We start from the raw sequence: 117,971 nt of genomic DNA, 5'->3' as shown, positions 1-117,971 counted from the left end.
TGATTAATGTATCATAAATAACTAAATGTTCTTCCTTAAAATAGGGTATTGGCACCCCTATGTTACATTCCTATAGAGGCAGATATTTCATGGATCTAGTATACTATGCATCCTGATAAAGTTCCCCTGGCCTTTGGAATTAAAATACCTCCACATCATCACATACCCTTCACCATACAGATTGGCATGGTTTTATTTCAGTTGGCCTATTATAGCTGGTTTGATTTGCATTGAGCTCAATGAGCATCAATCATCCATAGTGTCTATTTGTTTACTGCTACTACTCTACTATTACTATTCTACTGCTCTTCATCCTGCACATACTTATTCTTAATAGGCCTACTATTATATTGTTACTGTTTCTGCACTACAATGGTACTGTTACCACACTGCACATAGCTGTACATACTGTACATATCTGTTTATATGGTTCATACTAAATATCCATATTTATTCAGTTTTTCTGTAATATATTCTGTTAATACACTGCATATATCTATATTGTTCTTACTACTATAATGTATACTGCCACTACATTGCACATATCTGTACATGATGTTCATACATTGTCCATATTACAGCCATATTTATTCTGCTCTTATAAGGTTACTGCTAATACACTGCACATACTTATATTTAATTTATACTACTCTAAACCACCTTCTGAAAATAACTGTATACTACTGTCTACACTGCACTATATCTTTTCTTTTGGTTAGACGCAAACTGCATTTCATTGTCTCTGTTGTACTCTGCACAATGACAATAAAGTTGAATCTAATCTAATATAATCTAATCAAACCAGGTGTCCTGAGCATCAAACCAGGTGTCCTTAGGCTATAAATTGGATATTTCCTCATTTTTCTACTGGCATCAACTTTAGCAGAGGTGCCAATAATTCTGAGGTACTGTATGTTGGACCAACCTAATAAATACATCAAATTAAAATGAATAAAATGATTGCATACAGTAGGTAGGCTACGTGACCGCAGTAGGCCTGGCATCCCCTAGGGCCTAGGCTACCTCGCAAACTGCACCATCTCAGTTTCCAGGTGGTCCCGAGTTAGTGGATGCCTAATTATGCTGGGTGCAAAATCGTAGGATGCTCCTCGCAGAGTAACCTCTTTGTGAACCAAAGTTATTTGTTAAAGTGTTTGGGATTTCTGCATAAGACATGTCCTTTTTAACCATCTCTTCTATATCCCTCGCAACACTTTCCAAGGCCGCCATATCTAACAGGTAGCCTATTTTTACCAAGTTAGCCTAAGACTATGATGCGAGCTTCTGGGTAGCCTACTCATATTAGCCTAGGAGCTAAGACTAGGCTTCATTGAATAATGACCATCGAAATTTAAGACTAATTTCGATATTTGTATTTTGATGTTTTGAAACCGATTAGAAAAAAGGAGAACGACTTGATTCTCGTTTTTCGATTTTGTATTTTAAAACGGAAATCAAATAATCCCTCGTTTTTTGTTTTGTTAATTTTCATTTCAGAAACGGAAATCGATTGGCCAGAAGATCCACTGACCCCAATGGGTTGTCTCAGTTCGTTTTAGCACCAATGATTGCAGAGATATTCAAGCAAACACCATGGGATTTCGTGTTTTGATGTTTGTGCTCACCTTTCTTTGAAAAGAAGTTTATTAGCAGTTGTTTCCCCTCATGTTGATGTCTCTCTTTTTCCTGTTTTGGCCTTTGTTTTTAGTAACCTTACTTGGCTTTCTTGGAGAAAGACATTGCACCAGCAGCACAACAATTAGCGGTCCACTAGCGATACTAAATAAACAAAAGATAGACTACCTTATGAATTGTGCAGGTGGACTAAACCATTTAGCTCTTTAGCAAGGGAGAGTGAGAGTGACCTTAGACCAGTGTTTCTCAAACTTTTTTTCTGGGGACCCACTTTTTAAAAATGACAGACTATCGCGACCCAACTCGTGACTGTGACAAACTAGACAGTTTTCCCTATGTTTTGTATACAAAATCCAGTCAGTCAAACTTTACATTTCGTCTTACATTCATTTTGACATTTAATTTGTAAGTTAAAATATTCAGGTAAAATAAATATATGGTGGAAATAAGTATTGAACGCTTAATTTGTTTTTCAGTAATTAGCCTAAACTTCCAGTGAGTATATTCGAAATTTTCACCACACATTTTATTAACACACATATAAAAAATCCAAACATAAGAGTTATGTGTAATAAAGTGGAATGACACCGGGAAAAAAGTATTGAACGTTCCTACTGAAATTTCAATACTTTGTGGAAGCCTTTGTTTGTAATGACAGCTTCAAGACATTTCCTGTATGACAAAACTTATTAGTCACAGTATCAGGTGTGATTTTGGCCCATTGTTCTAAACAGATTCCAGGGGTCCCTCTTGTGAATCCTGATCTTTAGTTACTTCCAGAACTATTTAATTTAATTGAATTGAATTGGCTGCCTTCAAGTCTTTTTGGAGCTTTCTCCGAGTGGTCCTTGGCTCTTGGAATTGACTATCCTTCTGACTCCCTGGTCAGAAATATTGTGAGGAGATCCTGTGCAAGGCCGGTTGATGATGCAGTGATGTTTCTTCCACTTGCAGATAATGGCTCCCATGCTGCTTACTGGAAGATTCTGAAGTTTTGAAATGCATCTGTAACCAGTTTCATTGATATGTTTTGCAACAATAAGGTTGCAAAGGTCTTGGGAGAGCTTTTTGCTTTTATCCATCATGAAATGTTTCTTGTGTGACACCTTGGTAATGAAAAACCTTTTTATAGCCCATCGATATGTAGGCTACTAACCAAGCATTCATTTGCACAGATAGAAAGGATAACTACTCTCTAACTACTTACAGACTCCAGCTCGTTCCTTCCCTTTCCTTGCCTTAGTGCTTTTTCTTAGCGTGTTCAATACTTCTTCCCTGTGTTATTCCACTTCTTTACACATGACTCTGCTTATGGAGTTGTTTGGATTTTTTATGTGTGGATTACCTGAGTTATTACTAATGCCTGGTGAAAATGTTGTGCCCCCTGTATTCCACTTTTCAAGGGCCCTCTCCTCCATTGGGGCCCTATACTTCCCACTTTTCCCCCACCAGTTCAACACCCTTTAATCTGCTGAACCTTCTGCTCGTTTCCAAATATAAAAAAAACTCTCTGCAACTCAACATTGGCCTGCCTGCCTCAGCTGCCTGTGAGGGGCTTTTCAGTTGTGCTGGATTACTGTATACTGCAAAGCGACCCAAGGATGAGTGCAACTAACTTTGAAAATCAACTACTGCTCAAACTTAAAGGAGAACTCCAGTGATTTTTCACATAGATCTCCATTTCTCAACGTCCTTATCAGGCAAGTACCTCCACTCGGCGGCCATATTGCAACACTTTTTGGGCACTTATCGTGCATCTATTTCGGCAGAAATGCGTGTGCGTAAGGCTTCACGACACCAATCTTGCTCCAGCAGCGAGATCACAACAGATGATTGGCACGATGTCTTCACAGCACACTTGATTGGCTCAATGTATTTTACAACACACCACATGATTGGCTCAATGTATTCACATATGTCGACGTTTTGCCGTGGAAGGGTTGTGATATGTGTAGACAACGTTACAAACTAACCCCATGCATTACTATGGAGGATTTTTTGAGTGCTGTATCTCCTCATTAGAAAGTCTCTGGTAAAACTAGTTGTTCTGGTACCCACCCACCCCCCACAAAAGTAACTAAGTAACTTTTACTTAAAGTACATTTTAAATGAACTACTTTTTACTTTTACTTGAGTACATTTTCAGATTGGTATTTTAACTTGTACTTGAATAATATTTCATCAAGGTATTGGTACTTTTACTTGAGTACAATATTTTCATACTTTTTCCACCTCTGCTAGTGGCATACCTTACAGCGCCAATAGAGGGAAGAAACCCTGCTGGGGCTTTGAGTAACCAACAGAACAACTTGCCCCTAACTCACTTGTATGCTACTTTTGGCTAAATCTCAAGGCTGGTTATAAGGGAAAATTGCAGTTAATCACGTTTTCTTCATCTTTTATCATACAAAGACAGTTCAAACTAGATTTACTACACAGCACTACATAATATGACCGCCATACAGTGCTGGATGTAATATATAAGATTTTTTTTTTACTTTATTATTATTTGTTAATTTGTTTGTTGTCTGTCTTGATGTCTATGCTAGTTTACGGGTACGCTGGCGAGTCACACCGCTCCATCCGGCATCATGTTTTTGTTTTATTTTACTTATGGATTCTTTTAAATTATGTGTTAATTTGTTTGTTTATGTCTTGTGTGTGGAGTGCTTTGGGATGGACTATGTGCAAAAGCACTATAAATATATACTATATTTAAAAGCACTATATATATATACTATATGTTTGTCTGTAAAGAACTTGGTGCCTTATGCTTGAACAATTATATATATGTTATTGTTATTATTATTATTATTATTATTATTATTATTATAAAATAAATCACCTCTCAACTTCTCTCAATCCCCTACTCGAGCAACTCGTTTTCAACCGTAACTCTTACATGCTCTGTCCATGGTTGCCTAAATAATTTTTGAAACTAAAATGCCTATAGCCAAACTTTGGGCTTATATGTACATTTCACAAAGCTTATATTCATCAGCCTAGTGGGGCTGCATACTCAACAATTTTATGTGCCCCAGAGTTCAGTGTCAAAATATTGGTGAAAACAAAGCGGGTGCGATTACTTTTAAGGCAGAAAAAAACTATGTGCAACAATGGTTCTTAAAGTGGGTAATAGAGACATGACAGGTGGGGTGCGATGAACAGGAGGATTTGTTTTTATGCCTATCTCTAATAATGCCTTTCTTTTTTTGACAAGGCTTGAAAATTCCCCACTTCAAAAGTGGGGAATGAAAGAAAAAGTTTGAGAACCACTGATGTACAATAATAATATCCATATAATACAATAGGGATCAGCAGCTTCTCTGCTTGGACTCCTAATAAACACCCATAGTCTAAAAACATTGCATTTTATATTACATTAAATGTCAGAGGCCTAAGTCATATTTTTATTTTGGAGTATATATTTTGGAATGTTTTCCTTACCAGAAACGGGGTGTAGCATGGTGTGGGGGTGTGTTGGCTAAAGAGATCATAAAAGAACCAAACTGCTGTATAACCCCACCTGTCTGGTATTTTGGAGCAGTAGAGGCATGGAACCCTCCTCACATACCTAGGGACATACATTGCCGTTCAAAGGTTTGGGGTCACTGAGAAATTAATCAGGGCAGCCGTTTTCAGATTATATTATGTGCTTACATAATTGCAAAAGGGTTGTCCAATATTTTCTCAGTTAGCCTTTTAAAATGATATCAGATTAGTAAACAAAATGTGCCTTTGGAACATTGAATGAATGATTGCTGATAATGGGCATCTGTATACTTGTATATATTGTAGATGTTGCATTAAAGATCAGCCATTTCTTTCTAAAAAAGCAGGACATTTCTAAGTGACTCCAAACTTTTGAACGGTAGTGTACATATGTGTATGCAGAAGAATGTGCACAGTTGTGAGCAGAAATACAGAATACTGACACGTAGTGTCAGCAGCACTTTGTGGAATCACTACAAAACTAGCTCAAAAAAAGGGTGAAATATCCAAAGTGGACAAGGTAAAATGAGAACTAGGTGGAAATAAAGTGTTAAATGAATGACAGCATGTCCAGGTATGCCTTGTGCATTACCTCATCTGTACCTGAAGGCTCCTTTCTTGTAAAAACTACAGAATCTATAACTGAAGAAACTAGATGTACCGCGTAGCGGTACAAAATATGACCGCCGCTCAGTCCTGCACATCCATTCCGCGAAAATAAATCATATTAATGAATTTGTCTCCATCTTCTACTCCATCCCCCACTCTTGAAACTTTTGTGTATGCTTGTTTGGAATGTGTGTTTGCACACATTCCGCACACAAAGTAGCCTACTGGCGCTGCAAAGGTGAATAGATTTGTTTCTGGGCCAAAAAATCTGTAACATTGTTATAAAACCTTTAAAATCTCTAAACAATCACAAGTAGGGCAGTTCATCATAGTCCATCCATTGCAACTGGACTGATGAAAGGTACACCTGTAGGCTACATTGTATTTGGGAAAAGCAGAAGGTAGCAGCATAATGTATTTATTTATTTATTATTAAACTAAAACAATCCCTGTCAGTTCCATGCAGTTTTCAACAGCTATCAAGAAGAGAGGTCATGTCATGGATTTTTGTGAATGTTTCTTCTTCTACATATGCATAGGTTTAGTCATCTAGTTCAAATTATATTCAGCTTTATTGTCAATGCACAAATTAAATACCAGTAGTCTAAAACAAAATGCCGTTTTACCCAGTGGTGCAAATAACTGACATGTCCAAAAGGGCCTTCATGAAATGCGTTGCGAGACTGTTAATACACATTTTAACGGGCAAAGTTGAAGAGCTACTCTCCGTTATTGTTTGTGCAAATAATATGCTGATTCATGTTCCCTTGCATTTTGCAACCATGAGGTCCATGGTTAAGCTCAATCTTTTGACGCAATCTTTTGATTTTCACCCAGCCTAGTCCATGGTAGGCGCCCGATAGAAATATTGTTTAATTTTGCGATTGAGATATCCACGCACTGGCGCCCCCCCTGCGACGTGTTCGCCCCCCGGTTTTAGAGCTATTCTAAATGCAAAAATGCATAGACATTGCATGACAAAACCGTGACTGTTAACAAACTATAAGCTATATAAGGTAGGCCCTATGCTAGGCCTATTACACAACACAAATTGTCACCAGGCTATGCTGGCGACCCAAATAAAATCTCCGTTGGAACCAATGGCTTACACCTTACAGTATCAAGCTGCCACCTCTTGGCGAAAAGTTAATAGTTTTGCATATCAGTAGTAATACATTTCACGTAGCTGTGAATCACGGAAAGGGCGAATGAAGTGGACACTTCTAAATGGAACCCAACCCACTGTACAGTAACTCAAGGTCTGTGGCTAAAGCAGCCATAATGAAAGCGTTATCATTGTTTGGATACTTCACACACACGTGTTTTTTAATCGCATAGACTACAACTACCAAGCTGGAATCAAAGCACATCGACTCCCCTCTCACACCCTAAACACGCACTTCAAACAAACAAAAAGCGCCTCAGTCTCACGGAATAGCCATAGGCAAAACTGTATCTGACCGGTGTAACGTTGGTATTAAATCATCCATCGCAAAGAATGATTTTTGTAGCACGTGCAACAAATATGTGTAGGTACAGCCCTGCCCTGAATACATCTCAACGTGCGCTCTAAAACATCTGGTTTAAATGGAGATGTAGATCATCACGGGATCATAGACAGGTTATCTTTCAGGTAGCCTAGGCCTATATATTTTCCATTAAAAAACCATCACGTAGCGAACGTGTTGTGGCTAACTCACTTAGCTCCTGTTAGTAGCCTAGGTTATGGTCATAAGCAAATGAGATGACAGTCGAAAGATACAATTAGTGCTGTTATCGATTTGCTTGGTAGCCTATAAACGCATTTATGGTTTTCTACAAATACATCAATAATCAAATTGGCCTCCATCACTCAACCATGCTAACGGTAAAATTATTTTACCTACGTTCTGCTATTGATAGGATTAACGTAGCCTACCTGCAGTAAAAAACAAGCATGTCCGATAAACATTCTCAGATTTATTTCGGCTTCAAGAGGAAATGGGAATTACATTTCATGCAGAAATCATCCTACCCTTAGACGTTCTCTGCGGTAAACTACTGTAGCCTACAGTCTTGTCCTTGTAGGAAGCATAGTGTCTTTCTAACCCACTTTAGATTAACTTCCAACAAAATTACGTCTCACTGCAACGATGCGCCATCTAGTGGACAAACGACTACTTATCGCCAATACTGGAAATGCAGCCATGATGATGATGATGAATATTTATTTTGGCTTTCTTTTAATCCTACTGAATTTGTAATTATGTATCAGCCGTTCTAATACCGATAGTATGTGGGTGCCTGTGTGTGTGTGTGCATGTGTATATGTGTGCACCACCATCTACAGGCCAATGAGTGTAGAGTCACTAAATGTACACATAACTTAATTTTTTAGACCCCCCCATGGATGAAATTCTACGAAACTTGGCATACCCCCAGAGAATGTCAGGTTAATCATACACATAAAATTTGGTGCAGTTCTGAACGTCTTTACTGAAGAGAGGGGCGATTAAAGCAGAATGATATTGCATTTTCATTTTTTACCGGGGGGGTGCAAATCACAAATGAGTGATTATGGGCTAAGTTGATGTGGGCCCTTGAGACCAACATACCATAAAAATTTCTTCATCCTCGGTGCCACGGTTCAGGTAGTTATTTAGGAAAAACTGCATTTTTTGGGTTTCGGGGGGCCCAGCGCGGAGGGGGAGTGGCCCCCGGGGACCAAACGAAATTTTTCCGTAAAAGTCTAGTGGGGCTACATACCCACCAAATTTCATGTGCCCCGGTGTTTCGGTGCCCCGGGTATCGTTGACCAAAATTTCAGGAAGTAGATGACGGGAAAAAAAAAAAAACTTTGACAATCCCTATATGACCGCTTCGCTAGCTTCGCTAGCGGCGGTCATAATAATAAATCAATTGAGGGCATGACGGAGCATGCTGCTTTTCCATGCCAATGATGAAGTATGCACAATGACAGATGTACGCCATTTTTGTGGAGCAAAATTCTTTCCCAAACCTTGAGGCAGTCTTTGCATACTTACATTAGTTTGGTATAGCCTTATAATGTAATGGGTATATTTTGGCTTTTTGTTAAGATATATAACCTACTTAAAGTACATTTGGATAAAGTAGGTATTCCAACTGGTTACATAATATATTGGCAGCAGATCAGGATAATTGTTGGATGTTTCATGGCTTGCTTCCACTATTATGGAGATTTTTAGTGAAGGGCTTCTGTGACTCCAGTATTTATTCTATGCAACGAGGAACCTTACTCAATCTCCATCAGGTCTTTTGTCTCACACCTTTGAGACCCCAGAAGGGTGGATGTGACAGCAAGCATATCCTAGTGAACAGTAAAAACACCAATCAATCAAGCAAGTAGCTTTTCGATAAAGTTTTATTTTAGGTGTGATACTAATACTTCATACAGGACTGCAGTTGTGATACCATACAACAGACCATGTAGAGCACATGGGGTGCAGAGAGGATATCTGGGCAGGCATGGGGTGCAGAGAGAATATGAATTAGATGATCAGGTACTTTTACCTGCAAAACATCACTGCTCATCTCAAGCCCATCAGTGCCTTAGGGCCAGGAAATGGCAGTAATACCCAGCAGAATGGTTACCTGCACATCCTAGTTTCAAACGGCATGTTTTCACTGTGTAATTAAGAGTATAGATTTTGATCAAAAGCATGAACCTAAGAGTTACGTTTGCTCAAGGGACACATCAGACAGCATAGCACATAGCTTGTCAATAACAATGAGGATTCATTTTAAAGACCAAGGTACCACGAAGAATCTTGTGCCACCTCACAGCGTAAAAACAACATGTTCTCATAATTTATCCAATTCACCTAACGTTACTAAGTGTTGGCAGATATTCAAATATAAACATATTCAAATTTCCGTGCTAAACTTGCAGCTCCATTTTTCTGATGCAGGACCTTTATTGGATAGTGTAACGGTATCTTGAAACTTCCTGTGTAATTTAACCTGCTTATAGTGGAGTTGAGTAAGATTTGATAATGATGGACCCCAGGCAAGACTCGGTACAATGACATAATGGCCATAATGGAAGCAAGATGAGGACTGTAACAGGAGCAGCCTCTAGGGGGAGTACTGAGTCTAGTAAGAGGGAGATGACTGGGGATTGGAGGAGAGAATGGAAGGTTGGGCCTACGAGTCATTGACAGACATGCTCTCTACTTTGTTCTGCAGGTCGACGTCGGTCTGTTGCTTCTTTTTCTTCCCTCCTTCTTGCTGCTTTTTATGCTTTTTGTTCATCTCCTGGTCTATGGGTGCTGGCTTCACAAACTTCATGATCTCATTCAGTCCTAGGGCAGAGTATGTCAGTGGAAGTCATTCAGTTAAACAGCCATTAATAAAAACATTGATGCCTTTCAGCTGATAAACTGCCATCTCTAGAACAGCATACGAAAATGTGTTACTACCTGGAGGCATGAATTCACGGAGCTTCTCTGGAATGACGATGCCCTCCTCTGTCTGGTAGTTTTCCAGGATGGCACAAATGACCCGAGTTGTTGCACACATTGTGGCATTGAGCATGTGGACATATTCAGCCTTTGAAGAGAAAAAAGAGATGTTGGCAAGTGAAGTCCGTAGGAGTCGATTGCCGAGTGTGGAGTAACACGCTCTGGAAATTCACAATTTCGTCGCCGTTTTTTTTTTTTTTTTTTTTAAACATAGTCCAATATTTCTTTCGAAATTGAAATGAAGTTGTATGCAACAGCAAACCCTAGCTTACTAACAGGTTGGAATTTTGAAATGTCACGTGACACGTGTCCTATGGACTTTCCCCTAAAGATGCCAGCTGCAGCAGCAACATTTCCGGAAAGGTACTGACTTGATGAAATTCATTCTGGACTCTCTATCCGACCACATAAAGACCTCGGGATACTTCGGTTTGGCTTTAGGGACCCTCTACTCACTACCACGTAAGTGTAATGTTGTTTGGAACTGTAGAAGAGGTATAAAAATAGCGTTTTGTAGCGGCGAAATTACATGCCCTGGTCACTTCCAGGCTAACGTTGACTAAAAACGGTAAAATCGAACTTTCTCAAAACACATTCGAATGACATGATATTGATGTCAACTCAACGTATGTACTCCCAATCATCCGTAAATTGATCTAAAGTGCATTTTACTCCGGATAATTCCTTTAACCACTACACTACCACCACCCCATGCTGGTGGCAAAGTGTAGACCTCAGAAGTTTTTAAAACCCATGGTTTAAATATTTTTTCATTTCTGAAGTTTGATATATTAAATAGAATTTATTCAATTGGCTATGGCATTAGCCTAGCCTGATATTGGAAAGTGAAAATCAAGATACAGGTAATCTACAAATGTCTGTTATAATCTAGTCTTTCCTACCTTGTCCATCATTTTCTTGGTCTGTCCATATCGGATGCGCAGACGACGAGCCTGGTAGTCTGTGCAGTTGGAGCAGGACACCAGCTCCCTAAAGGCGGCAGACCCTGGGAACCAGGCCTCGAGATCCAGCTTCTTACTGGCAGCGTGGTTCAGGGCCCCTTGGGAATGACAAAACATGAAGGTCAATTCACTTCCTTAGTTTACTTAATTAAAAGGGTCATTCCACGTCAGTTCAACCAGGGCCCACGCACTTAGGTCTCAAATAATTCTGAAAAAATTACCAGGTGTACCTATGTTACCCAGGAAACACACTGTAAAATTACTCTTATGTAAGATCAATACTTTCCAAGATACAGCCAGTTTTACAGGGGGAGGGGGGTGTCGATTTTGTTCGGCCTCTTTTTTTTGTCAAAGTTCACAGGCCCACAGCGCAAGAACTAAACCATGTAGGAGGCTCAAATTTTGCATGCTGGTACATAAATAGGAATAGTATGTAGCAAAATCGTCACGTTTGGTCTGGATAATCCTGCATGGTCATAGCTGTCCCTCAAAGTTGATACATTTTATTGGAGTTTTTGGCTGGGCTCTGTTTAAGCCTTCAGAAGACATATTTGTAATAACATAGGCTCTTGATTTATTTTCCTTACTGATATAAGTAGAAACACTCTCACAAAAAGCAATGAGCAGAAAATAAATCCCTTCAGGGTCTGAACAGCAGACCTTACAAGTCTAAAAAATCATTTTGGTTCTCATTTTCAGAGCACCCAAACACCTTGTGGGAATATACAAAGATTTTTTTAAATATTTTTTTATTTATTCTCCATGATCTTTTCTTTTTAAAAACACCAATTTGTCTTATGCAAATCTTTCTTTTTCACTTTCCACCCTGAACATGGGCAAAATGCACCATTGACCATCAATATGTTTTGTATAGAGCTACCACAGGTTACTCTATACAACCACAGGTGGCAGTGTGGTGACTCTATATAAAACATATTGATGTCAATGGGGCATTTTGCCCATGTTCAGGGTGGAAAATAAAAAAGAAAGATTTGCCAAAGACAAGTCAAATTGGTGTTTTCAAAAAGAAGGGATCATGGAGAATAAAGAAAAACATATTTAAAAAATCTTTGTATATTCCCACAAGGTGTTTGGGTGCTCTGAATATGATAACCAAAATGATTTTTCAGACTTGTGAGGTCTGCTGTTCAGACCCTGAAGGGATTTATTTTCTTTTCATTGCTTTTTGTGAGTGTGTCTACTTATCTCAGTAAGGAAAATAAATCAAGAGCCTATGTTGAGTACAAATATGTCTTCTGAAGGCTTAAACAGAGCCCAGCCAAAAACTCCAATAAAATGTGTATCAACTTTGAGGGACAGCTATGACCATGCAGGATTATCCAGACCAAACGTGACGATTTTGCTACATACTATTCCTATTTATGTACCAGCATGCAAAATTTGAGCCTCCTACATGGTTTAGTTCTTGCGCTGTGGGCCTGTGAACTTTGACAAAAAAAAGTGGCCGAACAAAATCGACACCCCCCCCCCCCCCCCCCCCTGTAAAACTGGCTGTATCTTGGAAAGTATTGATCTTACATAAGAGTAATTTTACAGTGTGTCTCCTGGGTAACATAGGTACACCTGGTAATTTTTTCAGATTTTTTTCAGACCTAAGTGCGTGGGCCCTGGTTGAATTGACGTGGAATGACCCAAAAGTGTTATGAAACCAGTTAAAATACCACATTATGGATTTCTATGCATTTTAGTTACATCTAGATTGGGAGCTCTGAGCACTAACCAGAAACAATGTTGACAATGCGGTAGGGGATTCCAAGTGTCTGGTAAAACTCCTCTGCTGTTCCAATCATCTCATCAAACATCTCCCAGGACTTGCCGTCATGTGGGGAGGCATACACAAACTGCTCGATCTGTGTGTAGAGGCCAGATGGTGATCAGTTCTGAGGAGCACTATGAAATATTGTTGAATTATGTATGACGGGGTATGTAATTGTGTGGGTATGTAATTGTATAAATGACCAATTGTTGATGCAAAACTAGAAATGCACTCAGTAAAGTGCATACCTCCAAAGCCCAACAGTCTGCCATGCTGTATCTTGCAATTTGAGTGTAAAAGGAAAAAAATCTTGCAACTTTAGAGAGTGAAACTATTTGAGCAGATACTCCATTAGTCAAATCCACCCAGAATTTAATGGGAATATTCTTGGCCCATGCTACACCTTTCTACATAGTTCTCATTATCCTTTTTGCCTAATCCTACTAACAAACAAACAAACAACAGCAACAACAAAAACACAGGTGAAAACATCACCTCCTTGTCAGAGGTAAGAAATAACCTCAACACAAAGTACTACATGATATATCGCAATTAGGGTCATTCCATGTCAAATCAAACAAAATCCAGGAAAACCGTTGCTGCACCATCTCAGATTTTGCCAAAGTTTGTCTACCTAATATTTAGGGCCCACAATTTAGACCTGTAAAATATTTTTTTTCAATTCCAATGTTTTCATAATTTGTTTCACCCCTTGATTTGTATAATTTCACACTCTCATCTTGTTTGGCCATTAATATCTTGAAAAGTATTATTCCTAGCCTGCCCAAACTTTGTAGAGTGGAAGACAGACATGTTCTCGGTATGACTGGGCCATTCAAAGTTTGTACTGCATTCTCATTGATTTCCACCCTACAAAGTTTGGGCTGCCTATGAATAGCACTTTTCATTATATTAATGCCCAAACATTGCTTACCAGACTATGTGATTTTCAGGCTGTAAAACTGAAGTGATTTCAAGGGCTGAAAATAATATGATGACATAGGATTTGATCTGAAATATTTGACAGGCCTTGGTTTTGGGACCCATTCTTGATATAGACAAAGTTTGAACAAAATCTGAGACGGCACAGCAAAAAGCTCGGAATGACCCAATATTGATATTCTGAGCACCGCAGCAACAGTATACCATAAAAAGAAAATATTTAAATGATTCAAAACTAGATTCCGAACGGACCTTTTCAAACTGGTGAACTCTGAAGATGCCTCGTGTGTCACGGCCATGAGAACCAACTTCCTGTCTGAAGCAGGTGGACATGCCAGCATATCGGATGGGCAGCTCCTCAGGCTTCAGCCACTCGTCCCTTAGGAAGGCTGCAATAGGCTGCTCAGAGGTGGCAATCAGATACTTCTCATCCACACTGGTGTCATCTGACTTCTCGCTGCCTTTGCCAATCACCTACATTAAAGTACAATGCACAAATGAGCGTTCAAAACTCAAATTGAAAATGAAGTGAGGAGATAAGTTTGCCTCAAAACGGTTGCCATGGCATACCTTATATAGCTCGTCATCAAACTGGCTGAGCTGGGCGACCTCTTGCATGACTTCTTTCCTCATGAAGAAGGGTGTGTAGAGGACGGTGTACTTCTTGTGGTAGAGAATCCGCAGCGCGTAGTTGATCAATGCTTGCTCCAAGAACACTAGAGGTCCCTAGGGTAACATGATAAAAATGTTTAGATACTTCCAATCCTAATCAAGTCAAGTTTATTTATATAGCACATTTCATACACAGAGGTCATTCAATGTGTTTTACATGAACTAAAGCAATTCTAGGGAGGGCGGAGGGGCAAATCGCATGGAAATAATATGCATTTTTCCATATGGGGTCTTAGAAACCTAGCTCTATCTTCCAGCCACAGCGTTTTTGTTGCAAACAAAATCAACCTAAGCGTGCACAGGTGACACGATAGACAAGGCAATGTTGAGCACAGTGGGCACTGTGTTACATTAGCCTTATCGGTCATTTCCCCAACCTCAGCGAAATATCACTAAAAGGCTATAACAAGGAAAATAAGGAAAACAAGTGAAGTTAAATTCATAACAGCACATATTGCAGATGCATTACATTGTGATTACATACTGTGGTGTGTGGCATAATCAGGCATTTTGGATTAAATTCAGTGACATGTTTGCTGATGGTCTGATAAAAATGCCCTTTTCTTTAGAATTCTACTTCTGTCATGTGTATGCTTGCAGTCATATGCTATGCTTCTGTCATGTGTATGCTTGGCTTAATTACACAGCCCTAAGTAATGTGGTCAGTTCTTTTGTTTTTTGTGAGAACCCTAGCTGCTGCATTTTGAATTAGTGTCTACATGTCCTTCTTTATGGTAACTTGCTGATTCACTAGGTGCAACACCCAACTGGGTCCGTATAGACACTAATTACATTCAGAATAGCGGCAGGTTCAAACACACCTGGCTCCACAGGAAACAAACGAGCCCACCGAGAGTCTTTCGTCCAGCTAGTCAATTTAAGTCTATGAATTTAAGTCTATGTACCAGTTAGGTACAAAATGTACACTGTGTGTAATAAACAACATGGCAGCTATTTTGAACAAAAGACAATAATGTAACCAAAGTAAGCTTAAACAAGTACATTAGGTGCACCAAATACCTCACCGTGAATCACTGGTCCACAAAATCTATTGAACCAATAGTTTTGCCTCTTGGGACTCTATAAACTTGCCTTGAGGAAGTAGCCTCTGCTCCCGGCCACCACAGCTCCCTTCTCGCCCTCATAGCCGTCTACCATGACAACCAGGTCGACGTGGGAATACTTCTTCTGCACGCTACAGTCGCCCCAGGTGCGCTCAATCTTATTATCTGCATCCTTAGGGGGTTAAAAATGTCAGACAGTAACAAAACAATGCAGAGGAAAAAATGACAACAACTTGCAGTTCTACTGGTGTATTTTTTTTTTTACCTGAATGCAATAAATAGCATGCACTTTTCTGCTTTAATTTAATGAAGGTAAAAGGTCTGAACACTGAACACAAACTAATGGAAGAATACTAAGCAGGTATACAATGGAATCTGAAATACATTCTCCACAATTGTGATGCAAAGAAAAATGCTGCAACTATCCTAAACAACAACACACCAGTTTCACCAGTTTCTCTGTGCACATTAGGCCAGTATGTGCAGCCAAGTCCATGACACCAACCTCGTCATTGCTGATAGGCACAGATGGATGCAAAAGGTTGCCAATTTCTCGCAGGTACTCAAAGCGCTCATTTTCCAACTTCAACCTGTCACTGTCTGACCTCTGCACGGCCTCGTCCACCAAGAGCCGCACCTTCTTGATCTGAGTTACCGTCAACGTCTGCAAAAGCCAAGGTCAAGCATGCCGTTTCCATCTAGTGTCAGGTGTATATGGTCACAGTAAATTGTCAGAGTATCTTTACACAATTTAATAATATATTTTTGTTTGTACAAATACACAGGTGTAACTAACTTTAACTACATGTTGCCTAGTTCAAACAGACAAACATACTGAGAGTGTATCTGATGTGAGATCCTCCAGATTCTGTGCCTCCTCGGGAAGGGAATCATCATCACCAACTGGCTCCTTTTTCTGTTGCATGGAAAATAACCCATTATTGACTTTTTATAAAGCACAATTTAATTTTGTTATTCAGATTATTGTCTAACAGTGATGTGCTAATGTCTCTCAAGACAAGTTATAAGGTTCTGTGATTCTTCAGAAATAAAAAAGCAGTCTTACAGAATAGCTGTCTTAATTCCATGGCAAACCTTCTGCTCATAAGGATCAGCTTTTAATTAAACAAATTAGTGTTTTGTGCGGTTAACCCAATACACTGTTGGGACAGTCCCAATTTGTGAGACAGATATTTTGGATTCCAAACTAATAGACATGAAAGTCAAAAGACACCTGCCTTCATTTTTTCTCCAATGGCCTTGCTGCACAGGTTCTTGGCCTTGTTTAGGTTATCTGCAGTAAAACGACCTGACAAGAAAAACAACCATTATGTCATTATACACGTGCAATCTCTTCCACTGAAATAGTCACTTAATCAAGACAGATTTATAAAGGCATTTTTCCCACTTGCATTCCTGTATTGTTGCACTGAAGGTCTATGATGCATAACAACAAAAACAAAAGATAGACAATATGAATCTCTAAGCACCTTTTTACTTAAATTAAAAATATTCGATAACCAGCCTACTAACACGCAAATAAACACACAAATACTGGTCTTCTGGTCTTGACCATAGCCCCATAGTCATTTTTGTTCAGCTAACGTTATCCTGCAAACTAAAATTGTTATAACTTGTTTGTAAAAACGGTTGTTTTTTGTTGTTGTTTTTTACAGTGTAACATCTTACGATGTCACTAGCTAATATCATTTCCATCAGCGATTTTTAGTAGGCATCAGTGTTGCGCGGGTTTGGTCACAAGCGGCCCGCGGTCGCCCGATATTTTAATCAACCCGACCGCAACTCGGACCGCGAATATTAATTAGGACAAAATTATACCCGACCCGCTTATTTACAAAATGTGTGCTTTTGGTTATAGGCTGCATGCAGTGTGACAGTAGGCCATTTCTGTAAAAACAAACTAATTTATTTACGAAACTTGATGCAGTAGAACTACACGCAGTAAGCATGCAGGACATAATGTTTGCGCAGGAGAAAGAATGAGAATAAGAGCGCAAGCACGCACGCAACGCACAAAGGATAAGAACACTAGGATAAGATTTGAAGGCCATGGACATACATCTTTCTTTCGAAAACAGAAATGGTGAGGCGAGGTAGGCAAGAGAGATACATTGCTGGTCAAAACGTTAGCGTAAGAACTGGTTTATAATGCTGAATGAAACACAAAGCTTTACTAAAGCACATCCACTGTTTAAAGTCACAAACACAACGAACTAAGGTAACTTTTATGCATGCGCGAACCTATACATACCGGTAGATATGGCTGTGTAGTCTGTGCCATAACATTTATTCCTGCAGGCTGCCCGTTTTGGCTGTCATACTTTTAAATGGCTTCGCAAGAAGTAGGCCTAGACCATAACCATAGCCTATATCGCTTTTCCTGAAGGGGTGTCTTTATTATTTTAACTCGCGTCTTGCTTCTTTACTGTTGACGTTACTGTATTGATGCTTTACTGTATTGATGCTAGCTTTCTCGTGATATTTTAAGTAGGCCTATTTGTAGAAAATATATATTTAATTAATTTTAACTGACCCGCCCGCAAATGACCCGAATATCATTAAAATATTTTGTTTATGACTCATAACCGCGGGTGACCGCGGTCATCCGCGGGCGACCGCTTAATTTCGGGCAGACCGCGCAACACTGGTAGGCATCCATGCAAAGCTGTGACGGGTGTTGTGCTTCACTCAAACCGGATTGCATCAGATTGCACTGACTGCATGCTGACGACACTGCAGATGGCTAAATCAAGTACACTTCCTGCTTACTGCAACCTAACTGATGTACAGTGCTACGCTTTACCGTGCTATTTAATACACATACTTGTCAATGGTACATTGACCTTACACTAAAAATCAAACAACTGTTTACATCCACACGACAGACAAATGTCTTTAAATGAGAGACACTTAACAGCTGTGCGACACACGTTAGCCATTTTACCGGCAGCTAACTGGTACAGGCTAACGTGGCAAGCAAGCTGATGTTTAAACAACTGTAAAGTACTTGAACGACGTTCATTATTGTTTGGAATCAACTATTTCTGATTACAGCGAGCGATTACAACGTAGTTTGAACATTTCTGAACGACACAGTTAAAGACGTCCCGGTTTGTGTGAATTTGGAAAGCTAGCCAATGCTATGAACTATGAAATAACGCTATCCATGTGGACCAGACAGTGCTGTTGGTAGCTTGCGATATATGCCACTTACATTTTCTCCATTCTGTATCTGCCAACACCAGTTTATCCACCAGCGACACATCTTTGAACCTTTTCCTCTGTGTCTCTCTAATGATTTCGGGATCTCCGCCTTTATCAGTGCGGAACAAATCTAGATCAAGCACCATGGTTGTATGCTAACGTTGGTTACACTACCGAAGCTTGAACCAGTCAAATGAACGAACTGCTAACAGCTAACAGCAAACACTAGCACGAAAAGATGGGTTCAGCGTCAAGAGCGTCCAATGGGCGGGCACTTTGGATGGTCCTTTGGTCCACGCAAAATGTCCACCTGCGTCCTCCTAAAAATTGATGATCAAGTTCATTATGCAAAAGTTTTATTGTTAGCTATAGCTTTATCAAAATTATAGCAATACGTTAACATATCTTATTCTAAATATTGTGGCTCAACCGAACTGCAGGTTTAATTAGTTTCTTTGAAGGGCCTAGTGCCATTTATGTTTTGTCATCATTTCTGATTCATCTTTTTCATTAATTAAACAACTCAATGTGACACACAAATATTCTCAATTAAATGTTTTACCAATATTGCTACATAACATTTTGAATGAAAACCACGTTTTATAGGCTACCATGACTGCACACAGGTCCCATAATTCCATTTCCAAACAAAACAGTATGCTTAGGCCTATTTCACCAAGCAAAATCATGGACTTGGTGGGGTGGACTGTTGGGCTCATAGGCTACTGACGAATGGTGTTGGGTAAAGTTAGGCTTAATATAGGGGAGACCGGGGCAGGTTGGCTCACTTTTCACTCTCGGTTATTTCTCCGTCTTATGCGTTAAAATTGTCAAAGTGTGATTGAAAGCTTGGGATCTCATAGCCGGGAAAATCCAGACCCTGCGATCTACACAGATTTAAGGGTCTGGCCACGAACAATGTAGCCTAATGGTCCAACTCGAGGGGCGGCACCATACAATTGGATAACACTAGACCAATGTTTACTCTGAATGATTCCGGACTTGGACGCAATTGGATAACACTACGACCAATGTTTACTGACCTCCGTTGCAGCGCTGTCGTTATTAGTTTAGCTCGCCTCTGGCCCGCCTATATCAGATAGGCTACGCCGATTTGATTGGTTCCCCGAGATGCAAGGGGTTGCATCATTGCTCATTGCCAGAGTGTCTTGCAGAGACAATTCCATTGTGCTCTCGCGAGAACTCTGGATTTCCAAGGTAGGGATCTCAGCTAATGAGTATGAATGTAAATGCGTAGGCCTACATTCACTGTCAACAAATTACCCCTTGTTTTGAGTTAAGGCTAGTTATATGATTAAAGTGGTGTTGTGCACTTGTGCCAACCTGCCCCAGGCACAGGGTTGGTTGGCACATCTAGGCTACTGTAGTCGGGGTTGGTTGGAACACCTAGGCTCCTTGCGGTAGGCTACTCATTATGCTTTTGTTTGAAGTGCTCTATCTATCTCACTGCCATAAGGCTTTGTTGATGTCTCACAAAATATAGGCTAGGCTACTCAAAACAGATGACAAAACAGACAAACAGTAGACATAGGCCTACCACATTATAAACATTACAGAGAAACAGAGACATGAAAAGACAATAGTATAAGAATAAATACTCTTATCCTGTGAGGGAAATTTGATCTCTGCATTTATCCCAATCCGTGAACTAGTGAAACACACTCGGCACACAGTGAACACACAGTGAGGTGAAGCACACACTAATCCCGGCGCAGTGAGCTGCCTGCAACAACAGCGTCGCTCGGGGAGCAGTGAGGGGTTAGGTGCCTTGCTCAAGGGCACTTCAGCCGTGCCTACTGGTCAGGGTTCGAACCGGCAACCATCTGGTTATATTACAAGTCCGAAGCGCTAACCAGTAGGCCACGGCTGAATAAATAGAGAATAAATAGATAAGATTAAAAATAACTACTATATGATCGTGCATTGAATTGGATGTGCAGAGGGGTGAATTAAAGTGCAACAGTGCATATACTTGGTCTGTTATTGTGCAGTCGAATTGCCGTTGGCACAAATGACTTGTGGCACCTTCTTGTCCTGATTACTCTCTGCTGAATTCTGCCATTCGACCTAGCCCTACTAATTTGGACAAACTTGAGGAACAGAGGATGGTTGAATGACCTATTGGCTGATTTAATAATGCGCTGTAGCCTAATTTATGATTCTGTGCATGCCTACAGTATTTCCAAAAGTACAAATTAGCCCAAAAGAAGACACTCTGCAAAAGAGCTTTATAGAATAATTGGAGAATGCCCCTGTCTAATCTAAAAACGTTTACGTTTCCTAAGAAAGAACATCCTCTGTTGCAGTTTCCGGCACTTGGTCTGTGCACACTGATTAAAACACAACTTATTGTCTATTTTAATTCCCAAATATTTGTAAGATGAGACCCATTCTATCTGTTCACCATTAATCTCAATTATTCCTTTCTTACTGAAATATATTTTTGTTTTCTCTACATTGACCTGTACAAAGTTGTCTTTCTACAGGCTGTGCCATCAGCATATTTAAAATAGGTAGCTGAAGAAGATGTTTGGCAATCGTTAGTATATAATGTATAGAGCAGTGATTCTTAAACTAGGGGTCGCGACCCCAAATGGGGTCGCCAAAAACTTCCGTGGGGTCGCCAATTATTTTCTGTATTCAGTCTGAAATTATTATTAGGTGAAACAAAGGAAAATAATATTGGCCTTTTCTGCCTTTTTCTTATTTACACGCAGTTAAGAGATCTGGTTCAGTCTATGGGCTACTGGTCCGCTGATAGAAACAATGTAACTATCTGCTCCCACTATGCAAACTCAACTTGTTCCCGCTATTTTAAGTAAAACAAAACAAAAGACATAGGTAGCCTAGCCTACTAGCCAAAATGGACAGGTGGCTACTTAAAACAATTAACAAAAGCTCGGAAGTGCCATCTACCAGTGCGTCTACTCCTCCGTGATCGTCAGATGGGACAAGTCTACAGGCCGGTGAGAATAAAAAAGAACAAACGGCGCGTCGGCTTTATCAGAAATAATTTCTGAAATATGCATTCACTTGCCAAGTTAAAGATAACCTCGACCACGCACAATGTGTGATTGGCGGCGATGTTCTGACGAATGAGAGCTTAAAACCTGTCAAAATGAAACGACATCGCAAAATACAGATGTCGTCTCAGCACCGTGGAGGAAAATCTCCGTGTCGCCGTATGCAGCATTCCTCCTATAATTAACTTGCTATGTTCACGGAAGCATGCCCACCCTTCCCATTGAAATTGTTAAAGATAGTAAACCAGAAAAGGGAAATAAAAAAATACTGTTATTGTTATCGCCATACATATAATTAATGTAACGTTGTAGGCTTAATGCTGCATGTGTATGTGTGTGTGCGTGCTTGTGTGTGCGCGCGCTACGCACATAGCGCTCTGATCTGATATGGCGGCAGCCTACACTTGTTTAATCGTGATTGTTTGGTTTTCTCGGTTCTTGTTCATATGGAGTAAATAAAACAAATGACTTTGCTTTCTAGTTTTTGCTTGATTTAGTTGTTAACGTTTGAGGGGGGTATTTGAGTAAGGACTTAGAATGGGTTTGGGGAAAGTGGGGTCGCCAGACCTCGCCATACTTTTTTGTGGGGTCGCCAGACAAAAAGTTTAAGAACCACTGGTATAGAGGATGGGTGATACGCATCCCTGCGGTGCTCCAGTGTTAATGCTTTTTAGGGAGGAAATAACACATTTCCTCCCTAAAAAGCATTAACACTGGAGCACCGCAGGGATGCGTATCACCCATCCTCTATAATAATGATTTAACTTAAATCTTACTTGCTGACTGCAGTTGTTTCTGTGTGTTTTTCTTCAATGACCAACTGTCAAGACCCTACTGATTTTTTTTTTACCTACTTACTTACATTTTTAAAACATTTCTGAAATGCTTCCAAATGTAAATTTATGTTCAGTAATTACAATAACAATGAAAAAAACGTATGATGTTTTTATGTGTAAAATATACCGTTTATAGATTTGTCACAAAATAGTCATAGGGAATGTATGTGCCAACCAACCTCAAAATCAGTGTGCCAACCTGCCCCATCCACGTTTGGACACTCCTCGGCACTGAAATGGTGTTAGCCCGCAGCACCAGTCACCACAGGCTTACAAATTTCATATCTGAGTCCTGTCTCTTTCAAGTGAAATTAATACTTATATCCTACATATATCCTTACCCATCACAATGCTAGAGTGTATTTAGTGGGAAAGGCGATTTCTAAGTTTCGACCCTGCAAAATCAAAAAGTTGCCCTCACCTAAAGGGTTAATGACTTTCAAATATTTTTCTTATGTGTGTGAGCTTCAGTTAAGATATTATTTTAGTTAAGTTAACAGTTTTGTGGATGCACCTTTTAGTTGCCTAGATATTAACCGTGATTCAACCTGTCCTTAATCCAAACAGCCACAGTCTCCACCACACCATATCTGACAGAAATAATATTGCCAGTGAATTAACTATAGCCTAAATAGCATTGTAAAACAGCCTAGGGTACTTAAGACAACCAAATACAGCCTAAATTAGTACAAGACCTAAAAACTAAGAGGGAAATGAGCCATCATGTTTTCCAGGGGGAAAAGCACCCGTGTCACTTCTAGACACTTTGACAGCAGCCATATAATGTGTCCTTTATTCACAGTTGATGTATAAATGATATACATGCAAACAAGACTGAACATATTTTCACAATCTTCACAACTAATGTTAACAGAGGCAACACATATGGACACATCTAATTTTGGAAAGTCTAATTTTCTAAAAAATGTCAAATATCAATATAATGTTCATAATCATAATCAGTCCAATCAATAAAAATAAGTGTGACCAGACTCAAGAGTAAGCTTATTTTGTAGTATGAGAAGACTTGGTTCAATAACAACAATGTACCAGCAACAAAAAGTTTACTTTATACAATTTATATTTACAAATTACATTTTATAATTCACCAAGTCAAGTTTTTCAGACAGCCTATTAAAACAGCTGTTTAGGTTCAATACATGGTGGCCATCACAGCAACTGTGATGTCTAGCTTTTTAGTGGCTGCAGTGTTCAGAAGGGCATAAACAGGCATTTCAAAAAGCCACTACAGTGTTACATTAAAAGTGCAAAGGAAAAAAGTGTTCTGCTTATTAAATAACATGCTTCTTCAAGGGGGGGAGGGGGGGGGGGGTGTTGGCTGGTTAGGACTGGTGCTGCCAGAGTGGAGTGTCCATCCAGTTCTTTCCCAGTTCAATTCATTTATTGCCAGACTGCATTCATAACATGTATTCTTTTCAACAGGGGTGTCCGACTCATATTAGACAGTAGGCCGGATTTGTTAGAATGAGACCTTGTGAGGGCCACCATTGTCAAGGTCATTATAATTTTTCTGCATGGGTATCAGATTGTTGATAGATAATACACTTCTTAACTACACCCACTTATGAGCAAACAAGACAAATAGGTTTATCGTGTGCTGCTGTTTCTGCTCTTTCTTGAAATACCCTACCCTCCATGTCAGTCTCTCTTTTTTCACCAGCATGGAGAGTATATGGCTACGCCAACATAATGAAATTGTTGGTGCAGCAAAATGTTTCCTTTTTCTGCATTTAGACCTTACATATTATTATTATTTTGATTTTATTGATACATACATATTTCCCCTCTTCTTTTCTTACTATTTTTTTTAATTAGGCTTTGTATCTTTTTATTGTTCTTGTGTTGTTATTATGACCGCCGCGCAGTGAAGCGGCGGTCATATAGGTTTAGTCAGATTTTTTTTTTTTTCGCATGTCCAAATTTCCGTCAATGATTCCCGGGACACTGAAAGACCGGGGTAGACGAAACTTGGTGGGCATGTAACCCCATATGGATAGCATGGAACCATCGTTTTTTCGTTTTGATCTGTAGCCCCCCCCGCTGGACTGCACCCCCCGAAAGGAGGGTAGGGCAGACAGTTTTCTGTGAATATCTTGAGAACCATAGGGCCTAGGATGACCAATTTTTTGCGTATGTTTGCCTCCAGGGGTCATGTAAACCATTTCCATATGCACACATGTGCATAAACAGATACACACGCACACACATACATTCACAGTAATCCTACGTATGACACATACTCACACAGTAGACATATATACGCATGCATGCACATGCACACACACAGGCACATAAACAGGCAAACACACAAGCACATGCACATGCACGCACACACACCCACCCACACACCCACACACACATAAACATAAACATGTACACGCACACATGCACACAATTCAAGAATTTCTCAGAATTATGAACAGGCAAGATGGGGGTGGGGTTGTATAAAATGAATTTTACATGTGGAATCTATGAACTAATTATGTTTTGGTACTTGTTGTTTAGCAGATACCAGTGAGAATTGAGTGTGGCTAATGCAATTTAGTGAGACAGTTTCATATAGGCCTTTCAGCGTGATTTATTTTTGTGGAAAAAATGTGCTGGACTGGGCGGCGGTCATATTTTGTACCGCTCTGCGGTACATCTAGTTTTGATTATTGTTGTTGTATGTTTTGTAAACTCAGGGCATTGCTGTAAAAGAGCTTCATGCTCAGTCAATTTCTCCCGGTTTTCCTTCCTGAGGATTGTTTTTGTACTAGGCTTATTTGCTTTGGCATTTCATAAAGATTACGCTTATCACACATAGTCGAATATCTATTCCGGCTGGTGGGCCGGACCTGGCTCCCAAGCCGTATCTTTGACAACCTTGCTTTTAGACCTCGTTATTGTGCTCCATCACCGAGTCCATGTATACACATTCAAAATCATGAAATGAATCCATGTGTGGTGGTGGTAATTGCGGGTCCTTTCTCATCTTCACATTCCTGCTGTTCACTTAGCTCAGACGTAGCCTCTAGGATGGCTCTCTGTAGCGCTTCCCCAGCAGGCAGTCTGGAGTAGTCCCCAGAGATGTGCTCTATCCACATGCAGGCCCCAGGCTGCTGCAGGGCCAGCCCATGGAGGTGGGAGAAGAGCAGCGGCAAGTCTGTGGTGAGATTGTAGTGGGAGGCCAGGCTAAAAACCACAGGCACGTCCGTCTCCTTAGAGTAGTCAAACATCGCAGTCATGTATCTGGACAGGTCCTGGCCCCTGGCTTTTGTACGGCAGAGCTCCTCGCCAATCATAGCTACGATGGCTGAGGACATGTTTTGATCTGGAGGGTCTTCTTCCTCTGGGACGTCTTTTTTCTCCTGTGGTCTCAGATGTAGGCCCGGGGAGCAGATGACCAGCACATAGTCACTCTCCACAATCTTCTTGCAGTACCATCCCAGCACACCCTCCTCCATCAGACTGAGAGATTCCCACAGATCCAGAAAAACCTGACCAGAGAAGAGATGTGAATTTCAGTTCAAAATAACTAACAACAGATAGTACTTAAGGCAGTATTTTTCTAGCCCTACCTTAATTGCCATATGCCTCTGCAGGAAAGCCGCAAGATGCAGGACAACCCGAACATGAGCAGGACCATCAGCGCTTGAATAGACTATCAGCAGGCTGGGGGGCATTGAGTTCTGGACTGGAGTGGTCACAGCCACACACTGTTCCTCTGGTTTGACTAGGAATTGCTGATAAATGTCTGGACAAGCATTCACTGAAACATGAAACAATTCATGAGATTTTAAAAAATATTAAAAGAATACAATTATCAGCTTGCAAATTACATGTCTGAATGTGTTAAGATATGAAAGTGCTTTAGAATGTGTTTACTTTTAAGCTAGTGTCAAGTGTTCCCACACAAACATCCACCACCACTCCACACACAGACACACTTCCCACCTGGAGTGGCATACTTCTTGGTTAGTTTGTCCCGTTTTCTCTTGCACATAACTGCAAGGAGGGTGGCCAGAGTAACGGCCAGGATGATGCCAAGAGGAATCAGGGAGGTGAGGTGGTTAATCTCTGGAAGTAATTGAGAGGGATCTATGGAAGGACATAATGCAATGGACTCAATATTCCACAAATCTGTGTTGATTGAGACATCTCCATTTATATTGTGGGTTTGTATTATTCCAGCTAGTACTGATATGCATTTACATTACATTTATTAATTTAGCAGACACTGTTGTCCAAAATGACTTACATATGTCAACTATATTACAAGGGATTACATTGTCCCCGGAGCAATTTGGGATTAAGTGCCTTGCTCAAGGGCACAACGGTGGAAGCCGGGAATTGAACCCACAACTTTCAGGCTACTGCACGCTAGCCCAGCTCATGGCTATGCCTTCAACTTTGAGTGACTATGTAAGTCTACTGTTTAACAAACACCACTTACTATAAAGATTAAGTCACATCAAAACCTACCCTCTCTTGTTGGCGGTATCTCAACATAAAACTTTTTCCTGACGGCATCTACCACATCAACTGCTATCTGTTTTGATAGTTAGAAAAGAACAAAGCAGAAAAACAAAACAATGGTCACTACAACAAAATAGTGCATAATGCTATCTATTTCACCAAAAACATAAGAGTATTCTAATCCATTCATTAAATTAATAGTGCAATTATGTCAATTTCTATCAATATTATTAATGTATTATTATTATGAATAATAATAATAATAATACATAATAAATCATTATTAATTTGGCTCACCTCACAAGTGTAATTTACTCCAGAGTAAAGTAATCGGGGCAATCGGTATGTGAAGTGTGTGTGGTTCTTTTTGATGTCCTGAAAAACAACAGTGTCATACTTCCAGCTGGGACATAAACTACACATTGTTCTGATTTGAGGCAAAACCTACTTACTGGTTCCAATGTTGTGTATGTTCTTTGACCCCCACCATAGCACGATGAAAAATATTGATTCAACTGTAGATTTGGGGGTGCAAGGTTGAAGGTTACATTAACGTCATGACCATTTTGCTCTATAACGATGTATGTTGGATACCAGTCTGTGGAAACAAAGTAAACAGTGGGTCGAACACTGAATATCTGTCTCAATAAAATACCACTCCCCCACTGCTACCAATGCTGTAGATTTGTGTAAAATAAGCTAGAATGACATATAAAAAATGTGTATGTATTTTTATATGTATGTATGATAACCAGGCTTGGAATTTCACCATTCTGGGGGCAAGGCCACTTGGCCTTCAGTTGGGCATATTTGGTGGGGGGCACAAAGGCCACATGTCAGGGCACCAAGGCCAAAGTTAACTATACAGTAGTAGGCTATAAAAATGATTAAAGTTGTATTTAGCCTATTCACTGCAGTAGACCTGCACCACTGTATGAAACATTGCAAAAACATGAAACATGACATATTACAAATAACTGTAAATCATCTGATCATCTAATAAAAACAGATATCTAGGCTATATATAAAATGTATTTTATATTTGGCCTGCTATGAAATCATGTATTGAACAATTTAAATGTAGCACAGCTCAGCTTTTAGAAACTCAAATAGCCTAGATGCATGCTTAGCATTTTGTGATCATTAAGGCTACTTTCACAAACTCTTAGTCAGCTGTCCTCTGATTTACCAATATCTAGGCGATATTTGTAACATTTATTTTGTATTTGGCCCATTATGAATTCATGTGGAACAATTTAAACACATTGTAAAACTTAAGCCCAAATTTGGAGACATCCATACATGTCGAAATTTACTGCAAATTCAAAACTGGATTACTCTGGAACGGCTAACTGTACAGGGGACTGCTTTACACCTTTGTGTTCGGTAAGGTCTGCTGTTTATTCTGATATGTGGTTTGTCATGTGTTAAAAGAAGGGTTCGTGAAGTATTCCACCGAGATGAATGGGTACGGAGATCATGGACGCAAAACCTTCAGTAGAATGTATGATTACATTTAATTATATTATTAACTTTTCTCGCGAACCGTTCAACACAGCAATTATCGGCTAACATCGTTTAAAAGCTGAGAAAAGCTCTTTCATGTGATACTTGTGATGTCTGTGTGATGAATAGGCTACTTCGCGAGTAGTTCAACTGAGAAGAATGGGTGAATTTGGACGCACTTTCTTGCGCTGTCACTTTCTCCACTGCGTAAAAGACTAAATTAATTTGCGCTGTGAATGCTAAGATTATTTTGATAGGCCACAGGCTAAATAAAAATCGCTATTAGTAGGACACAAAGCAGAATATTGAAAGAAGGGGGCACCAAGGCCACCGTGGCCTGTAAACCTATGATTTTCAAAGGGGCTTCACGGCCAACGCAAGGGGCTACGACGGCCATGGCCGTCGTGGCCGCCGTGAAATTCCTACACTGATGATAACATTATAGATCACATTACTTATTAAATGATTCTGTTAGAATGTGGTTATACTACAAATGTGCGGTTACTCACCTTTTTTGCATTTTGCTAGTCCATTTTTCTCAGGGCAAGCTGTAAAATTACAGAGACAAAAGTGAGTTCATTATGCTCATTTTTTTTTTTTTAAGTATATTTTTTGGGCTTTTGACAGGACAGTGGAGAGTGACAGGAATGGGAGAGAGAGAAGGGGGTTGGATCCGGAAAGGACCACGGGGCGGGAATCGGACCCGGGTCGCCGGCGTAAGGTGCAGGTGCCCCAGTCAGTCGCGCCACAGCTGGGACCATGCTAATTTTTTTATTTTATTTTTATTTCGGCAGACCATGACTTACGAGTAACTGGTTAAGCTGACTGTAAGTAACCCGTTGTGAAAAGGGGAAAGTTATAGTGTTTTGATGTGCTATGGCCATTAAAGACTTTGGGTCACTAGCTCAGACTTACTGCGTGTGCTGAACAGACGCTTCTGGTAAAATTCGTCCCACTCCTCAGGCACGGGCAATGCCATTACCGTCACTGCATACTGAGTGTCAAGAGTCAAAATGGGGAAGGGGTCCGAGTAATAAACCTAGGAAGAAAAAAACTTGTGTTGATTGAAAATCAAATTACATACCAAGCAAAAGACTAACAGAGTAGCTCTACTTGTACCCTTTGGGAATGGGATGGTGTTAAGGACTGGTTTTGCTGCACCAGGAAAAGTTGACACGCCACCTGAGCCCCACCCAAGGCATGCAGAGAAACCTGAAATCCTCGCAGGAAGGCAATCCCTGAACCACAAAACACACATTAACCACATATCAATTAAAACATTCATGAGAAACCATTTGTATCCTCAAATCATTCATCATATCATGGTTTCCTTTTTACCAAACCCACATATAGGGGCCAATATATAACTCACGTTTGTGCTACCCAACAGACTTGGAGCACTGTTTATCACCTGTACCAATCTAGATCTAATAGTGCTTTCACATAACAATCCTATTCGAATCCACATTATTCCATTCAAAACAGAAAAACATGTGAGTTCACCAATTACCATATTTACTGGGGCTCCATAATATAATAGTAGTGTTACCGTATTTACTGGGGTTCCATGATATAATGGCAGTTTCGTGTTTGGGATCAGGATTGGGCAGGAACTCAATGACCACATTTTGTGGACGCTGAACATAATGTTGGCAAATGTCTGGAGTTACTCCTAGAAAAAAATGACATGGCCAAGGAACACAACCTGGCCAGAGAGAAAGGTTCAATAATTAGGAGAAGAGAAAAAAACAAGTAAAAAACTGTACTGTACTGTTGTCGGTGGCACATGCCACATACCAGCTGTCTTATTATAAAATAATAAACAATGTTTGAACTCAGTATTTGGACAGTTATCACTGTCTTTCTTCTTATAATAATAATTATTTTTCTTCTTCCGACGAAAATTGACATTTAATGCGACTGAAACCATTTGACCTCATTCAACCACTCCTGCATAGGTCTTGTAATAGTGTTCGCAGCTTTCTAAGTTAACGTTAGCTTCTACCCTAACGTTAAGTAAACACTATCACGGTAGAATGCTATCATAGTTCGTCTAAAGGCTATACTGTTAGGAAACTGACCATATGACCAAAGCCTTGTTAAAACACACTACAGAAGTTGAGGTCTAACATTTGTGTTGTCAGCATGACCTAGAATGCTACTAATTTCTGCATCATTCTGGCCTATAAATTAAAGCGTAGCCTGACACATGAATCAAGCTTTCCAGTTATAGCCTAGTACATCGTAATCTGTAGAAACATTACATTACATCACATTACATTACATTACATTTGGCTGACGCATTTTTAACCAAAGCGACTAACAACATGGTAAACAGTTTAAGTTTTAAAGCAATTCTCTCAACAATTTTAGGACAATTTAAAAACGGTAGAGTACAGTAAGAATAAGTGCATAGCTGGATGAGCAGCAGGGTAACATGACTTTGCCCTTTTGGGTTGGTTGGTTATCAAGATACTTAATATCAGAATGGTCCGTCCTTAAAACTCAGTTTATGATTATCAACAGCAACAACAAACCCATTGCCAACAAAGTTTTCTAAACTGTTTACTTTTTATAAAAAATAACTGATTGGCTATCAACTCCCCCTCTCGCTGACCTATGTCAGTTATCACCTGCCTTAAACTGAAACGAATAAAACACAGAATGCTGCTTTGCTTGCAATGAAATAGCCTACGATAGGCTAGTATATTTAACTACCACTACAGCTTGATGGTGCAACAACATGACTTATATTTCTAGATATTTAATTTGTATAATTGCAGACATTCCTTGTTTTTGGTAAAACTGTTTAACTTGTTTGTTTGCTTTTGTCTTTTAGGTTCCACACCAGACCAGTGTGGTGATGACCGTGTATTACACTACGTGTGTGCCTGTCTGTCAACCATACATCACTGCAAACGTTGCTGACAATATTGCTAGCAACATACCTACATTCCAACATATCTGTGCACATACCTTTGAACTATACTGAGACTTATATTGAGAACTATACTGATGCGTGAGAACTACTGACAACCATATGAAACATGGACCTACCTGTGAATTATATCTGTCAATCATTCATACCTGTGAATCATACCTGTGACATCTGTGAAACTTAGCTGTGCTGTTAGACCTGAACTGTGCTGTGTAAAAATGAAGATTCTGACCTAAGTTATGTCTAAAACTGATCATCTGAAGGGCTGACTCTTTTATTCTTCAGTCTATATTACCATCAAATGTGACTTGTTACCATTAACTGAGACCTCTAACTGTTGCTGCCTGTTCAGAATTACCACTGATAAATACCTAAATATATCTTAGGATAATATTATTGCCATTATCAAGTTCTGTAAGAATCAAAATTCAGTATACATCTGGTTTCTCCCTAAGCATTAATTATTGGCTAGCTTTAAAATTGGATTAAACAACTAAACTTGTTTTGGTTAAGTGTTCATTGTATTCTAAGTATCATTCTGCTGTTGTCTACTGTACTGCATTAAAATAAAGAATATTGGTTTATTGGTCTATATTGGTATAGGTTTTCAAGAATATATAAGTATAAGTATACTCTTTTGATCCTGTGAGCGAACTTTGGTCTCTGCATTTATCCCAATCCGTGAATTAGTGAAAGACACACAGCACACAGTGTACACACAGTGAGGTGAAGCACACACTAATCCTGGCGCAGTGAGCTGCCTGCATCAACAGCAGCGCTCGGGGAGCAGTGAGGGGTTAGGTGCCTTGCTCAAGGGCACTTCAGCCGTGCCTACAATGCCTACAATACCTACAATACTGTAGGTCTATGTAATCTCAATAATCATACTAAGTAATTTGATTTTTTTTTACTAATACAATGTTTTACACAGCAGCCTTTTTGCATTCACATGCAATGGTAATTCCTTCCTAAGAATGACATTTTCTAGTTAATTTAGTGAGAATTCTGAATTCACTCAGAAACCCTAGTCAGAATACTAACCTCCAAATGGAAAGGAAAATGAAGAGGGAAGGTTTAAAACTGCTTTAACTTCCTCCTGTGTAATACGGCAATACTCGCTTTCAAATTCTCCCTGATAAAGAGATACAGAAAGAATTAAGAATCAGATATATGGCCCCAGCTGTGGCGCAACTGGCTGGGGCACCTGCACCGTACGCCGGCGACGCGGGTTCGATTCCCGCCCCGTGGTCCTTTCCGGATCCCACCCTTGCCCACTCTCCCATTCACTTCCTGTCACTCTCCACTGTCCTATCATTAAAGGCATAAAAAGCCCAAAAAAATATACTTAAAAAAAAAAGAATCAGATATATTTCTGTACGACATATGTTAACAGAGAACTATGAATTTATTTGAAGTAGGCCTCTTGTAAATGAACAACAATAGGCTATAAACTCAGAGTATGACCTTGACTTGATTACAGCACACCTTCAATCGTAAAATATCACACAGTTCACTTTTGTTACCCAACTACTTGACTGTGGTGTAGGCTACGACGGAGTATTAGGGCCACACATGAAGAAAAACATATTTTTGCCATGACGAGATTAAACTCAACATGTCGACATTAAACTTTTTGAGAATAAAGTTAAAATATAATATTGATTTTAATCGACATTTCATCTTGACATGTCTATCAAAACTAGTTGGGGAGAGAACGACCGCTCCAAAGTAGGCCTAGGTTATAGAACAACCGCGACTATTGAAACGGGGACGAATGAAATATTCCAGTTTCCTCCGAGTGCAACGACGATAGACAGACATAATTTGGACAAAACATAGAACATATTAACCTCCGTTGCTCAGCCAAATACTTTCCTGTTACGCCCTTTTATCACGGAGTTACAGGCAATACATTCGATGGTCAAAAATAAACTTCATTAGCAGTTTATTTATTTTTTATTATTAAAGGGTGTTTTTCATCTAAAGGTTCAACTTCATGCTTAGGCCTATTCAGCAGACTATTAAGTGCTCTCCCCAATCCCAGACTTTCACATTGCATGTTTGTTTGTAATGGATGCAAAACAGCCTATGCTAAATGTCTAGGGATGATTTTTTCATTCGTCCCGAGCAGGCAATAAACCCCATGTATTCTAAGTAAATGCACACATAGCTGTGTTTATACTATATTTTATGCAGGTGAGGCATGGAAAAGCAGTTTTAGAAAGATGTTAATATATTTGGGGCTATCAAGTAGGGGGGTCGAGTTTTGCCGTGTTAACCTATGGATAGGCTATGACGGCCTGTGGGTTATGAAGGGCACTTATTTGGATGTGCGGCCTTACCCGTAAAACATTTTGTATTATAGAAAAATAAGTACATTTACTTGATTACTGTACTTAAGTATGATTTTTGAGTATCTGTACTTTACTTGAGGGGAAGATCACGCGGTAACGGAGTTACACTCCCACTAGATTTTTTGGTGCCACTCACTCAGCAATTAAATGATAACTTTAATAAAAGTCAACATCATCAAACATGCGGTTCTCAAAATATAACATTAAAAAAGCTCATATAGAAGTGTTTCTACACTTGTTTCCTATAATATGACCAAAAATGTTGCGACTGTGACTAGTTTGACGTACTTCTAATATTGTATATGTCTTATAGAAGTAGGGGAGACCGGGGCTGGTTGGAACACTTTTCACTCTCGGTTATATTTCTCCGTCTTACAATGCGTTGAAATGGTCAAATTGTTATTAACTGAAAGCTTGGGATCTCAGCTACAAAATGTATACATTCAATGTCAACAAATGATCCCTTGTTTTGAGTTATATATGATTAAAGTGGTGTTGTGCACGTGTTCCAACCTGCCCCATGCACGGGGTTGGTTGGCACATGTAGTCGGGGTTGGTTGGAACACCTATGTTATAGTCCTTTGCAGTACTCCTTTTGCTTTTGTTTGAAGTGCTCATCTATATCACTACCTGTAGGGCTTTGCTGATTTCTTTTCTGTGTGTTTTTCTTCAGTAGGGCCCACCGTCAAGACCAATTTGGTCCCTACCGAATTTTTTTTTACTTCAAATGTTTAGAAATGTCTGAAATGCTTCCAAATGTAAAACTATGTTCAGTAATTACAATAACAATGTTAAAATAAAGATTGATGATGTTTTTATGTGTAAAATACAAAGTTTATAGATTTGTCACAAAATAGCCATAGAGAATGTATGTGCCAACCAACCCCAAAATCAGTGTGCCAACCTGCCCCGCCCACATTAGGTCAAACTTTTTTGCACCAATGCTGTTAGCCTGCTAATATCGGTCACCTCTGGTTTTTAAACTTCATTTTAAATTATAGATGAGTCCCCTAGCAATCAATTATAATGAATATTTTTTATATATCCCTAACTATTACCCTTCTAGGATGTATTTAGTGGGAGGTGCATATTCTAAGTTTTGACACTACAAAATCAAAAAGTTGTTCTCACCTAAAGGGTTAATGACCTGGAGACCAGTTACATACGTGAGTTTACTCTACTCAATAAGGCCGTCAGTTTAGTGTTGGAATTTTGTTGCAGCTCCCTCTAGTAGCCTGGATATTAACAGTGTCTCAACCTGCCCTTGTTCCAACCAGCCCCGGTCTCCCCTACGTCAAGATATATTAGATATATCTTGACGTGACAAGATATAGACTGTCATGATAGGGCCCTTAGAGTGTTGGGCAGAACTTTGGCCTTTAATCTCGAAAAAAAATATGTTCCACTCCATCTACGGCGGTAGACTTTTAGTATATGATTCAGGAGGGTATTAGGACCAATAAAAACTGAGACATTTCTTTTGCAAATGTTTTGTCTTTTTGGGCTAGATTGACTGGCCTATATTGTTAAAACAAGATTTAATTGTGTAAATTATGAAAGAAAAAAAAGATAAGTAGATGTACCGCATAGCAGTACAAAATGCAACCAGCGCTCAGTCCAGCACATTCTCTCCGTAGAAATAGATCACGCCTGTCAATTTGTCTACATTAAAACCTGAGAATATTTCCTATACTTGAAATATATAAATGAAATATACTAAATCAAGTGTACTACTATGGTGCTTTCTTTTGGAAATTATTTTCATCTTTTCGGGATTCATTTTTGGGATTAATGCCATTGAGGGAGTGGGGAAAAACAGCATTTTATGGTAACAGAGTTACAGAGTCTCCGAAAACCCCTTTAGATATTTTTTCTTAGTTTCTATGTCAAAACTATATCAAGGGCAATGTGTGCAACATAAAACAAGAATAGAATGAGCAAAAAGTTGGCAATATCTTTCACAATTACTTTCAGATAAATGAGCTTTTCAAGAGCACGAATACTGCCTGACACTCCACTCGTCATTATCTTGCTGTAACCTTTGAGCTAGGCACATACAAACAAACTTTAACCTGTTTTGTAAACTCTAAGTGATTGGTAATCATACCAGATGTGTTTTGTAGAGATGTTTAAAGTTTTATTTTTTAGATGTTAACATGCTGGTGATCTTCCCCTTGAGTAGGCCTATAATATTTTTGAAAACTTGTGACTTTGACTCCACTACATTTGAAATATGAGCATGAAGTAGGCCTTTGTTACTTTTAACCAGATTTGATTCTAAATACAATAATGCAATAACTTGTTTTATTGAGCAGGTCTTGCATAGAATCCATAATAAGGCCATATCTTTGTATTATTTGAAATTTTAGGCTATGGTATGTTTATTTTTTCTTCACACAGGATGTTAGTGTGCAGTGGGACATTTTAAGTGTCAAAAGTGTGCCGTGGCACAAAAAAGGTTGAAAAACACTAGCCTAGCTAGATCTTTAGCATAGATCAAAATAATCTACTCATAATTAAGTCATCTTTTGTATTCGGCAGTGAACATGTTTTAGATTTGTGAACAGAGAATGAATAATTATTTAAATTATATTATTGCATCCATTTGAACAGTTGCAAAGTTATGAAAAAAGTCAAATGTTTTGGTGTAAGGACGGTCTGTCCATGTCCTATGACCAACCAAAGGATGGCATTGGCTACTTCGTCCACCTGTCCTGGCCAGGATCCGAATCATGAAACTCAACAAAATGCCTTAAGTTAGATGATTTGTTGAAATTGTAGCCCTGAATCGGGTTTAACAACAAATAGGCCTGTAGCCTAACCTACTAACTAGTTTTGAATGTCAAGAATAAAGAATGTCGAGATTAAAGTCGACATGATATTTCAACTTTATTCTCGAAATTTCGAGTTTATGTCAACATGTGGACTTTATGTCGACACGTCGATTAGTCGACATGACATTTCACCTTCATTCTCGACATAGCAAAAACAAAATCTTCATGTGGGGCCCGAATACTCCGTCGTAGTAGCCTAGTCTATTAGTCTATACAGAATTCGTGGGAATGGGGACTATTTCCGCTTAGCCTGGACATCTGCGCAGGTCACCATTATAAACAGGAAAATCCAGAATCAGTGACGAAAAAGGGCTAGTCTGCTTGTAAACATGAAAACAACCACACTTGTTATTTAAAGCACTGATAAATATAGCCTAAACGACATGAGCTGGTGAGTTCAGACATGCTGCTCTCTGATCAGCTAGATAAAGGTTAAATAGAAGGATATCTGCTGTAATATTGGCTTACCTTCCGAATGCAGTTCTGTGGGTGTATTTGCTCCTGGAGAGATCCAGAATGAAGGAGCAAAGACACATAAAATATTAGTGTGTTCCGCCACATTACGATTTGCCTCAGTGCCAAGGTGGCGAACAAGTTAAGGCTTCCAAACAAACTCTCAAGTCACTCCCGCAGCGCATACCATTGATACCGATGTTGGGACATGTTTGCACGAAAAACGGCAGCGCGCGCCACAAACGGTGAGTTCAGGGAGTAGCCTAGTGCCTCTGGGCAGTGCGTTCACTGACACTGAAAATGGTGTAGGCTACACTGTAAAAATTGGATAGTTCCTTGAAGAACCTCAATGTTACTCCAAGAACCCAGGGGCTCTTCTGAGAACTCAAACGTGCCTTGATGCTCTTAGAGGTCTCTGCAAGAACCTTAACGATTTTTCAGTATGAAAGGAGGTTCCTCAAAGAACCCAATTTAATCAAGGTTCCTGGAGGATCTCCAGCTGAGAAAGAATAATTTTCTTGAATTTATCTTTTACAGGCCTATATTGCTGTGTAGCCTAGGCCTAACTGATTCAAAACATAGGCTAACCTAATCAGATAATATGATGCTAGGCCTGTGATAGGCTATGACAACAAAATAAGAGTTTTGAGTAATCGCCTTTGACTAGTGTTTAATTGCGCAAAAGATCTGAAGCATTCAGCTACTTGTGTGGTGTTTTGTTAATTGTGTGTAATTAACTATTTTGAAAAACTAGACGAGCATAGTCTAGCCTACTGCCTATGCCAAAATAGCAGCAGAACACGGTCGGATAACTCGATGGGCGCACAGGTGTTGCTCGAGGCGATGACGCGCGTGTGGAATCTTCTTTAAAAATGGCAACAGAATTTGACAGTTGAGTCAACGTTACTACAGGAGGTGAGTGCAACATTTTGACAGCCCTATCTCAAGCTTTTTTAATGTTGACGTTTGTCAGAAACTATACCTTAAATGATACATATACTACATATTAAATGGAAACGAGACGTTTTAACCATGACCTCATTATAGGCTATAGCATACAACTAAAGGTAAGATCAACGTGTCACCGTTCGTGAACGTTAACCTTAACTTTTTGTTTAACATAAGGTTAGAGCTTAGCAGCCTTATTTAGCCTACCGTTAGTTTTTTTAAGTTATAAGATAGCATTATGCCTTGGCTTGTATGCTATGCTTAAACTGAATGTTAGCCAAATATTCTGTCTATTTTACTCCTTCAGCACAGACTTTTCAACTTCCCGTGTTTCCAACTCTCCTGAAATGAAAGCTAACATTAATGGAGGAAGTCCTGACGTTCATACTGCTGCACACAGATTATACAGGTCCTATTTGATTCAATTTCTATGTGGTAAGTGTGTAGCATGAGGTAGCCTACAGCTTTACTTACTGTTCTTCATTTGCATTCACGCAAAACAACAACCAGTCATTTCAATCATTAAGTCATTTAAAATATAGGCTACTCCATCTCTATGTTTAATTTCAAAGGTATCCAGTATCATGACATTTGTGCTGCTGCTGTATCTAAGCACCCTTTCCTCCGGGATCGCACAGGACCAGGATATGCATGTAAGTAGATTATTAAAGTAATAAACATACAGTTAGGCCTACTGGCTGTAGTGAGGGTCCTTTTTTAGGGCACCTAACAAGTAGGGATAATGGGATGGGATATTCCTGTCAGGGGTATTCAGGTTGTTGTAGTCTGCTCACTTACAGATGCAATTGAATCATGTATGCCTATGACACTCTTCACTTCTGTTGGTATGTTGCTTAACACCTGTATAAACCAGGCCATTGCATTTGAATTTTCCTTTAGGCTAATTGGTTTATATAACCTTTCATATTATAGTTGGTTGGGAATGCTAAAAACAAATTCAAGAAGGAAAGAATCCCACTGAGCCTTCCTGAAATTGGATACCATCGAGCAAAGTATGGGAAAAGGCAAAATTCATCACAGGCAAGTCACCTTTTCCTCACAAAGCAAAATGCATCTGTATCTCAAGCAGAAGCTTTCAGAATTACTGTGATCCTTATTGCAGTTTACTTTGATTCCAGGACAAAACTCAATCCAATGTGAGGGAAACCACACTTATTTTTTTTCTATTCACACAGATACCTGCTACCCAGGATGCAAACACTAGTTCAGGTATGGTGTGTGTGTGTGTGTGTGTGTGTGTGTGCGTGCGTGCGTGTGCATATGTTCACTGATGATCTTTTTACACTGACAGGTTGTAGATGTTCTTGGTGATGAAAGCGTATCCAAATCCAATGTAAGTTTTCAGATGATGATTAAACACCATATATTACTACTTATTACATTTCTTTAACCAAATTGACCTTTACTTTAAATTGAATGTAACATTTACAGGACAATAAGACAAAAATGAAGGAGGAGTGTTAAAAAGTAAACCCTGATCTAAATACGATTGAAAACAGAATAAGGAGAACAATCAGTGACAGAGTGGCATTTATTCAACGCCACTCCACACAGGAAATCCTTACTGAATACCCAGCTTTACACCACATTTGAACTGTGAGTTAACATTTGGCATTTAGTTCACTGCTAATTATTTTTCAGATGTTCTTCTGCCAAGCAAACATGTAATTTGTTCTTATCTTTTTAAAGGTTTTCTCTGAAATTCAGCACCTGCATAACATTGACCTAAGTACCAATCTGCACTAAATCAGGCCTGTGAGGAGACAACCTACAAATACAAAGGTATTAAAAAGTTTGATTTACACTTCATGTCATTACTGCTATAAAACTGTATGGAATTACAATGTTATTACTGCTATAAGACTTATCCAGTATATTGTTCAAATTCAGGACTCTTTGCAGCAGAGCGGCCATATCTGTTTGGGGACAATCCTGACAGGCTCATACGTTGTGGATAAGGTAAGAGTACCAGTCATTTGACACTGTTAGAAACTTCCCCTGCCAATGGGCTTGAATATCACCAATCCCCATTCTAAATACTGTTATTCTGTACTTTTCAGATATCCAAGACACCCACACCTACCCTATACATAAGAGGCAACCCCTTTGAGGAAGACACCACCATTACACTTTGCATGGACGGACAAGACGTCGTAACACCAGAAGATGTGTTGATGGGCATTGGAGCATTGCTAGCAGTTTATTTAATTTTCAATATGGAATACCCAAAGGCCGTGAACAAGACATTGTTGTTTTTACAGTCTATGTGTGATATTAAGACAAAATAAAAAATCCCCATTGCCGTATTTCGGATGTCAAATTTCATACTCTAAATTAAATACTCAATAGTTCAATCAATCATTTATTGACTATTTCATTTAGATTAGGAAGTTAATTGTGTTCTTGTTAATAGCATTGTTTAATAGATGTTTTCATTCATGCCTTCATCTATGTAGCCTGTGTATTATTTGTTTATTTATATATTTATTTATGTATCTATCTGTCCATCCTTTCATGTACAGTATTCCTAATATTTTGCCATTGACATGCTTTGACGCTTTTGATTAAATTCTTGCTTAAATACATCTGTTGTTTCATGTACATTTATCCCACATTCTAATAATAAAAATAATAATAACAATAAAGGTTAATACATTCTAATAATAATAATAATAAAGGTTAATAATAATGAAGGTTCTGTAATGAACTTCAAAAGGTTCCTCAAGCAACCTTTGAAAAGGTTCTTCAAAGAACCTTTCTTTAAAGGTTCTTCGAAGAACCTTTTGAGGTTCCCCCACAGTTTCAAATTGAAGAACCCCTAAAAGTTCCTCCAGGATCTTATAATTTTTACAGTGTACCTCAAAGCAGCGGCGAAAAAAAGGTGCAGAAAAACAAGCCAGCAGGACGTGGATTGAACTATGAATATTGGTCACACTGACAATTTACTTATGGCATTGCATAATCTAGGCTTTTCTACTGGTGTTTTCGCGAAGGCTACACCACACAATCATCTACGTTTCTCACCTACCTCAACAGGCACCGCAGGTATTTTACCTACTTGTAGTGACGTGTAGCCTACTCGACTGAGAGCCTTGTGGTAGGACTGGTTCGTTACCACGTGGCATATATAACCATTTTCGCAACACTGGATAGAATAACTTTGATTTGATAGTCTAGTCAACAACTCAGTTTGACCAGTTCTACAAGATGATCTACATGAAAATTATCTGAATATTAGCCTATCTGTATTTGCAAAGTTATAGATAGAAAGGAAAGAGGACAAATAAACAGCTTGTAATATTTTATTGACAACACCATCAGCTGCAACTAAATACAGTTCAATTAATATAAGAACTCAAAAACTTGGTACTCTGGTTAATGATTATATACATTTTTAAAACAATTCAAGGTCCCCTCAAGAGAAGGCCCCCCTTCTCTGAGCACTGGAGATGGAAAATAAAATGTTTTGATATTGTGAATATGAAATATGCATGTAACACAATGTTGATACTGGAGGGAGATTTATCACCGGATCTGCAAACATAAAAAACATATAATGTCACAATGGGCTTTATATGGTTCCTTTACCCATCAACATTATGGAAAACAATGATTCCCCATGCTCTCACTGCATATTTCAGGGTTATGGAACATATGTCTGAACTAGAATAACCCAGAGTCACTGACAATGACAGCAAGCAGGCACATGCACCGTTTATCAGTATAGTACTAAATTATGGCCTGAAGCATGGACCAATGTGGTACTTTATCAAACCTCTTTCATCAACGGTCCACTACTATGTGGAGACATACTTTTCATGATACTAACAAAATACTACTTAGCAATTTGTACAACTGCCATGGAACAATAACTGCTTACCGTGTATTTATCCCATTTCTTCTCTGGGTCGTACGGCTCCCATCGACTGGCGGGAAAGATGTGCTTGTTTTTCTCATACCAGCTTCGCAGGACCACTTTACCTGCATGAGACTAATCACAATGGAATGCAACATGACCAATCATGTTCCACAAATGAAGACAAACATTTGGTTTGGATGACTATATGCTAGGCCAAAGAATATAGAATAAAGAATATGGACATTTATTTGGCAACACTTCATTTTAGCAAACACATGTTAGTCATTAATACATATGTGTTAGTGCTCAATAAGTTCTATAGTACACATACACATGTATTAGGTCTTTATTAAACAACTTATTCTTACTTAATAGGTGAATTATTATTGGTAAATCCTGAATAAGCAACTAGTTGGTCCTAATATAAGGTTATTAATGCGTAGTATGGTTCAAAATAGACATGTATAGCCAGGTTTATATTTTAGATATACTGTATGCATGGAACGAGCATTCATGAAGAGGACGTGGGCCCTGTTTTACTGCTACACTAAGAGGGACATTACCTCATCCTTCTCTACAGTGGCATCATTTATCAACCGGATGTCATCATGAACATCAAAGCTGAATAAAGGTCCTGAGGGGGGAAAAATGAAAATTGGTTTGCTGTAACTTAGTATTCAAGACACACAAATTCCATTTTACAGTCAAAAGAGCACCCTCCATAACAAGCACATTTTAATTTCCTAAAGCTACTTACCACTTTTGCCTCTGGCTTTTGTCACTATGAAGTCATAGAAACTGTGGTGCTGTGAAAACATAGATTAATTTATTTGTCTGTTGTACGGAATTCTAACACTTAATGTGCATGTCAAGCACAGACAGCAATACATGAGGAGAGGGAGGGAGGGCAACTTTCACTCACATGGGGAATGATCAGATCCTCTTTGATGTACATGAGCTGCTCCACTCCAGCTGACCTGAAGAAATCAGACACAAAAGTTAAATTTGTTTCATTTGTCTTAGCTCCAGGGGATACTGCACTTCATAGATTATCAACATTTGCCAAACCTATCCACACTTGCAGTTCTTGATAGTACAGAAAACAAATAATACAGCATACTTGAATGTAAACTATCACTAAAGAATCTGAGAGTTTCATTCAGGGAGTGCTTCATTAGAGACTTATGAATGACTAGATGGATACATTTATGCCTTAAGGCCCAATTCAGAGCAACAGTTGATGGCAACTCAACAGCAGTTATTTACCTTAACTCACTGAAATCTTTCCTCAAGATTTCCAGTGCCTTTTGTAAGAAGTTCTGAATGGTGTTGCCTTTCTTCATCTGTATAAACAAGATAAATTCAGCATGAATCACAACTCAACTCCTATTCTTATCAATGACATCGCTGATAATCCTAAAATATGCATAATGTAATAATTGATGGATGATGCATTCATATAAACACGGAACAGCATATCACTAACATCAGAGTTTGCTATGGCACTCTGGAATAATGAAACTTCTGATTCCAGTTGCTGACAGTGAGTAACATAACCTAATGAAGAATCACCTCTCTTACATGCATATATCTCAATGTACTGTACAATAGTGTCTGTATATTTTAGGGCTGTCAATCGATTAAAAAAAGTAATCTAATTAATTACATACTCTGTAATTAATTAATCTAAATTAATCGCATATATAATTTTTGCTGTGAAATTATTTCAAATTTTTAAATTCAAATAAATCATTGAATAATCAGCATTACTGACATTAAAGTTCAAAAACTCTTTTATTATTATTTTAATAATGGCCATAATAATCTATGATATGACCTAATATGCTGAGGAAATAAATTCAAAAGTGCTTCGGGAATAAGTTGTTGTTCACATACAAGGTAGCTATTTCAGGCCACAGATATAACCTAGGGGACACAATGAAAATAAATTAACACTTCCCTCAATTTCAACACTATTTCTTTGCATTGATGTGCGACTTTAGAGTTGATGAACTCCGGTGATATGCAAATTCCTTGCTGCAGACATTGCAAAGGACTTTATTTTAATCAACACTTTATTTTTATCAACACCATCAGGCCGTTGTTTAAAAGTAAATGTTCCAATCAATGATCTAGTCAGCACATTTTCTTCTCTCTCCTTCATTTTACAGTCTAATGGTTACTGACTACAATGGCTTGGGGTCAAAGGTCATACGGAATCGATTAATCTGCGTTATTTTTTTTAATCAGTTATTTTTTTCTCAAATTAATTAATCGAAATTAATCAGTTATTTTGACAGCTCTAGTATATTTGTTGTGAGTTGCTCCTTAAGAAGCCATCACTGCTTTACGTATGAGTCATTACATTGGTTACCACCTAAATATAGATCTATAAATATATATATACACACACACACACACATCACTAAAGTTCCCTCAAACTGGATGAAACGTTAATATGTTTGTTAGACACAGCCCAAATAAATTTGCAAAATTGAAATCAGTCCACCATATTATTTCGACTTGTGCACTACCTTCTTACCTTCAGGTATTTAAGATTTCAATTATGCCAGCCCATGTCGGTTACATTTAAGTGTAAAACATGGTATATGTGTACATGTACTTTAGTATCAAAAGGGTAGCACTGGCAGCAGCTATGCCCGTTTGCCTGGGAAAGCTCTGTTTGTTTAAGAGAGAGCATGCTGATTTGGTCCTCTCCATGATGGATTGTTTACATATTGCACTCAGTGTTATTGCGATAAAGACCCCCTTGAAAGTTGATCCTACTAATAAACTGTCAATTTTAACTAAGAGGGGCAAGCCTCCATTGGAGAACAAGGCTAAAATGTGTTCCATAAAACAGTTATTGTGTGCACATCCCACCTTCTGGCAGGTGCAGGACAAAAGAAAACTATACTCAATTGAAAAAATATAATGTCCGCAACACTGCTTTTGACTCCCAATTATTTAATGCACAACAGGCAACGTTTCGACCCTGCTGGGTCTTCTTCAGGCAAAATGCCTGTTGCCTGTTGTGCATTAAATAATTGGGAGTCAAAAGCAGTGTTGCGGACATTATATTTTTTCAATTAAAATGTGTTCCATCTCTTAAATAGTTTTCATTATATGTATTTACTCAGTCACCCTACCATATCTAAAGAGTTGAAATTGTGAGGCTGTTGGAATCTACCACTATAAATATTTACCTTGACAGTCTTTCTGTGACCTGAGCCATCCCAGTAGCTGAAGGTGATTTCAATTTCCTCATCTAAAAGGGAATAATGTACATTAATGTGTTTTAGTTTGCATGGTCATGACGGGTCACAGAACTTTCAGCAAGGACACACTTTAAGATGTTTTTACTTTTGATCTTCTCCTGCTTCCCCTCCCACTCCTGTCGTAGTTCCTCTCTCAGACGATTCTCTTCTTCCTGTATGGGAGCACACACACCATACACACACAAACAAGCACACACATAAAATACCTGTACAGCACAGAGACATGAAACAAACATACAAAGCCGAGGACTGCTTTGCACTAACCCCTGAGGGGGGGAAACATGCCTGGTTACTCACCTCTCTGTCTCTATCTGGTAGAAAGCTGGTGTCGACATCCGGATTCTTCCCCAGTTTCTTCTTCTTCACTGGAAAGTCTGACACAAAGCATTGGCAATCAGTGTTTGGTAATGGCACTTCTAATCTTTGTCCATTTCAGCCTGTGGTACAGACTTTCAAAAAGACTGCTTTACTCACAGTCCTCCTCCTCTTCCCCATCCTCATTATCATTGTCGTTGTCATCCTCATCCTCATCCTCATCTTCTCCATCATCAGGGTTAAATGATAGACTAGCAATCTTTCGCTTCTGTTCTTCTTTCCGCTTCTTCTCTTTTTGCTTTTCTAGTTTCCTTGTTTAGGTGCAGAAACAAAGTAGCAATAGGGGTCATAAGTTTCTATTCTACCATTCAAAATACCATTGGTCGTCGATCAATCATGATTAGGTTCAACATTACTGTCAATACTATGTTCATTTAAAGGAGGTAAACTGAATTTAAAACTTAAAGAAATGTTGAATAGTAAATTCGTATTATAAAATGCAAACTACATAAGGTTGTGGTCCTATTAAGTGATTAGGTAAAATCATGCACTTACAGTTGCAATTCCTTGGATTGTTCCTTTTTAGCCAGCTGCTTTTCTCTCTCTTTGACTAAGGCCTCTTGTTTTGCCTTCATGTCATTAAGAGTCACCAGACCTTTGGGCAACAAAAAAAACAACATATTAAAGTTCTGACTTACTATATAATCAAATTGATGACTGTATCCAAAATAGTTTGACCAGAGTAACTTACCCACTGTGCTGGATTTGAGTTCTTGTTCCACTGCATCATAATGAGCTGAGAACTTTTTATCAATATTGGCTTTCACCATATTGTCCTGGAGAAAACAAAGCATTAACACAGTCACATTAACATACATTTCAGGCAAAGAACATGGGTCTGATTACTGAGAGTGTACAGTTTTTTTTCCAGTTTATAAACAGTAACAGCACTGTCAAAATCACAAATCATTAAGCATGGGACGATCTCAAGGATGTATCTGTGACAAGTTGATTCTTTTGAGAGAATGTTCCCCTTAAAATTATTCAAAGAAGAAAATCAAATGACAAAGCAGTCAGTCAGTTTTGAAGGGTTTCAATCTTCACTTTCACTGTCAGCATGCCTACACTTAAACCACACATATACTGCATACTTCAAACATATTTTTAAAATGGGCTATATGCGGTCAAGATCTACAGCATATATGCACCAGGTGAACCAGCACACACCACAATTGACATGGCATGATAAACAATCAGCTTAGATACCTGAATTTTACAACTCTTGTTTTGTATTTTATCCTTCTTAATAGCTTAAAGTAATTAAGAAACTGTCAACGAATGTAGGCAAACACAGTAATATGTAATTATTTCCACAATAACAATTAACTAAAAACACAGTCTAGTCAACATGCATAGGAATAATAAAAAAAAGATTCCAAAAGGACCAGAGTATTATGTTTCAAAAACATGCACAATTGCCCTGTAGGCTAATTGCTTCACAGACACCTGTTTAAGTAGGCTTTGTTTTCACTGCCTTTCTCAAACATTCTCTGCAACACATTTTAGAGCATGTTTTGGCCAGATTTTAGACATTAAGATAGTCACAGATCAAAAGGTCAAGCACTTTTCTCTTACATTTTGGAATATCCTACATAGTGCCTATGTGATTCATTTGTGCAGTGAACGGCCTTGGTCACAATCTTCAGATGTCATTGGCTATATAATCCATAGGTTGTTGATATAACCCATTTAACCTCACTTGGCAGAAAAGAGACAATTTCTATGAGAAAAAATCTGTTTTAATCAAAAAGTTAAATCAAAATAAGTTTTGTTCATATTTTGAAACCTTTTGTTGAGAATTTTTATCTCCATGAATGTAAAAGGATCTGACGTGCCAAAAAGCCATAAAGTTACATAGGCCTAAAATCCTCTTTTTGAAAATGTCTACACCCCTACTGGTTACTGTACTATTTGGTACTAAATATACTTACATACTCTGTACACTGAATTACTACTAGTAAAATATAGATTTCACACATCTTACAAACCCATTATTAATCAATGTTCTGCCGCCCAGTAATATCTGCGCATTAAATAGACACGCCAGAGTTTCATTCACTGCCATTTGAGTAGCCTAGGTTATTTTGTTAACTGCACACATGCTGCAATTATGATTAAAGATGCATGTTTCCCTAAGGACTCCAGAGGGCGCTGGCAACATTGACCAATCACATCCAGAATCACATCGCAGTCCAAATCATTCTCGTCTCTGTGAACAGCTAATCTTTCCCACTTATCTGCTGAAAACATTTCATGAAACTTGGTACAACAAGTGTTGCTATGATCAAACCACGGAATTCAACTATTTTGTAAAGAAATATATACCTCTGCAATTTTTTGCTTCAACTGCTCCAGTTGTTCACGTTCTCTTTCACGCTTTTTCATCAGCTGCATGGCTCGTCCAGCCTCGCTGGCTGCTCCTTTGTATTGCGCCATGACTTCAAATTCAATAACCTTTCAAAAAATATGTTATTACACGCAACTCACAAGAAGAAAAACGACAAAACGGCCAGACAATAATAAACACTATAGCGACTTCGCACTTACTACTGCTGGTACACTTTCAATTCCGGGTCAATCGTTAGCGGAAGATGCCCTGCTTAGACTGATTATGTCTAAATAAAAGTCCATGATTTCAGCGGTGTCTACGGAGCACCAAAGGGAATTTAATGTAGAAAGTACTAGCCTTAAGTTACCAGTGGTTGCTGCTGACATAAAAAAAAAAAAAAACAGTTGATACCTTAGTTGTGAGCCTCCCTGTTTTTTGATTCTCCAGCACCAGTTGATACCAACCCTCCTAATGCAAGACAAGCTGTTGCAGATGAGTTTGGACCCTGGTGTCCTGGAAGACTATCAGAAAGACTTCAGTTTGTCAGGAGGAGGGACTGCACATTTCAGACTGGTCACAGCAGCCCCAAGAAACGGTGCTTTCCTCTGTCTTTTTCACCCTGTACATTGCTGACTTTAGTTAGCATACACTCTTACATACTCTCTTACACAACATGCCACATGCAGAAGTCTCTGACAACACTGTTTTACACCCCAGTGTTGTCAGAGAACTTCTGCATGTGGCATGTTATAAAGAGTGTAAGAGTAGCCTATAACTGAAGTCAGCAGTGTACAAGGTGAACATAACAGGGGAACGTAATGTTACTGCTACACTGCACATATCTGTAGGCCTACATGTTGTTCATACATGCATATCCATGTCTATTCTGCTCTGATGGTAATTTTGATACCACAGATGAAATAGAGACCCAGTCAGACCAATAGTATGAAAAATCAGGAACAGAGTTTATTTACAATGATGCGCATCAAGGGAGAGACAGCATGACTTCACCTAAAGATCCATCAGCTGCTCTAACTAGACAAGGAAATAGTTAAGTATCCTTCGAGGCTGACGGGAGATGGCGTTGTTAATCATGGACAATGACCACCACCCCTTACGTAGGCCTATTCACTAGCCAGAGGAGCAGTGGCAGACTGCCTTCACTGTCATGCTCACAGGGGGTCCTTCCCTGGGCCATACAGTTAACTGTAATTGACTATTTTGTGCATGAGTTTGCTTCTCTGTGCCAGTACTATATCATACCAAACCAGTCTTTCACCAGTTATAAGCCACACGCGCACACACTTTTTTCCTTCAGTATTTGTTTATGAAGTGTATACTTGGTTGGTTGTCACCGGGATGCAGAGCTAGAGTTCAGTAGGGTGACAGCTGCTGGTTGTTTGGTTGGTTGTCACCAGGATGCAGAGCTAGAGTTCAGTAGGGTGACAGCCGCAGGAAAGAAGCTTCCTCTGAACCTGCTGGTTCGGGTGCGGAGAGATGCCCCCAGAGGGGAGTGGGGTGAACAGTCTGTGGTTGGGGTGAGAACAGTCTTTAATGATGCTGCACTCTATCACATCTGCATCACTTCACATTTACCCATCTATGCATCTTCACTCAGACAATGCTATTGGGAGTGGACGATTTGTGGAATTGGCCTATATTATCGTTGTCGTGGATGAGTTGGTATTTAAGCGACGTTGCCTTTAAGATGACGTCGATCCCAGAAACTGTCCTAGGAATCAATTTTCACAACAGTATTGTTCCCTTAGCTCAGATGATTACAGTGAGGGTGAGTTTGAAATGACGCCTGTGGTGTCTTTCACCGGCTTTTTGGCAGCGTTTGCTTGGCTTTCACTAAGCAACGCTCTTTACTTCCATATTGGTGAAACAGAAAAAAAATGTTTCATAGAAGAAATTCCGGATGAAACCATGGTTATAGGTAGGTTTTCGCTTTGGTGCTAGCGGTCTCTGCAACGCTAGCTAGCTTGCTACTTTGCTATTTGGGGTGACAAGATGTGGTCCAACTAGCTAGCTAGGTGGTTTAGGAAATTAACCCTGATCTCCAGGTGCTTTGTGTGTGTGTGTGTGTGTGATTGTCATTGTATTGTGCATGTGTCATGTACACCGTCGTCGTTTCAACTGGATGCGGCTAGGAATATGAGTGCCACTGATAAAGGCCATGGCAAATTATTAGCTAGATTATCAGCAGCAGTTGGTGAATGGTAAACAGCGTGCACCACCCAGTATCCTGCTATCCAGGATACTGTTCGGGAGGGACAGGTCTAACCTGTTGTCGTGTTTCATAACTTAGTTCATAACTAAGTAATTCATAACTTTGGAGGAAACTGCTGCTTGTTGTGCACCACGATGTTATTATCTAATAGACGCGTGGAAGTCATAACTTAATGGCAATAAAAATAAACCAAATTATTCTGCTTTTTGTAATACATGTCGTTGGTAGCCTATTAAGTTTAGGAAATATATTATGTGTCATGTGTGGTAGAGGTATGAATGGAATATTTATAATTAATGTTTATTTTGAGAAGATCATGGTTGTAATATACAGCTAAACCTGTGTGAATTCAAGGTGTTCATATGACTTGCTTTTCTTGCTGCTACACAGGGAAATACAGGACACAACTATGGGACAAGCAAACTGGATCATTCCTGCCCTCCACCCCAGGGCTTGGGATGCATGTGGAGATCAAGGATCCAGAAACAAAGGTTACTCCTGACTCTCATGAATCAATTTCACCTGTGTCTTTTTGACATTGTCACTTATAGGAAGGTCTGTCCTTTACACAGACCTCTAAACCTGTGTTTCTCAAACTTTTTCAGACCAAGGACCACTTGACCAATAAAAACAAAAAAATAAACTGATGGACCATCTTGTTTAAAAAAAAGAGTAGACCTACTTCAACAGTATATTACACAATAGGCCTACTCACTGAACCACCTTGCTTATTGTGTCCGAGGATTCATATGATTTAAACTGGCATAGCTTACATAGGCAGTGTTGCAGAACTGTTTGGATTTACATACAAATTGGTTCAATATTGCAAACACCTCATCTATATTATATTTTACCACGTCTGCTTGCGGACCACTTGGGATAGCTTGCGGACCACACTTTGAAAAACACAGCTCTAAACTAATGGGATAGAATACAACTGGTAAATTCTCAGTAGAGGGCAAAGAGTATTAAAATTCGGTTTCTGTGTATTGTCTCTGTGTCTCAGATCCAGATGTAGGATTTTTTTTCATTATTATTTTTCACTTTACTGGTCCTATATAGCGGTGAGGGTTTGCTGTTAACTGACTGCCCATGCTAACTGCTGTAACGTCATTCTAATGTCTGCGCTCCCTTTGTCTTTTTAAGATCATTCTCTCCCGTCAGTACGGCTCTGAAGGTCGGTTCACTTTTACCTCCCACACTCCTGGAGAGCACCAGATCTGCTTACACTCCAACTCCTCCAAGATGGCTCTGTTTGCGGGGGGCAAATTGGTAAAGGGCATATTAATAAACATGCATATTGTCACATAGATAACAAGTGTGTTCATTGACGTGTCTTGCCTTTTGTTTACTTTAGCTAAACTATTCAAATATTTTCTTTACAGAGAGTTCATCTGGACATTCAAGTGGGTGAACACACTAACAACTACCCAGAGATTGCAGCCAAGGACAAGCTGACTGAACTGCAGTTACGGGTCAGGCAGCTTCTGGATCAGATTGAGCAGATCCAGAAAGAGCAAAATTATCAGAGGGTGAGTTAATTCAGTAAAAGCAGTGAGCAATCATCCTGGAACATTCATAGGAAAACATAACCTTTGATGAATACATTGCAGTGATAAGAGTGTAGATTTTGTGTAGCCTTCTGACTTTCAACCATAGATAAGTAACCTCAAACTGTAGCCAAAATGTCATGTCACGACGATTCCATTTTTCTCCTCAGTATCGCGAGGAGCGTTTCCGCATGACGAGCGAGAGCACCAACCAGCGTGTCCTGTGGTGGTCCATTGCCCAGACTCTCATACTCATCGTCACAGGCATCTGGCAGATGAGGCACTTGAAGAGTTTTTTCGAGGCCAAGAAGCTTGTGTAAAATGAACCGCCCAGGACTGATGCGTGTACAAGTTTACAAATGAAGACATTTTCACTCGTTAACCCCCCCCCCCCCATATATATATATACACAGAGGTCTGGCAAACTAATCATTCATAGAATACCCATACAAGTAGACACCTACACAATTAGTTAAATATCCACAATGTATTTCTTGCCCTATGTGTAGTACTTAGTCTTAATACAATGGCATACAAACTGATGTGTAAAGAGCCATGTTGTATGGTATCAGGTTTATACCATCACATTAAGAGTCACTGGCTCTACTAAAGCAGTCATTGGAATTAAATGATTAATCATGTTACACTTCCATTACTTTGCAAAACCCAGAAAAAGATATAGAATGAAGGATAGAAATACTATATCAAGGTGAAATATAAGAGGCTTATATAATTTTTTTGGTTTTCTTTTGCTGGATGTATGTGTATATATTGATTTCATAAATGCCCCCTGTCTACTTCTGAAAACATTGTAGTTGTCAAATATGACCTGACTTGTTTTATTTATTTCCTTAAGTATAAAGTAATGGCAACATAACACAGTGCTATTTTTGGTTGTGTTGACAGTTTCAGGTATCTTCCCATTTGTTGTTTTGAAACTTAGGTAGAATTATGTTTCATATAGAAGTGTACTTACTGGCTATACATGTGATGGCCCATGTGTATATTCTACATGATTTATCAGTACTGCAGCTATTCAGAAAGCAACCTCACAAAATGTATTCAGTTGTGACACATCTGGTGTGTTTGTGTGTGTGTGTGTGTAAAGTTAAGGCACCATGGTTGGATCAGCATTTTCCTTGCATTGCAGTTCAGCACATTCCTGAATACACCACATAGATGTACTTGGTAACTGAAAAGCTGAATAGCTTAATGTACAAGAATAGCTTCTCAGTCAGCCAGTGTCATACTATGTGAAAACAGTATACTGATCATAAGCATTTTCTATTTTAGTTAGCATGTCCATTTTAAATGAAGTTAGATATGACTTTCTGCTACGTAGTATAATTCAGTCTTGTCTTTGTGGGAGACTAAGCTTAAGGTGTTTCATGGAATCACATTAATCTTGACCCCATTATGTTGGCCATGGACAAAAGTTAAAGATGACAGTTATAACTGCAGGATGAAAGATTTCATGTTCTTGATGTTTTCGTACAGACTACAAAGATGTGTTTATTTATAAATGTCAAATTGCCTCTCTTAATATGCTGATAATAAATAGCTCAAACTACATGAGTGAAGATAAAAGCATTTGTTTCTTATGTGTGCATCACTGCAACATTAAAGAAACAGCCTTAAAGTGGAATGTATAGTGGTATCTATGAAACACAGCATCACAACACTTTGCACGGCTGTCTTTTTGTCTGTTTATATTCTGCAAATTTGGCTAATTTCATTTCACAATAGTTGGTTCAATAAATATACCAAGGACATGGACTCAAGTTCAACACATTTAATTACTCAAATGAAGGAAAAGCTCACTCACATCTACAGTAAGTCCTTGTGGTGGTAGATATGTAAGGGATAATGGCTGCCGAGGTGTCCTGTTACCGAAATAATGGACGAGGCAAAGAATTCCCTGACATGAAATACAAGTTTTTAACAATAAATACATTGCTTAGCTTTAATATGTTTGATCAATGAGTATTTCCAAAGACTGGAGAAATGTTTGTCATTTATTTTTCCTATGATGTACTTTAAACAGTAGGTAAAAGAACCCTACATGCATAAAAAGAAATCCTAATACAAATCCATATGACACTGAATGATACAACTACATATCAGCCTTTTCTCTCACCTATTATGACGTTGCATAGGAAAGTGTTTCACTATGTTTACTATTAGGTTTTGAATACCCCTGAGGCCCGTGTACAGCCATTCCCAAGTGCTTTTACTTGGATCTGTCCGGCCTCTACTTTTGAATCCACCCTCACTAAGCTGCATAGTTCAGTAGAGCTGAATTCAGTACCCCTCTATTTTACTTATTCTCTAAGGAATAGTTAGGGAAATTTGGTCTGCATTTATCCCAATCCGTGAATTAGTGAAACACACTCAGCACACAGTGAACACACAGTGAGGTGAAGCACACTAATCCCGGCGCAGTGAGCTGCCTGCTACAACAGCGGCACTCGGGAGCAGTGAGGGGTTAGGTGCCTTGCTCAAGGGCACTTACAGCCGTTCTTACTGGTCGGGGTTCGAACCGGCAACCCTCCGGTTACAAGTCCGAAGCGCTAACCAGTAGGCCACGGCTGCCCCTCATGGCAAGATGAAGACCAGTAGAGAAATGCATAATCTTATAAACTTGACATACAGTAAGTATACTGCTGCAACTGGACTAGTCAGTTACTTTAATGACATTTAAATTCCAGACAAACACATACTATTTCATGTCCTTAACTCTCAAAGCAAAAATGTGTCTGTTTGACAGAACAGTATTATAGTATAAATTTTATATATAAATGTTGACATACATCTTATCAACACCACATATCTTTGACTCAGAAGAATCAAAGCATGTTAGCTGTGACTATCAACTCCTCAGTCAACTCACAGAGAGGACAGGATGCTTCAGAAGTTACCACCACCTGATATACTAGAGTGAATCCATATGTATTTTAAAAAGTCATTTCGAACAGAAACAGAAACTGATTAACACCTACATACGGTAACAGTAAGGATGTTAGAATTTCAACTATTACTGGCACAAAAGGGAAATTATTCAGAGGCAATTATGTTGTTATATACAATGTATGGGGCATCATTTTTTGAAGAATGCAACCTTCCCGTGGACCTCAGATGTTGCTGAGGTTTTTGAACAAATAAACTGGTTAAGTTGAAGGTTTAAGCTTTATTTGTTTTAAAGTTCAAAAATGGATTGTATAGTGAAATATAAATCAATTTTAAGACACAAGATGGGTGCATTTTGTTGGTGGTGGTTGTCTTTGTTTTTGATGAGTTTCAGTCTGTGTGTAAGTGTGTGTTGGGCTCTTTATGGCATGATCATTGCTCTGTCACTGTCAGGTGCTCCAACTTCTTGGCAGCTTCTTCTGTCACAGCCTTTGTCCTCTTCTCTGGACTTGGAGTGTTAGGGTATTCTCGATTACCGAAAATAATACTACCCACACGCACATTTGTGGAGCCCACTTCAATCTGTGAAACCAAAAGTGTTTCACCATAATTACTTAGCAATATGTAGTCAAAGAGGGAGGTAATTAGTGGATGATTAAATAATTTGATGAGAGCATAATTTATGAGGGGTGAACCATAGCCAGAAATATACTGCTCAAAAAAATTAAGGGAACACTTCAATTATACACTGGATCGGTACTCTGACACTGTTTGGTTCTGAGCACAAGTAAAACTTTTGAGGTGTTTTTGCAACAACTGTCAGACATTCTGTGAATGTAGTTTGAGAATGGAGAAAAGGGTGGAAGGTTTCAAAAAATGTTTTTTTAACAATTGTGGAAAACTGTAAGTGTTCCCTTAATTTTTTTTGAGCAGTGTAGATTGTCCAATGTAGATAGGATTTCAAATGTTGAACTCACCGCATGTTCGAAATCAGTTGACATGCCCATACTAAGCTCTATTTCCTCAACTGGCATCTGAAGATTCTCACATATTTGCTGTCGACATTTCAGCAGCATCTACAGGTAAATAACAACTGCAAAATTTAATCCTGCGGGTGTCAATAGAATTCAATTCAAATATCAATACCTCTCAAACAAAACCATATGTTACCCAATCTGACAAAATGTTGGAAGTTGCACATTCTAATTTTGAGATACAGGCCGATTACTTCAAAAAACATTTTTATTTTTGGAGTGATATGAAAGACGAGGCAGAGTTTCATAGTTAAGATAAGATTGTAAAGTTACAAAAAATAATATTCAAGTAGGCTTATAACTTGCAAATCCTACCTGTAACCTGTATCTTCAAACACGATTTCCTCAGTTTTTCAATTGGAAAAAGATGACGGGAGGCCATAATTCAAAATGCTGTATCTTCACAACTATCCAAGACATGCTTTTAACCAGGATATCTCTCTTTTATATATATATATATATGGTTTTTTTTGCCTTTCATTGGACAGGGCAGTGGAGAGTGACAGGAAGCAAGTGGGAGAGAGAGATGGGGTGGGATCGGGAAATGAGCACTCGGACCCGTATCCGGTACAAGCGCTGTAGCCTGCTGCACCACAGCGCTCCCCTAACCAGGATATCATTTTAAAGCTTATCGTGTCCTCCGTCCATTGATAATAAAATCTCAATTTAGAAATGTGGGTCACTGTGACTCATTTTGCCAGATCGGGTCACATATGATCTCAATTTGACTTGTGTGTTATGTGGAATGTGGAAAACTATACCTGAAAGTCTGGATTGGGGCCTTCGCTTAGGTCATACCCATATCTCCCAATTGTCATAAGTCCAGCGAAGTGGAGGGTGGGACAGTTGGAAACAATATGTTTGACTGTATTCACTGTATCTGCAGGTGGTAGCCCATGTTTGCCTACATGAAGATTACGAAAGTACAGCATTTGTATAACATGTATATTTCAATGAACATACACAATAAATCAAAAGAACTACAAAGCATCACATTACATTTAAATGAATGGCTAACAAGCAACAATGACTTACTATCTTCACCACTGGTATTAATCTGGACCAAGATCTTTAACCTCTGAGTGTTCGCTGCCCGTATCCTTTGCCAGGAACTGTTAACTTTGTCTGCTAACTTCGCAGAGTCTACCGTCTCCACCATAAAAAGATTAGGGACACCTAAAGATACAATAAGTTTAAGTAAGAGAAATGCAGTGATCTAATTTGCTGTCATGAGTATAATGTGACCCCCCCATGCACACTTACACATCAGCCCAGGATCCTGGTGCATTTAGAAGCAGTAAGATAACAGAGGTCATGTAATACATGAGAATATTCAGTACCTAAAAGTTTGTTGACATTATTCTTCTGTAAGTGACCAATGAAATGCCACTTAATTTCCGGGCAAGATGACAAAATCTGAAACAGATAAACACATATATTTCCCTCATATATGCTATCTGATCAACAAAGGGCCAGGGTTTACCCAACCAGTTCTCAACAACAACAACAACAACAACAACAACAACAAAAACAATATAACTATTATAAATCAATAAATCACTTGGCTAGATTAGATTTAGAATGGATTAAATAATTTCTCAGATTTTTATCCAAATGTGTAGCTTAGGTATGGCTGAGAATGCTGGAAGCATATCAACTACTTTGAGCAAAAGCTGTTATGCATGCTTGTTTTCATACCTTACAAACCACAGTCATACCTTACAAACTTATGATCTCTATTTTTCCCAAACTGCATGTATTTAGATTGTGTGTAAAGATAACTCTCTGGACTAACCCACTGATAAGCAGACAGAAGAACACATAAATCCAATTCATAGCCAAGAGTTGTTCCCTTAATTAGTTTTAGATCACCTTTACAAAACACCTTACCTGGGGATGAGAAGCTTTGTCCACAAGTTCATTTACCTAACAAACAAAGTCAAGACTGTTAAAAAATAATCTTTACGTAAACTGATCGTTTAGACATCAGGCTTTGTTTCACAAAAATAAACACAAAGGCAGTCAAGGACTTCACTTACATAATTTTCTCCAAAGTTCCGCTGGCCCTGTTGGTAAGCCTGTACCACCATCTCAGGTGGTTTTGTCTTGCTTACAGCAACAAGACGTGGTGGCACACATGGCAGTGTCTGTAATATGATATGAATTTTACATATTTTTTTGAATACTCTGGATTTGGCTTCAATGCCTTGCCTCCACACCACCCAGCAGAGGTTTCAGTGCTAACAGTGACCTGTTCCGTCAGTTAGAACGTTAATAAAATCGAGGGATTACACAGACTTTTATTATGAAACATCTGGGTTTATGAGTGTTGCATTTATTTTTAGATTAGCTTCAGTGGAAAGTGCTGATTTGAGATTATTCTGAAAACCAAATTAATCCAGCCTTTGGGGGGACAGTAATCGCAAATGTCACGACATTACTGTGACTCACACACACACAATATGGCTCGTGACTGGTGTACCAGTGCCACACTGCTAGCTAGCATACGTCTTTATCGTAACTTCGGATATAATTTCATATGATCCCCATTTCTAGAGACCCCCACCCCCATAACAGAAACGAAAAAGCCAGCTAACGTTACATGGCATTGCCATGGTAAAATGGCTAGCGAAGCGAACTAGCCTAGGGCATTTCGATAGTAGCACTATCAGCAGAAGCAGCAGCAAGTGTTCCCTCACGTCAGACGTGATAACAACATGAACATGCAACATGATTTAGAGATATATTGTTAACACTCAAATGTGTTCAGTGGTAATTATTTTACTATTGCAGAAATGGCTATAATTCTTGTCAGTAACTGAGCAAAGGTTGCCTTACGTAATCGTTAGGTAAAGCCCACACAGCTCAAAAATGGTGCAATTAATATCGTTGGACCATTCGCAAGAACAATACTCTGCCAATCTCACTTCTAATATCGCTAATTTTACGGAACTAACCTTCGGGCGACGGGCAGCCGCCTGGTTTACCCTGTCCACAACGGACTGCACCGCCTTTGCAACCTCCTCCGACATTACTACTTTCCACATAGCCTCAGTACATCTACATCGACCAATAACAAACACAGGTCGTTGACGCAGCGCGGACTATGTGGATCCGGTCAATTCTATCACAATAAAAGTGTGCGGCTTGAATTTTGTAACCTATATACTCAACTTTTCCATTGAATGTTTTCAATGGTCTGCCAGAGGTGGTGTTAACCCAGGGGTGGGCAAACTTTTTGGCTCAAGGGCCACATTGGGTTTTGAAAATTGGCCGGCGGGCCACACAACCCCCCCCTCCCCCCGACGACACACGCCTAAAAAAATACATTTTTTATAGCCTATAATTTAGTATGAAAAGTATTTGTTTTAAAATAGTGCTAATTTGTTTTAAAAATACTGCTAATTTTATGCTGTTAAACAAATGTATAAATTGTACACTATCGCTTTAAGACAGTCGCTTTAATTCACGTTTATTTCTCAATGATCTTCTGCCTGCTCCACTATGGCTAGTGCTGTACCTACGGCTGGGCCCTCTCACAGTTTTTAAATGGTCAGTAGTGGGAACTACTGTTGCCTTCATGATTTCCTTTTAAAACTTTCTTATAAGGAGGAGATATCAATTATCAACAATCACAAGCCAGCTGGAACCTGCGGCTCTCTCTCCCTCTCGTGAGTGCAGACGCTTTCCCAATTAAATGGATTGCATATGTTCACGTTAGATCTGCTGCAAAGGAGATAACTAAGAGTTAAATTAGTTTAACATGATGTTATCTCTATTTAACATGATGTTTTGACATTGACATTGTAAACGTTATCTAAGGAGAGTGAAAAGCAGTTTGCAGTAAAGCTTTAAAAAAGATCTGAAAATACCTGTACAGGAAAGCTTTTAGTTAACTCGTCTTATCCTGTAGACTACTTTTTCAGATTATTCTACATCTGCTGCTATTGGAGGGCGCAGCCAGCCAGAAGCAGATGGGCTCCCCCTATTAAGTCAGGTTCTGCTCAAGGTTTCTTCCTGGAATATGGGAGTTTTTCCTTGCCACAGTTGCCATATGGCGTGCTTGTGGGGGGTAAGAGGGTTAAGGCTGCCAGTCTTATGACATGTCATTTTCTATATTTTTGATATGTTGCTGAGTGGATCATAAACGGCCCCAGCAATGAAGAAATGTGATTGATAATGACTGACTGACTATTATTTTGTTACATGCTTCAAATGTAAAGCACTTTGAGCTGCATTCTGTGTATGAAAGGTGCTATACAAATAAAGCTTATTATTATTATTATTATTATTATTATTATTAACCAACGTCTATCGCAGGAAAAAAATAGCGAGCAGCCTGATAACTAGCCTAAATGAAATGCTCGGCGGGCCGGATGAAAGTGCTTGGCGGGCCGGATCCGGCCCGCGGGCCGTAGTTTGCCCATCCCTGTGTTAACCCCTTCCGACCCGATTTTTCCCCCCTGTTGAGCAAAATATATATACAGCTGCTGTGCATACATTAAGCAACTCAGACTAAAAAGAGGATTTTTCTTTTTCTTTGTGAATGAATCATGTATCGTAAATAAATAAATGGTATTCCTTAAAATACAGGGGGCATAAGTAAGAACACCCCTGTGTGAACGTTTTTATTTTTTATAAATGCCAGTTATTTCATGGATCAAGCCTAGGCCTACTATGCATCCTGATAAAGTTCCCTTGATGGTCTCGAATGAGATCCTTTGAGAAGACGAAAGAAGCATCTGGGGTCGCAAAACATTCAGACTTCGTCCCTGCGAATTTAACAGGTGCGAAAATTCAAGATCCCCATGTTATTCTCTCATAGGAAAAATCGCGATATACCGGATCTCAAAGATGGCAGCTTTTTTAGTAGGCGGACTTCAGGGGTTGGTCTGAAAGTTAAGTGAATTTTGACACAACGTGTGCAAATAACTTAGTCTATATACCTTATGTCTTAGAAAAAACTTTGTCTTTCATAGACAGGACATTCAGAAAGAGCCTAAAGAAATGTGGATCAATGTGGCATTTCCAAAAGAAATGCTAATGGCCTATATAGGCTACTCTTTCTGGTTATGCCTAGATTATTTCAATTAGTGATATGCATCACAGCAGATGCACTCTTTAAACTTGGTTCTGATATCTAACCAGTCAGGATAGAGTTGCAGAGGTAGACAATGCATTGTCCTCTGGTTCCTGACATGTTGAAACACTTAGCCACATGATAGATCAAAAAGACATTTTATTTTTCTCTCATTCAAACATAAACTTACAAAAACACCATTTCCATTCTGATTCCCAGAGTTACTGTTCATAACACTTGACTAACAAATATCAACAAAAAATAACTGAACAATACAGAAAAAAAAAGTTCTCCATGGTTCTTCGTCATGCACAGATGCAAGGTCCCAAAATGTATCATACTCTTTCCAGCGCCTCCAACATAATAATGCTGTTTCCTCTGATCACCTGTTGGGTGAAAGAAAAGGATTGACTGTTCAGAACAAGATCCAAACCTCTATATACATGAACAAAAACATTAAGCTCATATGCTTCTGAGAGGGTATGAGTGTGAAAATGGCTTGAGGCACCATAAAATATGGTTGATTAGCATTGTGCAAACAAAGACCATCAATGAGACATTATTAGATAGGCAATTATTACTCCTAGGACATATTGCCCATCAATGCATGTACACTGAAGTTTCTTAAACTTAAAATTAATTGCTATAAGAACTACAGTCTGTTGCATATTACAGTGACAGCTACAAGAACTACAGTCTGTTGTATATTACAGCAACGATAAATTCTGATTTGCTCAGGACCACGGTTGTCAAACTGGGGTACGCGTACCCGCAGGGGTACGTGGACTGATTTCAGGGGGTACAAGAAAAAATATCTAAGTCATATGCCTTTTCAAATGTTTTCTCTATTCCACGTTGGTAACTTAACTTCCACATTTGCACTGCACATTAAAAACGTATTTTCTCCGCATTAACAAAATATTCGAGAGTGGAGACAGAGAGGGTAAAACAGAGTTTCTCAAACTGTGGGCCGTGGAGACATGCCAGGTGGGGCGCGAACTGACGTGAAAAACAGGAGTTTTTTTAATTTATTTTTTTATCTGTAGCCTAGGCCCAGGTAGCACCCGATGCGCAATGGATGCACTGTGTTATTCATAGGGAAGCGCTCGTGTCAAGGCAGCTTAGTTAGTCCCGACCTGAATGAGATTTTGAACGAGGTTGTGAGAGTGGTGAATTTCATCAAGACCCGGCCCTTAAAAGCGTGTGTCTTCTCCGCACTTTGAGAGGAGATGGGAGCTGACCAAAAGGCTGTACTGTTTCACAGCGAGGCAAGGCTTTCCCGAGGTAAAGTGCTGTTGCGTGTTTGAGCTCCGAATCGCCTCTTCTTTGAGGAAGAGCGCATGTTTGAATCTGCAAGCACGTTCACTAATGAACATTTCTTGTCGAAGCTGGCCTATTTTAGCGATATATTTGGATATGTGTGTGTGAGATTAGGTGCAGATCTATTTAAAATCATTATATTCAGCACATTTGTAGGCCTATCATATGTTTATGATCCTATTCACTATTCGACAAAATTGATAAAAATAAATATTAATAAAACAATAAAAAAAACAATTAACAATTGGTGGTGTTGGGGGTACTCCGGAAGATCATAATGTCTCAGGGGGTACATGCCTGTTAATTTTGCATTGCGTTTCTGGTTAGACGCAAACTGCATTTCGTTGTCTTTGTACTTGTAATCTGCACATGACAATAAAGTTAATCTAATCTAGACACAGACCAAGTCTGTATTAGTGTTGGTGACTTGCTTAAATAAAAATCTAAATCTAGTGCCTTTCTCAAGTTACATTTGACTTCACATTTGTTTGACTTTATAACCTATACGCACCACCATGCCAATGTTGTTCTGTTGTCCCCCTGGTGCCATTTCCAAGCTATCGTCCACCACCAAGTTCATGAATGGGTCAAATCCACGCAATATGCCCTGAACATGGCGTCCTCCATTCAGCTTTACTATAAAAAGAAAGGACATCATCCATGCCGTAAGGAATTGAGACAATAAAAAGAGAAGATGGCACTGCATATAATGGCAGGCAAACCATCAAGGAAACTAGACATTTGAAAGTGAAGGGTTAGCTAACATTGTGTAGCAGGTAAGTTTGGTGAGCTAGGATGTAACTACAGAGTTATACATTAACAAAATTAACATGAACATGTCCTGCTCTATTGAATGTGAGTAATACATTAAAGAACGTAATTAAAGTTATATGTAGGCATCCACAACATCCTGAACCAAAGTATATGCCAAAACAAACTGAAAGGAAACAATGCTGAAAATTGTATGCAAAGTAACTCACGTGAAAGCTTCTTGTCCATGAATCTAAAAGGATAAAATGGAGTTTAGTTAATTTCAGCCTAGCACACGTACCATTTTCTAGATAAAAACATCGTATTTAACCTGCTGACTTAAATGGACTACAAGTTACTCAGATACTACTAGTATCTGGCCATAAATTTGTGGTACGTCCAACGACACAGGGGCAGGTTATGATGATTTTGTGTTAAACACATGAATTAACGTTAGCAGGCTAGAAAATTAGCATTTGAAAAATGTTGCCATTACCGGTAACCTAAGATAGCTACACAAATAGCAAACGCAAAAAAATTAGCAAAAAATGTACATATGGCATAAGGTGAACGTGCTTGCTGAAAACAGAGAGAAACTTACTTTTTCAACTCGGGTGGATGTGCTTTACTCATTTTCACGTTGTCTTCTCAACCTCGAAACGCTCACAAATCGTAATCCCACGCCAGTAGTGGTATCCGGTCTACCTTTCCCCACTTCCGGAGCTTTGAAAGAGCGGGTAAGGGTATTTGTGTCCTATTATTTATACTGCCACCTGCAGTGCTGGTATGGAAATCCTGATGCTTGGGGGAAACACACAGTAGATATATACTGACAGTATATATCTATGGGGCAAACAAGCACCACGGCACCACCCCACTTCAGCCCTACTGTAGCTGCATTCCTATCAGAAGACCACTTGAACAAACTGCAAAAAATCAAGCATATTACAGTGGCAAGACAACATCTTTCCAGACACTTGATTAGTAATGGTGTCACCAGATCATATATGATTTATTTAAGCTGATGAATACTGAAATCATTCTGCTGAAGGGGTACACTCACAAACAAAACATTAATTTTACAGACAATGATGAACATACAAGTGCTTTCAATGCTGAGACTGAATATCCCTGAATATAACAAATCACTTTTGGTTTAGGGTAATGTGGGGACACACAGCAGCAATGATTGTGCAGTTTCGAAGCCAAATTATTCAATAAGGTTACTTTAAAGAATAACTTATTTTTCTACTATCCAAGCAGAATTCTTACAAGAATCAATGTCAGTGCTGGACCTCTGTATTTTTCTACTATCCAAGCAGAATTCTTACAAGAATCAATGTCAGTGCTGGACCTCTGCATGAACATTTTGAAAAGTACATTTTGTCAAGTATAATAGTTTGTCACAAACTGATTCAAGAAAAGATAGAAAAAGTAACCATCTATAAACCAAAGGATGAAAAGAACTTTCATCTTATAAGCATTATTTTTGAGACTTACCATGTTAGACATTCAATACCACCACAAAGGTTTTTATGTTATCCTTGCATGAAATCTTCACACAGCACAGCTTGATGCCTTATTATGTTAAGTAGAACCTTGCATAATGCACACATAAAGCAAATAATTCCAAAGCAAACATATCCAAAATACAAAAAATGTCTGATATTTCATTTTAATGTCCTGCCATTTTGTTTTTACCTGTACCATCTTTTTGTACAATTCTGAATGAAAAACAATCACAGTGTCAATTATACTTGATGCAGTATATTTTACATCACCCCAATATCTCATCATTAAAATAAATTTAAGCACAGTTTGGTTCAATGTAAGGCTCAGGTGTAAGTCTTTAAAAAAAATATAGACCCTAATAGAAAATGTAAACTGAGGGAGGAGGAAAAATAATCAGTTACACAACACAAATACTTTTCCACAAACCTGAAAAAGTCTGCCAACCCTCATTGCTGGTGATAGCGGTCGTCATAGAGTCATCATATCAATCTAGAGTCATCAATAACTCACTTCATCTCTATTCGTGTATTCAGTTCCATCACCATGACCTAGTCCAGGAATGGCACAGAGGGTGGCTTCACAAAAGCATTAAAGAACTTAGTCATCACCATCACATCCTTCCTCGTCATTGTCACTGGGGAGATGCATCTGGCAATGCTGCAAGAAGCTGCTCAGTGTGGAGAAAGCCTGTCTGCATGGCACACAATGATATAATAGTTCAGGCAGAGTGGCTCTTCCTTCAACAGGGGTCATTTCTTCCTTGCAAACACTGCAATTCTTGGTTATTTCTGCCGGCTGATGAACCTCTTGGTGCTTGCAGAGGTCAGCTGGGGAGCTGAAAACCTCAAGACAAGATGGGCATGGGAACTCGCCCTCCTCCTCATGGCTCTCTCGCTTTCGCCTTTGTTTTTTTGTGTCTGCTTTCGCTGTGGAGCTGCACTTAGTCTTTTTGGCTTTCTGGGTGGGATTCTTTTCAGCTGCCTTTGTTTCCTTGGTGATCTTTGATGGCTTCACTCCTTGCGCAACCTTTCGCATCTGATTCTGCTGCTGGGCACTGTGGGTGCGGAGATGAGCCCAGCGCGTCAGGTGATGGAGGAACACTTTGCCACAGACGAGGCATGGGTATGTTTCGCCTTTCTTCCTCTGCCTGGTGCTCTTAGCTGATGGCCTGTGCTCGCGCCAGGGTCTCTTCTCTCGCCGGTGCACCTCTTTCCTGTGCTGGTGCAGCATGGAGGTCTGGGAGAACACCCGGTCACAGGAGCGGCAGGGGAACTGCTGGCCCTTCTTCTGGCTCGCATTGCTTTTCTTTGCAGAGTCTGGTGCACTTTTACATTCTGATTCCGCCGTTTTCTCCAACGTTTTGCCATTCATTTTCCCTGCAGATTTCTGTGGAAGTTTAGTTGAATTCTTTGCCCACTGGCTTGGATGCCAGACCCGTTGATGGTTAGCCAGTCCTGCAGGTGAGCGGAAAACCCTTCTACAAAGCAGGCATGCTCCTGGCCCGGGGGGTGATGGGGGAAGAGAAGCATATGAGGGCGTTGGTGTGGGAACAGGGGTATAAGATGGCACAGTAGAAGATTTGAGAGCTTTGGGACTAAGTGGAGCTGGCTGACATCCACCTGCCTGCTGGTGGTACAGCAACTCCTGTTTGTGGCTGAAAGCACGACCGCAGGGAGCACATGCATAGGGGCTGTTGTCATGGTGATGGCGGTAGAGGTGGGACTGCTCCTGTGGGCCCTTGGGGTCTGCCAGCTCAGAGGAGCATGCGGAACAAGGGGCACCGCGCTGGGCTTTTCCATGGCACAGCTGGCAGACTGGGCCTGAGCTGAGGCACTTGTGCAACTGGAGAGTAGAAAGGAGCGCAAACTCTTGGCCACACGCCTTGCAGCGGTGAGGCTTCCGCAAGACATGGAGTTTCTGTTGGTGACGAACAAGTCCTGCCAAATCTGGGAAATCCTGGTGGCACTCTTCACAAGTGGATACACCTGACTGGTGAGACTTTTGGTTGCGACCATCTTGCTTTTGCTCTGACTGAGCCATCAGTTCAGCCAACTTAGAAAAAGCATCTCCTGCATCTTTCCCTGCACCCCGGTTGTGTGAGGCCACATCCATCCTTGATCAACAAAATGCATCTGGTGATTTTAGGAGGATAAAGACGCTGCTCAAGCAATGCTGCAAGAAAAATAACATGTCACTAACTGATCAGTCATTAACAATACCTGAAGCACAGTTAATAAATAAATGCTTTGTAACCCCAAAAGTATGGTGATTTAGAGGTAGAATCTATCCTCTGCGGCAACGTTATCCTTATCCATTTGGAAAGTAATCTTTGCGTTGGTTTATGTTGACGATGTTAGGGTATGTAACCAAACGCATTAGAAACAACGAATACAACTGAACAGAATTTACTCTTAACACTAACATTAGGCTATTTTAGTAATTTCCTTAGTGCTAGGCCTTTCACAAAACGCTACATCATTATTTGAGAGGCGCTGTAAATACTCATGGCAAAGACATCGGGTATATTTGAACGGGATTGAGTGAATAAGGAAACAAGCATGAACCTCATTGGCCTTGGGAAGTGCCCAAACTACAATCGCAGTTGGTGCAAGGGACGCTGTGCGACTATGCACGTAGTTTGGTTTGGGAGCCTTGAGAAAAGTATTATAGAAGAGGAAGAGGCTACTGTCAATATTACATTTTAACATAATGTTAGGCTACTTGTAGCAACAAGTAGCTAACAAGATAACATTAGCCAGCCAGCTAGCTAGCTATTATGCTAACCTGTGAACTACAAACACGCGGAGCACAACTCACCAATGGAAGAAGACACTTCTGAACCAGAGGTGCACGAATTTCAGACAGAACCATGAAACTGACCACTGCGTAGTGGGCGCACGTTGACGGAAACCAATTCAGAACTTTGCGGCTCTGAATGGTTCGATGTGTGTGTGTATGCTGCCTGTAGCACTTTGGTTTCAGTTTCATGAGGCTGATTCGCCTGCATGTAGATCTATCGGATCTAAACAGCAAGTTCTAGCAGCCACTAAGAACTACATTAACCACAATGCCTCTGTCTGGCTGCTTGGAACTTTAAAGGAATATGTTTCTCAAAACAAATGCTTAACAATAATGTATTTCTGGAACTATCTATTAGATCAACGTATTTTTTTAGGTTACTCCTCAGACATAATGCGTTCAATTTTATTTGACCATGTCTTAAAATTGGGCTACATAAAGAACATACGTTCAGACAAATAAGCTGTTTATTCATTAAATTACTTGATTGACAACAATACCTAAAAACTAATAATAATAAAACCTTGAAGAAATAATAATTAATAAAAAATATCACAGATTAATCTTACATTTAATGTAAAGAGAAACAGTGCAAATAGTTTTTTTGCCTATTGATATTGGAGACCATTTCGGCTATTAACTGGCCCTAAACAGAAAACAAGTGTTACATAAAAAATAATGACACATTGTCAAATTTGCCAAAGACTGAGGATGAAATGTAATTTTCGTCTAAACTGACATCTAAAATGACAAAACATGCAGACATTTTTACTGCACGCCTTTATAAAATGGTGAAATCAGATTCCAAGGGATGTAAGAGAGCCTGAACTGGCAATCTTCTTAAACCTGTTGGCTGCAACAACAGCAATGTAGTTTTTCTGTGGAAGAAAACATACAGACATTATGCATTCATATAAAAGTATAAATGTGATTTAATCTTATATTTAAGTGTATGAGACATTCTACCAGAAACATACATTTCCTGTCCTGGAATCGTTTCAATTAATTAAACTTTTATAATCCAAAAAATTTGTAAACTTACTGACAGATGGTTGAATTCTAGGAGTTGTTGGGCTCTAAGATTTTTTAAAAATTATTATTATTAAAAACACTTTTGAAAATTACAAATCCTGAAAAATGAGGCATCCCCAGCCAAACCCGAGCTACATCTTTCACAGTTTTGTTGTGATAAAGACTGATGCTTTGAAAAAAGAAAAAACTTTAAAAACAATATTTTTAAGATGAAAAACATGAAATTAAACATAAATTCTAGAAATGAGTGGAGATTTACAACTGACTCCCAAGTTTTCGTCATGCCCCATCACGTTTAAATAAAATACTACATAAAAATTGTACAATACGCTTTTAAAGTTATGACTCAAAGGCTGTGACATTTGACCAAGGTGATGCTGAAATTGATCAATGGTCAGTCCTCCCAACAAAATTATTTGATTTTAAACAGTTTTTTGCGTGCTTTTTCCCCCTCAGGGGAACGATCTTAAGGGTCTGGCCCCGAATGGAATTGTTGTATATCTGAAATGGAATTGTTGCATTTCAGTATGTCTGAAAAGGTTACTGAAATCCCTGCTAAACCGTTAAAATAATGTTCACAAGCAGACAAACGACCATTAAATTGACTGACCGTCAGGTCCTGTCACGTCAGGCCTATTAGTTATTTTCAAAAATGCATCTAAAAATGCATATATTCAAAATTAGAAACATCCTGAGATGGCACAATGTTCTTCACAGTTTAATATTACCTCCATATGACTCAATGTTCAGATTCAAGAATAATATATTTTTTAAATTATTTTTTTAAGTGAAAATGTAAGGTTCTGGTAGGATGTCCCGTATGTGTATGGCAGCACAAGACCTTCCACATCCTTCTGGCCATGTATTTCTTCAATGAAACCTGTGACTTCAGAACAATATTGCTGTACTTTGCTTTCTCTGAAATGTTGTTGAGCCATGGGTGTTTGAGACACTGGGCAGCACTAAATCGTCCACTGTAGACAAGGAACAAAAAGCTTGCATTTTTTCAGTTAAGTAAACACTCAATACTCATTTATTCATTTTTAATGAATAACACCAACATATGGTCCATACATTCCACAGCATCTCCAACAAAAAAATCACCTTTTTTCTTTGATGAGCAGGTTGGATATGAAGTCTTTTGCTTCTGCAGAGATGTGCTCAAACGCATCCTCATCAAAGTACCAGTTGACCATGACAACATTGTTGAGAGTCTGTGTGTCATCATCACCCAAGAATGGGGACAGGCCACTGAGACTATTGAGAGGAAAAAGGTAAAGCAAAGATGGCCAGGATTGTAAAAACAAACTAATTTTCAAAAAGGTTGTGATGCTGGGTAAAATGCAAATAACATAGTGCAATAATCAGACTGCACATTTTGAAACCGATAAATCATGCTATTTTATATTGAAAAAAATACGTTTATATAGCAGAAGGCACTCCAAGCAGGACTATGAAAAATATTAAGTTTTTAAACTATGTGTAACGTGAAATACGTTGAAATAAAATGCATTAACTGACGACCATAATCAAAACCAAACTGTCTTGCATATCCCAAAAATGTGACTCACAGCATATAGGTAATAACCCCTAGAGACCACATGTCTGTGGGGAAGGAGACAAAGTCAAAGTTCACAATCTCTGGGGCCAGAAATTCTGGTGTCCCAAATGATACACGAAGCTTCTCCCTGGGCTTGTATCTAGGACAAAAGGGGAAGACACAAAGGAGACCACAGACTGCCATTTTACTATGGAGCAGTAAACATAACCTCTGATACTACTTCAAACCCATTGCAATATATTCTGAAGAGTTTCAGTGATGTAAGAAAGCTTTATTAGGGAGAAAAAGTGTTTCCTAATTGCTGGAAGTAAACCTCATTTTCTTAAAAATCCATTAGTTAGCACCATACAATAGTAGTATTATCTGGTTGCTAGTTGGAGAAGCAAACCAAGAAATGCCTTTTATAGATTCCTTTCATTCTAATGGTAGGCCATGTTCCCAAGGCCCACTAATGTTGTGGTAAATGACGAGATTGTATTAATTCTTCACCTACAGAGATGTGCTTTTATGCCTGGCAGCACAAACTTAGAGGCGAGTAAATTCATACTGTATTCACCACGTTAACTCATTAAGATATGTTGAGGAGGAGGTGATAGAGGCACAAACTCATTCAAGACATACCTCCTGGCCAGCCCAAAGTCAATGATCTTCACTTGATGACCTGTGTGATTCACACAGAGGATGTTCTCAGGCTGTGAGTATCAGAAAGAAAGATTCCATCAATCAGTATTTAGACAATGACACAAAGCATTGAGAAAGACAATGTAATGTAATAATATAATATTAGTATAAGACATCTCACCTTCAGGTCAAGGTGGAGAACATACATCTGGTGCATGTATTGGACACCTTCGCAGATTTGTTTCACAAACACCATTGCATCCACCTCTGTCAGCGGTGAACTCTCATCCACAATTCTCTCAAACAGCTCCCCACCCTCAACACTGGGAGATAATCACAACTGTCAGTGCCATTGGTTATGATGAACTAAAAAAGAATAAAAAGAGCTATTATGACGGTAAAAGTATAGTGAAAGGTTTTACTCACTACTCAATAATGAGGATGGCCTGGTTTTTAACCTCAAAAGCTGCATACAACTGTAGGATGTTTGCATGATTTAACTGGTTCATCACTTGTATCTCATTCATAGTCAATTCCTGCCAAACAGACAGGACACTATTAAGTCATCTCGACTCAAGTTAACAGAATTCATTTTACAAGTGCAAGACGATTCAAATCCAAGACAACCCCCCCCCCCCCCCCCCCCAATGTAATTGACACCAACTGGTAATGCACTTCTTGAGCAGTGTGTTCAGTGTTAGGTTGATATACCTTTTCTTTAGCAGTTCGTGTGCTGATGATCTTGGCTGCTAGCCTCAGGCCAGTGGTAATTTCAGTACATTTATGCACTTTGCCAAAACGTCCACTGTAACGACACAGTGCATTTTTACAATGACCAGTTCAGATTTATTCATAAGAGTATGGCTAATAACAAGGCCACCATGTATGCTACATATGCAAAGTCACACAATACACACTACCTTTCTACACACAACTCTAACTTTCCTTGTCATGAAATGTATTGTAAATCTTCTGGCTTTGAGTTAAAGATGTATTTTGGCATAGATTATGTAACCTGCATTTCAGCAGAATGTCAGCAGGTGGCAGATTGTTCACTGCTACACCGCTATTCTGTAGAGTAGAGAATTTAAAGTGAGTAAAAAGTGTTCCAACAGGTTGTTGGAACCACTAGAACAGCCATTATTTGAAGCGCATATTTCCAGGACACGAAGTTGAACTGAAGTTTAGCTGGTATGCTATGTGTTCACCAAAACCAATATGCTAGGGGAAAGGACCGAAAGGACCTGCCAAAACGCAGGTTGTCTTACAAGGGAGAATTTATGTCTTGTAGGGCTGCCTAGGTTGACCTAAACACAGTGTTATTTTTTCATGACATTTCATTCAAATGCAGTAACACCTTGTTTCATTTTTCTGATTACTGTTAGTATAACCTGCTGAATGATAACTCTATCAATAGAGAGAAATATGTTTCCAAGTGCACTGATGAAAGCATATTCATGCAAGTTTTCAAGTGTGTACACACATTCATTTACCTCACTTAAAACCATTGACTAAAGCAACTAGTTCACTATAACGTTACCAGATTTGTGAGCAACAAGCAAGGGATGGTCCACTAAGCTCTCTGGAACTAAATGGAACTATTTTGGAACTATTTGGAACTAAATGCCTAAAGCCATTGTAAGGCTCTGGGCATTGTGTGCCCAATAAGAATATGCACAGGATATTTAGAAAAAGGGAGTATTAAACTCACCCGCCCAGAACCTCTTTGGTGTGCACAGTGAAGAGATCGTATGGAGGACTGGGGTTCAAAGCAACACACCGGTGGGAGAAGGGGGCAGGCTGAGGAGCAACATCATCTTAATGGCAAAAGGGAGACAAAACTGATTTAATGGCCCAGAATTGAGCCAATACCGACATATTGGTCCATAATGTGGTGATAAGTCTTGCTTACAAGACCCTTCAAAACTACAACTGGCCTATAATGACCATCGGCATAACATCACGCCCGTGATTATATTTATACTTAAAATACATTCCTTGTTGGGCAATGAAGGAACAGGTGCTGGTGAAGGGCAGGGGTTGCAGGCAACAAAGGGAAAAAGGATTAAAGCGCTCCAGATACTTCACACCAGGTCAAACCAAACTCGCGCTGCCTCAGCCTGTCACTCCACATTAATCAGCATTATAACCACTCACACAGGCCATCCACAGCCAGCCTCTGACTTACACTCACCACTGCAATCAGCATTACTTGCATAGCTTACTCAAATGTACACTTACCAACGACTTTCAGTGCTGTTTTGGGGGGGTCTTTTGTTGTGGTGGTCTTTTCGTCCACAGCTGGAACCACTCTGATCTGTATGTCACTGGCTGGGACTTTATCAGCAGGAGCTAAGACAGGAGCTGTTGCTGGGATCTTCGGCAGCAGTGGCACCGGGTCAGTGTTTGGTTGCAAACTCTGTAATCTAAAATCAGTGCAAAATTGTATATAAAACAAACACATTCAATCTGTAAACTCATTACATTTTTTTTAATGTTTTGAGACAAATTCAAAATGTTCATCTTCTGCCTCTGAAACAACAGCTTGTAAACTTATGAGAATCACCATGGGCCTCTGTTTGGATATTTCCAAACTTTCTAACCTCTGCAAGGATTCTGGACAGCTTTGGACATGTCTGAGGGACAGCACATCTGCCATGAATGACGGAACAGCCAGTTGTGTCTTCTTAGGAGGGGCAAGACTCAACAGAGATGCTGCTGCATTTTCTGTCATTATAACCAAGACAATGAAATAAATATCATTTATAAAACACCACCTCTTCTAATATACTGAAGTCACAATCTGTCATGTACAAGAGACATTCACTGACAAAGATAAAGGAATTAACATGATGTGCATATGTTACAATTTACCAGCTTCTTTTGGGAATGTTGGGGGTGTAGGGGGTGATTTGACAGAGACTGTCGGTTGGGCAGGGCTAGATTGGATCTGTTTGTCCATACTGGAGTCCTTATCAGGTGGCGCTGCAGCCGGTTCCTCAGTGCAGGGATCTGTTGTCTTCACCAGAGGAGGTGTGCATTTAGAAGCAGGCTCTGGTGCTGGCTTTGAATTCTGCAGTCTGTTGTGAAATAGAAAAGACCATGAATGACAAAGTTGTCTCAATTGAAATACAACAAAAGGTCAATGCCAAGTGACCGTCTTAACCAAATCAACATCAAAAGTTACAGTTTGAAATTAAATCAATTTCTTGAAATTATACCCCACACTTCCCAGAACTCCAACCACAAATCCTCTCCATAGTAGCATGGATGTTTCATGATTATTTGAGCTTAGTTAATTTTAATCAGCGACTGACATTGTTTTGGTCTCAAACTAAAAATGACACTCCCCAAATGGACTATAGGTTGTTGTTAGACCGGAGTTTCCATTTAAGCGCAAAGAGTACTGTTATTGTGCAGCAAACACAATATGGAGGGTTCATTCATTTAAAGAGTGCAGAATGTATTTGCTTGTTTGTTGCATACTGGCTGCAATGTCTGCAGTCTTCTTTTGAACGGAAGACACTTAGAGGCAAACAAGTTGTTGTATTTCGCAAGAAGCAGTCAGGTTAGTGTATCTCGACCCTTTGACAACAGGCTTAACCTGATTTAAGACCTTAGAATCAGGAAGCAAGAGATCAAATACAGGGAATAAAGCAAAAATGCAGACTTTTTTGCATTTTTTCTTTTCTATAGGCCAAAGTGAACAAGCCACAACCTGGGCTCTTTGGGGGTGCTGTGTGTGTGTGAGGGGGGGGGGGGGGGGGGGGACTACTTGTGACGTAATATCTGATGGTTACTGATTCATACATTTCATGTTTATGTCTTATATTCATCCCCTGTATCATTCACCCTCAGACACAATGCACTTGCACACAGCACGAAGAGCACCTAACCTCTGGCCCAGTTCATTCTTGGCTGAAGCAGTCCCTGGCCCGTCCCCCACACTACCCGTCCGCGGCTGGGGTGAGAGAGCCATGGGGGGAAGCCCCGGCTTGGGCTCATACCTGCATCACACAGGGTGGTGAATCAAACAGTAAACATGCATTTATATTCAAACTCGTAGTAAACTGCTGAAATTGTGCCTTTTGCGCCTAATGAGTGAAAAACTGACCCGCTCTGAGAGTCTGAAGTGTTTTGCTCTTTGGAACCAGGGCTGCCCACGGGTGGTGAAACACTGGCCACAACTGTCTTTGATGCAGGTGTTACCTTTATTACTTTTCCCTCTGACATTGCATTCTTTGACACGGTGCTAGCCTTCACAGATGAGGAGGTGGCAGGAGCCATCACACTACCCGTCTGTGGCTGGGGTGAGAGGGCCATGGTGGAAAGTCCTGGTTTCGGCTCATACCTGCATCACACAGGGTGGTGAATCAAACGGTAAACATGCATTTATATTCAAATTTTGCCTTTTGCGCCTAATAAGTGAAAAACTGACCCGCTCTGAGAGTCTGAAGTGTTTTGCTCTTTAGAACCAGGGCTGCCCATGGGTGGTGAAACACTGGCCACAACTGTCTTTGATGCAGGTGTTACCTTTATTACTTTTCCCTCTGATATTGCATTCTTTGACACTGTGTTAGCCTTCACAGATGAGGAGATGGCAGGCACATTTTGCTTTACAGAGATACTTTTAACATCACTTTGATCTGGTGACTGATGTCCTCTCTCCTGTTTTGTCTTGGGCACTGCAGCCGCTTTTGTTTCCTTATGACCACTTGTGTCTGCAAGGAAGAGAGAAAGAATCCATAGGACATAATGATCCTTATCATTTTTTCCCTTTTAAAATGTATTATTATTACATTATTGCTTATGGTTGTTGCATTCCGGAAGGTTCCCACTGAGGAATCAACAGTTAAAACTGTTTAAAAGCACCTGTGAGGCTGTTAGAATCAACATTCCTATGAAGGCCCGTCAGGACTCTCTGCTCATGTCTGTTCGCTTCAAGCTGTACATAAACTTCATCCTGAAATAGATTATCCACATGGTAATCAGTAAATCATTAGTCACTGGCTAAATTTGGCAGCTACATGGTCATAAAACAATTTCAGACAAAAACAGACAAATAAAATCACTGGTTTCCACTCACCGCAAGCATCCTCATAGGAAGGGACTTTCTCCTTTGCTGTATCCCCATCGGTACAGATACATTTTCAGCAATAGTGTGCAAGCCCCTCTCTTCCAGGCCTTTAATTTGACATGAATTAAAATGGTCTATTTGTACATAACTGCTAGTGTAATAATGACAATATTATACAATATCCACCACAAGATATCCAAGGCAGAACTAATTGGTTTACACATCCAGCTCACAGAATTATCACCCAACAGCATTAATTCAACCTGTACTGCTTAAAATAAATGTCATATTATGCTTTGCACCATTGCTTGTCAGATTTCCTAATGATTTTGTCACACTTAATTCTTAGCCCTCCGTGTTTAGAGTGGGTTTTTGTTATGATTGAGCTGATTGTCATGCTGTCTTGATACAGAATGCAACTCAGTTTGTACTGCATATTTAACATCCTCACCTCGCATCAGAGTTTCCAAGGTCCTCTGAATATCCAGAACATTCTTCTGGAGTGAGTCTAGTACTTTGGCTTGAGTAGAGAGCATGCTGGTCATGGCTTCTTGCTGGTTTGTGTGTTTGCTGCATGTCCTACACATGATACAGTCCCTGCTAGGCTGAGGCAATGGCACAGTGGGTTTAGCCTCGAAATTATCCAGCCTAGCCTTCAGGTTTGCCAGAATAGCCGGCGGGGTGGCTGGACACTGCCCTGGACCCGTGGCTCCAGTACTTACAGTCCGCCATGGATATGTGGGAGTAGCAGGCCGCTTCTTATCCATTTAGTCGGTTTAAGCCTGTTGGGAGGGTTAATTTTCTGCTTGTAAATCAAAGTCAGACCAGCATAAACCGACGTACAATGCACTTTGCACAAAATGTCAGCAAGAAATATCATGCAAGTGAATTCAGTCCTGCTATCTAAAGACAACCATTGAACGTTTGGATTCAGCAATCATTTCTGGTGTTATCCATACCAGATACTGGTGAGCAGTCAGAGGAAAAGATCAACCTTTTCTTCATAGCAAAGGCCCAGGCACAGGCGCAGAAGAGGGAAGTGGAGAGAATGAGCCTCATGCAGTCCTCTCTGGAGTGAACAGGAGCAGTCAAGCTTAGATTCCACCTTTATCTGCTGGTGCTGGGGCCAGTGCACCAGAAATAGGCAACTCTGGAAAGGAGGGGCTTGCAAGGGTCTGGAGTCTTGAATAGTAACCGATAACAGAAATATGTGAAGCAGGCAGTGGAAACGTCAAACAGGCAGTGTTTTTTTCCAATATAATAATTTATAACCACACACAAATAATGATCCATGACCTATAAGAAGTATTTTTGGATATGAAAAATATTCATATTGTAAATTGTGAGTGACGTTAAGGAGACATTCCACTTATATACCAACTAAACATGTGTATCTGGTGCAGACCTTGCAAGCACAAGCCAAACAGTAACTTCAATGTATACTTATCCTACATTGATATACCTTTAAACCCCCACTGAGAGTTTCCCAAAATAAAACCTATACATAATTCTATATACCAAGAACACCACTATGTTTCCTTCAAGATAATGTTCAACAGACTGGCATGAGGTCATGTCAGAATTTTCTGGATCAGTAGATGTGGTTCATTCATACATTTTTTCTGTATTAAAAGATAACTATCCAACATGAAAATCCTTCAATCAATCACTGCACTTTCGGTTATCCCAGTTCTGTTTGCCATTCCTCATGACTGTAGGACACAAGTTGTAGCTTCTATAAAAGACCTACATCAGAAACAGAAAATCGTATTTGTAGCCCTTTTATTGCAAAGAACATATTGTTCATCAGAATGGGCGCCAGACAGGCCTTTTCACTACATACACACAGTGAAGAAACTCAAAGAAAGTGAGATGTGTGCATTTCCTTTATTTTGAAAGCAAAAAGACAAATAGAGTAAATATGGGGGGACAGTAAAACAGCATTAAAAATGAAATTGAAAAGATGTTCAGCCATCTGAAAAGACTGCTGAGGCTAATGTCTAAAACAGATAATGTAAAAGTATATACAATTTATAAAAAAGAAGTACATACGCAATAGTTAAGACAGTCGTAGTTTAAGTCAATTTACATGCGGAATCGGTCCGAAAAATTAGGAGATTGTGGAACAGTCAGTGGAAGCTCACTTTTCTTCACCTCCAATTGTTTGTAATGCCTGACTGGTTGTGCCTTGTGAACCTTTGGAAAAAAGAAAAGAAAAGAAGCTTACTTTAGAAATGAACACATTTTGCATTGCAAGAAGAATTCAGTCATTTTCAGTTACTTTGAATGCTTCAACATGTGATTAATTTTGTGACTCAAGAAATGGATCAACTTCATCAGCAACAAGAAGTCCACTAAGAATAAATTGTCTCTAGGGCCGTTTACAGGGCAGGGGAAGTTTGTTTACATTTTCTTTAGACGATTTTCATAGCATGTAAGCCTTATAATACTGTAAGCTATACCAGGCACTAATAGACATTATGTGCTCACCCTATGCTACCACTCTAAATTACGTATGTGCGTACTGCTCTACAGTAATTTAGAGTCTCGATCCCGCTCAAAAGTTTAGACAAAAATAGCCTAGATTTCATGTTTGTGGATTGTTGAAGTGTGGACTAATATATATATATAATATATATATATATATATATATATATATATATATATATATATATATATATATATATATATATATATAATATATATATATATATATATATATATATATATATAACTGCTCAACTGCGTTCGAGAAACCGGTAACCATGTTAGCAAAAATGAGACATGACAAGTAATCTGGAGGTCATGAAATGTTCAGTTTATCCAATAGGCTACGTCCAGAGTGTACTGTAGAGACTCGTATGCTAGTGCCCTGCAAACACATTTATTGGCTCCGATGCTGGCATGCAGCAAGATGGGCTATGGATGACACTAGGATTAGGCCATTTAAACTTCCTGGAGATGTGATTTGTTCATAATAAAAATGCCAGGCCATTACTCCCCATATTTGGGGGGGGGAAGGCTTCAGCTTACACAACAACAACGGCCAGCTAGGCTACAGCAAAATGAATTATAAGTTAGGCTATTAGCTGAATGAGTTGAGGTAGCCTTCACTGAATGAACAATTCCGCTAAAAATAGGCTTTAACTGGTTAAATTTCAATGGTATATTCATTTATCAAGTAGATGTTAATAATTACAAATGAAACCTACATAATGCAACATTTGATTTGTAACAGCTATTCAAATGTAGTGTATGGTCTATCTGAGGAGGATAGATTCATTTAGGTAGTGTGAATGTTTAGGTTACCTTCTCTGCACACAAGTAAAATAACAAAGGATTTAGCAAAGGTGTATCAGTGTGGGGAGAGTATTTGCTGCAGCCGCTATGCCATTTTAGTTAAACTAATTAGTGTTGCGATCATGCAGCAAAAAAGACTGCATATGGGTAGACGCTTTAGGTCCTGTAAACAAACTTCCAGAGGACGGCGAGATTGACCAGGGTCCTTCAATTCGAATGGAAACGCAAGGACTAAGAGGATCGAGTGAGCAGGTTCCGGAGGCCTCCTAGGTTTTACCCCGAATGCCCCTAATGGAAACTAGCTAGAGTTTCACCTGCTAATAACGATTTTAGCGGATTCCATTTTTTCGAACCACTTTACAGCACAGCACACAAAAATTTATTTTCCATCTTTTCTTTAATAGAATATTTTAACATAGAAATGTCCACTTCCCAATCTGCTAGATTAGCCCTAGTGTAGCCTACATGCAGTAAATAGTTTGAATATTTTTTTTTAAGTGGAGTAGAACTACTAGGCCTACTCTATACGTCACTGCTTGTTGACATCTTATCAGGCATGTTTGCTAAACTTTGATTCTTTTTAACGTTGCAATCAGTTAACCCCATTCAACTGCGCTTGTTTTTCAGCTCTGGGCACTACAGCAGGCGTAGAGACTGGCGGTACGCTGTTACCGTAATGAAATGACATCTTAGTAAATTCCACGCAATATGGCAAAGCACAGCACATAGAAAAACTCTGTATTAGCGCTTTCTTTGTACATCCAGCCCTGAGTGTTGGCCTTTGTTAGCTTCTTCAGACTTTGCAAACTCAGCTGGGTGAGTTGTTGTGCGGCGCGACAGTGCATTTGACCGGCATAAAAACGGCAAATCTCAGACTGACCGGCCGATTGCCAGTCATGGCTGATCACGTGAAAAACGGCCAATTCAGTCACCAGCCGATCAATCGGTGCATCTCTAAAACTCGCCTTTTGACAATTTCGGGACAAACTGCCTCTGGACTTGAACCAAATCTGAAGGCATGATTAGGTTATTGTGCAGTTTTAGTTTCATGTGAGCGAATGCATAAACTAAGCATAAATATACATGTCAGGATCCAAAAAAACTGTCACATAACTGAAGAACCATACAACTTACAGAAACAAATGTCAATCATTATAATCAGGCATGTAACGTTTCTCCCAACAAAAACACTGGCAGCACGCTTTGAAGGATTCAATCTGGAAAGCTCACCGATTCATGCCGCAGACGAGCCACCTGCTCGCGCTCCTGTTCTTCCTGCTCTCGGAGCTGGTCCTGCTCCTGGAGGGCTCGGAGCGCCTCCCTTTCACTCTTCTCTCGTTCAAAGTCCTCCCGCTCCTTGGCCCGTCGCTCGGTGCTCAGTTGAAATCCCTCAGTAGCTACAGAATTAGTGGTATTGTCTTCAGAAAATGGCAATAGTAGAATGAGGAGAAGGATTGAAAAGGAAGCAAGGAAGCAGGAGCGTGGCAAGGTGGGTGGATAAAGATTGAAATTAAAGGGGGGGAGCAAAAAAAAATGACAGAGCATGGCGAGCGTTAACAGAGCATTTGAGGACACCATGGTGGATTTGGTGCCTCTTAAAGTGTAAGTTCAGTGTAAATTGACCCATAGTCCTGTTGTTCAAGCTCATCACATGCAGCCCATAGAAAAAAGAATGAGACAATTTGGGACAACATAGGCCAAATTATGGACAGGCAGCTTAAAGCAGACCCATGGGGCAATGGGGAGTTACTTTCAGTTTCCGTTTTGATGCCCTATGGGTCTGCTTTAAGCTGCCTGTCCATAACTTGGCCTACGTTGTTCCAAATTCTCTCATTCCTTTTCCGATAGGCTGCATGTGGTGAGGTTATACAACAAGGTTATGGGTCAATTTACACTGAACTTACACTTTAAATACCAACACTGACCCTGGGGTCCATTACATGCAAGTGTACTTTAGCATTGATTATTTAACGATTGATATCGATATCAACTGACAAAGATGTGCCTGGATATCCACTTACAATTTAACTCCAGAAATGGCCAACTTTTAATTTATGTACAACATGCAATTGTTGCAGGCTTCATGCATTATCTACCCACAAATTATGTCAACTACAACTACCATTTTTTACAACTTGTAAGTGTAAATCAAGTTTCTCGGCCAAGTATACTTGCGTATACAAGGAATTTGGTCTCTGCATTTATCCCAGCCGTGAAGTAGTGAACACACAGAACACAAAGTGAGGTGAAGCACACACTAACCTGGAGCAGGGAGCTGCCTTGCTACAGCGGCGCTCGGAGAGCAGTGAGGGGTTAAGTGCCTTGCTCAAGGGCATTTCAGCCGTTCCTACTGGCCGGGGATCGAACCAGTAACCCTCCAGTTACAAGCCCAAAGCCCTAACCAGTAGGCCACGACTGCCCCTAACTTGATGCTAGTGCCTGCATTTAGCCTCCTCTAGCTCAATTTGTCAAATTCAAAATACAAAAACTAAATTTTGTTTTGCTTTTAATCACAGTTGGCTAATCATTCCAGGCACTAAGCACATGAGGGGGGATGAGGGTTGGGATTTGTGCTTCTGCTAGCAGGTGCTACTTACCCAAGATGCTTCTGTTCTCCTTCTTGGGGACAAATGGCTCTTTATGTGTAACTGTGTTTGGTCGTGCCTTAAAGCTGGCAGCCTCAGCCTGTTGTTTTAGCTCTTCCTTCATCTGCCATAAAGTGGGTAGTGGTCAGAGGCCTGAGCAAATTATCTTTTTACAGGAGAAACAATGCAGAAAGCAGTGTACACATAATGGCACCTCACCATTCTCTCCCAACGGTCACTCTTGGTTGCTCCCCGCTCATCGATCTGAAGCCTGAAAGGCTCGGGTTTAGTGGGCTCCACCACCTTCTTCTCAGGAAGGCTGATCTCACTGAAGTCTGGAAGTGGTGTGGCCTTGAACTCATGACACTGCAAAATACAACAAAAGTCAAGCTCAACCTGAAGCCCGTTTCGTAAGGACTGCACCAAGTAAACCATTTTCCATGTGAACTTCTGAAAAAAGCTTTAAATCAACATTTAACAGTACCTCCTCCTTACGAAGCTCTTCAAGTTTTTTCTCCTTCATTGCCCTCCTTTCACGTTCCCGCTCCTCAAAAGAAAAGGGGCACATCTCTACAGCACTTTTTGCAGTAAGCTTAGGCTGGAAAGGTACAGAATGTGGCACAGGGACAGCCTTGATGCGTACAGGTTTAACCTATAAAAGAAGAATTGATCTATTTTAGTCAATGAAAAATGCTGGGAATAAAGGCCTATTCACACCAAGAACGATAATGATAACTATAACCATAACGATAAAAGCGATCACACTGAACAACGATAAACAAAGTCTCTCCTTGTGTTAATGAATGTGAGGTTCAAATTCTATGGGTTCTGATTGGCTATTAGCTTTTTATCGTTCTGAAAATCGCTCTGAAAGTGATCCCCAACGATATCGTTCTTCATGTCGTTATCGTTCTTGGTGTGAATGGGCCTTAAGCATTGAGATGGCACTGCAAACCAGGTGTTCCCACCTCTTCAATTTGGCGCTCCACACGGACACGGTTTTTCAGAGCAAAAGCTGGAGATTCTGGTACTGTTGGAGCTGCCACTCGCTTCTCTGGGACACCCTAAAAATGAAATGCAGAGGACATTTCAGAGGTAGAAGTTAAAACCCCATGACAGTTCTGCCCAGGTCTGCTTGAGACATTTGACTTTATCAAAGGAAATAAAAAAATTAGAAAAAAGCTAGATACTGAAAAGGCATAGTGATGTCGCAGTTAGTCACTGCTTAGAATGCGGTCAACATGGTTAGATCAGGGATTAAAGTGAAAAAAAATCGTTTGACTGAACTTTTATCAGGCCATAAGTCATACGTTGTTCTTATCTACCTATAGAGATAGCACCCCTTTTGCGGTCGCGACCTATTGGTTTTTAATGTACAAAAAGATGCAAACAGCAAAGTAAAGGGAGTATTCGCCTTATTCACACGGCGGCCATTGTTTAAACCAAAACGAGGCTACAGGGTACACTTACTATATAATTAATGCCACCTACAGGTGAATGCATAACATAACAATCCTATGGTTTGTGTACCCTGTAGCCTCGTTTTAGCCGCCAATGGCCGCCATGTGAATAAGGCGAATTGAGAGTGTTCTTGATTGAGATTGAGTTTTCCTGATGAACAAAAATATATTTTAGTACCATCCCTGACCATTGCTGATTAGCCATTGCTGTTCTTTTCTACTGCAGCAATATTGTAGAAAGGCTTTAACACACTCTTATTTAATTACTTCAGGCCAAAAGTGTTTAAAGGGGAGATTTTTTTCTTGTTAATATGCAATTCAACACCAAGTAAAATCTATAAAATCAAGTTTGCAAGACTTCCCATTTCCTCATCAAAGTAATGAATCAGAACATTCTAGATATTGTTCATATTTCCATTTGTTGCCTCATCCGCATTTAAATTACCATTTAAAACATGGTAATTTTGAGTTTTACAGACAACTCAGTTTTCCAATGAGCAGCAACACTGTGTGTGCTCATGCAGGAGGTCTGCACATTTGATAACGACAATCTGGAGACGGTGCTTTCGTCTTCAGCAACAGATTGTATAAGGTTGACAAGAGGTTGCGATATGGTGAGGGACAGGTCGTGTTGCGCTATGAAAGAACATGCGTAGCCTACTTTCTAAACGTAAAAACGGTCAGCCATAGATAAACGTAGCCTACCTCTGTCGTGGTGGCTAGTTGCACCAGGTAGGGAAGATGTCCTGAAGTGCACGAACGTTAACCTTATGGCTTCTGATTGGTGGCGTGCTAAAAACATTTTCCTATTGCATCCATAAACAATTTTCTTGCAGCGAACCGCGCAAAAGCAAACCCCTGGCACTTTAATTTCTTTACACCATGGCTTGTTAGTTCTCCCCCGTTTCCAACAGCTGCCCATCTCCATTTAATTTTTAACTTTTGACGCCTTCCCTTAGCAACAATGCATCCATGACAGCTAGTGGCCTTGCCAAATAGACGCACACAAATCATGACGCCAATATGCAAGGTTCTGGTAGGCCTACTGGTTATGGTTTTGTGCTATAAATTAATAATATTTTATAGCAAAGTTTTAAGTTGACTATTTTAATTGTATGGTTATTTTTTGTCAACATACACTCACAACCTACTGTCGTTAAAAGTGAGGCCTAAGCAAAATAGGCTACAAGGCTGTCTGTGCGGATCTGCATCGATCTCAAATATGACATTTCTAAAATCAAATTGATGGAAATCCGTCCTATGACGGAGAACTTTAATCCTTGGGTTAGATACCAGACTGTTGGAAAGCATAACTTACCTAACTACCTAACTTTATCATTGTTCATTTTCTTCGCGTTTTGTTATTGCTTGGAGCAGACATGCATCGATGTAGTCACCTCGACCCAACAGAATTCTGTCTCTTCCTTGGATACCTTTTTTTGGGTGTGCATAGTGTGACTCAACTAAATGCATTGTGTGAGTGTGTGGTGAAAAAAAAAGAAGTGTAACACAATCAACCCCACCCCCCCCCAAAAAATAAAACTCTTCGCATCTCAATCTTCGATTTACACAAGTTAGCAAAACCGTTGTGAAAAAAAAAAAAAAAAAGCACGCCGTTTGAATCCCTGTGCCAACTGAGACATATAATACATACCACCACCTCCTCCAGGATTTTCACTGGCAGAGGTTTGGAGTGAAAGGTGTAGTCTTCAGCTTCCTTTGGCTTTTTACTGGCCTGCCTCTCCTGCAGGCGTTTCTCAATCTCCAAATGGAACCCCTCCGGTTGCGTGACTCCCTTAGCTGATGGCTTCCTGGGCACCACAGCAGCCTCCAGTATTTTTCGATTGAGCTCAAGGGCTTTGAACTTAAACCTGAAAGAAATGGTGAAAGCGAAACTAAGGATCATTCCCACAATATACAAATTCTTCAGGAGGACTCCTGGCAATTTTCCATGTTCCAATAGTTGCTTTCAGACATACTGTAAATCCTCAAATTATGGCCGAGATTCTATTTGTAGCCAGACCTCAGATAATAAGTGGGAGTGTGGTCGATTCAGACAAATAAAGGCCGGCCACCAAATACACGCCAGGGTAATAATTGCCTACCAGTAGGGTTATCAGTCCACGAGAACTATAAGACATTGTTTCAATTTAACTCAATGAAATAAAAGACCTCTTCTTAATATTTGATATTGTTGGTTGGTTTAATAGCCTATTGTCTCCAACACGTCGATCTAAAGCCCGTCTCAAGCCGCCCCCTTTTGAGCTTGCCAGAGGCTGAAGCAGTACTACATTTAAACACAATTGTTGCCTCGAGGCATTCCAGCCTACGAATGTAATAAAAAGTAAATCATGCATAATTAAAACACAACTCTATTTAGGCTACTTGGCTACGCAATAAGGTTTGCATTAGAGCACAGTGCACATGAATGAAAGCGGCTGCCTTGTCTTGCAATAAAAAGCGGTTGGAAATCCCAACACTCTTTCAACGACAATGAACCTTAATAGTGAACCATCAAATACCCCGCAGATTTCAGTGCCCATCAGTCCCAAGATTTAGCAATATAATTAAACAGTCCAAAAGTAAATTAAATCCCAAACCAAATCGAAAATCTTCTGCTTTTGATAGCCTACCGGTATGTCTCACAATAAAAACGCACAATGTAAGATATAAAGGCTTGCCTCGAATACAATCCTGCCCCAATAAGTAAATAAGAAAATAAAATTTGAGGATTTACGGTAGGTGTAAGTCCACATGTTCTACTCATGTGAGTGTTCAACCACATTCAACCTGTTCCAACCACGCGGAGATTCTGTTCATGTGCGTCGTTGTCATTCACACATAACGTCTGCATGTTAGCATCATATCTGAATCACCCAAAGGGTCGGAACTCTGTTCGACAAAGAGCCGCATATACTGCGGACGACATGTCTGAAGGCAGCTAATGAGAAACAAAAGACTAATGAGAGTGTGTGTGACTGGATTCACATACTGCTGAATCTTCTCCAGCTCTTCAGCCTCAATCTCAGCCGTACTCTTCATAACCTGGGGACGACTCCTCGAGCGGGTCATCAGCTGAGGGGTCATTGGGTGCGTAACCTTTGGCCGCTCAGCCTTCACTGGTGAGGGACCTGGGAGTCAGGAAAGAGTTCATAGACAAAAGTGAGTCTTCATACGGAGATGCTCAACCTGAAGGACTAGTGTAATATATGGCAAACAGAGGGCTTTAGCAACAACTTAATGAAATACCTCTCTCTTGACTTTGGCGACTGCGTAAGTGATAGCGCACTGGTGTGCGTTTCTGGAACTGTTCAATCTGCTGTGCTATAGACACATAACTAGCAGACTCCTCATGCTTTCGTTTGCCACCACGAGATAGATTGAATGGTTTGGGAACAGTCGTCCCCCCCTTTGGTGGTGCCTTTACCTATGATAAGGACAACCAAATAGTATAGATTATCAATTCTCTCGCTCACTCACTCTCTCTCTCTCTCATTCATATATATATAAAATAATAACATTACAGGACAAGTACAATAATGTTAATAAAGAGTTGCATTTACAGGTGAAGTTTGGTGCTTCCGGAGCTGGGAATTGAAATCCACCTCTGTGTAGGTGGAAGTGGAAACTGTGGCGCTGCGTTTTGACCGTGCATCTGAGCGGAAGTGGAACTCTTTTGGTATTGTAGTGGAGAGAACTTGTTTCTTCACGGGCTGACCTTTGGGAACCAACAAAACACTGTTTATACCTCAGTGGTCTCATATACCAGTGTAGTGGACACACACGCATTGTGGAGGTAGACAGAATTGCTGATATGCAGTTTGATAACAAAGAAAGGGGGGAACTCGAGAATGCCTTACACGTGGTACCCTAACAGGAGTCAATTTGTACAGCTATTACAGCATGATAGGCCAAGCAAAACCAAAAAGGGAAAATCAGATGTCATTGGAAAAGACTGGGTTAGGTCGCCCTGCCATTCAAACCCCTGTCCCGTCTCAAATATTCAGATTTCAGATAAGGGGGTAAAGACATTGTACTCACTGCCAGCCAGGGCTGCTTTGTAGCTGGCCTCGTTCCGGCGTCGCTGCTCAGCCACCTCATGTTGGAGAGCTTCAATGCGTTCCATCTCCTGTTGCTCAGTGCTCCTCCTAACACGGAAATAGTCCAACAAGCAGTTATCTTATATTATTTATTTGTGCTTTTGTACAATGTCTCTGAGATTAGGTCATGTAGACAGCATCATGCTTTGATTTGAAAAATAAAAAAATAAACAAACTCTGGCTGTTGGCATAATGAAGGAATAATGAAAAGGAATAAATAATGCTTTGCTCACTGCTTGGCAGAAGTAGCAGAGGCAGCAGAAGTCTGGGCCTTAGCTGTGGAAGCTGCAGACTTTTGACTAAGTCTGTGACTGCTCCTTACAACTCGTCTCTGCCTCTGTGTGTAGGAGGAGCTCCTGTCAAAATACCAAGTGAGGTCAAACACAACAGGTAGCATGTTAATATCAGTATCCTTAAATCAAGCTGGTCCTTCCCAAAGTGTTTAAACAGCTCACCTCACCCACCAAACACCTTGAAAAAAGATGGTCTTTAAAGAATGCACAAGCAACCTTAATGGTTAAATGTGACCATCACCTTGGTGAACCTTTTGAACCCTTCCTACGCAATTGAACTTCCGATCATGTGCCCAACAAAACATCCAGATATATTTTTCAAACACACATTTTACCTCCAGTGATGAAACGTTCTTTTAGGTGTTGGTACAACTCTGCAAAGCAGTATACTTATTCACATCTCTAAAACTGAAAAATGGTGCTATATAAAACACATTTCTGAAATTAAAACTGATAACTGACCTTCTCTGTTTCTTAACTGGTGGAGTTGCAACCTTCACCTCTGCTACAGGTCGCTTGGACACTCTGTTGAGCAATGGTGTCAAATTTTAGATAACAGACAACTACATGTTTGAACTTTGAAACAAACAAAAAAAACTCTCATCATGCAATGACACAGTTCAATATCTTGTAATATAGGCCAGTAATACATAGAAGTAGTGTTTTGAATCTCAACTGTACCTGCGTGGTTGAGCCTTTGTTTGGGTGGGAGCAGCCGCTGCTGGCTTACCCATGCCCCATGAAAGAACAATGTTTGATGGTGCAATGTTCTCAACAGCATCCTCTGCAAGCAAAGCAATCAGCACATTACTATTCAGTAGTCATTTAGTTCTCGCCCCATGCGCTCACTGCATTTTGTACAGTACTTGCTACCTTCTCACTAGCACCTCTTGAGGTATTAAGTAGTACTGTGCATCTCTTGCTAATTAAGTTTTATTGATATCTGGGTAACACAGTGCATAGCAGGAGTCGGCATGAGTAGGGTTGTAATATTCATCATTTTGAAACAATAGCATAATCAGCAAATGTGAAAGCTACAATTAATTGTGCAACTTGTGACTACTTTGTGAGTATTTCCAGTTTACCAGAAGTAATGTACAAACAAGCAAACAAATGGACGATCACTAAGTATTTGTTATGTCATGAAACAATAATGAAGAGGTGGTAACATTTGAAAAAGCACCACAGGTATCGGTATCATGAATGTACTGCAAAAAAGGCCAGAAGAAGTAATGCCGTCTTGGCCTTATAGAACTGAAGCGTGACTTTCAAAAGTTAAATAGCAAATGAAATCGCAATATCCATCAACAACAAAAAAAAAAATTCACAATGAGATTTTCCCTAAATCCTCCAGCAGCCCTACACATGAGGTCAAAACATCACAAAACAAACATTATTTATTCACTTTGTCATTTGCATTCAATTTTTCAAAATACACAATGATTTGCACCAAAGGATAAATGGGGAAATGGTTATGAACCATAGGCCTAAAGGGCCCCCACATTACTCACTGTGGCAATTGAGTGAATCATTGGATGGATTTAACTTCATATTTTAACAAGAATTTCAAGGAGGCAGCAACTGGACAGGTCATTTTTTTGAAAATGGGACGGGACACACCTTTATCAGAGCTCCCCTCTTTTTCCTTGGGTGGAGGAGAAGTCAGATCTTGTATGATCTCTCCATCTTCCTGTTGTTCGACAGTAGAGTCCTTAGAGCAATCTAGTAGAAGGAAATGGCAAACAAAACACTATTAATAGGCATAACATCCTACAGTTAATGATGACCGAGTTACTTCCATTATTCAAGCACTCACCAAACCACTGGTCAGCCTGATCATCCGGTTGAAGGGATTTGAAATCCAAAATATGCGTTGGAGCATCAAATTCATAAAGGTCCGTAGAGCCAGCAGGCTGCACGTCCATCTCGGAACCTAATGTAGTCTAAAGTTATTCCAAAAGGCGATTTCCTAGGTTGTAACCAACATGTAATATTATTGAAACACAAACAAGTGAGGTACAAATATTATCTTTTTCAAAAATCAAGTTCATGTCGTGTCCACAGAACCACAATGTATAAAAGCGAAAGACTCTGCGACTGTGTTCAGAAAGAATGTTAGTTTCCACATATTTCACGTTAAAACCTCGTAAAGAATTCCAATCCTAACTTTAGCTTCAACGGAGTGGTTCAAACGGCTCCAAATACTGTAATGATGGTCGTTAACGTTTTAGTTTAGATATGTTGTTATTTCAGACTTCTAGGCTAAACAGTTATGAGTCATCATCAACGTTAACGATAATATATAAAACGATATGTAGTTATTCATCATTATGCTAACGTTAACGTTAGCTATCTTTAGCTGTGTGTTAGCCATTTCAGCAACATGCAACGCACAACCTATTCGCTAACGTTAAGAAGTTAAGTTAACGTTAACAACACAACACGTTAGCCATTAAATACAAATGGACTGCTACAGAGGACACTAACAGTAAATTAAACCGAATAGCTAGATAAAACCTTAATAACTAAGGTCCACAGCTCATGTTAAAGATTATGTTGAAAAGACTAAACAACGTTAAGTTAACATTAACGTTAACGTACGTTAACGTCACTGGTCGACTAGCGAGGTCTTCCTAATCGCATTGCTAGCCAAATTCATCTAACTATCAACTAACGTTACCCAACATAAACTGTAGTTATTTTTCAAAGCTAGCGTCTTCTTTCTTACTAGTTACCCAAATTTACTCATAGAACTCGTAAACTATATATCCAGTACTTACGGATAATTAAACTGGAGATGTCCTCCCTCTTACAGACACAACTGAAACGTTGTTGACGGAGAACTCTGCAAAATCCAAATTGCAGCGCCGTTGCATTGACGTTTAAAATTCTTCAAATCATCCAATGGCATCGTACTTGGAAAATTCTTTCATTTTTCATTGGACGTCATTTGGTGACGTACCCGGATGATGCATAGATCATGTGACCACTAGGCACCAAGGCACCTGGGTCAGGGCTGTAAAAGATAGCACATTTTCAGTAATGTGTTTGTTTTTTTTTGCACTGTCGGACCGGTGTAAGTTGATATTGTCAAATTTTTATTAACTTCTGTCTCGTCTACTTCATATTTTCAGAAGAACCGACATCATCAATAAGTTTGGGACTTTCACTGTAGGCTATTCTCAAGCAGCCAAGATTCACAACTCCAACTCAATCTTAAAGTAAGTCCTGTAACACTGTTCATAAGTCTCTGATCTTTAACCCTGATCTGCATCATCCATATAGACTGTATAAAATAAGCACCATCACACCCATTCTCATGCAACCTCACTGCAGTGGACACATGCCACCCCCTGTCAACTCCTCTCAGATGTGCAGTCTGCTTCATCTAACTGTGACCATACATTTAAGAACATTTTGTTATTCAAAGACCTGTGCTTCAGGAATGGGAGTTTCATTCCGATGAATGTTGATTCCATTGCTTATGAATGGACCATGATAAATTTACCAAATAAAAATATACTGCTCAAAAAAATTAAACACTTCACTACACTGGATCGGTACTCTGACACTGTTTGGCTCTGAGCACAAGTAAAACTTTTTAGGCAAGTGTTTTATTTTGCAAGAACTGTCAGACATTCTGTGAATGTAGCTTGAGAATGGAGAAAAGGGTGGAAAGTTTCAAAAGATGTGTTTTAACAATTGTGGAAAACTGTGTTCCTTATTTTTTTTGAGCAGTTTAATACATATAAATAAATGTCACAACGTCATGGGCTTTTCTGGTCTGGAATGGGTTCTATTAACACATGCAATGCATTGCAACTGCACAAATCAACACAGAGCATACAGTGCATTCTGGTAAAATAAGGATTATCAGGATGAACCTTAGTAGCACATAATAGCACATAAACAGAAATGCATAATTATTTAATTACATGATGAAAGAATTAATATGCTGTATATGAATGTGTACATTATTAAGACCATTAAAATAACCATTCCTAACTTTGTGCAATCATAGGCCTTTAGTGGATACTCAGTGCAAACATAATTACACATGTCGATAATCAGTTGACTGTAATCCTAACAATAAACTTCATGATCCATAATTGATTAGAGTTAATGTTACAAGAAAACATACTGAAAGACAGACACTTAACTGATCATAACATTAATTTCATGCAGGGATACTTCAAGTTTCCCTTTTAAAATCAACAGAAAAGGCAACAAGGATGATCAATATATCTGTGGATATTGGATGGAGTGTCCACTTTGTTTACTTCTGAATCATGACCTGAAATTTACCTGAAAAAAAAAGAAAGACAGACTGTCAGTAGTGCTGAAGCTGAAACTAGCAGTTTTCCATCTGCAGTTTGTGATTTATGACAGAAGCATTTTTAGTGTTTATTTTTTGCCTTCCTAAAAAACTGTTTCTTGGGAATTTGTATAGCAAACGTCTTAGTGACCACACCACACAGCACTGATATATGATAAATCACTGACAACACAAGGGAACAAGAGAAACACTTACATGCAGGCATGATAGAGACTTCTGCTGTGACAATACTTTTCACTCCAAGGTTGGAGAGCCCCCCTCTCACCAGGCCACAAGTGAATGCTAGATACTATAAGGGTGAGATAAATCAGAGTATTCAGGACAAGACCACCGATGCGAGGTCCCTTAAAAAATATAAACTTTCCTTTCATATTTGGTCTTTAAATATACTTATGTTCACAGCATTGTAACTAATGCTTTAGGCATTAATGAAAAGAGATACATATGACCGTAGTCAGAGCTTCATTTGAAAATACATTACACCAGGTTTGCATTTATCATTTATTCACGTGTATGGAATAAAATGACGGGAGCTTCCTACACCCTCAGAACTGCAAGGTCCTAGACGTCATTATTTAAAAAACGTAGACACATAATTTAAAATGAGTATGGAACACATTTAATGATGAACTAAACATAAAATGTCTCAGAGGACTTCAGTATACAGTATTTTAAAATATACATATATTTAAAAAGTGGAATCCATGCAAAAATACTTAAAAAACAATTATTTAATAAATATTTCAGGAAAATATAAGTTCATAAAATGAATTTTATATTTCAGTAGGCTATGGTCACTGTTTTCACTACATTCGTTTGAATCATTTGCAATAAATTTAGTCATGGATTATTAAAATTTTAAATGTTCAAAATATTTTTTTTCCAAATGTTTGAATTTTGTATGTGTTAATCAGTTCCAAAGTTTAATAAGTTAGACACTGATGGCACAGTAGTCTGTTTTAAGTCTTTTTTTCTAAACTAAAAATGCTTTGTGCTGGTTAGGGGGTACATGGCTGAAAAAATATTTTACAGGGGGTACATCACTGAAAAAAGGTTGAGAACCACTGCTTTAGGTTGATCTTTACCTTGATCAGCTCATAAGAGGCATTTTCCACACAAACCACAGCCTCTCTGTGGCCATATTGGCTTTGACAAGGTCTCAGGAAAGCAACACTAAATGTTCAGAATCAGTATACAATCTGAACATACTTTTTCTGTACACGTTCAATAGGCCTAGATGTTGGTTTTTAACACATTGTTCAACTCCTCACCTTTGGAGCATGTTCCAGATGCTGTTTACCTGCAGACAACTGTGTAAGTAGACGGAATTTGTTGTCTTGAAGTACATAAATACCCTAACAAAAAACAAAAACTGTCAACAGGGTAAAGATTAAATTTTGAACCTGAAGGTGTACCTTCAGTACACAACTAAGAGTGAAAGGATGTTTGATCCATACCTGGTGGTTTGTCCTCAGGTTGTCAATTTGCTTTTTAAAAACACTGGTCCAAAAGTCCTTGCAAATGAACTTCATGATGTCAAGTTCATCTTTGAAGCGTGCAGTATCTTTTGTAAATCTGAAATAAGACAGTTTTGTCACTTTGCCTTGCCTACATCTATGAAATTTAATATGAAGCAAGTAAAAGTTTTGTAAGAAAGTGGACTGCAACTCCTACAGCATATTCAATTGAGTCAGAAGAATAGTCCTGGTTGCGTTTCAACTAATTCACATTGTGCAATATAACGAGGTAAATCCACGTTTATTTTTCAATTCCTAGTCCCTCTTCACATTCGCAGCTGCCTCACTTCAGTAGGCCATTAGACATAAACTGTTACTAGCCTACTGGTCTGTCATGATACCTTTCTATGAGTCCTTGTCCGACTCTAAATCCCATGTTTTCCAGTTTGGTAATGCATCTCCCATTTTCCTGCAGAACGCAAAGTTTCAAACATAGTTTAAAATGATTAATATTACCAGGGAGCATTATGATTCGTTTAGTTTGCACAAATCATACGATTATCATCATGAAATACAAGTAATCTACAGGAATGTCCTAAATAGCAGAAATGTTTTAATATCAACCTTACCATCTCTCCACTCTCGGCTGATTTGTACACATATTGAATGACTTCATTGTGAAGAAACTGGAATAGAGCTTCATCTGCCATTCCGAAAGAACACCAAACAACAACGCTTTTCTAAATTATTCATAAATAATATGTTTTCTGAGTATACCTTTCTACTCTTTTCTACATAGCAAACTTAATCAATGACATGTCGTTAGCGGATAATTCTGGAAATGGCTAGCTAACGTTAATTATCAGTTGACATTCTTGACAATACCGATTTAAAAGAGTACATCGACGGCACAGCTTAATAAGTCTTCCAGTTAAAACAGCACTTTAGAAAAAAAATGTTACCGACGTGTAAAACGAGCAAATGCTATGCTATCATATTTGCCACTGCCACAAATCATTTGACAACACAGGCCCTTCGCAGCTTCCGTAAATGTTTTAGCTGCCTATGTCGTTGCCTGTCTGTATATTAGTGCGGATCATCAGAGAATGTCTAAAGACGGGCTCTGGGATCATGTTCAAACCTGAATGAAAGTGAGCTATTTTATATTGTGGATTGATGATGTGATTGTGCATCACTTGCCTGAATAGTAGTAGGCCTACCATTTGAATTATACTATAATCGATCAATTTACGTAGACAAAGCGGAAGTAGCTAAAATACCCCTGAGCCTAAAACAGAAAAAAGGAAGACATGGTAAAACCAGACCATAAACAATGAAAGGGTAAAACAGTATTTGTAAATTACAATAAAATGGTTGAAGGGATGAAAAGTTTCAATCAATGTTTTTCAGGCCTTTTAGTGCGTAAACTAGGCTATGCCATTATTTCCTGTGAGTGCATAGACCTTTTATCAAACTTGAGAGGTCTCCAAGGTGTAGCACTAGCAACTTAATATGCAAAATAGGACAGGGCTGTTTTTCCCCCCGTGCTTTATGCTGACCCATGGTCTTGGATACATTCTATAAACTATATTATATTGTGATGACAACATTGTAACCTAGTGCAAAATAAAGCCTTATTAGGCCACAGCCTAAAACTAAACATAACATAAAATTATGTGGGCACACATGAGAAATAAGTGACTGGTGGGGCTGTTGACAAGAATAATTGATTGGATGACTATCCTTAAAGGTGTAGGTTTTTGAACATTCTAAGTTCCGCAACAATTGAAGGTTCTAAAATTCTATGTTGAATTCAATGAACCCAGATATTCTTTAGAACGTTAAATTCCCAACATTCCCGTCACATCCGGTTAAAAACGTGCAGACTTATTTATGAAAACCATATCTCCTATTATCAGTCTGTATGCAGCCCATTTCTTGTAGCCCTAATGTGGATGTAAAATGTTGCATCGCTTCATTATTTGCTGATTTGGATTTAACAAATCTCAGAACTATAAAGTCACATGTATAAGCAGATAGTCTAGAGGCTAAGGTGCGGAGTAACTATACAGTCGTATTCCGGGCTGCTTGAGAAAGGCATTTCACCCTGAATTGTTCTGGGGAGACTTGCCCTTGTAATAATTGGCATAATGTAAGTCACCCTGGATAAAAGCATCAGCCAAATGTATAAGTAAAATAAGTGCGATGGTCATCACGCCAACGTAGAGAATGGCCCACAGGGGGCCTCTCCAGGTTCAGTACAGATAGTAATTTTGTAGTCTGGCAACATGAACAAACAAATGCAAAAGATTAACATTTATCAACAACAAATGAGATTTAAAAAAAAAAAAAGATTTCCATTTGCCATCTGTTTCACGTGCTAAGGAGATAGCCATCAAAGCTGCTTGTAATCACAAAGAGACCAAAGATATTCTGCTTTTCACTTTAATTCTCTTTTAAAAAGGATTGATAAAACATCAGTATTGTCAATGCCCGTGCTGGGCTTGTACAGATACACAACCATTTTCCTAAAAGGTATACATTTCTCTAAACACAGTTCTCTCATCATGAGGTACAATGTGTAGCACCAAAGTGCTATTGTCTGAGGTAGTCAGCCAGTATCAAAATATCACAGTAACTACACAGATCTAACTACAAAACTGAATACCAGGGAATGTACAGCTATGGGCCTAACAGAATATTGTTAGTTAAGTGCACAAGTACTGATATCCCTGCATTTGTGTGACTGGCACAATGTTGGGTGAGGTATATAAGTAGTCCAAACAAAATGTCTCTTGTGTGTTCATTTAGTCAATGAACGTCTTTCAAATAGCATCATGATACAAAAAGTTGGTAGGTGCAGCATACTCATTTGAGTATCACTCCCTGAATAACATATGTCTGATGTCTATAGGGAGTAATTTGCACAATTATATGATCATGTCCATCACATATGTCTAATTAGCCCCAAGAATGATTTCTTCTGAAATCAATTTGTAACAGCCTAGATAACAATTTTGATATCATCCACTGTACATTACTTGCAATCTGACCTTCCATTTTAAGTTTCAAGTGATACTGTTACACTGCAATAAGCAGATTCAGGTAGCAGGATTGATAATGAGGTATGTTGTGTTAAAAAAAAGTAGAATTTACAATGCTAACAAATAACAAATCAAAATAAGCAGTTCATGTTATTGGTCACATAAAAGATACACAGCATCATTTCCCTGGAACACTGAGTTCCCACAGAAGTGCTCAGTTAATCTGAGGTCAAACAGTTTAAAGGGCCCAAATTTCTTAAAATCCCTGGAAATTATATCTGGGACAGATATTCAGGCTTTTGTCATCAAGGTTATCCTACCAATGCACATCAGACTGAGTGTAAATGTTTCTAGGTCGCAACCAATGCTTCTCTGGATACAGTCTTTCAAATCATTCATATATTCTCTTTTCAGATATTCTTGAGGATTTTGGTAAGATGCTAGATAATAATAAAATGATAATTGTGATGAGATAATATTGATAAATGCAGCATTTTCAGACTTAAAAACAACTGATTACAATCGTTTAAAAACAAATTTAAGGTAATGTTTCACAGCAAAACCTTTGAATACTGTTGCTTGTTTAACATAATTCCACACACTTTGTATATGATAGTATTTCAAAATCATGCTAATGTTCAGGGGAAATCTGGGGGATCACGTGTACACTAAAGTAATTCACCAACCAATCACAAAAATCCAGTTCAATGTTTGCAGATACGAGATTAATTATTGTTTCCATCAGTACACACACCAGATACTCAATCTAGCACAAACTAAATCTAAATATGCCATTACTTAGGGATATAAAACATCCTTTTGCTAAAATAGGTCAAACCTCGCTATACTAGAACAAATTTAGGAAACTGTACCCCTATCAGAGTAACTTTGATTCTGAAATTTCCTGAAATTTTGAAAGATCCATCATTGCCCTTCTGTTAGAATTCCAATAATAAAATTCATGTTAATCCTGCAACAAGTTAATGTGCTACACAAAACGTGTGACAGTGCAGTCCATGAGGTAAAACTAAATGACAGAATTCAGCTTGGGTTCTGGACATTTGTAAAGTTTGTAGAACTTGACTGATTTCCAACTTCAGTCATAGAAGTGCTAAAGGCAATAAAAGTGCTTCACTGTTCAAGAAGACACTATGTCAATTTGCAAAATTTCATGCAATTCATTATGGGCATAAAATAAAGATGAAATATTTGACTTTTGTGGCCAAATTTGCCTCTTGGGTTTAAAACCTGAGAGGTGAAAATAGATAGTAAAGGGGATAACAGCTTGAAAATGCATAAATCTATGAACACTACAGAGGAACAACTAAAACTAATCTAATTAGGCCTATAGATGTTCACTTTGACGTCAGGGTAAAACTGTGTATCTGGTTCATTCAAAATATAAGATTCTTATTCAGCAGGCTCCACATCATATTTTCTATGCTCTTGTAACCTCTTTTTTCACAGAGGTTTCACTGTTGAAAAGCCTGGTGGAATCGCGGCAGTGTGTGTGAACTGAAACCAGAGCTAAACACTGCAGGGAGCTGGTTCAGGGGACCTGAGGTCTGGGACTCATGAGGCTGCGGTAGCTGAAATGAGGGAAGTGGCCCTGACACTTGTGGAGAAGAGGGCGAAGAATTGGCAGCTGTGGTGGTCGTTGAGTAACCCATCACAAGACCTCCTGTGCTCAAAGGACTGCTATAAGGAGGCAAACCAAATGGCAAGAACCCTAAGAGATGAGAGAGGTCCATATTAGCAGCAGAGGTGGGGTCTGTGTTAGCAAAGGCAGAGTTCCTGAGTGGGAAGTGAGGGTCTTGACCAAAGCCTTCTGGAAACAAGTCTCCCGGTCGGGATGAGGATGCAGGGGCAGCTGCCTGAGGGGCGGGTGGCCCACACTGGAGTTCTGCCAGGAGGTTCTCCATTTCTGCCTTCAGGTATGAGGTAGATCCAGACTGATACCTAGACGGCTGTAGGTATTGTTGCTGCTGAAGCTGCTGTTGCTGGAGCTTAGGAGGCTCCATACTGCAACCAACCCCCAAGGGAGCTGAGAGGGAGCCAGGCACCAGAGAGTGGTGGTGGTGGTGGTGGTGGCGTACCCCTGAGGTAGAAGCACTCTGTAGATGCTGAGGGTTGTACAAGCTCATTGAGAAGGCCTCTGTGGCATCCTTTGTGAGTGTCACAGGGCCTAAGGTGGGGCTTGGCTCTTCTTTCATAGCACCTTGGGCCATGTGGGCAAGCTGACTGGGATCCTGAGCATGGCTCTTCTTCAGATGTCTCGTGAGATGGTCCCTGCGGCCAAATCGCTGGGCACAGTGCGGGCACAGGAAGTCCCTGCGGCCCGTGTGTACCACAGCGTGGCGCCGCACGTCTTTGCGGGTGTAGAAGCGGCGATCACAGTGGTCACAGGGGTGCCTTCTCTCCCTTACAGCAGTGCCTGCCGGTGGTGGTCTACCCGTGTGGGTGCTCAGATGCTCCAAGAGAGCAGGCATGCTCTCAAAACTCTGCCGGCACACCTTGCAGGTGAGGTCTCCTGTACTGGAGGCAGCATGTGTCGCTACATGACGCCTGTAACCCAGTCTGGTGTTGTAGTGCTTACCACATTCCTCACACTGCAAGTTCTGTTTATTAGGATCGTGGGTCTGCAGATGACTATTCAAGTGGTCCTTCCCGTGGTACATTTTCTCACAGAAAGAGTTGAGGCAGATACTGAGACAGAGAGCAGCCACATGTCTAGCCAGCAGGAGGAAGAGAACATATTATAAGATTTTTCATTTAATCAGATATGCACGGTACAACATGTTTAATGAAACTCCTTTAAAAAAGAAAGAAAGAAAAAAAAACTAAGAGAAAGTTTAATGACATACCACACATCCAACTCCTAGTGCAGCAGTTGTGGGAAATAGAGGGCAGTTTTGAATCAGCATTGTCCTGCAGTTAACAAGAGGAGAGGTATGAAATCGCACTGTTCATTTCGGTCCCTTTAACACAACTGTTTAAACGGACACTAACATAGCTTCAAAACAAATGGACCTCAACAACAACAATGAAACGGTGACAAAACAATGAATAATTTCATTGTGTTCCAGTAAACCTGATTATTACTTGACATTTATTTTTCTGTGTTCATCTTGGAATGGCGATACACTTCAGGAGTCACAAGATGTGCAATTATTGTTGCTACAACTTAAATTTCTACCATCTTTGTATATACAATACTGCTGAAAGGATGAAAATGAATAGACACCACTGAAAACTGAAAATCCATAAGTCCAGCAAAGATGTCTTTTTGTCATTCATTTTACCCATAAATAAGTAATTGTAAGAGGTCTACTTGATCAATAATAAATGTTATTCAACATTAAAACACCTGTAAAACACTATATCAATACAAATATGTTAATCATATATTGCATTTTTATATGCCATTCCAGTGATCATCAGGATACTTTTGGTGTTGTGGTATTACTGGGTCAGATTTACATAAACCAGTGTGTAAAGCCACTCAAATAATTGTAAGCTAGCGCTGAAAATAAATTATATTTACCCAAACCCACTAAAGCCTAATGTGACACAGGGTAAATGTAGGGTCAATGTGTTTCATGTCATAACTTCAAATAGGCAGTGAAAGTGTTGGCCACTAGCCTGCAGCTAATTATTAGACTTCATGAAGGCCTAGGGCTCTGAAAAGTCATACATGAAATTCACCTCGTAACTCTAAAAATGACAAAATAAGTGTTTTTTCATAGGCCTATTAGGCTATCCCCACATGCAATTTAACTACCATCTCTAATAATGAGAAGACGACATATTATGTTATCCATCCTTAATACAATTGGGCTGAAGTCCAAAAGAAAACACCGGAAAGTAGATAGGGCATCTAACAAAAGTGTTACAATGTTAATTTTAGGTACGAAAGGTGTTATTTCAAAATACACAGCATTTTCGTTCAGTATTGCTACAAGTATTGCTACACGGTCTACTGTCCACATTGTCGGTGCTAGCCCAGAGGCCACATTTATCTAACAAAAAAACACATAAATTATGATGGTAGTGTCGACTTCTTTAACAAAATCGAGATCACAAAAGAAGTATAATTCAGTATAAACACAGATTATAAAGTTCCTTTCAATTTATCCGATTTTTTTTAACATGCCCCGCGGATTAGCAAGTGCATAGAGACGGGTAGAACTTGAAAAAATAAATTAGGCATAAACTCACCACGAACTTTCTAGGACTGCATTTGTCGATGGAGGCAACTTTCGAACTCCCAACCGAGCGCAAACTCTGTCCAAGTCCTATCTGTTCCAATTCCACCATGGAGACTTTATTCATTATCTGTAATACATTTTTCTTTAATTTTGTTTGGATTTTTTGTTATTTTTTGAGGCCTGGGTTATTTTCCCTCTACATACCGCAGCGCTCGAGTAGCTGGGCGCGTGCATTGTGGGAGTATGACGTCAGACAGCTTGAGTTAACTTTGGGATGGGGAACTGTGTTTTTTTCACAACAGTTTTCGTCCCACGGACTTAACTTGGTGCGAGAAATAGGCTAGTCGTGTAAAATACGCATCTAGAAATAATCATCTATCAATCATTTGCCAGGCGTAGCCTGTATTAATTGCCAGAATAGCCACAAACAAAAATGTAGTCTACAGGCAATCGTGTTGAGAAATTAGGCTACCTAATTTTATTGATTCGCCAGATTTTGTAGCCTAACATTTCAAACTGTTACTGTGTTATGTGAATATAGCCACCAATGAAAAATAAGCAAAAAAGTGTAATCTACAATAAACACCCATAGCAAAAAACGTACAGACACAGTTAAGGTTAAAACCTTTTTAGTGATTCTCAAAGCCTGAGACCCTGCTATGAAATCTCAAAGGTTTCCCTGTTTCCTAGGAGATTCAACGCTGTATTCAAAAATGCAGCTTGGGATAAGGGTAGGAGACTAAACAAAAGAATTTCTGAAGGCAGGTCTTCTGGAAAGCCATTAACATTTGCACCATTACTTCATCAATAAAAATATATCTAAAACAGTCAAAGTAAAAACAAAAATAAAGAATAAATATGAATGAACTATAGAAATAATAGGTTATAGCAATAATGTAGCCTTTGTGTCACATTGCAGTAACCTAGGCCCATGCCTTTGTTATTGCAATCACTTTTTGGAGTGTTTCACTGCACTTGCAATGCCAATCTGCAATTGACTGCAAACTTTCAACTTATTTAAATCAATGGAAAACACAGGCTATCTAAATTGAAACCTATGAGCAAAACTGAAGCAAACAATGTTCTTTTTTCAATTTGTGTGAGCAGTAAATTAACCTAGTCTAATAAATCAAGGAGGGAACAGCAAAATAATTGTTTGTAGTTAAAGGAATCAATAATAGGCTATTATGACCCTGAAAGTTATTTTCAGTGTTACATTAAACCCTTATGAAAAAGGCCTAATGTATTACATTGGGAGAGGATCCCAATTATGCATTTCCATTATAGAAATAACAAGGCTGGCATGTTATAATGTTAAAAAAAGCATTCATTCTTCAGTGAGCCAAAATAGACATACGCCTTCATTATTCTCTCAGAGATCTTGTCACAAAAAGATGAACACAGTGCTGTTAGGACTATTTTCAAAATAAAGAATTGATTAATTTCATCAACATTATTGCAAAAGAAAAACATTATCTCAGTACATGTATGATTATAAAGATTACCAGGAAGACAGAAAAGATGTTGAGGAAATTAAGTTGCAAGAAGGAAATAAGGATTTCCCAAGATTATAACAAGGAACTTGGGTACTTGCTTAGAGAAGTCCAACTATGCTTTAGTTTGATTTGAATAACAGATTCACCAGATAAACCTTTATAAATCTTTCATCTGCTATTCATAATTTATTTGTCTGTACAAAATAGTTTTATCAAACAGGAATGACAGAGTGAAATTGATAAAATCACACTGATCAACCAATGTTTGGGTCCGACACACGTATTGAGGAGGCAATGAGATGGGGCATGGGACAAGGTTGGAGATTGGAGGTGCTTGCCTGTCAAAACAAGTCTGTCTGCCATTCTGTTAAAAAAAAAAACACAATAAGTCAGTAGGCCTATAATTTATTAAAAATTATATTTATTAAAAAATATTACTTATGATTTGAAATATACTCAATTGGGGTGGAACACAGAAACTTTAAAATAATTGCTTTAAAAAATTTGAATTATTTTAATCCTGATAGTTTTAATCAAATACTGGGTCTGTTGTTTGTAAATGCAAGTTTTCAGTAAGTTTATTTCTAATGAGGCTATTTATGTGAATTTTTCACCAGACATTAGTATTAACTCAGGAAATCCTCAAATATAAAGTATTCACAGCGTTTTTAAGTCTATAAACAACATTATCTGTAATAAAGTGGAATGACACAGAAAAAAAGTAGTGAACACCAACACGAATGAAAAAGCAGTACACCGAAGGCATAGAAAGGCAAGGAACCAGATGAAATGTCTAAGTAGTTAGAGTAGTTAAATATCTCTCCCATCTGTGCAATTTAATTGGATCTGTAAATATTGATAGGCTATAGTAGTAGTATAGTTTCCTTAGTAAGGTGTCACACAAAAAACATCTGCAGGATGAGTAAGCAAAGAGCTCTCCCAAGACCTTCACAACCTTATTGTTACAAAACATATCAATGGAACTGGATACAGACATATTTCAAAACTTCAGAATCTTCCACTATTGGGACCATTATCTGCAAGTGGAAGGAACATCACTCCATCATCAAGTGGCCATGCACAAGAGCTCATTCCAAGATTTCTGACCACAGAGTCAGAAGAATAGTCAGAAGAGAAGCCCAAGAGCCAGGGACCACTCAGAAAGAGCTCCAGAAAGACTTGGAGGCAGCAGGTACAACTGTTACAGAGAATGCACACCACCTCTATGTACGCTCACCCCATAGACTTCATTACTGAAGAAAAACATGCTGAAGAGGACCTTCCAGCAAGACAACGATCCAAAGTATACAGTAAAGGAAACTTTCAATTGTTTTTTTTTGTTTGTTTTTTTAAGAACGGCTCAGTCATTCACCTGACTTTAAAAATCCAATTTGTGGAAGGGGCTAATGATCAAGGTTTACAAGAGGGCCCCCTGGAATCTTCGAGATTTAAAGACAATCTGTTCAGAAGAATAGGCTAAAATCACACCTGAAATTTGTGGCTGATTAGTTTCTTCATACAGCTCCGACCTGTGTTTGAGTAGCAGATTTAAGATATACCATTTGTCCATTTTCCACAGGTCTGCAATTTGATGCAAATGCAATTTATGTTACATTACATTCATTACATCACATTTGGCTGACATCTCTTAACCAAAGCGACTCCCAACAAGGGAAACAATCAAGTTAGAGTACGATAAGGACAAGTTTGTGCATCAGTGAGTGTTATGCTTTCTATTTTTATGTTTGTGTTATTATGAAAACTCGTGATTTTCACTGTTGATATTTTATATCATTATTGATATTGTATTAATATCATATGCTTATTTGGACTTTATTTGAAACTATATACTGTGTGCTTTAGACAAGAGCATCTGCCAAATACCATAAACATAAACATGATACAAGTATAATCCATATCTATTTTTTGTTAAAGTGCAACCAATAGTGCAGTATCAAAAATACAAGACCAAATTATAAAGATCATCCCACCATACCCACATGCAAGGCCATTGTTTAAGCATTTACAAAAATTACATTTGTAAGTCTTGTTTACCATTGGGTGGCTATTCAAGGTCAAATGATAGTTTTGTATGAGGCATCTGATAAAATCCTTCAATGTGATTCTAATGACACATATCATAGTATTCACAGGGGGAATTAAAGTCTTACAGGTGGTCAAAAGACAAAAATGTTTCAACCAAATGGTGTTATAAATCTTAAATCATAATTAAAAGGGTTTTGAAATTGGCTATGCATGATTGTTTTATACATGTTTTATGCATTAAATCATGTATAACTGTTAACTTCAGTTATACCATTATGGTTAAGGAAAGAATTTTACTGTTTACCATTTATACATCAACTATTACAATAAATTACATACTGCACTTTTCATCTAGCAAATCTTCGACTTTTAGGACACCACTCTATAAATATGTGCAACATAGCAACATACTATTTACCATTTGTCAAGTTGATGTAACATCAATGAGAGGTAGAGCTTTTAAAGTTTTTTAATAACCAATGCAATACAAAGCACATAACAAAAAATGTCAAAGCACAAGGAAGAGCATAAAAAATAGCTGCAGTGTCAGTTCATGATACTTCAGTGTTCCACTTCCAGTTTATCAGTGCTTAAAACTAGAGCAGTCACGTTTCCTCATATACACTAGACACAATAATGAAAAATGACATTGGCTAACTGTTGTGAGCTCTCCCACCATGGTTAGTATAATGTATCACTTTGTTTTTCCACACATCCAGTGTGCTAGTGCTCTGTTGGCATGTCAACGTTTAAGAAAATAGCAAAAATCATTTGAAAAATGTAAAAATGAATCCACAATGTACATTTTGTCCATCAAAGGTCAAACATTATTTACAGCTCCATCACCGAAGGAAACACTGCTGAACCTGGAGAGACAATCAGACAGACAGTTAACATCAATTAACAGCCGCACATGCCAGATACAATGACAAACGTAGATCTCCTTAACTGCCCTGGCATTTTACAAACAACCCTGGCTTTCTATCAGCTTCGTACTTTTTTGGGCTACCTTGACCATCTGTGGGGTCAGCCTCTGGAACTTTCCAATCCTGCTTGCGTCCCTTCTCATACAGTCCCTTTAGAACTTTCCGGACATCATCGTTGCCTCCTCGACTTAACTCCAAGTACTTCCTGTAGAGCTGCAGGGCTGTGCGGGCATCTTCAATACTGTCGTGTGTTTCACCCTGAATATTCAGATCTAAATCAAGAGGAGTCATTTTTGCAGTGATAAGAATAGGCTGGAGGTATGTAACATAAACAGTAAAAAAATGTAACAGTTTAAAACGTAATACACAATACACTGACAAACACACATAAAAACACACATTTCTGGAAAGAGTGACTTAATACATACCCAGGAAGTACCAGGCAAGGAAGCGTAATGAGATCATTCTCTTGCGTGGCATGTGAAAGAGGTACACTGTGTCAATGACCTGGTCTTTCGGCACCTAAAACCAAAGGCCATAAACAGCCAATTACTTTAGAAGAACAGATAGCTCTGAACACATCCAAGACTTTCCAGGATATTTTCCAGACTGGTGACTGACAACCCAGTGCTATAAAAAATAAAAGATACAATGTAAAAGTAAAGTACAAAAGTACAAACTGAGTACAAACTGAGGCAGATTTCATGTCTAATAACGATGAACGTCTTGAGTCGGAGTGAGACATACCAATAAGTTAATGACACGGAAGTCTTTTTGTAAGCCATGGCCCACAAACCGAACCCCTGTGTCAATGAGGAAGCGCAGCTTGAGGTAAGTGGACTTGAGAGTGGTCAAGTGCTTGGAGGAAATCTTAGCATCAAGATCACCAGGCTTGATTCCAGAATACTGAGTCAGGTAGTCAACAACCTACAAGTAGAAAATTACCCAGAGAAACAGTCAGAAAAAACAAGAAATGGATTTGTGAAAAATGTCACATCAGTATTGTATATAATTGTGCATGTTGTGCAACAAGTTGCAGAGCTACTGTGCCCATAGTCCACCAGCATAGTGCTGTGCCAGTGTTACCTGCTCTTGGGTAGAGATGTAATCATCTATGAAGGGCACTTTCTCATTGGACCCCTGGCCCCTCACGCAGGTGATGCGGGCCACAGACATCTGGCTGGGCTTGATGGTGGATTTAGTGCCGTCACTGCGGAGCTCTGCCTCCTCCTACCATTGTGCAACCATGAGTGAGAAAAAAAACACTCCTTTAGAGCTACATCTCAAAGTAATAGTCTCGGGGAACAACGTTGCATTTTACATTACAGTTCCATACATGTTTTACTGAGTTAAATGGTCAAGTAGCATTAATCTCCAATTACTTGGAAATTATCTAACAGTCATGAAAGTATTCACATGCCCAAGCAGAGAATGTCACATAAGGTTCCAGACCTGATTCAGTGTGACAAACTCGGCGTCCAGTCCCACCAGATCTCCTGCCTGTGGCATCTCGCTGACCATGAGGGGGATGAAGGTCGCATGACTCTTCCTCTGCTTACGCGCCAGAGAAGCCTCTGTGAGAAGCACACTGGCCTCTATAGGATTTTTAACTAGAAAATAAAAACAGACAAAAACACAAGCTGACTTAATAACACCCGAGTCATGGAAGACCTGAAGCAGACAAGGCTGGCAGAACAAGGGCAAGAGGTCCTTACTGCGCAGGTCATATTTGGAGTGGTAGTTCCTCTTGGCATAGTAGAGAATAGCTGGGACCTTCCAGTTCACATCAAACTGGGCAGATTCAGTCTGCTGGTACAAAAGGAAGGATCTTAGATTAATTATCGTTCTTGGGAATAATAGTTGGGGGAAAAGCGGGTTTCATGAAAATTCATGAATAGCCATGAAGCCAGATTTAAATTTACCTTGTCGATGGGTTCAATTAGGAAATCATTGAACAAATACCACTGCTGATGAGTCACACCCTAAGGAAATACAAAAGTAGTCAATCTTTGGAACCAACCCCAAAATTGGCCCTTGATGCCCCACAAGTAGCCTACAGTAAGCAGACCAGTGCTTCCTCTAGGATTTTTTTAAGCAGTGGGGGCAGGCCTGTCCAACCCCCCCCCCCCCCCCCGTCTTCGCTGCCACACAAACAATTACATGTATTCACCTGTATTCACACACAATGAGGCATTATTTTCAGTTGTGATTGAGCTGTATATTTGGAGAATCTACAACAGGTCTGCACAATGAATTTTGAAAGGCAACTGCGACTATTGTACGTCTGCCCCATTTCTGATACCGTGGGGGAAGAAAATTAAACCGTGGGGGGCCGCCACTACCAAATCAACATAGAGGAAACACTGCAGACTCACCTCCTTCCTCTGGTGGTAAGTCTCCCCTACTTTGATGTGGGCCACCAGGTTGCCACCGGTGCGAGTGTCCAGCACGTGTGAGACGGACACTACCAGGTCATACACAGAAGCCCCTTCAGCCTCCTCTGCAGCACTTAGCTACGAAACAGATGCCAAAATATCTTATGAATCTCTTTTAAAAGCACAACACGGAACAAGTGCAGTCATCCCTTGTCACACACTGCACTGACGAAAAGAATGTTTGCAAAGGATAAATGAGGCACTACATGGCTTGGCCTGGCCTGAGAGGTGCTCTTGGGCAAAAGTACAAAAAAAATGAGATATCAGAAGACTTTTTCTTGTGGGTGTTGAATAATGCTTAATAAATACCAAGTTAGCAATATTTCGGCTTTTAGTCTTTATTCAGAAATGAATAAATGAAATGACCGCAGATCAAGTTTGGACCCTGGTCCCCGTGGGCACTTAGTGCTGAATGTGGTACGGACAATGCAGCCGCTTACATCACAACTCGTGACATGAAACACATTTATTCTTCCAGCACTGAAGACAAAAGGGCCAAAAACAAAACAGGTTGCCACCAGGTTACAATATGTACAGCAGTCATTTCAATGAGCCTGGAGAGCTAAACACATTGCATTTAATTAACATGCTGTGTACTTAGTCTCCCCATCTGAGAGGATGGTTTTAATAAGGCAGGCAGCGTCCCTGCCGTGGCTGCCTTGCGACTCACCTCTTCTCCCTCAGGCCAGCTCGTGACCTCCAGGCCCTGGGTCTTACTGATGGACATCTTCAGGCTGAGGGGGATCCACACGTGCTGCAGGTCCTCTGCCTTGGTGTCAAAGGTCAGGCCCTCCGTGTTGGACAGCTCATTCCTACAGAGACGAGAACATTGAATGACCACTCCACACGCCATGCTTACATGACGATTCCTGATTACTGCAATGGCGGAAAGCATACTGCCTTTATGACCTTTTTTCAATGGTAACAACCAACATTATATAAACATGTTGGTGATGGTGTTGGTAAACGTGAAGCTCATAGCATTTCACTTCTATGACTTACTCCAGGCACCATTCGGTTGGCAGAGGTTCGGGTTTGGGCTTCGGTGGTTCGGCGGCTTCTTTCTTCAGGGCTTTGGCATGAGCATACTGCAGCACACAGAGATACAATTACAACAACTGAACTGAGAACAGCTCTTGAAAGCTTACTTAACGGAGAACTGTGTTAGTGAGCTGTTGACTGACAGATACTTCATACATGTGGTCTGCAGAAGAATATTTTAAGATCCAAATGGTCATTTTGAAAAGGTTGGGTGATGGGCTCTTCATGGCTTACCTAATCTGACATACTCTCTACATAACATGATTTGGGTTTTGTATGTGCTTTTTGCTCCAATTCGCCTTATTCACCCGGCAGCCAGAATGAGGCTACAGGGTACACTTTCCATCACACAGTCCAGCAGATGGTGGTAATGCACTCCGTTTGCAAACTGCCAAAAGAAAAAAGCTCACAGAAAAAGAAGGGCTCATTGGCACATAGATATTAGAAAGCTAGATACTGCATTGGGCTCCCGAACGTAAGTAAATAGCGCCGCCATCTTGGTGGGGGAAATCAATAACTGGAGGCCAATGGAGAAGCATGTGAGACTGACTGGAAATCAAACAGGTGTCTCTGATTGCCGGCAAGTGTTGACAGTAGACAGTAAACGTGTTGCCCCCAGCGGCCACGTTTACGTATGCCACCTAATAGAACGAGCCCAATGTGGTATCTAGCTTTCTAATATCTATGCACTGGCCTGCCAGAGCAACCTTCTTCTTCTTCAGTGAGTTTTTTTTTTTGGCAGTTTGCAAACGGAGTGCATTACCACCATCTGCTGGACTGAAGTGTGATGGCAAGTGTACTCTGTAGCCTCGTTCTGGCCGCGGGGTGAATAGAGCGAATAGTAAGGCAGATGGTCGGACCGCTGAAATGACTGACCGTGAGGACAGGACCCTGACCATGACGACACAGAACAGCAGCACATATCAACATCTCACCTCGGCCTGCACCTTCCAAAACTCCATCTCCTTCACACTGTTCACCTCACAGTTGATGACCAGCACGTCGGGCAGGCAACGGATGTTACGCGTCTGCACCTAAGGACAGGCAAAGCAGAAGGTATAGTATAAGTATAAGTATATATACTCTTCCCGTGAGGGAAATTTGGTCTCTGCATTTATCCCAATCCGTGAATTAGTTAAACACACTCAGCACACAGTGAACACACAGTGAGGTGAAGCACACACTAATCCCGGCGCAGTGAGCTGCCTGCAACAACAGCGGCGCTCGGGGAGCAGTGAGGGGTTAGGTGCCTTGCTCAAGGCTACTTCAGCCGTGCCTACTGGTCGGGGTTCGAACCGGCAACCCTCCGGTTACAAGTCCGAAGCACTAACCAGTAGGCCACGGCTGCCCCAAACAGGCTGTTGGACACATGGAGTACTATGGAGGCTGGAGGGAGAGGAGAGGAGCGAAGAGAGCCTTACTGTAGGCTGGTACTTCTCACAGTTGTCACACCAAGCCTGCGTGCTCTGCTCCAGACAGATGCTCTTTTTTAGGATATCCACAAATTCATACTCTTTAGGAGTTTTATCTGGGGGGAAATCAGTTGGAACATTTTTAACTTTTTGAATATTGTTACAGACTGCATATACAATAACAAACAATTTCACACAATCACAAACACCTATGGTTACACTGAGACAGAAATGGGAGTGATAAACAACAGATCAAAAATTCCTCTGATCAATCAAGTCCACATTAACATTCGGAAGTATGTAGCGCTTTAACTCTAGTGGTATAAATAAAGTGTAAACAGCTTGGTAACCAAAGTGGACACAGCGGGCTAACCCCACAGAATGAGGAGAGTGAGTGCAGGTCCTGGAACTGACCAGTGGAGCTCTGTTCGGGGTAGTGCAGGGTGAAGAGCAGCGTCAGCGAAGAGCGCACCGTCTCCTTCCCGCAGCGGCACAGACTACTGTTCTCCACCTCGCAGCCAAACAGATGGCCGATCGCAGACTCTGTTGATGCCCCCGAGGCACTAGGGGAGCACAGGAGCACAACAGAAAAGAAGGACAGAGATATATATATATATATATATATATATATATATATATATATATATATATATACATAGACACACACACACACACACCTCACATCATAACACTTACAAATGCACCTCTTTGCTTGGTATGAGAAAAACAGTGGAGCTCTCGGGTTTCTGCTTGTGCACAACATTCCAAATAACCCGTAGAGCCATTCTAAATCTCCAGGCCCATGAGCGTGCTGCCGGGCCTGAAGGGGCTCTCACCTGCTGCTGGCCCCCCGGTAGGCCTGGGGCCCTTCCTGCTCCTGGGTCTCCTGGTGGAGCTGGGTGAGGATGAAGCGGTTCCAGCTCTGGATGAGGCGGCCCAGCCTGGCCTTGCCCGTCTGCTCGTCCGAGTCGGCCAGGATCAGGCCCAGTGCAGACGCCTCGGGAATGGTGCGGAAAGCTCGCAAGAAGTTACTGGCCTAAAATGGAGGAACGGTCAGTAAGAGGAAAGTGAACAGAGGCAGGGGAAGGACACGTGTGTGTCCTGAATGTGGAGGGGAATTTTGAGGGAGCGTGGATTCCTTTGATGGTCACTTACTGGGGGCATCATTCAGTCAAGTGAGGCAAGCAAATGTTATTTCCTTGCACCTTCTCCACATCAGAAGAACGCAATAACCCAGCTGCACCACTGCTGACATTACATGACTGCATTACTCTAAGCTGTGTGCTGCCACCAATCAATCTACTGCTGACATTACATGACTGCATTACTCTAAGCTGTGTGCTGCCACCAATCAATCTACTGCTGACATTACATGACTGCATTACTCTAAGCTGTGTGCTGCCACCAATCAATCTACTGCTGACATTACATGACTGCATTACTCTAAGCTGTGTGCTGCCACCAATCAATCAATTGCCATGTGCACACAAAGCATAGTTTGCCATGAGGCTTCAGATGCAAAACAGGTACTGGAGTCTCAACACTACAGCATGGTTCTGGAGTCTCAACACTACAGCATGGTTCTGGAGTCTCAACACTACAGCATGGTTCTGTGGCTGATCAGCGCTGACGTACAGTACCTGGCATGGGTCTCCTCTGGACAGGTCAAGCATGTGGAAAAGGAAGCCAAGTTCACAGGCCAGACAGAACTCCTTCTGGCACAGGTGATTCTGCACAAGGCACCGGATCGGCTCCAGAAAGTACAGCACCTTCAGTGTCCACAGCACATAATGGGCATCACGTAAAGAGCAACAGTTACTTTTTATGAATAATAATAATAATAATAATAATAATAATAATAATAATAATAAAATAAACATGAATACACACACAATATCTATGGATAATATATGGGACTATGGTCAAAAACATCCATGAATATCTCATTTATTGTCATATTAATTAAGTAACATTCTATTAGTAGGATAATCATTAAAATTTGTAAAAAATACACTTTTCAAAGAGGCTGAACCTTACTTATTCATTTAAATTTATTTCAGGGTGACAGTTTATCCACAGTCTATTCCACTATACCTGGATCATACTGTTGCAGTAAGCGTTGGGAATATGTGGCTCCAGGCCAGCAAACAGCGTCCTGTTGTAATGCTTGAAATCAAAGTCCTCAAGTCCAAGTTTTGAGTATTTAATGGTGACCTAGACATAAGCACCAAATAAATGCAATTAGAGTTACCGTACTTATGAAAATGCAAGAGCCAGTGCAGTGCATTTATATCTCAGAGCGTTATGATACCTTGCGATACTTCTTTGGGACCATGTATAAGTGTGGCTCTTCATCTCGACCAATGGGGGACTCTGGAACTTGGTTGTAACCATCATACTCCAGCTCCACTTCTTTGATCTTGTAGGGAACCTGTTTTAAGGCACAGCGCTTCAATCAGTCACAGCTGTGGTGCAGAAATAGGTCATGCTGATGACGAGATTACAAATAATTAATGACATTAAGAGGTTCAACACTTACCTGATTTCTGGGACGCGTGCGAGGATTGGGGGCGTAGCCAATAAAGCCCACTGTTTTCATGGTACGAAGAATTTCTGGGTCCACAGCAGGTGCATGTCTGTGTATTGTAACACAAAATAGAGAACAAGCTAAAGGCTGAGGTACTGAGGTCAGCTACCCTTGCAATACCACACTGTCATCAGCAGGTGGCAGCCTCAAACTGCAGCATAGTCATTCAATATATTCCTTGTTCATGTTCACAAGATGCATTTTCACTTGTCCTGTCTACACACAACTACTGACGGGAAAATACCGGTTCAAGGTTCAAGGAATGCGTTTGATATTATTGTAAGGTCAAGACGAGGAAAAGATTCTAGTCTAGACTGCCACCTCACACTTAAAAGATTTAGATGATGCGAGCGTGCCACAACTCCAGTAAAGCTCCATGATTTCATTATGACTTTGGAATTTAGTCTCCGACTTCAAAATCGTAATGTGTAAGGCTAGAATAAGACTCCTATGTGTGAATATTTTTACATATTAACGAAAGGCATTGGCTTTGTGCAGGCACCTGGGGCTAGGAGTGGCCAGGGTGGTGGGCCAGTCCGAGACCAGGGACTCTGTGGTCAGCGGGGTGGGGATGAGCGAGAGAGGCAGCAGGTCGTGCCCCCAGTCCAGCTGAGGGAGCGAGTCCACCAGGCAGGGCAGGGCGAAGTCCGTCTCACGCGAGTACCCGTTGTAGGTCACGTCTGGGGTGCTGGACCACAGGTGCACACAGCCGCCCGAGTCACCAAAGGACAGCGCCTGCTTGCTAGAGGACACCTCAAAGCTCATGAGCAGCTGGCCCACTGTGTTGACATGGAACACATCGGCCAAGTTGGCCAAGCCGGTCGGCTCACAGAACTGGCACTGGCCTTCAGGAGAAGAGATGAGAGGACAGAAACATTAGGCTGCCCAAAGACCCACTATTTCTGGCAAAAAAAACTGAACAATGATTTTATCTAACAATAGAAGCCTACGTCTGAGTAGTTATTTAATGATCCCAAATGGAAAAGTCATACATGTTCAACACACAATTATTGCCCATTAAATATATAGTTGCTATAATTGTATACTGCAAGGCATTTCTTAGACCACTCATGATCCTGAACACATTGTAAAGAACATACATGCATTACATTAAACTCCGTATACTGCAGTATCCAAAACATAACCACCCCCCCCCCCCCCCAAAAAAAAAAAAAACCTCAACTACTGCTACAGATCACATGGATATAGAGCAGGGATGTAGGAGCGCACCACTCTGAGAGATGATGGCCAGGCGGGAGGTGTACGTGGGAATGAAGCGGAGGAAGAGTGGGTCCACGTGCACCTGGAGCGGCGTGATGGCCCGCATCATGCGCAGGTCGTACACCATGAGGAAGCGGTCGCAGGCCAGGCCGTTCAGGCCCCGACTGGAGAAGCCACACGCTGCTAGCAGGTTGCCGTGGACGTCAAAGTCGGACAGGCTGCCCGAGAAGGCATCGAACTCATGCTCCATCGCGAAGGTGCGTGGGTCGCGGAGGGACACCTGCCAAGTTCGTGCATGAGATATGAGGCAGGAAGAGGGGTGGAAGTAGAAGTAGTGATAAGGGAGAACACGACTGAGTTACGCGTCATACGCAATGGTGAAGACATGCTCTAAATCAAGTAGAACTCATTGAGTGACATGTTCACAATATCTCACCTTACCAGACGTGTGTCCACAGAAGAGGAAACGATTGGACTGTCTAATGATGGCTACCCCTGGAGCCTCCACGTCAAACTAATTAAGTAAAGACAAAAGGCGTTAAGACAGGAGCAACAACACTGCATATGCGTGAGTGATTTAAACTTTCTCTGCCAGTGTACTCAAAGACACAAACAGACCTTAGACCACAACAAACATGTAGGCATTCATGTATAAACAATCAAAGGGCAATAAAGTTTGGGCAATGGTGAGATTCAAATCCAGCAGCATATACATCAGCAAATTAGCAAATATATTCATTATACTGCTGTCCTTACCTTCTGTGTTTCTTGCACAGTAGTGAGGTCAACCTCTGTCACATAGTTCTGAAGTCCGGCCATCATCAATGTGTTGTTGTCAGTCACCAACAAACTGTGCATGTCAGCACCCTCCTCCATTCTAAATCACACATAACCACGGCTTAAAGCAATAAAAATGTCTGTGCCTGAAGTTATCAGACATTTATGAGGTTGTCATACTGTAGTCCCATTGCCTATTTTCAAATCTTAAGCATACCAGCTCACGCCTGAATTCAGGCACGGTGCCTGAACACTTTAAGCCCTGCATAACAGATGTGACTGGCATATGTGGCAGTAACCAGTGGCAGTGTAAGTTTTGCTTGTAACATTATTTATAACTGTGAAGCAACTGTAACAGCATAAAATGTCAATTTCTTAACAAGCACAACTTACGGGTAGTCAAACATGATGAATCCACCACGGGTGACGCATTTGAGGTTGTTCTTAGTAAGGAACAACACTCCTGTCTCCATACTCTGGATATGACGGACATCATCACTCAGGTGCACCTGGAATGAGGAGTACCGGCCCATTGTAGGGCCAAAGAAGGAACTGGCATGACCCTGCAGAGAAGGAAAGTTAGTCCAAATATACACATAAACAAATAATTAATCAAATTTAAAAAGTCAATATCTAGACTTTGGATAGTCAAGAGATCTCTTGTTTCACCAACTGGTAGACTAATAGACCTTTGAAGTTTGCCTACAAAAAGGAACCAAAGCTGCCATCTTTGCCCTTATAAAGAGATCCGGGTGTTAATTGAAGCGAACTACCTATGGCAAGCTGCATTGCAAGTTAGCTCTGGGGTAGCAAAAGTCTGCGTTTGCAGTGTTAACGTACCGAAGATCACAGGAGTCACTCGAAGGCAGAAGACAAAAGTGTGTTGAGCAAAACGTCTGCATTTCAGGTGCGATAATTCGAAACCCATGTGATTTTCCCATAGGAAAAATCGCAAGATACCGGATCTCAAAGGTTCAATCCCAAAGTGAGCCCTGAGGACTAAGGACTAAAGATTAACAGACTTAATTGATCTCAGGTGCTAAGTGAGTGAGTGTGTGAGGCCACATAGGCTCAGATAGGTATAAATGGGTTTAGGACAGCACTTCACCAGATCACATGTTACCTTGGTGACGTTTCATACAGGGTTCCCACTCTAAGTCAAATCTAAAATTCCATGACTTTTCCCTGACAAAATGTATTGTATTAATGTGTTTTGGCGAGTAAATGGTGAACAGCCACAACACAATACCCATATATCCCATGACTTTGGCCCAAAAATGATGAAATTCCCTGACTTTCCATGTCTGGAATAGACTTCATAAAATTCCATGATATTCCAGAAATTCCATGACCCGTGGGAACCCTGTTCATGACACTTCAGATGTTGCTGACACTTGCCGGTTTGGGAATTTTCATTTTCAGTGTGTTGCTTTTCACACGGCCAAGGCACAGGAGACGGCTGCCTGATTCCACATTCTTTCAAACTTTTGTTTTACAAGCTGGTCGTGTGTCGTGCAGTTGTTTACCTTTGTAATTTTCGGATTTCCCTATGGTCTCTGCGGTAAATGTCACAATGCTTTGAACTGTGGGTAATTCCCTTTGGTGAAGTCTGCACTGATGCAGGAAAATATATGGAAATCCTATAGGACAATCTGATTCAGTCTGCAAGAAAACTGTGACTTGAGAGAAGATTTACTCTCCAGTCATAAAATAAGTGCATTTGATCAAACCAGGAGAAAGTTAATGAGAATAATTTTGTCTTAAGTTTAATTTAAAACTGGTAGAAGTTGGTTCCAGAGCTGAACCGCATAGCAGGCAAATACTGCTTCATCATGTTTGGTTCTGACGGAGGGTTTTATTCACAAGTTATTTCAGGCCTGGAAATTGAACCTTACTGAAATGCCATTATTTATGTTTCTGTTGTTGTTTAATCTACATCCATTGATTGTCCAATGATATAGATAGATAGTTAGATATATGTTATAGTTAGATATGTATATTCTTCCAATGTTTACATTCTTAGATATGTAAACTTCCAATGTTAAATGTATTGGAGTGGATAAATGAAATACATTTGAAATACAATTTTAAATATTTTCATACAATATTTGTCAGCTATATTTTCGAACTTAGGTTCAGACCATATTTCAAATACCTGTAATTTCTATTAATATTAAGATAATCCTCTGCTTTCCTTGACATCACATTTGTTACATATTACAGAAAGTCCTAATGTGGTCCAGTTTTCTGCCTACTACTTTCAGTACTTTCAGGAATATGATCATTATGATGACACATTCTAGACAGCAATGTTGAACAACCTAAGTGACTTGGGTCACAAAAGCAGAACAAAACTCTTATCTCTTACCCGGTGGTTTCCCATCCAGAGAAGCTCCTCCTGTACATCGAAGTGAGTCGCTGTGACGGGAATACCAACTTCCGCAGCGACGCTATGCAACTCCGAAAACAATCCCTCCAGAAGATGCACCGACTCAGACACAGGCACCGCAAGGCCATCTGGGTCTAGCTCCACACCTTGTAACAGCGAAGGGTCGAGTCTAGGGTCCAGGGAGGGTTCTAGACCTGGTTCGAGGGTACCATGCAACCCAGACGAGTAATCGCCCAAGCCAGGATCCAGTCCCTCGAAGTTCATCATGAGAATGATCCTGAAGAACTGCATGTAACATAATCCCATTAATAAAATGTGCAACACACAACTGCCCAAGAAAACAAATGATTTGGCTACAGATTTGGCTTTCATTTCAGTCTGCAAAAAGACATGACAAAGTACCTAATCAGACTACAACGTTACCATGTGTTCACTTACTATCCACAACAACTATTCACCCAATGCTAGCATGTTTATGTGTATTATCCTTAGCAAACGTCTGGGTCCAAAGCGACTTACAGACTTACAATAATATTCATATTGCGTTAAGAAACATATGTCAAACATTAGGCACCAAACGATGTCTTAGCTGAACGATTTATTTATTTAAGAAAACTTAGATATTTAGACCAAACGTACCAGCCTCTACACAAAAATAGCTTGGATAACTTTTATAATTTCAATTCATTCCGTAGCATGCTTCCGAAAGCAAGTCATCTAGGAAAGCTAACGTTAGGGTATCGTTAACGTTAGCCAGCTAGCTAATTCAAACTTGCTGCAAGCTAATGTTAGCTTAGGCAAACTTAAAAGATCTTCGATATCTATGAAAATAACAAGCAAAGACTTTCTACAAATTCCAAAATATACAGCATATCCGTACATCAATATAGCCGTTTTGCCTACCGTTTAATGCTGAGATGGCACACTGCCCTACCTACATTAAGGTACCCATCGCCTCATCAACAATAACAATCGCGCACTTCCTGTAAGAAAGGCGCGTCATACTACTTCTTCTTTTCATCGAAAGATTGCCTCTTGAAATTGGTGCATACCGCCACCTAATGTACAGGAGTGTGTAGAGGAACTTGACAGGTAATTACAGTAATTTACTTAAAAGCAGAAAATATCCCTTACTTTGCAATAATATAATTTGTTCCACTCTGCTTCCATTTCTTATAGCCTAATTTATGTCTGTGTAAGGTATAGCCTACATACATACATCTACATCATCAATGAACTCCGGCCGTGAATTAAGTTTCCCTACTGAAT

The 117,971-nt window shown here is 39.8% G+C and overlaps 12 protein-coding genes across 19 annotated transcripts; 1 reads left to right on the top strand and 11 right to left on the bottom strand.

Moving 5' to 3' along the window:
- Window positions 1-9,100: 9,100 nt before the first annotated feature.
- Window positions 9,101-19,074, bottom strand: sars1 (seryl-tRNA synthetase 1). The gene is made up of 11 exons (XM_076276212.1): window positions 18,870-19,074; window positions 16,873-16,943; window positions 16,470-16,550; window positions 16,140-16,298; window positions 15,663-15,806; window positions 14,469-14,624; window positions 14,151-14,372; window positions 12,921-13,050; window positions 11,120-11,277; window positions 10,176-10,305; window positions 9,101-10,058 (listed from the first exon to the last, which is right to left on the bottom strand). The coding sequence occupies exons 1-11, from the start codon at window positions 19,003-19,005 to the stop codon at window positions 9,901-9,903; spliced, it is 1,545 nt and encodes a 514-aa protein (XP_076132327.1). The 5' UTR covers window positions 19,006-19,074; the 3' UTR covers window positions 9,101-9,900.
- Window positions 19,075-23,516: 4,442 nt separating this feature from the next.
- Window positions 23,517-37,411, bottom strand: LOC143114139 (interleukin-17 receptor D). The gene is made up of 12 exons (XM_076275616.1): window positions 37,319-37,411; window positions 32,704-32,794; window positions 30,274-30,429; window positions 29,844-29,962; window positions 29,640-29,763; window positions 29,234-29,272; window positions 27,671-27,816; window positions 27,516-27,593; window positions 27,225-27,291; window positions 26,697-26,840; window positions 26,321-26,511; window positions 23,517-26,239 (listed from the first exon to the last, which is right to left on the bottom strand). The coding sequence occupies exons 1-12, from the start codon at window positions 37,409-37,411 to the stop codon at window positions 25,685-25,687; spliced, it is 1,803 nt and encodes a 600-aa protein (XP_076131731.1). The 3' UTR covers window positions 23,517-25,684.
- Window positions 37,412-41,560: 4,149 nt separating this feature from the next.
- Window positions 41,561-48,351, bottom strand: fam50a (family with sequence similarity 50 member A). The gene is made up of 13 exons (XM_076277193.1): window positions 48,110-48,351; window positions 46,476-46,560; window positions 46,280-46,379; window positions 45,884-46,035; window positions 45,707-45,783; window positions 45,495-45,561; window positions 45,338-45,399; window positions 43,398-43,474; window positions 43,054-43,108; window positions 42,889-42,937; window positions 42,695-42,765; window positions 42,153-42,263; window positions 41,561-41,806 (listed from the first exon to the last, which is right to left on the bottom strand). The coding sequence occupies exons 1-13, from the start codon at window positions 48,218-48,220 to the stop codon at window positions 41,798-41,800; spliced, it is 1,026 nt and encodes a 341-aa protein (XP_076133308.1). The 5' UTR covers window positions 48,221-48,351; the 3' UTR covers window positions 41,561-41,797.
- A 1,514-nt stretch (window positions 48,352-49,865) lies between these two features.
- tmed4 (transmembrane p24 trafficking protein 4) lies at window positions 49,866-53,486 on the top strand. The gene is made up of 5 exons (XM_076277195.1): window positions 49,866-50,052; window positions 50,737-50,837; window positions 51,493-51,618; window positions 51,732-51,878; window positions 52,067-53,486. The coding sequence occupies exons 1-5, from the start codon at window positions 49,914-49,916 to the stop codon at window positions 52,214-52,216; spliced, it is 663 nt and encodes a 220-aa protein (XP_076133310.1). The 5' UTR covers window positions 49,866-49,913; the 3' UTR covers window positions 52,217-53,486.
- A 1,577-nt stretch (window positions 53,487-55,063) lies between these two features.
- plpbp (pyridoxal phosphate binding protein) lies at window positions 55,064-58,901 on the bottom strand. The gene is made up of 8 exons (XM_076277194.1): window positions 58,795-58,901; window positions 57,877-57,984; window positions 57,728-57,763; window positions 57,178-57,253; window positions 56,873-57,013; window positions 56,599-56,741; window positions 55,781-55,879; window positions 55,064-55,385 (listed from the first exon to the last, which is right to left on the bottom strand). The coding sequence occupies exons 1-8, from the start codon at window positions 58,882-58,884 to the stop codon at window positions 55,236-55,238; spliced, it is 843 nt and encodes a 280-aa protein (XP_076133309.1). The 5' UTR covers window positions 58,885-58,901; the 3' UTR covers window positions 55,064-55,235.
- Window positions 58,902-61,058: 2,157 nt separating this feature from the next.
- On the bottom strand, window positions 61,059-63,696 carry snrpg (small nuclear ribonucleoprotein polypeptide G). The gene is made up of 4 exons (XM_076277032.1): window positions 63,589-63,696; window positions 63,218-63,240; window positions 62,749-62,873; window positions 61,059-61,303 (listed from the first exon to the last, which is right to left on the bottom strand). The coding sequence occupies exons 1-4, from the start codon at window positions 63,618-63,620 to the stop codon at window positions 61,253-61,255; spliced, it is 231 nt and encodes a 76-aa protein (XP_076133147.1). The 5' UTR covers window positions 63,621-63,696; the 3' UTR covers window positions 61,059-61,252.
- Window positions 63,697-64,646: 950 nt separating this feature from the next.
- LOC143115134 (uncharacterized) lies at window positions 64,647-67,508 on the bottom strand. The gene is made up of 2 exons (XM_076277031.1): window positions 67,317-67,508; window positions 64,647-66,671 (listed from the first exon to the last, which is right to left on the bottom strand). The coding sequence occupies exon 2, from the start codon at window positions 66,609-66,611 to the stop codon at window positions 65,097-65,099; it is 1,515 nt and encodes a 504-aa protein (XP_076133146.1). The 5' UTR covers window positions 66,612-66,671; window positions 67,317-67,508; the 3' UTR covers window positions 64,647-65,096.
- Window positions 67,509-67,747: 239 nt separating this feature from the next.
- mylk2 (myosin light chain kinase 2) lies at window positions 67,748-76,218 on the bottom strand. Its single transcript, XM_076277028.1, has 18 exons — window positions 76,041-76,218; window positions 75,599-75,696; window positions 75,385-75,475; window positions 74,951-75,233; window positions 74,627-74,863; window positions 74,409-74,519; window positions 73,387-73,592; window positions 73,116-73,239; window positions 72,754-72,938; window positions 72,224-72,329; window positions 71,224-71,317; window positions 70,939-71,048; window positions 70,694-70,835; window positions 70,513-70,583; window positions 69,902-70,030; window positions 69,435-69,587; window positions 69,172-69,304; window positions 67,748-68,176 (listed from the first exon to the last, which is right to left on the bottom strand). Exons 1-18 carry the CDS (start codon window positions 76,174-76,176, stop codon window positions 68,096-68,098), a joined length of 2,490 nt encoding a protein of 829 aa, XP_076133143.1. The 5' UTR covers window positions 76,177-76,218; the 3' UTR covers window positions 67,748-68,095.
- A 1,239-nt stretch (window positions 76,219-77,457) lies between these two features.
- tpx2 (TPX2 microtubule nucleation factor) lies at window positions 77,458-90,193 on the bottom strand. 3 transcript variants are annotated; one of them, XM_076276416.1, is made up of 17 exons: window positions 90,108-90,193; window positions 89,144-89,260; window positions 88,948-89,049; window positions 88,009-88,111; window positions 87,790-87,852; window positions 87,268-87,390; window positions 86,976-87,082; window positions 86,498-86,652; window positions 86,184-86,361; window positions 85,927-86,065; window positions 84,589-84,805; window positions 82,443-82,538; window positions 81,959-82,126; window positions 81,694-81,840; window positions 81,487-81,598; window positions 80,120-80,307; window positions 77,458-77,785 (listed from the first exon to the last, which is right to left on the bottom strand). In XM_076276416.1, exons 2-17 carry the CDS (start codon window positions 89,250-89,252, stop codon window positions 77,675-77,677), a joined length of 2,118 nt encoding a protein of 705 aa, XP_076132531.1. In that variant the 5' UTR covers window positions 89,253-89,260; window positions 90,108-90,193; the 3' UTR covers window positions 77,458-77,674. The 3 variants fall into 3 exon arrangements, with proteins under 3 accessions (XP_076132531.1, XP_076132530.1, XP_076132533.1); XM_076276415.1 differs by having other exon boundaries at window positions 89,144-89,296; window positions 90,108-90,192; XM_076276418.1 differs by having other exon boundaries at window positions 80,120-80,286; window positions 89,144-89,296; window positions 90,108-90,192.
- Window positions 90,194-90,922: 729 nt separating this feature from the next.
- Window positions 90,923-94,132, bottom strand: trappc6b (trafficking protein particle complex subunit 6B). Its single transcript, XM_076277030.1, has 6 exons — window positions 93,750-94,132; window positions 93,522-93,589; window positions 93,121-93,238; window positions 92,935-93,018; window positions 91,859-91,952; window positions 90,923-91,632 (listed from the first exon to the last, which is right to left on the bottom strand). The coding sequence occupies exons 1-6, from the start codon at window positions 93,828-93,830 to the stop codon at window positions 91,604-91,606; spliced, it is 474 nt and encodes a 157-aa protein (XP_076133145.1). The 5' UTR covers window positions 93,831-94,132; the 3' UTR covers window positions 90,923-91,603.
- Window positions 94,133-95,485: 1,353 nt separating this feature from the next.
- On the bottom strand, window positions 95,486-100,593 carry plagx (pleiomorphic adenoma gene X). Its single transcript, XM_076277029.1, has 3 exons — window positions 100,383-100,593; window positions 99,029-99,092; window positions 95,486-98,894 (listed from the first exon to the last, which is right to left on the bottom strand). Exon 3 carries the CDS (start codon window positions 98,840-98,842, stop codon window positions 97,637-97,639), a length of 1,206 nt encoding a protein of 401 aa, XP_076133144.1. The 5' UTR covers window positions 98,843-98,894; window positions 99,029-99,092; window positions 100,383-100,593; the 3' UTR covers window positions 95,486-97,636.
- Window positions 100,594-104,365: 3,772 nt separating this feature from the next.
- pan2 (poly(A) specific ribonuclease subunit PAN2) lies at window positions 104,366-117,688 on the bottom strand. 6 transcript variants are annotated; one of them, XM_076275543.1, is made up of 26 exons: window positions 117,606-117,688; window positions 116,682-116,987; window positions 114,707-114,876; window positions 114,293-114,413; window positions 113,973-114,050; window positions 113,546-113,816; window positions 112,818-113,160; window positions 112,268-112,364; window positions 112,040-112,159; window positions 111,823-111,942; window positions 111,369-111,497; window positions 110,565-110,764; window positions 110,143-110,291; window positions 109,738-109,844; window positions 109,252-109,350; window positions 108,278-108,363; window positions 107,946-108,087; window positions 107,216-107,353; window positions 106,763-106,822; window positions 106,556-106,649; window positions 106,293-106,450; window positions 105,927-106,070; window positions 105,588-105,767; window positions 105,269-105,362; window positions 104,911-105,112; window positions 104,366-104,780 (listed from the first exon to the last, which is right to left on the bottom strand). In XM_076275543.1, exons 2-26 carry the CDS (start codon window positions 116,967-116,969, stop codon window positions 104,735-104,737), a joined length of 3,636 nt encoding a protein of 1,211 aa, XP_076131658.1. In that variant the 5' UTR covers window positions 116,970-116,987; window positions 117,606-117,688; the 3' UTR covers window positions 104,366-104,734. The 6 variants fall into 6 exon arrangements, with proteins under 6 accessions (XP_076131658.1, XP_076131660.1, XP_076131659.1 ...); XM_076275545.1 differs by having other exon boundaries at window positions 104,924-105,112; XM_076275544.1 differs by having other exon boundaries at window positions 106,556-106,646.
- Window positions 117,689-117,971: the final 283 nt, after the last annotated feature.

This window comes from Alosa pseudoharengus, unplaced genomic scaffold (genome assembly GCF_046254945.1).
Source record: "Alosa pseudoharengus isolate Yale_2024_CS ecotype anadromous, Long Island Sound unplaced genomic scaffold, YU_APseudo_1.1 YU_APseudo_1.1_scf_9, whole genome shotgun sequence".
NCBI lineage: Eukaryota > Metazoa > Chordata > Actinopteri > Clupeiformes > Clupeidae > Alosa > Alosa pseudoharengus.
The sequence above is the reverse complement of the archived record's forward strand: the minus strand, read 5'-3'. Positions and strand labels throughout refer to the sequence as shown.

Bases quoted from the DNA above. Each gene is read 5' to 3' on its own strand.
- trappc6b (XM_076277030.1), bottom strand. From the start codon at position 93,830: ATGGCAGATGAAGCTCTATTCCAGTTTCTTCACAATGAAGTCATTCAA. The intron at 93,239-93,521 runs GTATCATGACAG...GTCTTATTTCAG, and splicing joins GGACAAGGACTCATAGAAAG to ATTTACAAAAGATACTGCAC. The intron at 91,633-91,858 runs GTAAGTGTTTCT...TTTTTTTTTCAG, and splicing joins AGTCTCTATCATGCCTGCAT to GTAAATTTCAGGTCATGATT.
- fam50a (XM_076277193.1), bottom strand. From the start codon at position 48,220: ATGGCGCAATACAAAGGAGCAGCCAGCGAGGCTGGACGAGCCATGCAG. The intron at 45,784-45,883 runs GTGAGTAAAGCA...GCTTTGTGTCAG, and splicing joins TGGGGAAGAGGAGGAGGACT to ACTTTCCAGTGAAGAAGAAG. The intron at 45,562-45,706 runs GTGAGTAACCAG...GCTCCCATACAG, and splicing joins TACCAGATAGAGACAGAGAG to GAAGAAGAGAATCGTCTGAG.
- LOC143114139 (XM_076275616.1), bottom strand. From the start codon at position 37,411: ATGTGGCGGAACACACTAATATTTTATGTGTCTTTGCTCCTTCATTCT. The intron at 29,963-30,273 runs GTAACACTACTA...TTTGTGGTTCAG, and splicing joins ATGGAACCCCAGTAAATACG to GGATTGCCTTCCTGCGAGGA. The intron at 27,594-27,670 runs GTAAGTAGGTTT...GTTGTTTTTCAG, and splicing joins CATACACAACATTGGAACCA to GACATCAAAAAGAACCACAC.
- tmed4 (XM_076277195.1), top strand. From the start codon at position 49,914: ATGACGCCTGTGGTGTCTTTCACCGGCTTTTTGGCAGCGTTTGCTTGG. The intron at 50,838-51,492 runs GTTACTCCTGAC...TGTCTTTTTAAG, and splicing joins TCAAGGATCCAGAAACAAAG to ATCATTCTCTCCCGTCAGTA. The intron at 51,619-51,731 runs GTAAAGGGCATA...TTTTCTTTACAG, and splicing joins TGTTTGCGGGGGGCAAATTG to AGAGTTCATCTGGACATTCA.
- mylk2 (XM_076277028.1), bottom strand. From the start codon at position 76,176: ATGTGTAGGACATGCAGCAAACACACAAACCAGCAAGAAGCCATGACC. The intron at 75,697-76,040 runs GTGAGGATGTTA...GTCAAATTAAAG, and splicing joins CTTGGAAACTCTGATGCGAG to GCCTGGAAGAGAGGGGCTTG. The intron at 71,049-71,223 runs GTATATCAACCT...TCTGTTTGGCAG, and splicing joins CACGAACTGCTAAAGAAAAG to GAATTGACTATGAATGAGAT.
- LOC143115134 (XM_076277031.1), bottom strand. From the start codon at position 66,611: ATGGATGTGGCCTCACACAACCGGGGTGCAGGGAAAGATGCAGGAGAT.
- plagx (XM_076277029.1), bottom strand. From the start codon at position 98,842: ATGTACCACGGGAAGGACCACTTGAATAGTCATCTGCAGACCCACGAT.
- snrpg (XM_076277032.1), bottom strand. From the start codon at position 63,620: ATGAGTAAAGCACATCCACCCGAGTTGAAAAA. The intron at 63,241-63,588 runs GTAAGTTTCTCT...TTATCCTTTTAG, and splicing joins CATCCACCCGAGTTGAAAAA to ATTCATGGACAAGAAGCTTT. The intron at 62,874-63,217 runs GTGAGTTACTTT...TTCTTTTTATAG, and splicing joins CATGGACAAGAAGCTTTCAC to TAAAGCTGAATGGAGGACGC.
- pan2 (XM_076275543.1), bottom strand. From the start codon at position 116,969: ATGATGAACTTCGAGGGACTGGATCCTGGCTTGGGCGATTACTCGTCT. The intron at 109,351-109,737 runs GTAAGGCTCTCT...GCCTGTCCTTAG, and splicing joins GTGAGAAGTACCAGCCTACA to GTGCAGACGCGTAACATCCG. The intron at 108,088-108,277 runs GTAAGTCATAGA...TCGTCTCTGTAG, and splicing joins CCAACCGAATGGTGCCTGGA to GAATGAGCTGTCCAACACGG.
- plpbp (XM_076277194.1), bottom strand. From the start codon at position 58,884: ATGTGGAAAGTAGTAATGTCGGAGGAGGTTGCAAAGGCGGTGCAGTCC. The intron at 56,742-56,872 runs GTAAGTCATTGT...ATCTTCATGTAG, and splicing joins TAATACCAGTGGTGAAGATA to GCAAACATGGGCTACCACCT. The intron at 55,880-56,598 runs GTATAGTTTTCC...ATTTACCTGTAG, and splicing joins GCCCCAATCCAGACTTTCAG to ATGCTGCTGAAATGTCGACA.
- tpx2 (XM_076276416.1), bottom strand. From the start codon at position 89,252: ATGGACGTGCAGCCTGCTGGCTCTACGGACCTTTATGAATTTGATGCT. The intron at 87,083-87,267 runs GTGAGCAAAGCA...TTTCCGTGTTAG, and splicing joins TCTGCTACTTCTGCCAAGCA to GAGGAGCACTGAGCAACAGG. The intron at 77,786-80,119 runs GTGAGCTTTCCA...TTTTTTCCAAAG, and splicing joins CTCGTCTGCGGCATGAATCG to GTTCACAAGGCACAACCAGT.
- sars1 (XM_076276212.1), bottom strand. From the start codon at position 19,005: ATGGTGCTTGATCTAGATTTGTTCCGCACTGATAAAGGCGGAGATCCC. The intron at 16,299-16,469 runs GTATGTTTGTCT...TGGCTTTTGCAG, and splicing joins TCACATCAGATACACTCTCA to ACGTTGACGGTAACTCAGAT. The intron at 10,059-10,175 runs GTAGTAACACAT...ACTCTGCCCTAG, and splicing joins CCGTGAATTCATGCCTCCAG to GACTGAATGAGATCATGAAG.